The 144,179-nt window shown below is 36.4% G+C and overlaps 2 protein-coding genes and 1 non-coding gene across 4 annotated transcripts; 2 read left to right on the forward strand and 1 right to left on the reverse strand.

Annotated features, from left to right (window-relative positions):
- Nucleotides 1–8,200: 8,200 nt before the first annotated feature.
- On the reverse strand, nt 8,201–90,643 carry LOC140168607 (protein Wnt-9a-like). 2 transcript variants are annotated; one of them, XR_011861249.1, is made up of 5 exons: nt 90,426–90,643; nt 87,026–87,252; nt 28,965–29,248; nt 8,929–15,185; nt 8,201–8,668 (listed from the first exon to the last, which is right to left on the reverse strand). XR_011861249.1 is itself a non-coding variant. In XM_072192007.1 (4 exons), the coding sequence occupies exons 1-4, from the start codon at nt 90,506–90,508 to the stop codon at nt 14,715–14,717; spliced, it is 1,065 nt and encodes a 354-aa protein (XP_072048108.1). In that variant the 5' UTR covers nt 90,509–90,643; the 3' UTR covers nt 8,732–14,714. The 2 variants fall into 2 exon arrangements, 1 of the variants encoding a protein (XP_072048108.1); XM_072192007.1 differs by lacking the exon at nt 8,201–8,668 and having other exon boundaries at nt 8,732–15,185.
- A 20,393-nt stretch (nt 90,644–111,036) lies between these two features.
- Nucleotides 111,037–136,210, forward strand: LOC140168608 (gamma-aminobutyric acid type B receptor subunit 2-like). Its single transcript, XM_072192009.1, has 17 exons — nt 111,037–111,685; nt 115,285–115,422; nt 116,131–116,297; nt 118,760–118,861; nt 119,725–119,790; nt 120,483–120,680; nt 121,116–121,367; nt 122,495–122,555; nt 123,170–123,247; nt 124,255–124,411; nt 124,603–124,711; nt 128,369–128,476; nt 128,722–128,844; nt 129,567–129,716; nt 130,928–131,116; nt 133,773–134,183; nt 134,669–136,210. The coding sequence occupies exons 5-17, from the start codon at nt 119,749–119,751 to the stop codon at nt 134,717–134,719; spliced, it is 1,929 nt and encodes a 642-aa protein (XP_072048110.1). The 5' UTR covers nt 111,037–111,685; nt 115,285–115,422; nt 116,131–116,297; nt 118,760–118,861; nt 119,725–119,748; the 3' UTR covers nt 134,720–136,210.
- A 4,889-nt stretch (nt 136,211–141,099) lies between these two features.
- On the forward strand, nt 141,100–141,173 carry Trnan-guu (transfer RNA asparagine (anticodon GUU)). Its single transcript has one exon. It is a non-coding gene; the product is annotated as a tRNA-Asn (tRNA).
- Nucleotides 141,174–144,179: the final 3,006 nt, after the last annotated feature.

Genomic DNA, 144,179 nt, shown 5'->3' on the forward strand with positions numbered 1-144,179 from the left:
ATACATTGCTATACTCACTGTGCTTGGACAAATTTGTGTATCGATGTGGTAACTGTGCATACATGCATTTATAAGAGTATTATTTTGTAGCCAAACATTTCGATATGAGCGCAAGAAAAAGAAGGTGGAGGAGGAGAAGAAAAGAGGTGTGGAGGAGAAGGTGCCGGGATGAGCTAAAGGAGATTAAAAAAAAGACGAATACAATATTGTTGGGGCACGTTTTTACGGTTACGAGCACGACTCGACTAAGGAGAAAGGTAAAAGTTGGATAGATGAACCATGAGAGTACTTCGTCCTTCGGAGGGGGCGTAAAGCCGTCAGTAGCGTATATAGAGAGCCGTACCTAGTGCCTACTAATACATATATTGAGGTCAGTTTCAAAAAGAGTTGGATATGTTGGGTGTCTTACCCTTGGCTGTCCCAATTTAGCATTGCTCTTTATTTATCCTTCTGCGGAAAAATCGAAGTAAATAAATGAATAAATAAATAAATAAATAAATAAATAAATAAATAAATAAATAAATAAATAAATAAATAAATAAATAAATAAATAAATAAATAAATAAATAAAACTCAAGACATATTCTTTGTCATTTTACACATTGCAACTGACGAGTGTGGATGGGTGAAACCATCCATACGAAACAAATTTGTATTACGATGTGGTAATTTCACTAATAATAATAATATATTTCGCTCCTATATTTTATAGTTGAGCACTTTATCTAGTGATGGTTTCACTATAATTTCTTACTATAAATAAATAAATAAATAAATAAATAAATAAATAAATAAATAAATAAATAAATAAATAAATAAATAAATAAATAAATAAATAAATAAATAAATAAATAAATAAATAAATAAATAAATAAATAAATAAATAAATCGATCCACTCAGGTGTGCCGCCACCTGACTGACAAAGGAAGGGAGGAGGGAGGAGTACGGAGAGGAGAAGAGGAGGGAAAGTAAAAAATATGAATTTGACAGACAGGGAAAGTAAGATATCATAGCCAGTGTTTCGATTTTTTTAGAATTTTCAATATCATCTTTGTCAGATCGGGGACAGTCGAATATGTGAATCTATTTTATATAATTGCTAATGTGGCTCTCCGCCCCCACCAGACAAGATGCAATCACAATAAAACGCAGCCTTAAATGTGCCGTTAAGTTAGGTGAAAAAGAAGTCGATTTTACGACCTGTGTATTTATCTCCCCCACATACCACACTTATGTGTGAAATCATCATAATGATTTGGAAAATGTTAAATTGACAAAAGCTTTGTGGTGTTCTTTTCAATATCAAGATATTAATATTTGTAAAAGATTTAGGCCGTTAGGTCTACACGAAATTAATCAACGTGACGTTATTCCACCGCCTACACAGTATTATGCTTGTCGACAAATCTCAAAGCGCATGCGCGAAATGATTAGATTGGCATGTTTTTAGAGGAAAAAGACATAATAAAAAAAGGCAAAAGACAGATAAAAATGGAGAAAAAAGACAGAAAGACAGCCAAACGGACGGACGGACGGACAGACAGAAAAAAGAATTAAAGCAAGAAAGAAAAAGAAAGAAAGAAAGAAAGAACGAACGAAAGAAAGAACGAACGAAAGAAAGAAAAAACTAAACTAGAAACGAAAAGGAAAGAAAGAAGGAAAGAATGAAAGAAGGAAAGAAAGACGGAAAGAAAGAAAGAAAGAATGAAAGAAAGAAAGAAGGAAAAAAAGAAGGAAAGAAAGAAAGAATGAAAGAAGAAAGAAAGAAAGAAAGAAAGAAAGAAGGAAAGAAAGAAAGGAAAAAGAAGGAAAGAAAGAAAGAAAGAAAGAAAGGAAAAAGAAGTAAAGAAGAGAAAAAGTAAGAAAAAGAATAAAAGATATTTAATATTTGAGAAAATGCAAATTAACTGTAACGTAACTGCATAACCTTTTTGATGAATCACGCAAAAGTTTAACGGAAGTACCAGGCCTGTATTCAGGTGAGCACCCCCGGTTGATTGAAGACCCTTTAAAAGTCATTGGTATAACTTACCAGCAATTGTCCTTTCAAAGAGCAAGAGAATTCCGACATAAAAGAAATACATAAACACACGATTAAATTCATAATGGCCAATTGAGGAAAGTATTGTAAATGAGCTGTCATATGGAATAATCCTTTTATTCGACGATAAACTGAAGGGTTACCGATCGCGGTTTAACTTTACGCTTTGCCGCGTAACTGGCCGCAGCCCGCCCAGATAGGCAGATCATCATCAATGATGATTATATTTTTGATTAGGCCATCAAATATTCGGAATTTTGTTTGTAAAATAAATTATTGTTAAAAGACATATATTAAATATTTGTTAAATTGATTTAATGTATAATTTATTGTGCTATTATATTTTCAATCAACAAACACAACGGAGCTGTTCTATTTCATGCAACTCATTTTCACTCCAGCATCATTTTAGTAAAGACATGAAAGAGGTAACGCCCGCTTCGCTGCTTTGATTAGGCTGAGTTCACATAGAAGTATACGGTATACGGTATTCGCTATACGAAATACGCTCATTCGTTCAGGCTGAGTTCATATAGGAGTATACTATGTGAACTCAGCCTGATCGAATGAGCGTATTTCGTATAGCGAATAGCGAGTATGTCAGTTTACCCATTTTCTTAGTCTTATCAAATGCTTGTTTTGTAACTTTACTTCTTGAGGTCACATTGCATTCAATGAGTTGTCATAATGTGCAGAATTAGATAGTGCATCAATTAAAAAAATGAATTTGCCCACATATGGTTTAGGTTTTTAAAATTTGGACGGTATACGCTGCACTAAAATCGAACACGCGCGATTCCCACTATACTATACTATACGCAGGTATACGGCCTTTTCGAATAGCTCTTATGTGACCCGGTACTATGAAATTACCTTGCTCGATTTAATCTATACGCGTGCACCTGCAAAACGTGCATGCATCGTATACCCGAATAGTATACTTCTATGCGATCGTAGCCTTATGTGACCCGGTAGGCCTACTATGAAATTGCCTTGCTCGATTTAACTATATACGCGTGCACCTGTAAAACGTGCACCGTATACCCGAATAGTATACTTCTATGTGAACGCAGCCTTAAGGGATCTGGAATGAGCGTTTCGACAGTATTTTTTGTGGGACATGAGAGCACATCAGACATATCGAATTGCATTCTGAATACGAAGAATGTCTTTCTGATATCAAATAATTTTCATTTTTTGAAATTCACGATATAATACAAATTTTATGACAAATTATTAAAATTTGATATTTTTCACATTCTTGATATATAACAGTCCTCGAAGTAAATTTTATAAATCGAATGATATTTTCTTAAAATGTATGTAGCTGGGAGGAAAAGCCGACGATCAATTGAAAATTTTGACCTTTCATATTGAAGATATGGATTTTTTTCAAGGTCAAAATATTCCATTGATCGTCGGCTTTTCATCCCACCTACATACACTTTAAAAGGAAGCCCCGTCTGAGCAGTACTTCTGGGGTGATCCAAACCTGCCTGGTTATCAAAGTTATCGGTGACAAAGTTATCTCTGATTTTGACAGGTGCTAATTGATGTTTTAATGTTATTGCATCAATTAGCACCTGTCAAATTCAGAGATAACCTTGTCATTGATTAATTTGATAACCAGGTAGGTTTGGTTCACCACAGAAGAACTGCTGTGGCGGGGCTTCCTCTTTAAGTATAAATCATCAGATTTATAAATTTTACTTCGAGTACTGTTAAATATCAAAAATATCAATTTTTAATCATTTGCCATAAAATTTGTATTAAAGTGTGAAAATTAAAAAAAAAAATCAAAATTATTTGATATTAGAAGGACATTCTTCGTATTCAGAATGTAATTCGATATATCTGATGTGCTCTAATGTCCCACAATAAATACTGTCCAAACGTTCATACTTTACTTTCAAAGGAACTATTTTATTCGTCAAAAAACAATCTGACGATAATTATATCCAAAATAAAATAAAATAAAATAAAATAAAATAAAATAAAATAAAATAAAATAAAATAAAATAAAATAAAATAAAATAAAAACAGTTTCATCGCTCTACATTACTTAAGTCAGTATAGCGCCATCTTTGTATGTAATGTGTCCCAGAAAATCTTCTCTTCCCCTTGCTTGACAATATCCTCTAGTATTATTAACTGATGTATTTATTTTTTGTAATATGTGATGCGATCAAGCAAAATCAGTCGGAACTCGGCAATAATAAATTTTCAGTTTCTTATTATGATAGTAAAACATTAACAAAGCTGCATTTTGCAGAAAACCCTATTTAAATTGAACAACCAGTTCCAAAGATATGAGCAGTTGAAGAGTTTCCAAAACAATAGGAAACAAAAGGAAAATTTTCCTTTATTTCGCTATATCTCAAAATCAATATTTCCGAGTTCCGACTGATTTTGCTTGATCGCATCACATATTATTATTATGTAGAAAGCCTTCGATATGTGTTATTAATCACTTAAATATGCAAATGAGGCATAATTAGCCTGACAAGGGCGTTTTCAAAATAATCAGTTGATGTTTTAGTCCATGATAGGGAGACGGCTGTACGTTTTAGACCAACATACTATCAATTTTAAGTCTAATAAGGCCAAGTAAAAATAAAAACATGTTTCTCGTCCGGGTTTTTTAAAATTATGAGAATGAGGGCCTTTTTTTTTTTTTTTTATTGGAAAACGATGCTAAATACCTGTATTTGGTACCATATTTTGGGTATTCGACATACAGATTGATATCTGAGAAAAAGGAGGAGGCCCTTTTTATTTTATTGTTTTGAGCGGTAGGCCCCTCTAGTGATCACAAAACTCTTCTTAAATGATGTATTATGCATTTACAAAGCTGTAAAAAAAGTTTCAACTTCCGAAACATCTTTTTCTACAAGTTATAACTGAAAGTTTACAAAATAAAAAGAAATTTGAAAAATCTTCAAAAAAGGAGGAGGGCGCGGACGAGAAACAAGTATTTTTTTTACTCGGCCTAAGCCTTATTTATTAGAATAAGCTTATTCAGTGGATTTGTTACATTTTGATGTGCAGCTTGGATTTCAAAACACTGTCTCTTGAGTATTCCTTCACTTAGAAGATTCAATTAGGTCTTAAATTGAGGCTAATTTATTCTATATTACTCATGTTTTCATCCTGTTTTAAAATATTTTAAAATTATTTTCTTATGACGTTTGGCATGAAATGTGCCAAGGGTGGTTGAGGATTAGGGGGAGGAGGATTAGGGGGAGGGATTCATATTGTAAATTTGATTTAAACCCCCATTAAAAATTTGAATCTAGTAAAAAAATGTCTAAATGAACTCCCAGACATCTAAACCAAGTAAATAAATACAGAAGTTCATTTAAAAGACCAATACTTGCTCAGAATGATTGTAAATGTGGAAAAAAGAAGTGGGGTTACACCCTCCCTACTTAGTGATTGTTTTTGCCCGCACTCTCTCATTTTTTAACCGATTTCCAAAAAAATAGGTGTCAAAATGCCCAGGAGGATGAACCACTTCAAATGAGATGTGTAGGTAAAATGTTTGAACCATTTCATTTGTTTTACTATGAAACACTAAAGTACCCCAGGTTGTGACACAGGACCCTATATGACATTCCCGTACCCACCTTCACACTAAGAATACAAGGGAATCGATCTATTTAATTCGAACATTAAGAGGGGGAGGATTGGTGCTTAATCCCATGTCGGGTTTCGATCTTTTGGACCAGAATGCCGAAATAAACCACACCAAATGAGTTTTTAGGCCTCAAGAAACAAATCAATTTTGCGCTCATTCAATGAAAGAAAAATTACCTGGCAGATCATAGAACTTCTAGTGGGGTGGGTTGGGTTGGGGGTGTGGGGGTGAGGGTGGTGTGTGTAAATATGACTCTAGTACTAGTAGTAGTAGTATTCTGGGCCAGTAAAATTGAAATATTTCAAACATTTCAAACATGCAGTTCAATAATCTGATTTGTGCTATTCTTCCATATTTTGCGAGAGGGCGCAACTGTGCAAATCGAAGTGGCATCATATCAGCAGGTGGTGTATGACGTGCAGTCCCTAAATTCAGTAAATTTTCATCGTCAACCGTGTAATTGAATGGGATTATTTTGAAATTTTAAAACGCTTGAAATATCACAAACAAATAGGCCTATGTTGATAAATAATATAAATACAAGCTAAAACTGTTGGGGTTCGATAATGAACCCCACAAAACTAACCGAGTATATGGAAAATGCCATACGGCCGGGCTGTTTCACGAGTTGCCGGCGCGATCATGTCATCCGCCGCCTGATATCAGGATGTGAAAAGTTTTTCTAGACAGTCCAGTGTTTGGAAAGTTTACATTAATTACCGCTGTTTAATATCTTGGATGTGGTAATGTTGGGTATGCGGGGATAAGGTGGGATGTGTCCCGGGTAGACAGGGGTGGAGCAAGTTACCCCTGGCATGTAAATAATACAGGGAAAAGGAGGCGTTAAATACCGGGACATGATTATACCGTGTCAAAATGGCCAAAAAGTGGTAATGGCCACAATTGTTCCAATTTTAGCCAAATTTAGGGTTAAAATTGCAATTTTCCTTGGCCTTGTTTATGATATTGGACGTTGTAGCATCGCAAAATCAGCATGGTTTTGACTAAAGAAAGGAGGTAAATTGAAGAAAAAAATAGTACGTACCCTCCACTTTCCCACTTTTTAGATTCTCAAGCTCCCTGGCGATAAAAAAAAATGAGTTAACCACTCAATATTAATCATTCTGTTCGGCAAACCTATTTCAGGGCCGATTTGGAACTTTCGCCCCTGACTCATAGGTGTACGCCCCTGGGTATGTTGATAGGTATGTGTGGTGCCTGTGGGGTGTATAGTGTGAGGAGGGGGGGGGGGGCTTAGGGCATTGACATTTGAGTGTGCATAATTATGGGTAAATGTTGGTTGGGGTGGGGTGAGTTGGGGTGTGGGGGTGCGTTTGTAAATGCCGTCTAACGAGGACCTACATATGGATACACACCGTAAAACGAGGACACACTTCCAAACGAGGACGTCCTCGTTTTGAAACTATGCCCAGGATGACGTAAATGATGCAAATATGCATATAAGATAGCATATAAGATAGGTCCCCCATAGCGGGTATAGGACGGGTCTCAGTTGGATAGTAAGTTGCCTGGTGTGTTTGCGTGAGGTCCACGGTGTGTCGATTAAAAACGGGTGTGTAAGTCCTCGGTTAGATCCTTCTAAAGTCGAGGTCCTCGTTTGAACGTATTTACAAACAGGGGTGGGTGTGTATAAATTTTGTTTCAAATTTAGTTAAACAATGACTACTGTTTCTGCTATTGCTAGAGTTCGACAATGTTTGATGTTCATTAATTATTTATTCACCTTTTTAATGGAATTAAAGCCGTGATGTACGATTTCCCTCCAATTTTAATTACCCAAACTGTTGAAATAATATTTAGTAATAAGTGTCAGGAAAGGGTTCTGTCCATTTTAAGCCGACATAACAAGATAAAATAAAATGACCCCACCATCAGCTAAGTTGGTCGGCTAAGTGGAGATCTATACGGGTGACTATGTTAGCAACTATTTTAAACTGTTGCGATTGGGTAGTCATGGTAGTTCAAGGCATCATGCGAATGGTAGTGAGCTTTGGCAAAAATTGCATTGATCATTTCATAGTGAGCGTGTAGAAGAATTTAAATATCACAGATATACTTTTGTAGGCCGTGTGGTTCTTGAGTTATGTTGTAAAGAGGGCTGAAACAACAACACTTTTGTAAAATGTACATAACTCATTAACAACAATAAATCAAGCAAGTTTTAGTATATGATTTGTAGAATGAACTTTTGCAAAACATCAAAGTGCTATTTTTCAATAATATATTGATTTAGATAATATGAAACTTTATGTTTAAATTGCCCTGTTGACGTGGCAACTACTTTGGCTGATTCCATTCAGGTGTAAGTTGGGACATGTGTAAACATTACAAATATGGCAAACTTTTGAAAAAAAAAAGTCATATTATAAGATCGCACATTTTGGCTATATTACTACAACAATTGAACTTCTACAGAAATAAAACAAACACACACATTGATTTATGTTGTTATACGAAGTATTTAATAAGAATGTAATATCATGACGTTATTACCGCGTATCGCAATATACCTTGTGAAAAACTTCATGATATGTATGCATTCAATGCCACCGTTTTATTTACAAAATATAAACATACTGTTCAGTTTAACAAAATGCATAGATAATAATATTGGTATGCATGTTTTAAATGATAAATACATGATTTGTATATAATTACACTCTAAATCGAAATATTTAGATGTAACACCACTATAACATGTGTTAGGCCGAGTAAAAATAATTCAAAAAAGGGATGAGAATGGGCCTTTTATTTTTTATCGAAAAATAGGTGTAAATGTCCATATTTGGTGCTATATTTAGCGTATATACAATAATACCTAATAATAAAAGGAGGCCCTTTTTTTAAATTTCATTGTTCTAATGATCACAGAACCTTCCAGAAGTGTTTCTTGTATTAGCAAGGCCATAGAAAGCATCAACCTCCTAGACATCTTTTTTCAAAAGTTTAAATGGATTGATAAAGCCGCCTCCAAAATAGACTGTCCCACAGTCTGGGATCCATCTGTGGGTAAACAATTAGAGCAATTAAAACAACACACCACTAAGCCCTAATTATAAATGACAACAAAGTTATAGTGCTCCTAGAGCACTGTGTGTCGACGAAAACTCAATTAATCTACAGACCAACTTGTTTATTTTTTTATAATAGCTCTCCTAAACCCGGGTTATTTAATGTTGTATAATCTACATTACCAGTCGTTCTCCATGTACCCGAGGGAGGGTCTACCTCCAAAAAGGAAGCGGGAGGTGTCGAGAAACATGTTTTTTTTTACTCGGCCTTATGTGTTCCATTCTTTCACTTTTAAAATATCATGCTTTTTGATCGATACATTTTTGTTATAAGAATCGGTTTGGTTACGACAAGAAAATAATAGTTTTAAAGGTCCAAATGTAACGCTTAATGGTGTTCAGTATCAAATTAAAGACTTTAAGGGCCGGTTTCTCGAAGCATGGCTAGTGGTTAGGCTTCCTAAGCCATCACGCTTAAGTCCATACAGCAATTTACCAGTGCTTACAATTTCACATCGTACATCACCTAGATATATAGATAAATCAATAAAATGGATCTATATTGGTAGGGCTAGCCTGCTGGCTTAGTAAAGCGGCAGCCTGACCAGAAACTACTAGCCAAGCTTCGAAGAATCGGACCTAGTCCAGAGCTGATTATGTCTGAACCGTTATCGTGGTTATGCTGGAACGAACCTGAAACTACATGCAAGTTAGCTGAAGACCGGAGGTACGCAACAGCGCACTCTATTGACAAGCTATTTGAGCATTTAGAAAGTTGTCATTTCGCTTACTCATATTGTCGACATCACGCTCTAAAATCTTTTTTTTTTTTTAAATGCGTGACCAAATAACAGTTCCTAATTAGTATAGGCTTCAGTGGCTCCGGAACCGGCGACCAATAATTTTGGTAGCTATGGAAAAGTACCATTGCTCCCCCAATCTTCCGGATCCTTTGGGCCTATATAGGCATAGAGGAACGAAAATAGGCATAGTCGAGTCACTTTGCTCCTTTTGATTATAGAAAAAAAAATTTAGAACAAGGTCGAGATCTTCATTGACAGTTGTATGTTCCGTTATCAAATTTACATAACAAAATATAATTTGTACGATTTAAACATTCGCATGTTCGATGGTTTCACTAATTTCGACACCTAAAACGTAAAACCAACTTTTGATAAAATATTTTGATAAAATATTATAAAAGTTGTGATGAAGAATCCCTGACCCTGCTGCTGATTTCGATTCAAAACCGATTACGTCATAATATTTTAAAACTAAAATTCTATCTCCTTGAGTGAATTTCTGCATGAAACGTTTGGTATGAACAGTTTACCAGTGCCTGCAAAACTGTATGTACCCTGAAAAGCGGTGGCTTTTTTCGACGGGAATAAGTAAACTAAGCCTTTTTGAAATATGGCACAAAAGAAGAGGGCATACTTTGATTTGGGTATAAATCTCTTGTCAGCTGAGAAGCATACAAAAGATTACCCAAACGAAAGTACGCCCTCTCCTTTGTGCCTGCCATATTTCAAAAAGGCTAATGATGATATTTTCGTGAGCAATTACTAAATTAGGAAACATAAAACGTTATCCCGACCGGTAATGAAACCCATGCAGGACCGCAGGGACTGTATACCCCTTTGAAGTGTGCACAATTGGAATTCAAATAATTGTTGATATTTATATTATTATTAGTTTAGGCAAGGATTGAATATAACAATAATTTGCCACCCTCTCATGCTTAGAGGGTTTCTTACTATTAAACAGTTACGCTATATAAAATAACATGTAATGAAAATGAAATTAGCACTTCAAATCTATAGTTATTGGAATATTATACATTCAGTCAGCGCAACAATAATAACTTACATTGTATATCAACAAAGCTAGTTTATATAAATTTCTCATATACAGTTATATATACAGGGTTTCATTAAAAAGCAATGGATAGAATTTTTATACAAACGACAAGTTTAAAACTAAAATTTTAAAAAGTTAAAAAAAGTTTTTTGTTTTTATAAAGATTACATTTTTAAACTTTAATATTCAATAATTAAAGGGTTCACAAATTCTAAGTTCCCCGAAAGACTTCCCCGAAAGAATAATTCTAAAATATTTTACAAAATTAGAAAAAATATTAATTGAATTCCTAGAAACGTCATGTTATATTGCTAGCATGAATATTCTTCCTTGTGTGTGAAAGAAGGACTTAACCCAACTCTCTAAATAGTCTTCCAACTACACCACACAACTACACTTAATCATGCATTAGGAAATGAATTTGGAGAAAACCTTCTGACAATGAAATGCTATGCTGAGCCACCAGCCTGGGTGGCTCACGCTCCAGTAATTTCAAATGATTGAGCTCAGTAATACATCAAAGAATGTCTTCCAATTCATGAAAACAAATAGATAATCAGCTTATCGGATTAAAAGCTTAGAGGGAAGGTCTTGCTGCTCAGCGAGTGTTAGTAATTATCAGACGGAATTCTCCAAATTCATTCTCTAATGTGGTTTCCATGGAAGAAAGGCCCAACTCCATGCACAAATATTGGGAATATTATAGAGATGGCGTTGTCCCTTTCTTCCTCTTAGTTATTCAATTGTAAAAGTATTTAGTACTAAGTAGAACATTTTGTTTGACAAAACTGGTCCGATTTAAAATGTCACACATTGTTTTTATGCGTTCGGTCACAAATAATGGCTCATTATTAAGAAAAGATGCAGTTTTAAAGAGTTTCACTTCTCAACTGTCAAACAATGCAGTGTAAGCCTAGCCTGACCTAGACTATAGAACATTCTGCATGCTCTTTGCGATTTGAATGGACCAAAAGAGCAACTTTCAAAACTTCATCATTCTTTTTAATGATATAAAGAGCAACTTTCAAAACTTCATCATTCTTTTTAATGATATATATAATTTTGTGAACAACTTTTCGTGTCAAAACTTTTAAAAGTCTTAGGGAGGAACTTAGAACTTGTGATCCCCAGCGTCACTCGAATCAAATACACTTGTCAATTTTACGTGTTACTTGCAGTGTTACTAAACACTACACTTTTAGGGTCGTTTTCCCGAAGCATGGCAGGTGGTCAGGCTTCCTACGCCATCAGACATGATTAGTCCATTACAATTTCACATTGACATCACCTAGAAAGATTAATCAATATAAGGGTTAAGGGGGTCTGACCATTAGCCAAACTTCGAGAAATCGTACCTTAAAGAGGCCCTTTGTAGCCTATATGGATCCCACAAGAAAAAAGTTCTTTAAACTGCATGAGAGAACCCTTTTACATGTTTTAGGTTCTTAAAAATAGTTCGTAGAACCATTTTTGGCTTGACAGAACTTTTTGGTTTATTACATAACCGTTGGGGGTCCATACCGATTTTAGAACTTTTTTTCTGTGGGTGTATGCTTTAACCAACCAAGATTTTAAACACGTTTTTATGATGTCTCAGTTTTAGGTGTTAATGGGCTATACCAGAAATTAAAGGCACCCCCTAATGAAGACACAGGATTCCCAATTTTTTTCACCATTTTTTTATCTAGGAATTCCCCCATAAAATAGTCATTATTTTCACAACCCTAAAGAAGACATGCATGGAATTCCCAAGAAAAAGACACCTTTTTATTTTAGGCTTGGGAATTCCCAAAAAGTTTGGCAAAAATTTGCCTGTTTTCTTTAGGGACACTGGGAATTCCCAATTTTTTAGTCATTTATTTTAGTCATATAAAATTTTGGGCTGGGAATTCCCAAAAAATTATTGGGGAGGGGGGATGCTATGACACTGGGAATTCCCAATTTTTTAGTCATTTATTTTAGTCATATAAAATTTTGGGCTGGGAATTCCCAAAAATTTATTGGGGAGGGGGGATGCTATTAATTTCTGGAATAGCCCAATATAGGTTTCGTGTTTAGCCCCAAAATGACATACAAATATTTGCACCTAGAAACTTACTGTTAGTTACTATATATAAACACTTAAACTAATTCGATGCTGTTTAAGCGTTTATGAATGCCGGCAAACGAGGACCAGTACCAGAACACACCCTACACAAACGAGGACGCACACCTATCCGATGACGTCCTCGGTTGAACTGACTATACCAGGAGATCTCAAATAGCATAAAACACGTGTAAACCAGGTCCTCTGTTGGGGGGTTATGGACAGGTCCACGGTTGTAAGTATCTAATCTCCCGCAACGTGTGTAATTGAGGTCCACGGTATGTCAATTAATTGCCGATGTGTGCGTCCTCGGTTAGATAGGATTTAGCAAAAGAGAGGAAAGTTAAAAGTCAAGGTCCTCGTTTGACGGCATTTACATACAGGGGTGTGTTGATTGTCATTAAGCATATGCATATTAATTAACTTTAATCAATATGATAGCCGAGCTTAGGGACTTACAAGAACTTGGAACTTCAATTTAAACTTTATTGTATTTTTCTAAGTTTCTATGCTTAACCTGTTTATGAATTTATTACCATGTTGTGCTAAAATGTAGGTTAAAATAATGACACTGTAAATTAAAGTGTTTAGACTTTTTGTTACACTTTTTAAACACTTCTACACTCTTAATTTGTACTACATGTATTCATTTAAAAAATAAAATCCTATTCGTTTTGATGAGATATACGTCGTACTGTTCATTTTAATTAGGTTTATTATCACTTTGAACTGACAATATTATCAAAATGAATTTTTTTTTAACAAGTAACTATTCAAATTGACAAGATCTCCAACTCATTATTTGACAAGATTATCCATTCATTTTGACAAAATGCTGTTAATGAGTTCCCCTAGTTTCCCTTGTCAAATTTGACAAGTTTATATTAAAAAATGAGGGGATCGTTTTAAGAGTGTAATGGTTCAGTTTTACACCGACACATGTGTTGGCAAGTCTGGTATTAAAATGCCTTTTAATTTTATGTAGTCTGTTTTTAGTCATTTATGTTTATGCATTATAATCACACGATGATGAAAATTGAAGGCTTCATCCCTCTTTGGTCCAACATACCACAAAATGACAAAATGTTCCTCATTAGGAAATGAATTTGGAGAAAACCTTCTGTTAATAAAATAAAAAGCGCAGAGCCACCAGCCTGGGTGGCTCACGCTCCAGTAATTTCAGATGATTGAGCTCAGTAATACATCAAAGAATGTCTTCCAATTCATGAAAACAAATAGATAATCAGCTTATCGGATTAAAAGCTTAGAGGGAAGGTCTTGCTGCTCAGCAAGTATTTGTAATTATCAGAAGGTTTTCTGCAAATTCATTCTCTAATGTGTTCAATGATCCGTGCACGGTGCAGTTTTCTCTTTTTCACTCTGTCGTTTCTATAAATGGTCCAATCTTCGGTTCAATCACAGTGTCATCTCACTAAAAGTACATTATCTCCTCCAACCAGTCGTAATTACAGGTACTGTGATAAATAAATACAAAACGACTGGTCTTAACCACCAATTATTTCTCTTTCCCGATCCTGACGCCTCCAATATGAATAGGTTTCAAAGGGCGCCACTCTCAGCTACTCGTGGGAAATAACTATCAATTTGAGTTTTCCTGAAGGGCACCCCAAACTATTAACGCACTAATTATTCTTGAACATGATGTGTAAGGTCACCACCACACTAATTATTTTTGATCACGATTTATAAGAGTACACTTAGCACCTCCGGAGCACATCTCCCGTAGATCTTGATGTCACAATACTGGATGGCGTGATACTTTCTGCTGCCACCCCCCCTCACCGTACCTTTATACTAAATCACCTGTCCCGACCTGCCTGTCCGCTGCGCTTGGGTGGGGTGAGGGTTTAAGAAGAACACAGCACCCACATACCTGGAGATATTTTCAATTAAATCTCATTATTTTGTCGAAAAATAATTGCCCAGAGCCTATTCTAGGCCTATACGTCACCAAAGGGCCATAATCAAAGTACTCATTATCGTACGGGATTGGTGTATCAAACTTCACCACATTCTCTCATTTTAGCGGCCCTCAATCACGATTTACAGGAGTACACCTCCTCTCGCTCCGTACATTTACTACAGATGACGTCACAGCACCAATTAAAGCGACAATTACACGCCGTAATTTTTATATTATTTCTTATATTATATCCTCGTCCGCAGCATATACTATCACAATTGCTCGATTTATTACAAATACGACCCCCTGTTCCATAGGAATATTGTCCTCTTCGGCAAAAATCGGGCGAATGATCCATAAACACCATATCGTTGTTATCGGCGACTGGTGGTGGAGGTCGTCGTTCTCTTCGCCTCACTCTCAGAGACTGGTCTATGGCATTGGCAGTATTGTCCATTGCAACTCGCATAGCATTTTCGTATTTGTTCTTTAAGTCTCTTCCGATTTCATGGAATGGACTTAGTTGTCTCCAACAAGTTTGTGTCGTACAAGAACCTGATACTCCGTGACATTTGCAGATTTTTTGCATTCTTTTCCGCACCACCTGTGTGAAAGAAAAGCAAAATAAAGAATGAACGATTAACACCTCAATATATAATTTCCAGGTGCATTGCAAAAATGTGGTGTGGCAAAGGCCCTACACACCGACACCGCCTGGCTAATAATTATTTGGTGCAGAAGGGACACTAAAATGAATACACGGGATCGATACACGTGAATTGCTATGCACGATTTTGATATCAGACGAAAATCTTCTGATACCGGGTTAGAAAATGATGAATATCTCCCGTCATGATTTTTTTCTCAAGAAACCAGATTTGGTCTCATAAACTTGGAAATACGTGTTGAACAGATATGATAGTCGCTAGAATGCGCTTTGAAAATTGGCCGTGCGCTTTGAACTCAAAATTTGACCATTTTATATTGCGTTGGTCCTGTTATGGACTACAGCGTGCAGCGTGTAGTACAGCTGCACTCACTGTAGGCAGTATATAAAAGTCGATGACCATTGACCTCAATGGGGTATACAAGCTTAATCACGCACAACCAAGATCGATTACCCGGCTATTGTGAGTAGCCTTAGTTATGTCCCTCGATTAATTATTAGTTTAAAAGAGCTTTAAAGGTTTGAACCAAATGGCTAATCGTGGCTGTGGATTTAACCTACCATGGCGATTCCTGCCATGAAGATATAGGGTCGAAGACACTGTGCCCTATAGACGAATCCAATTTCACGCATTTCTACACCTCAATGGCAGCCATAGCTGGGTCCCCGCTGGGCTTATCCCACCTGAAATGTGAAATGATGCGCCCTTGGCGGGAATTTTAAACGGCATTCCATCACACGTGTTTACACATAAACAAAAGATTGATGAAAGTTTACAACACAATATACATCATAACATCGATTTTTAAGCGGCTTTATTCCACCCAATTGGACAGTCACAACACCAGTTTGGTGCAGAGGGGACCCAGTAATGGCCGAATGAATTTTGACCATCACTTGGCTCGTTGGATTCGTCTGTAGGATACACCACAAGTCACCGATATTGGTGTTGAATTCGGGGTGTGCAGAAAGAGATTTGGATGGAGTGTTTCCTATCAAAACTGCAACTCCTTGCATTGTGAAGAAAGATTGAAATTCTGCAGGAAAGATTAAAATTTGTTCATCCTATTAACCCAGAGAACTAAGTATAATAACTTTCATCCTTGCATTGTGGTTCAATCATATCACGAATTACAGTTAAAATCGAAGTTACCAGAAAATCGGCGTTTCCCGATGTTTTGGTAACAAACACTATAACTAAATTGTTGTAAACAATTCTTTTTGTTTATCTCTATGCCGATACATGATAGCTCCTTTCTGCAGCCAAGGAGTCTGATAGGCCTATAATTGACCTTCCACAAGCATAGCACAACACAACTTCACGAATCAAAACGAGGACAGGACCCTCGTTTCGTGCAAAGCATTATGGTAATGGCTAAGCTCCCTTTTGTGCACCATCTTGGTATTTTAAAAATGAACAAAGAGGGCGGCTAGTAACAGATAAAACAAAATAAACACATGCACCAACAAACAAACAAGCAAACAAACACAAAATGAATATTAAAGCGAACAAGATATAATTATACAACAAAGTGCTCCATGTTTTTAAAGAGTTGTCATCTATTTTATTTGAGGCACCTTGTATTCCCTGTATTGCTTGAGACCCCTACACTGGGTAAGAACCCGGTTGGGTAAGTTTTTTTTTACTAACATTGGGGTAAATTTTACCCAACATTGTTTTTGTTTGAGACACCCTATATCCAATAAAGCGACATGGTCAGTTTTGTAGGCGACACCCTGTAATGCAACCAAGCATCAGGATTATGTGTGAGACACCCTGTATATCTCATGCAGTCAAACACTGGGGTTAGATTCGATATTCGGAGCCTGGGTTACATTTGGTATGGAACACCGTATAGCTCATTCGCTCAAGCGATCAAGCACCATGCCAGGGTTAGATTTTGCGTGAGACACCCTGTATCTCTTAAGGCCGCAATCAAGCATTATAAACACTCTAAAGGCTCAGTTGTTGTAAGACCATGTATCTCGGGTCTGTATCCCACCCGCATGGTCAGAATTTGTTTGAGACGCACTCTAGCCCTTGCAATCAAGCACACCCGGGAATTGGTGCTTAATTTGAACTCTAATGACGAGTACATGCAGGAAGAAAACATCCGTGTGAATTAAAATTTGACTGAAACTCAAATCGGTCAAGAAAACAGTACTATTTAGGTCTATATGCACAACATTTTAAATGCATGGGAGACCTCCCAGTCGGCGAGAGGGCCATGTGAACTTTTCATCATTTTTATTTCTGATACAATTTGCTATGATTTGGTTTACAAAATATTATGATTTTGAATACGTATGTTTTTAGAAAATACGACTACAAAATGATCTGCGTGTAACATTCAAATGGTTTCTGAAACCTCTACGGTTCCATATTTGGGAACTATGAACACTGAAACTGAATGCTTAACGATTGCGAAAACATAACCAGACGAAAAGGGTTGATCTCTGCATCTCAAAAATTGTCCTTTCTGCCCTTTTATAGAACCTTTTGTAGGTATATTGTAGTTCTATGTGGTCTTTAAGGAACCATTTTCAGGTCTAGAATAGTTCTTTCTGGTTTTAGAACCTTTTGCAGATCTAAAATGGTTCGTTCTCTCCTTTACAGAGAACTGTTGCTGGCATTTAAATGTTTCTTTCTGGTCTTTACAGGTCTGAAATGTTTTCTTTCTTGTATTCCAGAAGTTCCCTTTCGGCTCTAGAAGTTTTTAAGAAACTTGAAGAGATGTGTAGAAATACGACGCCTTTTCCTGATCTAGGAGGCCACATAAAATTATTTAATGATAACTTTTGCATTCGTTTGCAAATTACACCAATTCTTTTTCATCCAAGACGTACAAAACGCAGTACAGTGTGGTCAAAAAAGAACTTTACCCAGTTAATATCTCAGAGTTTAGAGCAGCTATTCCCAATATTTTGTTACTTAAGCTTCCTTTTCTCTAATTTGTTCTCCACTTATTCTTAGAAAGATATATATTTAGAATATACGTGAATAGCTGCTCTATTACTCCGAGAAATTAACCTTTCAAATTGGGTAAAGTTCTTTTTGGACCACCCTGTCCGTATAATATCTTGTCACGAAGATAATACTACGCCGGTGCTGCGTGCAAAACCACATACCTTTGCAAAATATGATATTTTGCATATGCAAAATTACATACTTTCCAAAAGTATGTAGTTTTGCATATGCAAAATTACATACTTTCCAAAATTATGTAGTTTTGCATATGCAAAACTACATACTTCGGCAAAATATGTAGTTTTGCATTATGCAAAATATCATACTTTACGGTCACTATGAAAAAATACAAGTTTTGCTGGGAAACCCCGTGCAGTTCGTGTTTGTGAATAAGGGCGCATGTCACAATGATTGGTAACTTATATTTTAAAAGGCAAAATATAGCGGACTGTGTATGTAACAAATGAATTAGCAATATCTGTATCTGTCTCCACAATCCTAAAGTATTAGGCTACATATAATATAAATTATTCTTTGAAAGTAGAGAATATTAGAACAGTGACCGTATGGATCCATTCTGCCCCTAAACCGGCCGATACCGAACAACACATAGGGCCTACACGGCCTTGACCTGCGGTTGTCTAAATTCTGAGGATTTGCATGCTGGTCAGGTAGAAGATAAATAACAGAGTGGGCAGAGTGACCTTCAGCTTCTGCGTGTTTGGTCAGACCTACCGTATAGGCGTAGGCTGCATGGGGTGTATCCTGCATAAATTAGTGTTCTTGGTCAACCCTGAGAGTAGTATATATACCTCAGGTTCAAACACATGTTTCACACTTAGGCCTAAGTGCAGGGCTGTCAACTCTCACGCATTGGCCGTGAGTCTCACGCATTGGGTCACTTTCTCACGGTCTCACGCCAAGGTAGTATAATCTCACGCCTAGGTAGTAAATCTCACGCAAAAAGCTGGAAAATGAGTAAAATCTCACGCATCGTCATGAATAACTTGTTGCTCCTCCCCCCCCCCCCCCCGCTTTTGCTTTTCACATTCCCGAGCGCCGTGGCTCAAATAATCATGGTACAAAATGAACATTGTTGTCGGCAAATCCCGGTACGCCTCTGTCTCACGCCAAGCAATTCCAAAAAGTTGACAGCCCTGCTAAGTGTACGCTGCATGACTGCACTGCAAAAAAAAGTGTTCAACATTAGAACACCACCTGTGCAAAATTTGACACACTGTATTCAATTTCATAATGCTTGGTGTTCGTAACCATAATGCTTAGTGTTCGTAACATAACGTCAGAGGAAACTTTTAAACACATAGTGTTTGAAGTGTTCAGCATTAGAACACCACCTGTTCAAATGTTGACATACTGTATTCAATTTCAGAATGCTTAGTGTTCGTAACATAATGTCAGAGGAAACTTTTAACACATAGTGTTTGAAATGTTCAGCATTAGAACACCACCTGTTCAAATTCGACATATATGCCTATTTGACATACTGCATTCAATTTTGTAATGCTTAGTGTTCGTAACATAACGTCAGAGGAAACTTTTAAACACATAGTGTTTGATCTTTCACTAAATGTTCATAAAATGAACACTGTATGTTTAATCTACAATTTTCACAACACTATTAATAGGCATAGCATAAAATGCTCGCCTGATTGTAAAACCATTTTTATAATTGGTTCTATTATTTATGGAGATCATCAGTTGTTCTCATTTTATTTTACACAGGCCTGCAGCTTGCACGGAATGAAAGAACATTGAACATTTTGCGGTTTATAGAAAATACCTGAAAATAGGCCTATTAGGGCCTATAGGGGTAGGCTTACGTCGAATATTGAAATTTAGGCCTATACCGTACACTCCAAATAACTCTGGGTGCACGCCCATAAAGGTGTTCACAACTTTTAAACTGAATGAACATGTAATGTGTTCGTTTTGAACACTGTATGTAGGCTATATTTACCACGTGCTGGGCCACGCATGCGTCGTTGCACCGTATAATAGAACAGACGATGTCATCGGAGTGAGAAACCGCGATTCGGACGGGGATTTGGAGGTGAGATTTTACCCACAAAATACCATTTTATTTAAAAACAAATATATCGAACGTGTTCTCCACATATCATAGAACAACGAGACTAAAAATGTAAATTCATCGTTTTTTGTATTGCGTGGTTTTAGTGCATTTTAATGAATGCGCAGTAAGCTTATCAATCATGACCATGCAATAGTCACATGGTCAGACAGTGTGCAAATCTGCAATTTGATATAGGCCTAATGTGAATTATACTGTACCCTATTAAAACCTCTGACGAGTGTGTCTTACAACTGGTCAGTATGCGGGTCGATTTCATGCCATGGCATGCCTGATGGAATAGATGTAATTGCGATGTTGCACTAGTCAAACATGCATAGGCCTAGCCCTAGGTTTGCTGTAATTTACTACTGAGTCTGTTGTTACAATTAAATTTCGGACAAATGTGTACATTTATACATTGACCCATTGTACTTTGCTTTGTGTAGGCGTATTGCATCCCTTTTTGTAACACTTATTGAACATATGTAGGCCTAAGTGTCATATGTTCCAGACTTGAACACTAAGTGTATGACATTTGTGAACACAACTCAGTGTTCAAAGATTAGAACACAAGTGTTCTAAATGATTAGAACACAAGTGTTCTAAAGCTGAACACATTTGATTTTGAACATGTAAATGTGTTCTTAAAGTGTTACATAGCATTGAACATATAAATGTGTTAGGATTTGGAACACTTTGTGTTCAAAGTTTTAACATTAGGTGTTCAAAACATGAACACACCATGTTCACAAAATGACGACAATATGTTAACATCAAGTGTTCAAAAGGTGAACACACGTGTTCACAAATTATACTGTTGTGTTAAAGTCTGGAACACTTGGTGTTCACAATCAGTACACTTTTATATGTTCAATAAGTGTTACAATTTTTAGTGTTCTAATTCAGAACACTTTTTTTTGCAGTGTGTATGTTTCTGTTTTCAGGGATGATTATCCTAATGTCTAATAAATGATGAGGGACATTAATTTGGTGGTATGCACCCTTACAACACACATCGCGCGGTGTTTCTTTATGCAAAATAAAAGTTATGCAAAACATCATACTTTGTTAGTATGTAGATATGAATGCTATACCGGGGTCATCATGGGGACACTCTATCATGTTTACATGAATGTTTTCGGATGAGCAGGAAAACACATAATATCAAACGCAAAACAAATTTCCTGCCCTTGGGAAGTAAACAAGAGTGGATCGAGAAATACGTTGTGGAAAAAATTGATTTCGACATTCTTAGCTTTTCCCCCATGTCAATTTTTAATAATTTGCCATAAAATTGGCATCATATCGCGAATCAAAAAAAAATGATATCAGAAGGGCATTCCTCGTATTCAGAGTGCAATTTGGTGTGTCTGATGTGCTCTCAGTGCTCTCGGGTCCCACAACTGTGCAAAGGTTGGTGACCGAACCCTTAAGGTACCAAGCAACCAAAATCATTGCCTGCAAAGTAAGAGCGTCTAAAATCTACAGCGGCATATATAATTTGCCAATTTATAGGAACACGCCTCATGCATGCTTAGGCTACGACATGCTTCATTTGTTTTGACCGACATGAGCAGCCAACTTTACCAAACTAAAACTCATAGCCTACATCCCTAAAAATACCATAATATGCCAACATTTACATAGACATATTATGTCTATTATAATCATTTCTTCCCCTTTTAGTTCAGAGAAATCCCCATGCACCAGTCTACGTCTGTGCACTTTTTTGACAATGACCATACACAGCGACTGTTCCGGAACTTTAAAGATGGCGAACTTAGATTGGAAAAGTGTCAACATAAAGTGGCCAAGGGTAGCTATAGAGTTAACCAAGGGACTTGATTATGATATGTGCCTAGGCCTTCCAAGAATAGCGCACACACATTTAAAATTTTTTTAATATCCATTATTAATAGCTATATTTAATCCCCAAGTCGTTTTCATATTAATTTTGTGAGACAATCATTCAAAAATGATAATTTCGCTAAGTGTCCTCGGGTAACTGTCATTGCAAATGCACATTACCGCTGGTCTTTGGAGCCATTTCCCCTAGCATGCGCCTGCGTGGTACACCCGAATTTGAAAATTGATCAAATCTTATGCTCCATATAATGTTATGCTCCAGAACCATTATGCCTAGCCGTAACCATAACGTCACTGAACGTTATGCTCCTGATGCGATATGTGCTCCTCCGGCAAAAGATCACGGTTGACGCTATCGCAAATAGCGCCTTGCCATAATAAATCTGCCAGCCGCGTCGTGCAGTACCATTTTCATGATTTTCAATGATTCAGACCATCGTGCACTAAAACATTTGCGTCCAAAAGCATGCAAAGAACGGAGTCGCTTTACAGCCTAACAAAGTATAGGACAGGGGTGCAAACCATGTATATTTTGGAACGCAATCCTATTTCGTGAAAGTGAGACCCTTGACCACTCGGCGATGTGTAAATGGGTATCTGAAGGTTCCTCTGCCTGTTTGAAAGAAAAGACAATTTGCTAAAACTAATGTTTTAAGGCCACAACCCACAACCCACCCCGGGAACCCACCCCCGGGAACCCACCCCGCCCATTGGTATACAACTGGTCTTCCTGATTTAGCTTCTACTCTCCGGAGCACGTTTCATTATCGATCCCATCTCCAATTCTTTAAAGCCCGGCATCATTTTGGTGACGTATCCTGTACCTTATTAATGATGATGTTCGGGGAGCATTTGATGTCAATGATATCTCAAATTTGCATCGCATAGAGACAAGACTATTCTTGAAGTAACCCACTTTCTCATGTTTTGAAACCCAAAACTTGGCTCGCTTCTCAAGTTGACGAAATGTACCACGACTCGTGCGTGTGAAGCCGTGACGAACACGACGAAATGAGGGACTTACTTGTTACCGATTTGTTGAAGGCTGCGATACAGTGCAGTACAGTCATCTTTCAATTATATTCCATGAATTAAATAAAAGAGAGTTAAGAGACTATTCAGAAAGTAATGAATTGGCATGTTTGTAGGCCTACCTTGTTTTATTTGTAATTGTAAAGAAATAAACATGGGAATTCCCAGGGTCGGGGTTGATTTGACTTTGATTTAAATCTGAGCTGAGCTGAGCGACTTCGTGGTTTCCCCGATCGTGTGCAGAGGGTAAAATAGTGTGTACAATTGTGAAAAACAAAACATCCGCTTCAAACCCAAATACTGACAGAGCTATGATTGTTTCGAATCAGCCGAGTAACGTTCCATTGTCTTTCGTTGGAAATTTGATTGCATTATAAACCGGGCTATAAAAAGGCATTCTCACCGTAAGTGGACAAGAAATCCTTAATTTCCAAAATCTGGACATTATCAGCCGCCATTCCATTTTTTTTATTCATGTTTATTGAAACTATTTTTTCCAATGAACTGAGAAATGATCAGGGAATTTTAAAATGGGATCGTGGATAGGGGATATATCTAGCCCCATTGCCCGGGGGAGGGTGTCCAATGGTTGAAGGTATACGGGTATGGGCCACCGTTTGGGAGTACCTTTTCAGCGATTTTGACATATCGATGGGTTTTCAGTGGAGACCAACGCGCCCAATTAGGCGCATTTGTGCAACGGGTGCAAAGTGTCCTTAAAAGCGCACAATTAGGGCAAATTTGGGTGCTTTTTGGGTGTTTTGTGAAAAATTAGTAAACTGATGGGTAGCAAAAACAGCAAAAGGGAAATTTACATGAGATCTATATTCTTATGGACTATATTAAGCGGTGAAATATGTGAATACTGCCTACAAAACTTATGTTGTGCCTACTCATGACTTTCAGCTATATCTTCCTTTAAAAAAACGTTCTGACTTTGACAAGGTAAATGTAGATGTACCTAAGGCAAACTGTCACATCAACTGAGTGATTCGTTGATCTGCACAACCCTTAGTATTACCGGGCCAGGCCACTGGGAGGTATAATGTCCAGTTTCAGGCGATGACCAAAAGGCTTATGGATATGCATGATTTGGGACTAAAATCTCGGTCTCGTCTGTGAAAAATGAATTGCCATGGTTACCGCTACACCGTCTGGGTTAGGGGTTGTCGGGGGCGGGAACGGGGGCGTTAAACATACTTGGAAACTGGTTTGTTTTACAGTGATGCTATATCTACAATGCTGCAGTTACGTCAACTTTCGCCTGAAGTCTTATGTTTGGACCCGTACTATAAAAAGGGTTCGTGTTGATTTCATTTAAATCGCAATTATGACATTGATAATTCTTTCTGATTTAATAAATATTTACTGTTTTATTTTCGTTTTTTGTCACGTGCTTGTACTTGAACTATTTAGCCCCATTATCATACGAGGGTCATTCAAAAAGTTCTGCCTCCACTCTCATACCTATTTTTGTCATGTGCTTGTGTTTGAACTTAGCTCTATTATCATGCGAGGGCCCGAAACATCTGTCTTTATTCTATGTCTGTAGGCCTATGGCAAAATGGAGCCGCACATGCCACATCTTCGTCACAAAATGAGAAACTTAAATGAAGTAAAAGTATTCAATCGCGCATCTGCTCTGGATCTTCTATGCCATCTCATCTTACAGATGTACAGTGAGAAAATTCAGGACACCGCCCTGGTCAAATCTTGGATCTTGGTATTTCCTAAACCTGCATTGTGAACCATTGCCAGATCATGCTACCATAAGAGCAAAACGACTAAAAGAGTTCAACAATGAAGAGCTTTGTTGCAAAAGCCCATACATCCACTTTTTGACTTTTTGAGAAACAGCCTTTTTTATAATTGTGCAAGTATTACTTGTTCAATTTGATTCAATTTGGGTTTGGATAAAGTGTTGATGAATAGAAACTAAAAGAATAGTTTGGTACAATTTGCAAGCCTTCCTATTTATTTTATTATTTTTTCACGCCTTTTGTGGAGGGCTTTTGCAACAAAATAAATCTACCCTTCTAGAATTGCAATCAAATTTGAGCCCCTTTGTTTGCACTTCATTATGTAACTTGACTAATGCTTTCAAAATCAAAAGAAAAATTGAAATATCTCATTTACTTTTTTAGTTATGAATTTTTAATTAAATCCGGCAAAATGCCATTTTTGAGCATATTTTCCGAAGTTATAACTTTTGTTATTTACAATGAATTTTTTCAAACATAGTGACCCCAAAACAGTTCCTTTTGGTTTTAAAGCTAAAGAACATTCAAGGCTACTATTATACGTCAAAAATTATTTTCCTAAAATTTTATATTCATTTTAAGTTCAGATTTCCGGAAATTCCCTAAGATTTCCCAAACGGGAAATATACGATATTTCCAGAAGGGAAGGTGGTATGAAGGTCAAACAACCACCAAAATGTGTATTTTTACCCACACTATAATGTCATGCCAATAACTCAATTTCAGCCAGAAGTGGATGTAAGGGCTTTTGCAACAGAGCTCTTCAATTATAGTCAACTGTGATTATGCCCTGGCCTGGATCTCTTTCGTGCCATCTTGTCCTACATTTCGGACAAGGGCCCTATTTTGTCTGACGGTATGCCTTACTAAGGGCAAGGTTCAAGATATGTGCAGCAAGAGTTCAACCCTGAGAATGCCCTGGATCTTCTCTGCCATCTTCTTGTCTTGTCAACTTCAGGACACAGGCCACATTATAGATTTCCGAAACTCGTGTCTTATTTCGTACGATAACGAGGTAAAAGATGTTCTGGATTCTATATGCCTCTTCTTCAGTTCTTGTCACACATTGAAAAACTTAAGGACACGGCCAGGGTCCAATTATCATGATTATGGATTTCCGAGACACTTGTCTAATACTAAGGGCAGAATTAGGGGAACGAGTTTGATCATATATCCCATCTCGTCACACATTGTAAACTTGCACCATTTTTGAGTTTCAGCGAAACCCTCGCATAATGGCTTAGGATATAGGCAATTCAGTTGAAATCATACACCCCCTATGGAAGAAAATCTCCCACACAGGGGATGTTGATTTCAAACTGAATCACCCAGTTAGGTAACCCCATCATTTGAAATTCACACTCCCTGTGTGAAAGATTAAGGTCATGTCTTCTATAGGGGTGGATGGATTTCAACTAGTATAGCCATGGGGTAAAGCCTGGATCCTGCCCTGACACGGGTCTCTTTCATATCATTGTCGTGTCTTACACTGAATCTTAAAGGCCCGGTCACACTGTGACGAATAGGGGTGAACGGCAAGCGACGTTAAGCTGCGAATTGCAATTTTGAATTTACCGCCACTCATCGTGGGTTGCCGTTAGTTGTCGCTGACGAATCCGTCAGCGACCGCAGACGGCCGAAATTATTCGTCGGGTTTTGTGACGACAAAACAGTAGTTGTGATTCCGTTCAAATTTCGTTGGAGACCGCAACCCTCATTTCTTTGACGTTTCCATACCGTGCGAAGCCGTCTCTAGTCGTTTTGAGGTCGTCACAATTTCGTTGGTAGTCGTTGTCAACGACCATTGACGAATAAACAACGGCAAGCGACGTCACATCTCGAACCCTGACGACACGTTGCGGCAAGCAACGAAATTGTAACGATCTTGGTGCGACAGTGACTTTTTGTCCGGAGAGTGACGGATATTGTTTGCGAGCATCGTTTGCGAGTACCTGCGGCATTGAAACGGTGGTCTGCGATGGGTTACGATTTTTAAACGATGGTCAACGATTTTAAACTTTTTGTGCGATTCATGAAATATATATATGCATTTGTAGGATTGTAGAAATTAATCAAGTCTTTTTTATGGTCGTTGACAACGACTACCAACGAAATTGTGACGACCTCAAAACGACTAGAGACGGCTTCGCACGGTATGGAAACGTCAAAGAAATGAGGGTTGCGGTCTCCAACGAAATTTGAACGGAATCACAACTACTTTTTTTGTCGTCACATAAATTTTTCAACATGTTGAAAATTTCCCGACGAATAATTTCGGCCGTCTGCGGTCGCTAACGGATTCTCAGCGACAACTAACGGCAACTCACGATGAGTGACTGTAAATTCTAATCAAGTCTTTTTGTGCGATGTTTGACGTTTTATTGACGTCAGTTCGATTTCAATAGACTACCCGGCACGATGCAATTTTAAAGTTCATATAAAGAAAATAATATCAATAATAATCAAAAATATTAATATTTCTGATTATTATTGATATTGTTATTGATATTGATGTTAATATTTGTGATTATTATTGATACTGATATTAACATTTTTTATTATTATTGATATTGATGATAATATTTTTGATAACTATTGATATATTGATATTAATATAATAGTTTGGATTATTATTAATATTGATTTTAATATTTTGATTCCTATTGATATTTATATTAATTTTTTTGATTATTTTTGATATGTGTAGTATTTGTTATTATTATTGATATTGATATTAATATCTTTGATTATAATAATTGATATTTATGTTAATATTTTATTATTGATATATTATTGATATAGATATTAATAGTTTGGATTATTATTGATATTAATTTTTACTATTTTTGATTATTATTGATATGTGTAATAGTTTTGATTATTATTGATATTGATGTTAATAATCCTGATTATTATTGATATAGATATTAATAGTTTGGATTATTATTGATATCGATTTTACCATTTTTGATTATTGTTGATATTGATGTTAATATTTTTGATTATTATTGATATTGATATTTTTGAGTGGATGATCAGAACGTTGTGAAGAGTGGGAACGCCAAAGGGGACTATACGACCCGCACACACACAGGCTTTGATGTCGGCTGCTGAGTCACGTCATCATCACCGCAATCCACCGTCAGCTGTCGTTCCTTGCCGCAAGCAAATCCGCTGCCAGCCGTCTGACCTCGTTGCTTGTTGTCGGGCTCCGTCAAGACTTCGTCACTCACCGCCCAGACAACGTCCGGTTTTGGTCGCTAGTCTCCGTTTCCTGCCGCAGCCTTTCGTCCCTTGCCGTCGTGTTGTCGCTAAAGGTCGTTCCCACTCGTCAGCGAATCTTGTTTTTCCTCTTTTTGTCGTCGCTTTGCCGTCAACATTTTGTGATTTTCACGTTCGTCACCTTTCGTTGCTTATCGTCCGTCATAGTGTGACCGGGCCTTTAGGACACTGGCCCAATTTTTAGATTTCAGAAACCCTATGATCATAATACTAAGGCAAATGAGTTCAACCGTGACAATGCCCTGGATCATACCGCATCTCGTCACACATTGAGAAACACAAAGACACGGGCCCATTCTGGATTTCCGAACACTAATACTTTAACTCAGGGAAAAAATGAGGTGGATCTTTAGGGTTCAATGTCATTCCCTCGTCATGCTATGAGCACCATCACATCCCATTGATAATGTACCGGCATCTCTGTGATGAGTCAACCATTATTCCTCGGGTTATGTTAAGTTACATCTTTTGTTGTTCCCGGCATAATCATTTTGAAAGAACAAACAAGCAAACAAAACAAGCAAAGTAAAAACAAAACAATAAAAGAACCCGAAAAATCAAACAAAGCAAAACAAGAGTAGGCGCTCAGGGCTTTTTAAAGACAGGGGAAGACACAATGTTTGGAGAACAAGAGAAGGGTTCTTCCATGGTGTTTAGACATACAAACAACAACATGTAAACATACAAACATAAAAAATGAATTGAAATCCACTCACCCTGGTTCCTAGTACGGTGTTATGACTGTCGACTTTGGCTCTGTAATCTTGGTATCTCTTTTCTCCTCCTTTCTGTGCTTTAAGAAACTCCTTAACAAAATTGACGCTATACTTCAAGTTGTCTCCACATCCACCCCATTTCCAGGCTTCTTTATTAATGTCCATATCAAATGAGTTGGCATCACACGAACACCTGTCCAATTCTCCACTGCTGCAGGACTGTGCGATGGCATGTGTAAGGCCTGCTGATGACACGGCGTAGATGAAAGATGTCTCCTTTAAAGCTGGAAGAAGATAATGAAGAGGAGGTAGATTGGTTTAATGAGGGATAGGAAGAAAAATAATCATCACGCTTTTGTTTTAAGATGTAAGCATGGTAAATGTATACTAAGTAAAAACAAGAACTGTCTTTAAAAAAGACAACGCCATGAAGATCATATTTACCAGCTCCAATAGGGTATACATTGTTCAATATTCTTAAACACGTGAGAACGTTCCTGCAATCTTATTGGTTCTTACCCGTGTGATATGACACGATATCACACGGGTCAGCGAGTGCGCATCGACGCGATACTCGTATTCTATTTGAACCAATTTAGTGGTCTTTTAAAGCTGAAAGTCAGGGTCTTTCAGCACTCTGTTTTGGTAAAATTCAGGGGTCACGGTCTTCGGGAGCTGCGCTGTCTCAAAACTGGGGTCTTTCCGGATGAGCATACCCATCATTATTTTGTGGTTAAGTGCTTGAAATAATAAAATCATATAAATATAGTAAGTATTCTATTTGTGTCTAATCATTGTATACGAGTGACTGTGAGTTATAATGGTCATTTGTATATAGAGGAAAGTTCAATGTTGAATGACATAAATATTGTTAAAGTTGGCACATAATGTTGTCTGCTAGTTTGGCAAGTCCTCTCACACATAATCTCCTATCCCAAGTAAAAGGCAGTATATGCATGGTTTATTACGGTCAGATACTGTCGTTTACTTTGGGTTCAGATTGGTTCAAAATGTTACCCCTGGTAAGAATGAATAGAATGATTAAAAACACTATAAAAACCAGCAAACAAAAAACGTTTTCGACATCATTCGCGAAAGGTTAGAAAAGGTTGCCAGAAAACGTTTAAAAGGGTATAAAACATTTTCATAACATTCAAAAACAATTTTTGAAAATTTACTGCAAAATATTCTAACACAATGTTAAGTGTTGCCGAAATATTTGGCAAAAAAAAAAAAAAAAAACATTTTACAATAACGTTTTGACAACATTTCTAAAATGTTGTTGTAGTGTGTTTTCATAGAAAACATTTTAAAAAACGTTTTCTTTTATGATCCGACATTTCATGGTATTAAAACGTTTTTACCAAAACAAAAACTGCAGTAGGCATCTTTCCATGGTATGCTGCTGTGCAGTTTTCAGTTTTTGCTGCATCTTCTTAAGGAGATCATGTATTATTCTTGGATAGATAATCGTTTTTGGAAAGCCATAATGTTGATTTTCCATGTTCATAAAAATGTCCAATTTGAGTAGTCAAAATCGTGGCTGTACTCTGCGTGTCGAGAAGAGTTTATTCGCGACATGTGACTATTATGTTTCATATAAATAATAAACAATAATATTATTGGTAAGTTCGACGACCTGTCAATAGGTCTTAGTCAAGTTTCTTGGTTAAACACCTGTAGACCTAAGTATGATTCTGTCTACGTATTTCACATACTATAGTCCAATTATTTATTGAGTTGATTTTATGGTAACAAACCGCAAAATTAGTTAACAAAGGGCAAAAAGTTACAGCAGGTGAGCACACTTTGCCTCTTCGCTACATTCAAAAAAGTTTTCCTCCAATTTCGTTAACTTCGAAGTCGTATTTGATAGGAAATAGTAAATACAACACAACACCTTTACTTGTTTAAATCTTATCTAAACGACATTTCAATAAGCTTTAATATCTATACATAATGTTTTATTGAAAACATGTTGGGTGCGTTTTATTTCATTCATTCATTTCATTTAATTCGGCTGCGAAGCAGGCGACTACAGGTGACTACAGGTATATACAAAGCCTATCCATGAACTATACGTTTTGGAGCCAAATGCGGTAATGGCATCGAAGTCCCCGAACAGTTTTTGCACATAAGACAAGTAGGATGTTCTTTGCCTTCCAGGTCGTCTTTAATGGTCTCTTGCCATACAATGGGGGTACAGAGAGCATATCTTCGGCATAGATGTTTCATTTAGACAACTCAACGTTTGGACAAAATATGCATGCATGTTTTCCTTTTTCTTATATTGAAACCCAACCAGTAGTGATTTTTTTTTCCAATTTTATTGTATACTTTTATGCAAAGTCAGATGGGAGAATTTTTTTTTGCTCATCAGTGGGCAATTTTTTTTCGTCTGGGCGAATTTCTTTTCCTTCAAAAACTCCCATACCCCTTGGAAATCCGCGCCCCTTATATGTTATGGTTAGGGTTAGAGTTAATAAGGGTTAGAGTTAGGGGTAGGATCATGGTTCATATCGAACATTATTTGTTTTTTCTTTGGACGAGCCTTGGGGTTGTAACCAAACCACACGAGTGCAGTAAATGCCGGGTAAAAGCAATCCCCAAAATACAAGTATCAGCCTAGCCAATATTTTATAGTATGTTTTTAACGGCAACAAATGGTCAAAGGGCGTTATGTGGGAGAGATATCTACAGTTGTGTAGCATTGAAAGACGGGATTCTCCGTTAAAATTATTGATGACATCTCTACTCTTGTTTTCTATATCTAGCCTTCTTCCTTCTCATTCGTGTTCTTGTCGTTTCCACCCCTGATTTCCTTCATTTCCTTCTTTGATTTACGATATCATCATGATCATATCTGACCTATTATTAGTTCCGTTGCATGCTTCATTATTTTTATCTTTTGTGTGTAAATTGAGGGGTTTTAGTCGATAGTGGTCAAGGGCTGGATATCACTTATAGAAGTAGGACTATCTAATAAAGGTCATCATAAAGTCATCCCATTGCTTCCGAAACATGTTAAAAGTAGACATGCCTTTACGGCGATGAGGGCTGGGGAAAGGTTCCTCCATACTATTTCTCTTCTTTCAACCCTCAGTACTGTCTTCCCAAGTCCGTTCACTCCGAAAGACGCAGACGTCTCATGGTGCATTTCCACGATTACTAAGTGTCAGTACTGTGGGGAGCGTGTATTTGTATTTTATTTCAAGTCAAGCGGCTCAACCGGGACTTCGATGTTATTGTGCCTCAAGAGTATGTGAAGGAGTCTATGGCACGTAAAAAACCCCTAAAAACCCGGTTTCTCGGATTTGAAAAACCAAGTTTCTCGATTTGAAAAACCAAGTTTCTCGATTTGAAAAACCAAGTTTCTCGATTTGAAAAACCAAGTTTCTCGATTTGAAAAACCAAGTTTCTCGATTTGAAAAACCAAGTTTCTCGATTTGAAAACCAAGTTTCTCGATTTGAAAACCAAGTTTCTCGATTTGAAAACCAAGTTTCTCGATTTGAAAAACCAAGTTTCTCGATTTGAAAAACCAAGTTTCTCGATTTGAAAATCCAAGTTTCTCGATTTGAAAAACCAAGTTTCTCGATTTGAAAATCCAAGTTTCTCGATTTGAAAAACCAAGTTTCTCGATTTGAAAAACCATGTTTCTCGATTTGAAAACCAAGTTTCTCGATTTCAAAAACCAAGTTTCTCGATTTGAAAAACCAAGTTTCTCGATTTCAAAAACCAAGTTTCTCGATTTCAAAAACCAAGTTTCTCGATTTCAAAAACCAAGTTTCTCGATTTCAAAAACCAAGTTTCTCGATTTCAAAAACCAAGTTTCTCGATTTCAAAGCATAGGTTTTCGACGAGAAACCTGGTTGATCGCTCGAAAAAGCAGGGTTTCTGTGAAAAAACACGTTTTTCTCTTCTATTGTGTATTAAACTTGGTTGGTGGTATATGTAATGTCAAGAAACTTACAAGAACAGAAGCTCTATAGGTAACAGGGCACACGACAGTTCCAAAGTATACATAAACCAGACCAGACGTTTGTCAGACGACAGGGTGTGTACATCGCCCCGAATTTTGCACTTTCTAAAATAAATATTGGCCTATACAACAATATCTGTCCACTTTTGAACGCCTGTAAAATTTATCTATTTCCGGATTTTATTCTATTTTTGTTCCGACGGAACACTGCACGGTTAATGTTCCAACGTAGCTGACAAAAACAAAAAATGAACGAACTTTTCAAAGTTTTTGTATCGTATCTCAAAAGCCTCGTATTTGTATCGGAGTTGAATAGGACAACAATACACAGATTGACATGTCTGTCTTACGCGGCCTATAGGCCTACACGTTCAATTTTATTGGGTAATATCAAAGACAAATTGTGGGATAGGCTTTCATGACGGGAATTCATAGCAATTAGGACAAAGTAGCTAAGAATGAGACATGTCGTAGACCGCCCCTTGCTTACTGATGGCTCTGAAAAGAGCCGTTCACTGAAGACTGCTCCTTGTCTACAGAAAACAAGCAGACCTCACCTATCATCTGCTAAATTTAAAGATTTGGTGGCTCTGAAAAGAGCCGTTCACTGAAGACTGCCCGTTGTCAACAGAAAAACAAGCAGACCTCGCCTATCTGCTAAATTTAAAGGTTTGGTGGCTCTGAAAAGAGCCGTTCAGTTCACTGAATACTATCTGCTGATGCAACTGCAGAGAGTTAGCATCTGACGTCAGTCTGTGATCACCGATCTCATAGGCAAGGGGCAGTCTATTTAGTTATTCAATAATCACACAAAGAGGTACGGGGCAACCTACTTTGTTGCAGAGCCGTTCACTGAAATATAAACCATAGCAATACTACATGTACTATATCGTCACCGTACTACGATAAATTGCCTAACTCATTTTCTTGTTGTAATTTTGAGAACAAAGTACAAAATGTGGTTCAAGCATGCACCACCAGTTTCGTCATCACCCTAATTATTTCGGAGTATTCCCTTTAATTTGTACCATTTTGTTCTTGTGCAACGATTGGTGAATAAATATGTTTAGATGCATGCTCGAACCATATTTTGTCATATTTGATCAAAGATGGCTGCCAGTTAGAATGGTACAAACCCAGCCTTCCGGTTGTTTTTCCGCGTGGTTTATTATCCCCAAGCGCTATTATAAACTTTAAAACTTAAACTTAAAAACTAAAAAAACTAAACAACTTTGTTATTGTTTATCCGAATGGAAAAAATAAAGTATGACAAATATAAATCGATTGACCGTCCTGACCCTCCCTTTATAATTGGTTCCACACCCAATAAGGGTAACATCTTATCTCCCCTGGGTAAAGGGAATTTTGTAGATTCTCCCCCTATTGCAGGATAGTTGGCAGTGACCGTAGTTCGTCACTCATAGTGACATGTCCAGGTTTGATCAAACATGACAAGAAGGCCATTGACGGGGAAATACATGGGAAATGCTTAGATTATACACTCTGCAATTTTACAATAGTGTCCTGATTCCAAAATGTTATTCGAATAAAAGCAATACCTCAAGAAATGTTAGACAAAAACTACTCATATTTAACTTTGGAGTCGTTTTAAAGGATTATTTTGTACCAGTTTCCAAACGATTATATTCTTTTTGTTTAATTTTCTATAATTCTTTAAAACTTTGGGTTCCGTCAATGACATCCGCAAAAAATGGCTAAGATTGTCATTATAATATCATGTGGATCCCTAAGTCGGATTAAGCACTATTTGTGAATCACCCTGGCAAATCCTAGCGTTATTTTTATGAATGAATATTGTTAAATATGAAGGGAAACATCAATGCAATAAATAGGAATGGTAACGAGGCTTGAAAAAAAAGCATTGTGGTAAGCTTAAACCAACAAGCCGCGGTACACTTTACAGGAATTTGAAGGCTAATGCAGCTGCCTGTAACGCAAGGGGCATTTGGGGTTGAGAGGGTGGATCGAGGGCAAAATGTATTGTTTTTTAATGTTTAAAAGCCTGAAATACAAGCTTTCTGTTGCTTTAAAAATGATCAAAATCGGACATTCCTGTGCGGAGTTATGATGGATTTGGTACGGCAGAGTCATTCATAATTATTCTGATATATTGGGTTTTTTTTTTATCTGAAGTCAAATTTCCATAAATTTATACTGATTTCAGTAGTTATTCATACTTTTACTAATTACCTGAACTTTTAATGGCAGATATCTCGAAAAGCCAATTTTGACGACACTGAACGTAAGATTTCTCAAGAATGGTGGACTTGGAAATGATGCCATTATGGCTCACAGTGGCTGTGATTTGAAAAGTATTGTTTACGTCTTTAACGACTTGCGTCTAATTATTCTTCTGAAAATCATTCTACCGTTATCATGTTATCCTATTTCACCCTAACACACGAAGTTCAAAATTGAAATGGAGTAGAAAGAGTATCATGATTTATGACATTTTAGCTGAACAATTTACAAAATTTTAATATTTACAAATAATTTTCCCTCCTGGTATTTTCATTCAAACATTTTACTATGTTCCAAGTTCACCGAGGTGTCATTCGGTCAAATATTTTACCCATAATCCCATGGGTAACATACTTAGCATTCGTGCATAAAATAGAATGACTAGGTGTAACATGTGTAAACCAAGATGGCGGTCATAAAACATGTTCCAATTTGGTGTGCAACTCTATTATGAAGTCATAACTCTGTCTCAATGGAAATGGAAGTGACGTGCAAGTGTTTGGTATGCAAATGATGTTATCGTGATAAAAAATAATAATAAAAATTAAATGTTGCTTGTTCAACGATACCAGCACACTAAAAAGAATTTATATATTCTGCTGAATAATTTTTTGCTTCAACCGCATCTCCTCTCGGTACTTATCGATTGTAATATACTTTTAAAATTCCCTAACAGCTACCCATTATGTCTGGGTGTGGCGTAACAAGTGAAGTAAGTGTATAACACCTCGACAGTTGAGTCGCACAAAACCTCTGCATCAAGAATTATTCTGATTGCACCAAACTTGTTTCTGAATGGCTGTTAGATCTCACAATTGTAGGGGTATTTTGCGACTGGTTTTGTTTTAAATGTACATACTTTACAAATGTCTATGACAGAGGAAGGATGCACCCCATGTGCTATTTCTATGCTTACATATATCACATCTATTGAGCTGTTTACATGGTTTAGAAAACGTTTAAAGTTGGCGAATAATGAAAATTGACACCGGATTACTCAGTCCCTGCGATAACCACCTTATATCTAGCACTTGTCACAAGAATTAAATGTCTAAAACATTAACTCTCCACAACTCAGAATGACACCCAATAGTTGTATCTTACAGATGCCAAGGTTTCTGATGTTATTGTATTCATCTCCGGCAAGCACGGAAGCTATCTAAATGGGCTGGCAAAGTGCAGGTGCGATTGCACTCCAGTTGACGCCCTGTCCACGAGCAGCAACGACAGATCTGACTCAGCGTAACCCGTATACGCTTACGGGAACACTAGACTGATTCAAACAATTATTTTATTCCAACTTATAACATTTTTATTTGCAATTTTTCATTTGCATATTTGGAACCCTGATTTGGAATCGTCATTTATGATGTAATTGAACACGTACAAATATGCTCAGTATTGACCAAATGGCGTATATATGAGATATCAAGCGCACATTAGGAATTTAGGATTACTAAGGTCTCATGGTCTTTTGTTAAGCCGACTGTTTCCTTCTTTTAACACAGGGCTATCTAAATGAGAGAGCACAGTTGTTAAGAATTCTAACCCGTAAATAAGGCGTCACGCGATATGCCAGGGATGGACATCCTGGATTCACAAATATTGGAACACAATATCTGTGCTGGATTACAACACTGAAGATTACAAGATGTAGAGTGACCTGAACATCACCGTGATAAGTTTTGAAAATCATTTGATTTAAAAATCCTAACAAAAAATAACAACTCGAATATATATAACGAGTTAACGCTTTTGATTCCCGGAAGATTCACTTCTGAGCTTTCAAGGTCGTCATATCGTAATTTGAGATATGATCCCAACAATATCGTTTAACTTGGAATTTTGTACTCAAACTAAGAAATGTCTGGATTTCCAAGTCTGCTTTCTGAAAGCGACCGGAATTCCAGTTGCCAATGTCACTTGTACTTGAAAAAGCGTGGACATCCAATTAAATGAAAGAAAAATCACGGAAATGTCCAAAATGAGCTCTCAAATTGAGGATTTCTGATTGTATTTTCTATTAATTGTACCGAGCTATATAGTGAATTCATTCTTAAGTTGATGTCACTAAAACATCTTTCTAACTCAATTGCAGTAATTGCTTGATCCAAAGGACCAAATATCACATCTCACGCGATGAAGAAGCTTCAAGCCCATTGTTAATATTCACCATCAATTCAATAAAAGTTTTGTAGTACAGAAAAACGGCGCACACTCATATATTAATGACAAACTTCTCAGCTATCCGGATCGTCATTAACTTTAGGCGACACTATACTAACAGTCAAACAAATTTATTTACGAGAAAACAATGCAAATTGTGATCCAATCTGATGTAGCTTTGTTTTGTCAAGTCAACAATTCGTAGTACTAGTAATTCAAATTTGTTTCCGAAAATTAAGATTAAAATCTGGTCAACGCAGCCATACCTATTTTTGACGGACGTACCGACGTTACGACTGAAACCTTCAGTCTTCAGCTGGGTTGTGATGCCAAATGACCGGCGACTTCAGGTATAGATGACAATGATCAAGGTCATTTGCATCACAACCCAGCTGAAGACTGAAGGTTTCAATCGCAACGTCGGTTCGTCCATCAAAAATAGGTATGTCTGGTTGACCAGATTTAATTTACCGGTAAATCTTAATTTTAACATGCCAAGAACGAGAATCTACACAGTTTGTTTCCGAATTATCTGATTATATAATTATGCCGGGTTATATAGTATAAATTTCATAGAGAAAGACAACAGTTAAATTGTGTTTTAAGGCAATTTTTTTCCTTTTAGTACCACAATAAATCCGGTACTTATTTTTAGTTCAAAGAAAGTGACTAATGCTACACTTATGGCAAACTAACTACTGTAAATTGTAACAAAGTTTTACTTGTTCATAACAAGCAAATCTAAATAAAGTAATAATATAATTAAACGTTTGCACAATAGATTACTTTAATACACGATTTGGCTTGGATAAAATTTATATGTCAATGTATGTCAACTAATTTATAATAATTATTTGCTTTGGCATAATAAGGATGCTTTCAACATCGCTTTCCGCGGTCTGCATTCATATTAACTTCCGAAACGCCCACAAACGAATGATTATATCAAAACCGTTAATGTTTTGACCATAATATTCAATGAAAACCCAGTTTTCTACTGACTTGAACCATTCTCGTCAACTCTTAAGCTTTCACACGAAAAGCGACATGTATATTACGCTATATTTCCGCCACGTGACAAATAACTTCCTACGGTTATGTTTAGGACTGCTTAAACGTATGTTTCGGATAACTTTGATGAAAAAATAGAAATAAAGTTATTCCTTTTTTATTAATACTTGCATTCAACTTCCGTGCATGCGGAGATGTCTAATAATGAACAAGATCACAACTTTGTTTGAAAAAAGACCAACTTTAAATGATTCGCAGATTGAGAAATTCAGTTTACAGCTATAAAAATATCCGGGGCGCCAATGTGCTCATGGTATGTGATGAAGACGCACTTAACACTTAAATCTACCGGATAGACGAGAATTATGAAAATCTTTATAAGCATGATAAGCAGGGTAGATTGAAAGAGTGTTTTCCAAAATACATCCTTCAGTAGGGCCTAATACTATGATGTAGCAAACGCAATGTAACGGGTTGCATGATTGACTTATGTCATGTTGAGCTGCATGCTGCCAAATAATTCCTTTTCATTTTAAGAATAACAATTATGAAATATTATTCTTTTTTTTACCGATTATTGTATCTAGTATTTACCTATGCAGCCTTTGCACAAGTCACGCATGAGCCTTTGTAAATCACGCTCGAACGTAGGTGTTGTTGTATTGTGTGGTTTGTATGATCCTATTTGAGACATTGCAATGCTAACAACATGGATGCTGTTTCTTAAATCGCAATAACAAAGCGCGGGAATCCACGATTATTATATTGATAGCTCTTACTTTCCTGGATAGCTCTACTGATATATTTTTGAAAACACGTAAGTAGACGTACGTCAACGCGTTTGAGTGTGATTTTTAAAGACTCATGCGCGACTTGATCTTATCTACCATATCAAAATATTCCGAATTACAATTTTCTTCTTACCATCATAAGCATGACTATGTTTCCAATACCCGAGCATCGGCAAGACTAGAAGTATGCCAGGAAATTATTATAAAGAATAAAGGAAATGTGAAAATTACCTTTTTGTCATCTATCAGTGATTTACAAACCAAGTTTTGCGCTAGCAAACTATCAGTCATATCTTTGCCCATCATATTTACTGTCACATCTTGTGATCTGTATCGATAAGGCAAATATGACTTGATGAACTGATGATGTGAAATAACCCAGGAGATGACCTAGCCTAGATATACTTCAATGTGTAACAGGTTGGTATGATGAATGATAGGAAAGACACAAACACACGATGCAATGGGTCGATTCAAGTTTGTCGTTTTGCATAACAATGCTTTTTGTTTCTCTTTTCGATTATTTGATTGGTAAGTGCCATAAGAACATGATGCAGTCATGTCTACAGTAGAACTCATTTCGACCTTTGCAGGATTAAACTCCATTAAAAGCTATTAAACCAAGATAACACTCATTGAAGCAGCTCAACTGATTATATCAGATCTTCTCTGGTTGTGCACAAGTATCTGTTTTCAATGTGCGACATCGCAATAAAGCTGGTATTATAGCTTCAGTTGGATAACCGATTATTAAGGAAACGAAAGGAAACAATGGTATGTGTACTTTTGTTCACGAAATGAGACAAAGACCTGCTTTTTTTTAACCAGCATTCTTCAAAATGAGCAACATAATGATTGTTGACTTAACACGGTTTGGAAATAATTTCTTCATATTTTTGGTGTTATCTGTCGTTTACATATCCTTCCTAAAACACAAAAGTGCGACCCTCTCCAAACATCTAAATTAGCTAAAAATTTAGGACATGTTACAAAACTTTATTTTCTAGAACCTATTTAGAATAATTTAAATGTAGCTTTTACCGTTTTTTGTGGCATCCTTCAGAAGTGAGCGGTCCGATACCAATATTTTCGGTCAAATCTCCATTCAATTAACACGGGGAGTTGGCTAGCTATGCCTTGCCCTCACTCATCTACTATACTAAAATAACCAGCGAAGTGTGTGTGTCCGTGTGTCTGTCTGTCTGTCCGGCTATGCGTTTCGCCACGCTTCGACGCATCGATCCCATATTTCGGATATGGAAAGGTATCGAGAAAAGCATGTTGACCGGGTGGTTTTGAAGGTCACCGGAGGTCAAGGTCAAAGGTCAAAATTTCAAACTTTGTCCGATCGGGCCCAAACTTGGTGTGGGGGATCCTTGATACGAGGGAAATGTATGCACGAAATAAAATCCGAGGTCAACCGAGGTCAAAGGTCATTACGGAGGGTTCAAATTTCAAACTTTGTCCGATCCGGCTCAAACTTGGTGGGTGGAATCCTTGATACCAGGGGAATATATGCGCGAAATAAAATCCGAGGTTAACCGAGGTCAAAGGTCATCACAGAGGGTTCAAATTTCAAACTTTGTCGGATCGGGCTCAAACTTGGTGGGTGTAATTCTTGATACCAGGGGAATATATGCGAGAAATAAAATTGACATCTACCGAGGTCAAAGGTCATTACGGAGGGTTCAAATTTCAAACTTTGTCCGATCGGGCTCAAACTTGGTGGGTGGAATCCATGATATGAGGGGAACACGTAAAAATATAATCGAGGTCATCCAAGGTCAAAGGTCATCCAGGTGCTGCATTTTAAACTTCGCCTGATTTCGGGTAAAACTTGGTGAAAGTAATTCTCCATATCACGGGAGCATGAACAAAATCAAACCGAGGTCACTCGAGGGCAAAGGTCATATGGGGTCAGTATGCCCAACTGGGCTTAAAAGTGGTAGAAAGAATCCTCGATATGAGGAGAACATGTCAAAAAGTCAAAAGGGTCATCAGGGGTCAAATAGCATTGCCATCAGTTACTCTCACAGCAACGGGTGAACTAGTATTTTACAAAAGTGCGACCATTTCTGAACATCTAACCTAGCTGTAATTTTAGGTCATGTTAGAGAAATATATTTGCTAGGAGTTTTGGAGAATAAATAAAATATTGGCTGGTTATTTTTCACACAGTGATGTTAACTAGGCAAGTGTCCATTCTCCCAACATACATCATTTGTAAAGGTCACGCGTCAATGGTGAGAGCACTGTGTATTGTGTATAGAAAAACGGACAGTAACTGCAGTATGACCCGATGTGTTTACCCGTTACATTTGTGGAAATGAGAAACAAACGGGCTATTCCAGTTGAAATCCACACACCCCCTGCGGAAGACATGACATACAGGTGACCTCATTTAAAATTCACATTTCCTGTGTGGAAGATTAAGGTCGTGTCTTCCGTATAGGGGGTGTATGGATATATTCGTAAGTTGAGGAAATCAAATTCACTCTGGTCGATGTTAGAGCAATCGCATACACGACTATAAGCTTAAATTAATACGCGGTACAATTATGCAATATTGCATATTCATGAAGGACACAATGTTAATGAAGCTGGCCTGAATCGACCAATTGGCTCCGTACAAATTTCTCGTATATGACAGTGGTTTTTTACAATCGCAAATTTCCAATTTGCGAGTGTTCTGTTTTTGGTCAGTTCTTCTTTCTTTCTTTCTTCTGTCAAACTTTTAACGAGCCATCGTAGCCATATGCTTTAAGCCAATGTGACCATATTTGGTCACAAGGACCATTGGGTGGGGGACAAATGTTACATGACCAACTCGGGGTCAAAGGTCATCCAAAGGTCATTATGGCCAAAATGTGATTTTCACTAAAAATGCTTCTTCTTCCACAAATTACATAACACAATGTCGTCACTTGCATACCTGCATCACCTTTAGCCAGTGTCTAAAAGTTGTACAAAGAATTGGGGTCAAAGGTCATTAAGGGGGTAAAATCTTACAATTGGGGTAAAATCTTACAATTGCATTATCTCAACATCCGTAAGGGGTATGGGGCTCAAACTCAGTGACAACAAATCTCATGACCAGGGGAACATTTTACAGGGGTCAGGTCAAAGTTCATGCAGAGGTCAAATTTAAGAAATGCATTTTCTGTACATCTGTAATGGGTACGGGACTCAAACTCTGTGACAACAAACTTAATGACCAGGGGAATATTTTGGAACACTTTGCAGGGGCCGGGTCAAAGGTTATCTTAGGTCAAATCTTACAATTTCCTTTTCTGGACATCTGTAAGGGATATGGGGCTCAAACTCAGTGACAACAAATCTCATGACCAGGGGAACATTTTGTAGGGGTCAGGTCAAAGGTCAAATTTTAGAAATGCATTTTTGGGACATCTAAGGGTATGAGACTCAAACTCGGTGACAACAAACTTAATGACCAGGAGAATATGTTTGCAGGGTCAGGTCAAAGGTTATCTGGGGTCAAATCTTATACCGTAATTTCATTGTCTGTAAGGGGTATGGGGGCTTAATTTCGGAGACAACAAACCTCGTGACCCGGGAAACATTAAGGTCAATGGTCAGGTCAAACGGCCATTAAAGGATTACATGCCTTGCGATTGTCTGCGCTCTGTGAGCGCAAATTATCTCTAGTTGTAACTCCTTTTATTATGTATGTTTTAAACTTGCCAGACATATTCCACTGAAGAGCACATCGAAGAGCTCGAAAGTGCTCGTTATGTAATGTGCACGAAAAGCTGAATGCTAGTAGATTATATTTACCAAGGCGTAAAATATTTTGTAGCTCCTATTGTTAATTTCGAAGTTGATTGACAGGTCCCCATTGTGAACCCTAAGTTGCTTGATAGATCATAGATATGGATAGATCAACCCTACATGCTACCATGATAAGGGACGCACCATTAGATATTATCGGGAGGGCTAGGGAATTAAAAAAAAAAAAAAGTTTTGCCTCACTGATGAGTAAAAAAAAAAATTTTGCCTCACTGATGAGTAAAAAAAAAATTTTGCCTCATTGATGAAAAAAAAAAAAAAATTTCTCCCTACCCAGCTCTGTATAAAGGTATACATTAAAATTGAAAAAATACAACTTCGCCGCCAAAGGCGGCGAAAAAAAAATTTTTGCCTCCAAAGCCAGCGAAAAAAAAAAAATTTCGCCGCCTTCGGTGGCCAAAAAAAAAATTTCTGCCTGACTCAAACTCCCTAGCCCCCCCGATAATATCTAATGGTGCGTCCCTAATGCAGCGTAAAGTCGCGAGTTGGTAGTTTCGAAACACCCTGGCTACTGCGTTGGTGTTATTTATTTCAAACGTACCTGTTCAAGCCAGAAGTATGTCTGTATGTTCTTTGTGAATGAGTGAGAGAGCATAATGGGTCATTCACGAAGGACATAGTACTGGCTTGTACATGTGCGCAGCAAACAAGTAACATCAACTCAGTCAGCCAGGATGTCTCGAAACTACCAACTTGCGATGTTATACCCATTTCCTTGTACTATTTGCCGGGACTATTTGTAGCAGGCTACATACCTAAATGGGACACAAGTAGAATGTAGGCATGGTAATGAATGAAAGTGTAATTAAATTCGTCAACATATCAATTTGTAAGCGCCCTTTAGCAAAATCATAGTTCATTGAATTTACAACCGTGTGATAAAACAGACGAAAATAGTAACTTTTTGCACAAGATTTGCAATTTACAGAGAATTGACCATTGCTCATTCTAATGACGCTAGTATATGGACAATATAAGTGTGTGTTTTTCACTTATGACATAAATATTGTAAGGAACACTTGAGGTTTTGACTTTTAAAACCTACATTTTGGTCAAAAATATGCTTGGATAGGTAGTTTTCAACAGATTTGCCACATACGCCTTGCTATAACTTTGAATTACGTTATCGTTTACCTAATGACGAAAAGTGTTTTTAGGGGGAAGTGTTAGCTTTCGTTTGATATAAAAAAATTCTGATTGGATGAAGGGAACACTTGAGGTTTCAACAAAAACCAATTAAAGCCCATTTTCCAGCTAGAAGCTCCACAGCTCTTACGATGCCATGCACTCAACCGTGTAGTGTAAACAAAGACTGTGTAGAGACAATTCACTGCTTGCTTAGAAACTCTTGGAGGAAAATGTATGCTCAGGTGTATCGAGGTGGAAACTGTGCGTACATGGTTTATAATCGTTTTTATATAGAAAATATGTAATGGCTTATTTCGCCGCCGCTGTAATTCATAACAATGGATAATTACCATGTTTGAATGACAGACCTATTGACAATCAACGGTACCAAAATTACTAGGCGTTTTGGTTTGGTATCGTTTCCTTTGCTTGACTAAGTTAAATGTAAACATACCGTAAAACCCCGTCTACAAGCATATAGTGTGCTTCTGATGAAAGCTACATTAATCCAGTCGCCATTATGGAGTTTGAGCAAGTAAATTACGGATCCAAGCATATACAAACAAGTATTATTTTAAGACCAATCTATTGTATTGGTATATATATTAAAGCTTGCTTCGAATTAATTAAGCTTTTATAAAAAAACACTATATATGCTTGTAGACGGGGTTTTACGGTATACCGACCATATTATACAGCTGTTATACAGAAACACAGAGGGAAGATGACAAAGATGGAATAAATTACAGATTTGATGAACATGATGAAAGAACTGATTACGAAACGTAAATCAAAGATTTGAACCGAGCCAATTGATAACATATCACATGCTAATAAATATGGGATGCTGGATATTCTGTCCTCGGGATTACAGCTTTCTATGTTGACAATGTTCTATATTAATTATAGTCGCCGCAGAGTACGGGACGATATCGTGGATGATATGCTGGAGATTATTCTTACGTGTTTCTTTTTGATTAAATCATAGAATGCCGTACACGTGGTACATTCTATAGGTGAAGATATGATTAGCTAAAACAGTTTTCATATCAAAATAGAACCTACTTGAGCACCCACATGATACAGATCTTTAACATTTTTGTAAAGCCTATTAGTAGAACCAAAAAAAAAGCGCAATAATAGTCAAGCTAGGTAGACGTGGATGCCCATTATGGTGTGTATTATATAACAACCACCACTGAATCAGATTTTAGTAGACTGTCGCACTTTCAGTTGATCCAAAATGAATAATTATTTTAGTCTTACAAAAGTTATTTTGTTGATCAGGCATATAAAGCATGCATGTATGCATGGAATGACATGCAAAAAACCGCAGACAATCCGATTCAGACATAGTGTCATCGTAACAGCGGTTCCATCACAAACATTGTAATTTTTTTTTCATCATTCGATTTCTCAAATCACGTTATTTTTTATATAAATTCATAAAAACCCACAATCATTTACCTACTCATATTCTTATGATTAATTTGCACACATTTACAATAATCACGAACTTGTCACACAAGTAGAGCACAAATAGTTGGGTCAGAAATCGGACGCCTTTGTAATTCAATTGGTGTTTCTTACATCTAGGTTTACATAGATAATCTTGATATGGTATTGCCTGGTACAGATATATTCATCGTGTGAGTCAACATTGAGTGGATTGTCAGAATCGCTGTCACTAGGATCATCCCAATTATGCTCATCTGTTTGTGCGCAGTTCTTTAACCCCAACTATGTTTGTACATTCATTGTATATATGACCTTTATATGAGTTGGGCATACAAAAACTTACAGTCCATAACTTAATGTAATGAACTTTGCTATTCGAAACGAGAGCATATGATCATTATAATGTTCGCAATATACCGGGGGAGCACTTCAATATTCGTAGGTAGCATGGTTCTTCAGGCAACCTTTTCAGTATTGCCTTCACCCATAGAACACACATTCGCATATTTTGTACAGCACTTACTTTTGTCAACAAAATAACTCCTTTCTTAATTTGGAACTCGTCTTCAAATCACATTGGTTTTATTACAAGACGAAGTAATTGATCAAATACCGGATGTAAATATAATTCGGTACGCAATTTGTATAAAACATGCATTTTAAAATTATTAACTAGACTTCTATGAGACTTTCACCATGATGAAGAGCAAACATTTTGCATACTCTCTAAATGTAAAAGAGTGAAAAACCACTCTGAATTTCAGAGTGAATTTAAGTTAGCTCTAAAAGAGTGGGTTTTAGCTCTAAAAGAGTGAAAACAGTACACATAATTTCACTCGCGATTTCGAGTGTGCCTCACTCCCTCAAAAGTGGCGCAAAATCTCACTCTTTCTTGGAGTGAACTGTCAGCCAATCAGAAGCGCCGAAAATCGGCCGATGTTTGTTTAACTTTTGTAACAAAATGGCGAACAGTGTGTGAATGAATGGCGAAAAGAAAGCGGATTTGATGAAGAAATAGACAGCATACTCAATAGTGATTACATCTATGTGTAGGTCATAACTCGTAGCAAGTATACACTTGGTCTGGAGACAACGGCGGCAGTAAGCTTAAGTCATATGTGAGCAGTTTGTTACCGGCCCAGTGCCGGTTTACATGTACGAATATGTAAGCTTATGTAGGTTACGCCGCATCACGCTTCTCCAGACTGTGACCGTAAACATGGTATTTGCCAAGTGTTATGTCCTACACCTAAGTGTACTCACCATTGAACAGTTTGACTATTAGCTTCACTAAATCCATAGTTTTTCATCATTCATCCCACACTGAAGTTTGACACATTGTGTATGTGCTTAAGCTTTAGACCAGTTCAATATTCCTAGAGCGGGCCCTAGCCTCACAACAATTTAAAGCACATAGTAGCTGTTATGAACTGCTGTGATATTCCTGTATATAAAATAGGCCTAAATAGATAAATAAATAAATAAATAAATAAATAAATAAATAAATAAATGCTCTTTTCTGATTCACTCTTTTCCGGAGTGAATTTTTTCACTCTTTCTTGAGAGTGAGCTTCACTCTAAAAGAGTTGTCACTCAGATGGCTCTTTGAAAGAGTGAGATTTCACTCTTTTTGAGTGATTTTTCACTCTTTCACATTTAGAGAGTAGAAAGCACTCTCTTAGCGCTCCTCCACAAAAACTACGCTGAAACGTCTCCTTTTAAAGCTTTTTAAATAATTTTGATAACCTGAATTCACCCTAGTGTGAAAGTCAGTTCGTGATTCCCGTATGCACCATGAAAGCTGTCCCCCGTAATAACGGATAAGCAAGAAGTTCTGTCTATAAATGGTCGCCTTTTTAAATGATCACGTACGACTATAGCAATTATCAAAACTCATGTTGCAATAAATGACTTGGGTAAGCCACGTGGATCACATAGTTTGGCGGGAGATAATTTTGGCTGAACATTTGACGTGTACAGTTGCTAATTAGACATGATAGTTGGCGACAATGAGCTCGTGTCAAGGCTCAGAATGCGCCAAAAAGATAAGTACAACCCTTGGAAAACTATATAATAAGGTATCCATATTGGCTAGGGCGGACGTGGCACAGGTGCCTGGTATGTTTTATTATGATATAAAAATCTCAAAAGTTGCAATATCATGATATTTAATATTTTTAAGCATCTTCTTCGAATGACTCAATACAATAATTGAAGAAATATTGTAACTTTTTATAAGACATTACTTTCTTCATGACTACGCTTATTGTACTTCTATTGTACTTATTTTCTTTAGGGCAGAAGACTTCATGTTATGTTAGATATGCAAAACTACATTCATGTGGCCACCATTGCACGCAAAAAAGTCTTATTAGGATATTGATTTGTCTTGCCATCAGTTAAGTGATTATCAATCAAGCCAGCTAATCCCTCCAAGGTTATTGAGAATAAAAGAAGTGTGATCACTGGGTATTTGAATATATAATTGTCCTATTGAGAGGTGTTACAATCATTCGTCTGTGCACAATCGGGGCACCCGCTTGGATCCATGCGAGGCAACTGGAACAACATTTGTAAGGTGACACGATGGTCATATATACCCTTGTAAGACTTCTGGTAGAAGAATCATCCATGGAAGAATGTAACCAGACGTATTTTTGCACTTTTTGGAATAAAATGGAGTGGTCTTTTTTGAAAATAGAATTTAATCGATTAAATTATTTGTTTACACACAATGTACAAACATAACGGTGTCGTATTAACCAGCTTTTCGTACTCGAGGGAAGACCGGGAGTATCGCAGCACCACGGGCGAGTGTCGTGTAACGTATAAACCATTGGGTTCGAGTTATAGTGATAGGGTTAGGGTATATAGGGATTAGGGTTAGGGTTATGTTAGGGTTCAGGTTAAAAGGTTCGACACTCGACCACCCTTGCAGTGTTGGAGAGACCCAAATCTGGACCCTCTCTTTTAGACACATGTATAGAATCGAAGGCTTAGGGTTACGGTTAGAACTGTTGGGGTTACGTTATGGTTAATACGATAGGGTTAGGGTTGCACGGTTCGACACTCGACCACCCTTGCAGTGTCGGAGGGACCTAAATCTGGACACTCTCTGTTAGACACTTGCATAAAATCGAACAGTCTGACATCAGCTTTAAACAATTATTATTCTATTTATCCCATTCCATGTTTCTGGTGACCTCATTTTAGCCCTAGAAACATCAGTTTGCTCATTGACACACACAGACATAGTACAGCATACAATGTACATAAATCATATAAACTATGACATATATCGTAATCCCATCGATATGTAATAGAGAATTTTAGTTCCGTAGCTAAACAGACACAGCAGACAAAATTTGCTAAATATCATCTCCAGGGATATGTGTACTATTTGCTACCCGTCTCAGGGAGTATTCATCAAGTTGTTTTGACCAATGATTACTGATGGTAAAGATGGCTCGTCATTTATATTTAAGATATGTTACTCATGTGTTTTTTGCAACGTGTGGAATTTAATCAAATAAGGCCAAGGATATGTCGTTTCTGTTTTTACATTTTACAGTATTACCGTATGTTTGTTATGATGAGACCGACATAACTTGCAAACATTACAATCTAAAATGAATACGCAAACTTAATTTTTAAAATCTTGTTTTACCTTGAGAAAGTATTTTTCAATATAATTTAATATAATTGATTTATCAATACATAACTAGAAATTTCACTACAAAAGAATACACGAAGTGATCACAATAATCAATGCAATTGACGATTGTAATTAAAAAAGTAATATTTGAGTGAATTTCACGCTATAATAATAAATATTCCTATTATTCTAAAACTGAAGATATAAACGAAACGAAAAGATAATAATCGTGAAAGGATGAAATTTTACTCATTCGAAACGACCGCTGTGGATACAAAAAAAAATTTTTTATAAGAGAGTTAAGTTTCTGGTTAAACAGCTAAATAGATTGGTAGGAAGGAATTTCAATTTTCACCTGCTCTCATCGGTTTATTCTATCCGATAACTTCATAACTAACTGGTTCCATACTCAGTGGGTACATGTAGTGGTGTGTGAGAGACATTGATTGGTACATATACGTTGCTCACACACCACTACATGTACCCAATTAGGAAGGGACCAAATGGTTCTGAAAGTATCGGGGAAAATAAATTGGTGAGTACAGGTGAAAGTTGAAATTCCTACTTAAGTTTCTTAGTGTTTTTTGTTTTTTCTTTAAGGCCAAAGCTCGGGATCAATTAAACTTTTTTTTTCAATGTTTCAAATTCGCATTTTGATCCGTAGTGCTTTATATCTTCAAATGGTGTTGAGTGATTTTAAACAAACATTAAACACTTAAAAAACAAAAACAATTTTGACTCATTCAAGTAAACAACTACTTTAAACAAGCAAAACATTAAGTTTGATCGCGTAAGGTGTTTTAAAACATATTTATTCAATAACGAATGCCTCATTCCGTGAACATTCATGACATTTGTGGTAATGCAATACGAATGCCATGGTGTTCTCTATTAAACATAGGAAATTGACTGAGATCAACACATCTAAAGACGTCACATGAATGATCTTGTCCATAGAGACATCCCAGTTTACTAATTTAAAACAAGAACCTAATGTATTTTAGAGCTAAACTTTAATCTGAATTGAGTGAAGTCGGACAACGTTCGCAAGCTCTCGTCTTTCAAGCGCGCTTACTTCGAGCAACACATAGAATCTTTATTGGAGTTAAGCATTTCCGTGAATGTGTGAACATTTTGTTAACAAAACAGTCCAACATCTCAACTGCAGGAGCTTAACACCGGGTAAGACTGAAGGAAACGTAGTCGGGTTTGCTTACAACTGTCTCCAGTAATTTAAACTAGCTTATTACAAGCTTCAAATCACCACCAGTTTGTTTTCTTTATGATGTATTAGCTGACATCTAATTCAAGCAAATCTTAAGTTTAAGTTCATAAGTACGTTTGTCAGTCATGATGCAGTCATGTCTACAGTAGAATTCATCTCGACCTTTGCAGGACTTAACCCCAATAAAAGCTATTAAACCAAGATAACACTCATTGAAACAGCTCAACTGATTAAATCGGATCTTCTCTGGTTGTGCACAAGTGACTGTTTTCATGTGCGATATCGCAATAAAGATGGTATTCATAGCTTCAGTTGGGTAACCGATTATAAAGGAAACGAAAGGAAACAATGTTATGTGTGGCTTTGTTCACGAAATCAGACAATGTCGTGCTTTTTGTAAACCAGCATTCTTGAAAATGAGCAACATAATGATTTTTGACTTAACACGGTTTAGAAATAATTTCTTCATATTTTTGGTGTTATCTGTCGTTTACATATCCTTCCTAAAACACCAAAGTACGAGTATTTCCAAACATCTAAATTTGCTAAAAATTTAGGACATGTTACAAAACTATATTGTCTAGAATTTTAGAAGAGTACTTTTAATATTGGCCGGTTATTTTTCACACAGCGACGTTAACTAGGCAATGTACTATTACCTATAACATTAACTAAAACACCAAAGTACGAATATTTCCAAACATCTAAATTAGCTAAAAATTTAGGACATGTTAAAAACTATATTTTCTAGAACTTTAGAAGAGTACTTTTAATATTGGCCGGTTATTTTTCACACAGCGACGTTAACTAGTCATATCCCCATACTGTTAACGTAGGGCTATTTGTAAAGGTCACGCGTCAATGGGAAAGAGCACTGTGTATTGTGTATAGGAAAACGGACAGTAACTGCAGTATGTAAGTAAAATTGTTAGTAAAATGGTATGACCGTAAGTAAGATCGTAAGTGAGATGCTAACCTAATAAACAAGACGTAAGTGGTATAATTGAAGACAGAGATAAAACGACTAGTTTGCGTGTGACGTCACTGTCAATCCATATTCCCTACGATACATGTACTTGATTGGTTAATAGCGCGTAAAAGGAAGGTCGATTTATCTGGTGTCGATCGGAGAAAAGGAATACTGAGCAGAACATATCGAAAAATTACGGTAAAAAGCAACTTTTCTAGGCATTGTTGACATGGTGCCTTCGCGAAAGAAAGTTTCCTACTATAAAGACCTAACTTTTAAGACGGTTTGTATGTTTGAAGGTGCAAAATTAACAATAAGGCGCCCGGTTTTACCGCCGCGTTCAGCAACTCATATCATCACGACATTTGTAAACAAACCGTGCTCGAGTTTGATTGACAGATGATGTCAGACGCAACTTAGTCTTTTTATCTCTGTCTTCCAGTATAAGCGTAAGAGCGACAAGAGCGTAAGTAACTTGGTAAGATCGGAAGTAAGATCATCGTAAGGAAGCAGTAATGTAGAAGTACCTATATACGCCAGTAAAATGGCGACAAGAGCGTAAGTAAGATGGTAAGCGATCGTAAATAAGAGCAACAAGAGCGTAAGTAACATGGATAGATCGGAAGTAAGATCGTAAGATCATCGTAAGAAAGCAGGTAAGTAATGTGCCGAAGTATATACATAGAGCTAAATAAGAGCCAGTAAAATGGTGAGCGTATGAGCGACAAGAGCGTAAGATGGTAAGCGATCATAAGTAAGAGCGTCAAGAGCGTAAGTAATACGGTAAGATAGAAAGTAAGATCGTAAGATTATCGTACTAGGAACCAGGTTAGTAATGTACCGAAGTACATAAAGCTAAATAAGAGCCAGGGAATCAGAATATTTTTACTAACTATAATACATCCACATTTATGTGGCTGTTAAACGTAGGGTGTTGTTCACTGCCAACAGCCAAAACGTTGGTGAAAAGCCACCAACAGCCAGAACGTTGGTGAAAAGCTACTGAGCAAAATCAAATCATTTTGCCAATGCTGTGTAAAACTTGAACCTACTGAGTGAGGTAAACATGGTAATTTATATACAATCACGAACTTGAGAATTTGAAATAGAATGTTGAGAAATATTTGTGAAATGTGCAGTCGTATAACAGGTTGAAAATAGCAACATTAATGTTATAAGTACACAAGAAGCACTGACAAAAAGTAAGCATATTTGTTCCATTCACGTATCAGGTTGATAAGTATATCAAAATTATTAAAGTAACAAAATACAAAAGAAGAAGAAGTAGAAGAAATTCCTAACATATCTTGCAATCTTGCGAATAAAAATGTTGAATCATAAGCCGCCGACATCCGCCTGATATTAACCGTGTATATATGATACTGGGTTTTGTGGATATCTCAATCGGGATCTTAACAACCCTATAGCTGGGATTTACTTTCTGTCGGATTGCCCTAGTGTGTGCAAACAATGTAAATATAATGTTAACTTTCTCTCAATATGTCAACATTATATTAGGTTAGCCTAAGGAACGTAGACAATGTATCAAAACATGAGGTTTACATGCTTGCCTGATATTTAATCATCTATTATGAGGACTACTGCAAAGAATAACATTCTTTAAGATAACGCAAATGAAAAGAATCTGTTTCAAGACGAGTACCTGAGGTTTCTAAAAAGTGAACATAAATCATAAATGAGATGTTCAGATTTGTACGTGTGTTTAGTCTATTGAGGATGTTCTAATTGGTGGTCTCATTCCTACATCATTCCAATGTTTCTGATAAAATAATGACGAGTTTATATGGAAACTTCTAATTTTGTTCAAATTGACCATGAGAAGCATTTAGGGTCGAATTACAGTACAAAATGTTTGCAATTGTTTTACTCAACGTTCAACAAGCTGATACGCACATAAGTTGCTATATTTACTAAATTGATCCAAGTTCATCAGTACTGCCAAATCCAACCAAACCTAGCAAGGAAAACCGCTGCGCATGCATGCATCCATCCATGACGCAGCCAAGTAAGTCATTATACGCACGGAATCGCTGGCCGGGCCAGCGAAACCTCCGTGGCTACCGGTCGGCGATCCTGTGGTTGGCACGCGAGCGGTCTAAGGTTCGAGTAATTGTTCATCTTCTCTCCATTTTCGTTTCTTCTTTCCTTTACGATAGCAAAGCAAGAAACCCACAGGGGTGTTAAGGTTTTAACCTTAAAACTCAATGCTTTTCTTGTGTATGCATCATTTGAACTGCATTTAAGCAAAACCACGCCTTGCTCAAACTTTGAATCTCAAATCAAAAATGAAGCGATAATCATCATTATAAAACTTGACAATTGAATGACAATGTCTCAAGGGCGTCTAAAACATGTAAAAGGTAACGTTTGATGGAATGTTGCCACCTTTATGTCCCGGGGGGGGCACTTCGATTTGAAATGGATATAGGTGTAGGGCTGGCACTTTCGCACCCAGGGGCATTCGGTGAGAGCAAAATGTAAAAAATATGGGGTCATTGGGTGACAGCATGATTTTGGCATTCGGTGAGAGCAAAATGTAAAAAATATGGGGTCATTGGGTGAGAACATGACCTTTTTTTAAACGGAATCTTTGGGTGAGAGCCGAAACAGCGCGACAGAAACCTCGAAAATCGAATTTCTCGTTCTAAATGGCTTCAAATTTCTTTGTTTTTTCAAAATAAGTGACAAAATCAGTGATAAATGAAAGTTGCTGTTAAAAGTGAACAAGTAAGGGTCTTTGGGTGACAGATCAAATGAAAAAATAAGGGGTCTTTGGGTGACAGAGCATGTGTTCGTAAAAAAATATGGGGTCTTTGGGTGACAGCGACGCTGAAAAAGGGGGTCTTAACAGCCCTACATACGTGTCACCTCCAAAGTTGGAGTGCCCCCCCGGGCTTTATGTAATCGATGCTGATTGGGGAAGCAACTTCGCGAAACTTCCGTGCACCCCGAATAACAACAATGGGAAAATGTCCAGGTTTCATCTCACTTTGGTACATACAGTGCCATTATAATATCATATTCGTAGGCTTTCTGATCAATTGTTGGAATGAGTATGACCAGTTAAACTGCACTGAGATTTAAAGGTTCAGCTAAAAGCAAGATATATTATGGTTGCACTTTTTTTGCAGATCAGGATAATCAAGGACATTATACTTCTTTTCTTTTTCAAACACAATATACATTAACATAAGGGATTGATGAGAAAAGTTACATTACGAAATAATTGGCTGAGTGCAGCAAAAAGATAAAGAAAATATGATCGCCCAATATGCAGATCCCAGCAAACACAATAAAAATTCCTTTAAAAAAGGAATGGGGCGCCCAAATTATGTGAGCTTGGACGTGATATGGTGAATTCCATGGCATGGTGTTTAGATTTGGTCCCGGGATTTGGTATCATAATGATTTTTTCTAGGGAAGAGTAGAAGATGATCAAATGCAAGACAAATGTGTTTGATTGGGGAAGGTGTATCACAGGACCGTTTTGGATGAAATAAATTGAATTGGAATGAAGCTGTCGTGTCAATTTGCGATTATGTGGGGTGGGGGAGTTCAATTTTTGGGCATATTGTAGTGATGATATTGCTTTGGATATTGAATATTGTTGAATTTCGTTATGCAGGGGGGTATATGATGGATAGTATAGAAGAGGATCTACCCTATGTTGACCAAAAGAAAAGTTTTTATGAATGTATAACGTCTGTGATACATATACATCATAACGTCTGTGATACATATACATCATCTACTTGCTAATACACTGAAAATCTAATAGAGATGAAGGATAAAAGACAATTACAGAACATTCATTCTTCAAAAGTAGCTATATGGGTATACAATGTTTACAAGATAAGAACGTTAATGTTTTGTACATGAACGTAACATCTTTGATACATAGTTGTTAACACACTGAAAATCTGACTAGAGATTTACAATTTGATGATATCCAAAAGAATACTTACTAACTTAGCATTGAAGAATTAAAATAATTACAGAACTTTCATTTGTTAACATACACGTAGCAATGATTAACAATGTTGAAAATACAAACGTAACGTTTTGTTCATAAACATAACATCCTCGACACATCTAGGATCCGCATAATTTGTTGATTAATGTCATAAACAGTCACAAAAGATTTATGGTCTGATCATTTTATCATTTTAAGGGGGACCCGATATTGCATTTGGAAGAACCAGGCTTTTCAATTACTATCAAAACTGCTGGGTACCAAACTTTTGATACAGCTTGTATAGTAATTTGTTCTAATTTCCATGCAAAAGGAGCCAGTTGTTTCATCCTTAAAACAAATAGGCTACACCATAATTTCCAATTACCCCATGCAGATAGATAAGACCTTGGTAAGATAAGCGTGTTAATTGTTATGTCACTATCACTATCTTGATCTTGATAAGATGCCTGACTTTGAAACTTTGGGTACAAAAACTCATACTCTGCAAGTTAGGTCAAATTTTGCACTATGATTGTTTATTTGAGCTTATTGGACTATGCCATTCAGATTAGGCTATTGTAATCCATAGTGTTGGTCACCGTCTATCGGGTTCTAAGAGGCGGTAAACTGGTTACAAAGGTCAAAGTGGTTACAAAGGTCAAAGGTCTCGATTTATTTGGTGTTTTTACAAATCCATTAATTTTGTCTTTTAAACAAAGAATATACGCACACCATTTTATCCTGTGCATAACAGAAAACAATAATAAAATCAAATCCAAGCATATTGTGGATTTATTTCTGAGCAAGGGCATAATTTTAGCAAAATAGCACAACAATTGCGGAGTAAATCTAGTAAGACTGAAATTAGAAGCTACTCACAAGTACATGCCTATATTGTGGGACGCCTCCGTAGAGGGCGCCCCAAAAACGTTTTTAAAACGTTTTAAATAAGTTATATTTTGGGTTTTGGTTTAGGTAAAAACGTTTTAATAACATTAAAATGTCGGGTTATATAAAGGTCATGAAATCGTTTTAAAACGTTTTGTATGAAAACACACTACAACAATATTTTGTAAATGTTTTCGAAATGTAATTGTAAACTATTTTTGCAAACATTTTTGGCCAAATATTTTGTCAACACTTAAATAACATTATGTTAAAATATTTGCACCCAGCAAACACAGAAATGTTCTTAAAATGTTTTTTACAAAACGTTTTAATAACATTTAAATGTCGGGTTATATAAAGGTCGTGAAAACATTTTAAAAACGTTATTGTAAATATTTTGGGCAAACATTTTTTGCAAAATATTTTATCAACCCCAAAATAACATTCTGTTTAGAATGATTTGTACCAAGTTTTCAAAAATGTTCTTGGAATGTTATTAAAACGTTTTTATACCCTTTATATAATCCGACATTTAAATGTTTTCTGTAAAACATTTGTGTTTGCTGTGCAGTAAATTGCCAACAAATGTTATTTAATGTTATGAAAACGTTTTATACCATTAATGTACCCTTTATATAACCCGACATTTAAACGTTTTCTGACAATCTTTTATAACCTTTTGCGAATGATGTCGAAAACGTTTTGTGTTTGCTGGGGATATGTATACAGTGTGCTGAATAATGCTTTTTTTCAAGCAGGATTGGAAAATAGTGGAATATTTATGGTCAGATGGTAAGACTCTTCGCTGTCACCACCTATACTGGTATAGTTCATTCCAGATTAGACATGATGGTAGTAGACTATTCTAACATTATTACTTGGGAGAGTATGTTTTCCTTTGAAGTTGTTACATGAAGCCGCTTATGAAGTGCTAAGATATTACGAAGCACAGAATTTTAAGAATGCCATTGCTTGTAGCTATAGGTATCTGCCATAGATTGACATCATAATGTTAAGGCCAATCCCATGAGTCGAAAATACTCTATGACCCATTTAAGCTGACTTCCAGCATGTCTAGTGTATGTACATGTTCCCTATATGTATTATACTTGTTGATGCTGTTTTTTATTCTCCATTATTATGTATAGATTAAGCCACTCTAACAAGTCTATTACCGGTAGAAGAGTGCCATACAACATTCGCCCTTAAACAATATAGCTAATAATGAACATCGGGAATCGAACCATTAGAGAGCTTGCGATTTCCAAACGTAGGTATCATACGCCCGTGCATCTATTCAAAATCCCGTCATATGAAAGTGATTTTGAATAGATGCACAGGCATGTGATACGTACGTTTGGAAATCGCAAGCTTTCTATTGATTTTCCATACCGACCTTTATTAACGAACTACCGCAAACATCGTTTGACCGATCTACATCCGCTAGTAGCCCTTATAAGGTTCGCTAAATACGCTAAGTTTAAAACAGCTAGTTTAGAAAGCTAAGAGGAGGCATTTGCTTTATTTCATCTCCGAAAGGAATATGCAACATGAGTAACTTATGGATAATTCTGTATCATGAGCAACTTACGGATACATGCATTTCTGTTATCTTATTTACACTTACATAAATATCGCGAAGCAACTTGCACCGTCTTATGTCATAAAACATTTTAGTTTGCATTTGAAAAGTCACAAGAGAAAATGTAAGCACGCGTTAAACACCCACATTTTCCCTACATTTATTATTCCACAGATTTATGTGTTGTGACTCATACTCAAATTTTATAATCTTGGGTCACATTAGGCAAAACATTAATGCTACATTTTGAGATTTACGGATACAATTTCGACATGAACAATCTTGGTATCCGCTTCTTAATAAACTCCGCATAGGGACTATTTTGTGTTATTGCATCATACTAACCCAATTCTGCCATTTCCCCAGACATAAAAGGTAACGCGTGCCACATCACATTTAGGCCTATTTATAGACCCAAATTTCTTTCAATTTTGCTTCCTTTTTCCAAACCAAAAACTATGAATACTAGGGTCATATCCACTTGTATTTTCCTGAACGTCTCGGGTGCGTCAGCTTTCCCCCTATACCCTTATTTCACAAAAATCACCAGCATCTCATCTGTGGGTGCACAGTTCTTTGACCTCAATAAGCTTGTACACTTGTGCAATGACCTTTGAATGTTCTGGGTACGAAAATTTATACTACACAACATGGCATTGACAATGAGACTGTTTTGGCAAATTGTGAATATTTCTTGAGGCCTTAATAAAATCAAACTGGTGTATATATACATGTACATATTATTATATATCTAGGCAATTATTACAACCACACATCTCGATAAATGCAGAGAATGAATTGATACGTTCCCACAATGCACTGCAATTTGGAATATGTGCAAAGATCGGCATGTGTAAACAATAAACAGTGCCCATAACGTTACACATAAGTCAGTACCGTTCTGATATGGAATGTTGGTATGTACGTTATTATTTGCAATGACTAAAACTGTAGTTTACTTTATTCGCTGGGTTGGTTACTTTATTATCATATTATGAATAGGACTGATGAGATGGTCTAATATAATAACAGCAGTGATCAATAATCTAGTGCGCTACGAACTGGCATAACCCACAAGCTTCAGCACACTTTACAGAAATCTGCTGACCAATGTTGCCCAAGACATACCATAACATAAACCGTTTAGCGCAACAATCAGTGAATTGCAGCTAAGAAGCGCACATCCTTTTCATACTAAAATAAATCATAGCAGCCCGAACAGCTCCCCGAGTTTTTCTTACGGGCAACCGATACAATAAGTAGTTAGTTCTTTGTTCAGTGGAATTTCTCACAGATTGCACAATAATGTGTTTGCTAGGTACTAGATTATAGTTAGGGGAAAAGTCCCAAATGACACTTTCTTCCGTGTATTGGTGTTCACATGGATGAAAACTGAAAACCAATGAAAACTGTAGCTGACCTTGAAATGTGATAGCACATAGCACAATAGAGGAACCCTGATGCACGGTGGGAATGTCTTAAATCCTCCTCTGTAGATGATGATATCAAGGAGAGCAATCATGTTCTTTGCTTCATTAGTAGCAATCGGGCCGTAGCAGATATCCGAATGGAAGTAACCGAGAATATAAACCGTGATTCGTAATGAAGTCATTGCAATGCTCTAGTTGATCTGAGAGCTTTAGTGAGAGCTTTAGGGAATCCTAATGATTCAGTCTTAAAAATGTGATCTGAAATATGTTATTAATAATAGAATGACTCGTGTTTTACATGTTTATGGAAACAGACCGTGCAAATTGATCAGTATTTGATAGCGTTTGCGATCTATGTGATACTTGCAGAATAACGATAATATACAGCACTATCATGAGTGAACGTCGTGAACGTAGAAGTACGTGAACGTCGTGAACCAGGTATGTGAACGCGCGATGTCAATTTGGCGCCATTCGAGACTGCCCATTGGTTACAAAGGCATCACATGACATCTCGCATTTACGTCCCTCCTATCCTTCACGTTCGTTCACCGCACTGTCTATTGACTATACTGTCGGGCATCGATAGTCGTATACAAACCGGACTACCCATAACCCTACTGCCCTAACCATAACCCTAACCACCGTGATCATCGTACGTAATCCGGTTTTTGTTGTTGATTGGTTGTCGAACAAGCGGAGGAATTAGTCCATATGTTGTACATCCATGCATCAAAAGGATACACTTGCCAACTTGCATGTTTATACATATAGTTTGGAATAAATACCAGACTCATCGCAAGTGGCGGTCAATTCAAATTATCCCCATGTCATGTGGTTTAGGAGTGCTCTCTCATTGTTACTGGTTGGCTGATACATGTCAACAATAGAATGTTTGATTGGAATAAATTGCTTATTTAGCTGCCAACAAGTGCATCGTTTTGATAATGGGTGTAAACAAATTTATTTAATTATAATAACGGCTATATGAATCAATTTTAATTTAAAAATTGCATAACTTTTTGAAGAAACGCTAATACGTTAGTAAAACATCTTTGTTTTAACAATATCGAATGTCTGTGCTTTGCTGAAGCCGGCTTTAAAGTTAACAGCCGTTTTAGTTCAAAATTTCCACAATACAGCCGCAATAGCTACGTTTAACAGAAATGGACACAGTTATGTAAACCCTGTATATAGGGCATTGTTAATGTGTCTGTGGAGCCACCATTCTGTCTAAGGCTTTATCAAAGTGTTAGTTGCGGGGGTGTCATGAGGTAAATAGGGGGAACACTCCCTACCGCCATGGTTGTTTAAAGGGGTATCGACCCTTAGCATAAGTCATAGGCATTCCGCTTGTTACAATTGTTGAGTGAAATACTGCTAAAAATGAGTTCAATGTTCCGCTATGACGAAGTGTGGCACAAGTTTATACTCTGTGCATGTAAAAGGCAGTGTATGGAAAATAATGACGAAATAGATACTGCCTTCTTACTTGGTTTTGAATCTGCCTACTCACATATTCAAAATGGCGTATCTACATGTAAATTACATAGCAGATACATACTGCAAAGGGTTTTGAAGACAAATATTTTGAATCAGTCGATCTGCCTCAGTATCTGCTTGCAATAAGCATGATAAGCGAAGCATTTACTCTGTTTTACTTCAGTGGGAAGGCAGGGGTGAAATGACTAAAAGGTAAACACGGACAAAGTGTATGTTTGAAAAGTGAGAATATCATTGTCAAACTTGCTGGAATTTGCATTTGAAGTTAGCGACCTTTACGCTATAGAATTTGTTGATGGAAAATAATTATTATTTATCAAAATATTAAAACAAATGCAAAAAACATGACATAATGTATTTGCCTGTAATTATGTGGATATAACGTCTAACCACTATTATTACCCGATCACTACTTGTCTCTATGCTTGTGTTTGTGATGATGTGATCAAACAAAATCAGTCAGAAGTCGGAAATATTAATTTTGAGATATTACCAAACAAAGGAAGCATTTCCCTTTGTTTCCCATTGTTTTGAAAACTCTTTAACTGCTCATTTTTTTGAACTGGTTGGCCAAATTCAATGGAGTTTTATGTAGCTTTGTTTGCAAATGCTATTTACAATCGTATAAGAAACTGAAAATTGAATATATCCGACTTCAGACTGATTTTACTTGATCACACCACATATCTACATGAATTTAATTGCTATGGACTATTCAGAATTCATTCCAAAGTATAAAAATGCTTTATATGATCATTTTACCGACTCGTAAATTAATTTGCTACATTTTCCATAAAATCTCTGTTATTTTTCAAACAAAAATAAACAACAACCATGACAACAAACAAATAAAAACACTATAGTATACAAAAGGTTTTGTCTATTACAACAAACGGACTAAATTGAAACGGAACAATTACGGAAACGTCTTGATTATGCCTATATCTTTATAATATTGGTATTGACAACATTTCATGTATATGTCAGTTGCACTAATAATAATTGTACGAAGTTTAAAAGTTCAAAAGAATTGTTAGAAAGAACTGTATCGTCAGGGTAGGGATAGAGTTACGTTTATAGTTGTACATTCAAGTTAGGGTTAGGGTTAGTGTTAGCCCTTGGGATGTAAAATTTAATATAGCAAATGAAGTTGGGTATTTCATGCGTTAGGTATAAGCTATAAACCAGCTGATCAAAGTAAACAAATAACATGAATAAAGTCGTGACATTTCGCAGTATTCGCGAGCAAAGTAATCAACTATGTACAGCTACATATTTTGTAGTTGTGGTGTACTGACATGTTCAAATAATCCGAGGATTATTTCTCTGTATACGCCGTAGAAGTGACGTAGTTAATCGGATTAACTACCATAGCAATAGATGAATACAATTTTGACTATTCCGCCCTGCACTACAACGTTCACGCGGTACCGATGCATTGAACCATAGATGTCAAAGAAAGGCTGATCACTCGCACCTGTAAGATAAGTATTTTTGAAAAGAGCGGTATTGTATTCAATTTATGTTTGCTAACATACACAGGTGATTAGTGCAATCTGCTTGTAGTGCAGGGCGGTCTATTCAAAAATTGTATTCATCTATTGCTATGGTAGTTAATCCGATTATGACGTCACTTCTACGGCGTATTAAAAAATAAGGTAACGGAAAGAATAAGGTAACGTTTCGACTACCACGACGCCATTATAAGCAGTACCTAAGAGGACAGAATAACCAGATCCCCATCATCCGTGTTTAGTACCATGTGAGGTTTGGTGGTTATATACTTGTTACCAGCTATTTCCTTTCCAAGTCATACATTTTATGCGTTAACATTCTATGTTTTACATGTAACATGACAGGAACTATTTACAAGTTTACCAACCACACAATCAAATGTATTAGATACTGCCAACAACCGGGAAATGTGATGAAACGCAGCAAAATCTGGTAATGGAAAGCTTCCGACCTCGTCCTTCCTTTCAGCTCATCACTATATTATCACTGCAACAGGCATTTATCTGTCTTGAAGTATGTGTGGAGTACTAAACGTATCAAACATAGGAAAGAGTTTATAATAATAGTGTGTGCATGTCTGTTATCGATGATCTTATTAAGGTTAAGACTAATGATTATTTTCGGTACCTTCCTTTTGGAATTGGAACTTTCCAGGATATGTGCCCGTGTGCATTCATTGAAATTAATATGGATTTCTTCTTCAGTGCCGCTTTGTAATAACTTTAATAACAGTTAAACTTCAGGGGCTCTGATATTGTAAACGATATACAGGAAATATTCTCCGTACCCGAATTTCAAAATCCCGGATCATAATCTACTGATCTAAGACTAATTCCACAAAGAAATATTACTAGATCGAAAAGAGGGTCGAGCAAGACCTTCTCAACACGTCGAGAGAAGAGCGAAGTTGATTTTGGGGCTAATTTTTAAATAATAATATAATGGTGTCAAGAAAAAAACCCCAACACGTTATATGCAGATGATTAAGGTGTTACTTTAAGATGGACTTCCCCTATTAAGGCCAAGTAAGACAAGTGAATTTTGGCGGAAGCAATTTGAGTAGCATCCACCATCCACCATCTTCAAGGGTGAGATATTTAATCATTGAATAGGTCTGTCAACTTGCATTTTGGGAAGTGAAGTCTTTGGATATCTTGGGGTAAAACTAGGAACAAGAAGTGAGTAATGACGTTCTTTCACTTAAAGTCAACTTTATGACAGACCTGTGCTGGACTCTGATACCTGTATGATCTACGCTCGCACTCGCTTTGGTCGCTATTGAAGTGCGTCGCAGTTTGCGAACGGACTAGTTCTAGACAGTCCCTGCAGGGAAATGTGTCCAATCTCTTGAGCAACAAGGGATCTGCATTTATCAACCTTTTTCATACATGATAAAGAATTTCTGCATGTCGGAAACTTTGACCAGGCAATATCAATGCACCCACCATCAAGAAAAATGAATAAATCCTGCAAGACGCGAACGAACAGCGCGTAGTACGCGAAATTTGTGCGCAAATGCAATAATTATGCAATATTTATGCACTCCGTGTAGTTTTCTAACGGCTTTTCTGATCATCTACATGGTCTATGTGGTTCTAAGAGTGCATGAGAGATACTTAAAGTATTTTGCTGATAATGTTTTTATTACTGATAATTTTCCGCCGTCCTACATTAGTCTCGTGAGCCAGACAGACAGTAATATTAAACTGATTATCTAGTTGTTATTTTACCAATGTGTGAAACGCTATGAACATGACAAATTATTGTCTGGAAGATATCAGTTTAGTGTTCAGTTCTTTGAGCAAAAGAGGAACCATGTGGAGTGGCGGAAATATGCCCAATACATGTAGTTGGATACTGTATACTATTGCCATACTCAGTATGCCTGCTGGATTGTCAAGTAAAGCATGTCAAACAAGAAAAAACAAAAGGAAATCACATGAAAGCGATAAAATTCACTATGGTAACTCCCAAAAGGTGTTTTGTTTGATGCAACATCACGTGAGGGTGTGGTCAGCAGTTCTGAAAGTGAGTTCTAATAACCTAATTATTTCGCAATTGCGGAAAACGACATAATAAACAATTACTTTGACAGTGCCTTAAAAATCGAAGCAGAAAGACCTGTGAAAAAAACCCCAAGCCCTGTTGTGCTATTGACTGGTTAAAACAGTTGAAAGATTACGATGACAAATATAATAATTCTGACCTGCGAAATGAGCGCAAAGTCGCAAGTTGATAGTTTCCAGATATCCTAGCTGCTGCGTTGGTGTTCTTTGTTTCACACATCTCTTCAAGCCGTTTGTATGTCTGTATGTATTTTATGAATGGTGGAACAATGGGCCATTCACGAAGGACATACTACTGGGTTGTACAGGGGCGCGGCAAACAAAGTATATCAATTCAGCAGCCAGGATGTCTCGAAACTACCAACTTGCGAATTTCTGTGGACTATGGCTGTATGGAGTGCATTTTGTAAAGCTTTACCCACAGCATCTTTTCGCCTGTATGGATTAAACTAGTGATGATCAACTTGTCGCACATTATAGGTTCACTCACCATAATAATGAGCATAGTCAAGTTTACATTGTCCTTTTAAAAATCGATATGCTCAAGGTCACGCACAACCTTACAGACCATTGGACCAACATAATTCACTATGGACTACAATAGCCTCATCCTAATGGCATAGTCCAATAACCTCAATTACATAATCATAGTGCAAAATTTGACCTCAAGTTGCAGAATATGAGTTTTTGAACCCAAATTTTCAAAGGTCATTCAATGAATGTGCAATGTATTGGGGTTTAAGAACTGTGCCCCTGATAGATGAGCATGTTGTGGATCCTAGTGATATTCAAACTTGGCACACCAAGTTTGTGCAAAACGTTTGGGGTTAAGGAATTGCCCTGACAGGTGGACATGTTTGCGATCCTATTCCTAAGGCTGACCTTGACCATGTAGATAGCTTTTTGGCATCCTCTAGTAAACGGAGAAGAACATTCCCTATATACTTGGACATGTGGATACTATGTCAAGGGATTGACGATCTGCAGGTTCTATCGAGCTGCAGGTATTGTAATTGAATGTCTTAGATCTAGATCATAATTATGAATGTGCCACTTCCACACTACGGTGAATTTAACAAAATACATGTTTGCTTGTTTGCAGTGGCGTAGCGTCATAGAGGCACGTGCCCCCCCAAAAAATCGATCTTTGCGAAAATTGCCGAAAACGGCTTGTGCCCCCCAATCAGATCCGCTGCCCCAATCATGGTCGGTGCCTCCCCCCAATGTGATGACCCACGCTACGCCACTGCTTGTTTGCTTATGGCGGATGGTTTCTCTGAACCACAACAACTTTCCAAAGGTTTACGTCTTCCATCGCTGTCTTGATATCTGCCGTCTCTAGTCTCGTATCCTCCATGAGGAGGTCATGTAGCCATGGTATAGGTAAGGGCTTGTCTTCAATGTTCCCTTTTCCCATGCTTTGGTATCCAGTTTGGACACTGACTCCTCACTCCTGGAGTGATTTTTTGGAAGAACTGTATATAGTTTGTTATGTGCTGCTTCCATGGACACAGGTTAAGCAACCATATGGAGGAGCGAGTTGGCGCAGCGGTAGTTCCCTCGCCTTGCACCACTGAGGTCCCGGGTTCAAGCCCCGGCGCGGCCCAAGGACCCATGTGCACTTGGTTAATCCCAATTCCATGCTCGCTCTCGCAGGTTTTCTCCGGGATCTCCGGTTTCCTCCTATATCGCAAAAATCGGTGATTAGTTGTTTGGTTATCAAAAACTTCCTTCACCCAATGGAATGTGGGGAGCTGCACAGATAATTGGTGGATGTTACAATCTAAATGTGGATAGGTGTGCGCCGTTCGGCAGCAACTGGCCTAGTTGATGCGATCTGATTGTGATGATTCACCATTGCAGCGAAATCACAGCGCTTTGAGTCCTCTAAGATGTGGAGAAAGGCGCTTTATAAATCCAAAATTTATTTTATTATTATTTTTATTTAGCTCTTTTGCAATCTTTTGTGTGGCTATGCTGCAGCCGTATAAAAGTACTGACTCGACTGTTGCAGCAAAAGGTTTAAAGCTTGAAACTCCTGGGGAAAGTAGACATTCAAATTTGGTTAAGCTTGCTCCAAGATCTCAAAGCTCCAGATATACTCTAAACCTGACTTACCCTATATTATAGCGTGGCCTTGAAATATTTCCTATTTCCTACAAATACATGGATCAAAGTAACACTTTATAGCCATTCTTGTTCAAACCTGGCAGGGTTTTTCTATCTGACATATTCATATTTACATTTATGTGTTACACATAACGATTCAAGACATTATAAGGGTATAGAACCCTAGTAATACAGGGCTGTAGTGTCAGCTTTAACTAAACTTAAGATCACTTATATGTTTGCTGATAAAATTAAATTTCCTATCCGCGGTTCAGTTTGTGTCAATGTGAGTTCAGGCAATAGATCAGGGCATGCAGGCTACGCAGCAAGCTTATCTGATGCTCGGAATAAAGGTAAAGGTAAAGGAGACGATCCTGTATAAACAGTGATCGGAGTGCCCATCTCTCTTTTATTGGCAATTGGGCCAGACTCCTCCATTTCCATGTAATATTGCTATATGGGGATCGCTATACCTCCTCCTGTTACCTTCACAGCATTTAAGGTAGTACTACACCCCTCGATAAATGTGTGTCTATTTTTGCATTTTTCTCAAAAACTAATAACACAGTGGTAACAAAAGTTATGTATATTATAGTATAGGGGCAAGGAATCCAATTACTACACTGGAATTTCAGTGACCCAAGACAAGTGGTTCGTTATTTATGATAAGAAATTAGGTACCGCTAGGATGTACCTCATTTCCGATCATATGAACCGCTTGTCTTGAGTCACTGAAATTTCAGTGTAGTAATTGGATTCCTTGCCCCAATAATCCACATAACTTTTGTTACCAGTGTGTCATTATTTTTTGAGAAAAATGCAAAAATAGTCACCAATTTACCACAGGGATGTAGTACCCCCTTAAGAATACCGGTACCCATTTATACACCTGGGTGGAGAGGAGTAATCGAGATAAAGTGTCTTACTCAAGGGCACAACACGATGGCGTCGATGAGGCTCGAACTCGCAACCTTCCCATTATGAGTCGGAATATAATTGATTAAGCGAACAAAATCATCTATAACAAATTGCAGTTCTAAAAACTAGTCTAAACAGTTCAATATATGTGAATGTGAATGATGTAGGCCTATAGCCTATATACTATTTGTGTTAAGAAGTGAGAACATTTGAGATATGTTTTTGTGCCACGAATGCGCGGCAGTTTATGGATATCCGTCTTTGTGCTGCTGAACCTTGAGCTATCATGGTGATACATCATTAAAATACGGTAACTAATTACACAATTGTTGTCACATACGCCTTTCCATCGAGTCCCTGTTACATATGATGTCCATATAAATAACGCGTAACTAGCAAAACAGTATTTCAATAATCGCTACTAATATAATCAATAGACACAAATTTGACGACATTCAGCAATCGATAATAATCACAATCAGAGATCCTTTAATATAGAGATAGGACACTCTCTACAAACTGCCTATACCATGCTATACCGCAGCTGAAGACAGGCAATTCGCAAGCGTCGTCGCCGGCCAAGTCTTACTACGATCGTGTAATGAGAAGATACCATAGAGCCCTACATAGAGATCTGAGGAAGAGACGGTCCGAATTGACCTAGTGATCTATAATTTATCCGAGAATCACATTTTTAGAGTATAAGTCCGCCCACCGCTGTCAATCATTCTAATGAACAAATAAACAAGCTCTGGCAATGACGTAATCCTAATTATAAATGAGAGAATCACATTGTACATGTTGTACATGTACTGTCTGCTGTACCATATGTCTTCCAACAAGTGCCGGAGTGTCGCGGGCCTGTCACAATACATTCACCTGTTCATAATATGCAGGTATGAATGGAATGTTATGTCCAGGTGCACTAGGTGCAACAGGTGCAGCCATTGTTCGACCAATGGACACCGTAAATATGGCGGGTATTTGACGTTTCGCTGATGGTTAGCTCTATATTGTATTTGAACATAAGTTGAACGCATTACATAGAGACCCGGGAAGAGATCCTTTATATTTTTGAGATGTTGCGATTACATTAATTTCAAATGAGGCAATGTTGGTTTCTAAATAGAGAGACCATGTATATGATGCAGAGACGTCTTTCCAGAGATACATTAGAGTGTTGTGATTTCCAAACGTACGTATCATGTACGCAAGTGCAACTATTCAAAATCACTCTCATTTGACGAGATTTTGAATAGATCTATGGCCCATGGGCGTACAATAAGTATGTTTGGGAATCACAACCTCTCTATTTATTAAAAATTAACTTTAAAAACAGTAAAGGGAACTCTATGTATGTAGCATGATAAGGCCAAATAAAAAATAAAACATGTTTCACGTCCCCTCCCGCTTCCTTTTTTGAGGTTTCTTCATTTTTTATTTTTATTTTTTGAAATTCAGTTATAACTTTTCAAAAAACATGTCTAGGAAGTTGGGATGCTTTTTATAGCCTTGTTCAGATACAAGAAACATTTTAGGAAGGTTTTGTGATCATTAGAGGGGGTGTAACTCTCAGAACAACAAATAAAAAAGGGCCTCCTCCTTTTCCCAGGCATCATTGTATGTACGGATTGTACGCTAAAACAGCTCTAAGTATGGGTATTTACACCAATTTTGCGATAAAAAATAGAAAATAAAAAGCCCCCTCTTCCTCCTTTATTTCGAAAACCCGGACGTGAAACATGTTTTATTTTTTACTTGGCCTAACATGTATTTTTATGTATGACTGGGTTTTGTAAGGACCTTTCTGATAAAAGTAACCTACATTATAATATCTTTGGTTCCGATTTGTAAACTATGGCGCAGTCAAAACAACTTAATGAAGACATTAACAGTTATAACGTTTATATAATCATAAACATTAATGGCTACAAAAAGCAGATGTAAGCCTATAACTAAATAATAGAGTTTGGGTAAACATTAGGCCTACTGCCAGATATCATCTAAATGTCAGTTGTACTATATTACAATGCCAACACCGAAAGCGTAAAAATCGGATGCAATTTTTGTATTCACTTTTATGATATGTTGTATTATAGTCGTGTTAATAAACAGATGAGGCTGGTTCTTCTGTCTTGGGGAGTACATATTTCTATTCCCATGGGAATATCTCGTGTAGCACTGTAGTTCACTCCGTATACGGAAAGATGTGTATTTGGTAGTGACTTCCCGAGACAACCCAGTAATATAAAGGTTGGACATATTATGACGCAATTTTTGACACAGGATCGCTCTGGTCTTACTTTTCATTTTCAAGAATGGGCTCACGCTCCAAAACAAGTTGGGATCCCCTAACCCACATTGACCAATCACCAACCGTGAAACAAACAATCAAACAAATAAAACAAACCGTTTTAGGACTGTATTTATTTATTTATTTATTTATTTATTGCATTCCTTTACTTGAATTTGCGGGATTTTAAAGTCTCAAACGATATTATTAAAACATTGTGCACTAATCTCTCTTGAATTCCTTGTTTTGGAGACTAAGTTACAAATAAGTATCATTTCTAAGATTTCTAAATAATATACTAAACAGACGCATTTCATACAACATAGGCTATATAGAGTATAGTAAGGTATAGCCTACTAATAATATAGTAAACAGCATAAACAAGTCAAATATTCTTACAAATCTATTTTGGCACATACGGTCACGGTCGTACCTTGATAAGCCTTACTGACAGAAACCCGAGGATAGTTAGCCCTACCCAGGCACATTAACTATGTGAACACCCATTTGAAAAAAATAGAAAATCTTAATTTTAAACTTTTACATACATAAACATATAAAACTATTAAAAAAAGTTTCAAAGGAGTACATACAAGTTTAGTTTTGGTCTAGTGGTTATTTAGTTTGTTTCTATCATTTCCAGTATTATAGGAACATTATTATGGATAGTTTTGCCATGAGTTTGCACATGGAAGTCTCAAAGCCATGTGCGAAGCAAAAGGCTTATGTTTTCAACAGTGTTCTGGGTGAAAACATCATTACGGATGTTATGCACACGCAACATGCATTTCCACTTTTGCTACAAAAATCCTTGTTGCTTTCCTTTAACTGATGTTGCTAAAGATGCTGATGTCAGAAAACAGGAACGAAACGTCAAATTGTTTGAAGTACGTGAAAGAAATGAAGGACTGAAGATTAGGATTATTTCCTTTTTTAAATGTTCCTATAACAGTTCATAGTATTAATTGATCAAGATTGTCTGTTGAATCTAAAATTAGGGCATCTTAATTTAATAGTTTGACGCAAAACCCTTCCAAAGTTAAAAACCTAAATGCGGAATGCGTTTTAGGGATTTTTTTTTTACTTAATGTTTTTATTATCTGTGGGACGAGCTTTTTGACAAGAATAGAGCACCTTTTCATCTCTCAAAAAGGTTTTACTGTGGTCAAGATGAAGAATTTTATTGAGAGTTACGATTTAGGCTTTTTTGACGCCTGACGATGTCAGACGTGAGTTTTTGTGTGGCGGATTAAAAAAACCCACCCAAAACAGCGGCAAAAAAAAGCAGAAATTCACTCAATCCAACGCGCATCGGATTTAACGCGTAAAAAGTGGACTATTTTCATGCGAGCAGGTTTTTTTAAAACTAAGACGGGCTTACCACTAATGTTTTTGTATGTGGGAGTCATTTTAGTTCATTCACAGAGCTGAATCTAGATGTTTTACGCATTTTTTACGATTCTTATTTTATTCTGGCGAGCACCTTTCATTTGTTCAGAAGAAATTCCCATGTATCACACACCACACCAAAATCTCTATCACAATCCTACTTAAGTATTCCCACTTTAGTCGATGACAGAATAGATAGACTAAGGAATGTTGAATTGACTTTCTAATGTTTACTATCAATGCGACACAAAGTCAATACTAAAAATGCCGATATTGCTACATTTTTGTGCAGTATTTTTAACCTACGGCAGAACACGTCTTTTCACTTTAAAATTTTTGAAGTCAAAGAAACATTCCATTAATTTTGATTGTTTGTTGTTGCTTACAAAGAATAAAGTTTGGTACAAAGAGGAAAGTTTGAGTAAAAGCAATTTGGACTTGAATATACCATGACTATACACTACACCGTGTCGTGTGACCATTTGCAACACGTAAATACCATTTTAACTCCGGCCGATTCAAGAAACATACACAGCATTAAGTTGGGGATTAAAAAATGTTATCATGTTTTGCCAAATAGTGCGAAGTACGATCGTATACTGGCAATGAAAGTAACATTTTAAGATTTCGCCATTTTTTGGAAATAATGTCGAAAACGTGAAAATTTACATGTTGGCAGTCACAAAAAAGTATTCAGAATGTTTACTTCAGGCTAAAGATAGTACTAATAACTAATCAGACTATTTTACGTTAATTTTTAGTAATTGGTTTATGAAATAAAATAGAAAATCTTTTTGCTAAAAATCAGTGCCTAGACTGATATTTGACTTCGTAAACACCATAAAAACACATGTTTTTGGCTCTCAGTTCAAAAAATTTGCCCAATATCATATATAATTGAACTTTGATTGCCAGTTAGTTCCAACTAGTTCCAACAAAGGACTAGAATTATTCTATATTTTATTTGGAAAAGCAGGATAATATCTTTTTAATTAATCCCCCAAAATGAGTATATTTTTTTGGATTTGGGAGTTATATCTAATGAAGGGTGGAACTAAAAACTATCCTTGTTTAAAAAAGAAACAAACATATATATATACAAACAAACAAGCAAACTAAAAGATCAACTAGGAACAATAGCATTTTATTTATTCCTAAATGTTCGATCTTTTGCCATTAATGTATGCGCTTAAAAACTTGGTCCCGTAAATAAATAAACTATAAACATCAAAAACCAACTAACAACTTTTGTGTTTGAAAAAGGAGCTTAATTGGACACATATAAAACATGAAGAAAAATCATGTAATCATGCCTAATAATAAATCGTCATCGTGTAGTACTATAATTCTATTACTCAGATAGGCTTGTAGTAGGATTTCAAGTCAATTGACCTTATAATTAGTTAATTACCGACTAATTTACAATTAGGACTCCTGTCCTATTACCCACAATGCACCCGTATCCTGCAACCTTCAAATGGCTCCATAATAGTACAATTTACTATAGACTGCGGTCGCGGTTTGTTTGGCTGGTTTTCGTCACTTTTTTGGTTCACTGAAAACTAACTACGCACAAAATGGCATTTCCCATAAATATTTCTGCGATATTGAAATTCAAATTCTGTGTCAGTTTTGCGGGTGTATTGCTAAACTTCAAAACTTTAAATTCACAAATTTCATTTATTGTAAAACACTGTATAATAAATGTGACCATACGTCACAGTATTTAATGCGATTATTTGCGGTACTTGAACTAACTGTAAAATGTTTTTTCGTCTTTATATCTCTATTTTTGAATATAAATGTGAACATTATATGAGGTTACGTACATTTTAAAGATTTAAATGATGTTTTAGTCACCCTTCTGTTCGATATTTGTCGCACATGTAAACATTTCCGTCATGTGTAAAACATTATTTAAAATGTCCCCATAGTCACTGATTTTAAACTTTGTCTTTGCAATAAACATGGCAAAAGTAGATAAAAGGTGAACGAACTCGAGGACGAGGTATATAAATGACAATTTTAAAAGTACGGCGAAGACAAAACAAATACACAAACCCAACGAAACAAAACAAAACTCATTTTGTAGAATACCAGAATCTTGATGTAAGCAATCACGAACATAATTTATATTGTATTGTTTTGGACATTCTATTGTTATAAATGATTTAATTGGCACATTTCATTACGATATATGAATGCAATAGAACTGCAGCGCTTGAGCAAACGTCCAATTTACAATGTCCAATCACATGCGTGTATTAAACAGTCCGTCGTGTTACTACAAGGACGTCATATCTGCATTTTTGCCATTTTACAGAAGAAGCATTTTTGTATTCTAATTTGCTTACTTATTTGCTTTACTTATTTAATTAATAAGACTTATATAGCTTTAAATGAGTCAATCACAGTTCAAATGTGAACTCAAGTTATGGTGTATGGGTCCATGAGCTTTGGTACCTAGTGCATTCTTCTAAATGTAAGGGTAGAGGTATAGAGACGTTCTGTATAAACAGTGATCGGAGTGCCCATCTCCTCCTTCATGCAATGTTGCTATAATAGGGGGATCGCTACACCTCCTCCACAGCGAGTTTGTTACCATGGTTAACTTCCCAGCATTTAAGAATACCGGTTCCCATTTATACACCTGGGTGAAGAGGAGTAATCGAGATAAAGTGCCTTACTCAAGGGCACAATACGATGGCGTTGCCGGGGCTCGAACCTGCAACCTTCCGATTATGAGTCGGAGCCCGTTCCGCTCGGCCACCATGCTCCCCAAAATATTTAGCTTATTTAAGTGAACAAACATCCTTTAGGTTTCACTGAGACTACTTATTTTAAAAGCTATGAACATTTAGTTGCAATGACACAATAATTATCATGATTGTTTTGCTACCCTTGATAAGAACTTATGTTAAAAATGATTTATTCGATTTGAAGCAGAAAGTAGTTCAAAGGTGATACGAGCACGAGTCATCGTAACTCGAGGCACATTATTTACTACATGATGAAATAACCTATATATGACATAAGTAATCTCACTTCCAATGACATAGTAAATAACCTCTCATTTAGCCATCATTGCTTGTAATTCAACCTCTAGTTATAAGGTATGAGTTTGTGTACCCAAAACATCAAATGTCATTCTATGAATGCACGAGCAAATAGGGGTTACCGAACTGCGACTTGATAGATGAACATGTTTGGGATCCTATATGGGGTATTAGAACACTAAATAAACTTCCTTTAAATCATCAGGCGCACCAAGCACAGACGGAATATTTCCACCAATTTAGATATACCCCTCACGTTCTATGTGATATTTACGATTGATTCAAATGTCATTTATGATGAGATCAATTGTGATTTGACAAAAATACGGTTATAATTTAGATTTTTGATGATATTTTAATAAAAAGAACAACCTGTTCACTTTCTCTTTTGAAATATTTGTAGGTCTAATTGTTTGAACTAGTTTAATACTTTGATTTATACAGTTTCGTCCCCATGGAGTGTAATGTAAGGAACATTATGAAATATTATTGCATCATTCATGGTCAATATTTCGGTGCTCACACAACGCGCTCATACCTTCTACACTGTATCTACAACAGGGTATTGACAATTTTAACAGAAATAATTTCAAAGTAAAGGTTTCATATTCGACTTCTATAACTTATAACAAAGAATACTATTGCCTAGCCCTAGATAGAAGATGGAGCATCTTAAAATCAACCGTTTATTTATTCATAGGTGTTTTATTTATTTTAGGCCAATGCAATCTTGGATTCTTCTTATTCTGCTAGTAAAAATCAGTTGCTTTTGCTCCCGGGCTTATTTTGCTCTCGATACTCCGGGCGATACCGAGGCCCGGGTATGGTATGGTCCTTAAAGCCGCACATTGGAATTCACTGTTTCCCAGGAAAATGGTAAAACAGTAACATGGGTAGGTGTAAATTTGACCTTGAGCACATGGATAGTCTTACAATAATGGTCTGGTTCTCCCATATGCCATACATATACGCCCTACAAAAAAGTTTGTCCACTCTGAAGTATACAGTGACCACAGTGCGTAGTGCTGCGTCTCTGCTACAGGTATGCATGCCTTCAAAGTCGGCACAAAGTGCGTCCGCGTCGCGTCGGTACTTTGTACTTCGGAGTAGGAGGAGGACTGTACAACTGATCAGTCATCGTTTCCACAAGTTTTTTTCCAAGGCTTTAAAATGATACTCCAATTGTAAGTTTTGCTAATATCCTTAGCTAACTTTATCAAATGATCCCACAAACACACGGAACTGTTTTTTCATCCAAGACAGTTACTAGTACTATAGGGTATTCCAGTTGAAATTCATACCCCCTATGGAAGATACGACCTTAATCTTCCACACAGTGATTTTTCAAATGAAGTCATTCATTCAGAACCCGTTTGAAATTCACACTCACAATTAAGGTCATGTCTTCCATAGGGGGTGTATGGATTTCAACTGGAATAGCCCAATTCGGTTTGGCCAGACGGTCTGAATGATGCCCATTGACAGACATATGTCTTTTTTGTACGACATATCAATCAACGCCTTCTCAATTGTCCGTTCATTAATCAGTTCTTGCTCCCTGTGTTTATTTAATGTTTACATACGTAAGAATTTGTCATCATTGTCTTAGATTTGTAAAAATTAATGTATATTTTGATTTGTTTGCTTAAGTCAAGTCATTACAACAGTGGCATGGCCTAATCGTGGGTGGGTAGCGTGGCAGGTGATCCATTAATTATTACTGTTGTGACATTTATATATTATTGTACATGAATTGTATGTTAAAATACTATAGTAGTAAAATGCAAGTTCAATTACGAAATCATTACCAAGCAGACCCCGAGCAGACCTAAGGAAATTCAATTCAAAATGTGATGCTTTACGAATTTAATACGAAATGGCCTTTTAAAAAGACATTTACTGAAAACGTCACAGTCGCACAGGCATGTTAATTAAACTTTAATTTGTTTGTTTGTTTGTTTAATTGTTTCTTTATTTAAAAATCATTCAACGAACTTAAGGGAAACTTATCTTCAATATTGATATGATCAATAGAAAGCTAAAGAATGAACAGAATGGATTTTTAGTCCATTTATTGATCTGAGACGCGTCGTAATATGCGTCGCAAGTGCTGTGACTAAACGGGTTTGGAGTTACGGATCGGATGCGTCGCAACTCTTTGTGAAATCTCTCTGTACAAAGGCAGCGCACATGGCGAATGAAAATACTAGTACAGGCCAAGCATTTATATTGTATGTTGTTAGTGCAAAAATGAGTGTTGCACTTTAAGGGATAATATTACATGATTAGTAATAAACGTCTTTAACAAAATTAAAATAAATTTTTATGCGAAGACGATTAAGTGAATCACATATCAGCTGCTCTTGTTGACAGCATGTAATAGTCACTACATACAAAGCAATTAGCATTAATGAGATAATTCCATTACATATGTAGGCATGTAAATGAAATTGTAGGAATTGCCTTGAACATGTTGTCTGGTATTTTCAGACCGTCCTGAGAGTGCAAAGAGGTTATGATTTGTCGTCAAGAGATGCCTTATTTGGCGAGCCTGTGATACGATTCAAAGATTCTAGAATTGCTTTAATCCATTATGGATAGGTGTGAACTGGTTTAATCCGTTTTGGACAGGTTTGTATTGTGATTAGGATATATAAAGATATAAAGATCTCAAAAAATTAAAAAGGCCAATTTGAATCAATATCTGTGTTAATCATTTGATCACAGATATTGTGATTTGATCAAGTAGAAAAAAGGCCCCAAAAGACTGATATACAAATCAGTGAAAACAAACAAACAAACAAACAAACAAACAAACTTGTCCCTTAATTAAGAATGGAGTCTCAAGATAAAAAAAAAATAAAGATAGTAACACACAAAGGTCATATTTTGAACGAATACAAAAATGGCGGTCAATTTAAGTGATTCTCTCGATCCAAAATCTGAAAATTGTTATAGCCAATTATCAGAATAATGGAAAACCCGAATCATTTTGATGCACTCAGTTGTCTGTCGTATTTACTCTAAAGGTCATTAATTGCAATGTGCACTATTGCAATGGAAAACTTCATTAGCTATGAAGGTGAAAATGACAAGACATCTGAACATGATTTTACGGAATTCCTGATTTATTCTGAGGAAATCTACTTGGCATGTTCCATTTCAAATTATCGCATCAGTCTGGATATCACATGTAATTTCAAATTAGTATTCCTTTTAAATAGTGTACAGTAGGGGTAACCAGGCCCGTAGCCAGGATTTATTGAGGGGGGTGGGGTAGCTAAAAAGTGGACCTTTCGATGATTTTGTTTTGTCAAAAAAAGAGGCTAATTTCAACGTTTTCCCCGAAAAAGCGAACCCTTTGAATGTTTTCTTCCAAATAAAAGACTAATTGTCAACGTTTTCACAGTAAAGTTTGACATGGGGGGGGGGCGTTAGGGTAATATTTTTCAATGGGATATGTAACTTTAAAAGTGAGAGAGCGAGTGATTTGAGTGAGTGACAACTCCAAGAAGGAACAGTTTCTGCGCAACTAAATCACAAAATTGTCAGGTCAACTTTTACAATATACGAAATATGTACTAAAATAATGCATAACAACACGGAAATTAATGAATGACAAATTAAATGACGAGATAATAATTCGTCATTTAGGAAGTAGTCTTTCATTATTTGTCATTACGAATGGAATCTTTATCAGTCTAACTTTATTACGCTCAAAATTAATTCGAAATATACTACAAATTCTTCTTTCACCATTACAAATAATAATTCAGTATTCCATAATATTTTCTGAATGAAAAACCTTCCATTTACTGTACTTTTGTATGCTGAAAATTAATTAGAAATGCTATAAATTGTTCTTTCAGCATTGGAAATATTTTTATTGCATTTAATTTTAATTTTTCAAAATTTGACCACGTTTGTGACAAAATCATATTTTCAGTGATTGGTATCAATACATTAAATAATGAATTTGGAGAAAACCTGATAATTACAAACACTCGCTGAGCAGCAAGACATTCCCTCTAAGCTTTTAATCCGATAAGCTGATTATCTATTTGTTTACATGAATTGGAAGACATTCTTTGATGTATCACTGAGCTCAATCATCTGAAATTACTGGAGCGTGAGCCACCCAGGCTGGTGGCTCAGCATAGTATTTTATTAACAGAAGGTTTTCTCCAAATTCGTTTCCTATATAATTATGAATTATGGTGTGCATGAAAGTCTGCTCTATCTGCATAATCTATTGCTATTATTTTTAGAAACAAACCTTACCATGCTAGTTTAATCTACAGGTCACCTATGGGTAAAAGATGATAATACCAAATTACCACCTACTCAATAATAATACTAATATTATTCAAACGGCAGTCCCGTTCGGAAGCGCGCTCTTTTCCTGATATGGTGGAACGTGCTTGGGCAAGACTTTAGCACCGTATAGTTTCCAATTTTAAAATGATTTTTAGGATAATGCTAATATTATGCAAACGGTATTACTGAACGGAAACACACTCCGTTCCTGATATGATGGGACGTGCTTAGACAAGACTTTTCAGAACACCGTAGTTTCCATGTTTGAAATAATTTTAGGCTAATGCCAATAATTATTATGCAAACGGTATTACTGTATGGAAACACATTCTCTTCCATTTTAAAAATGATTTTAGGCTAACAGAACGGTCAACTGCATATCCGTCAATACACGCTTTTTCATTTGGAAATTAACTTTGCTGCTTGGATGATGTAACGATGAGGTTAGCATTTATTCCGTATTGAAAAGCGTGTACTGACGGATATGCAGTCGATCGGCCTCCTAATGCCAATACGGAAACACACTCTCTTCTGGATATGATGAGACGTGCTTGGGCAATACTTTTCAGACCACCGTAGTTTCCCATTTTGAATGAGTGAGTGTAAAAATGCAAGATATCTAAAATTAAAGAGAAATTATTACGTGATTCAAACAATAGTTGAGCTTTCTATCATTTCTCATAAATATTTGATGTGGAAAAGATGGAAAAAAAGAAGAAAAAGTACGGAAAAGATGGAAGGAAAATGACAGAGGAAAAGGAAAACAGAGAAGAGAGGCAGGAAAAAGGAAAAAAAGTTAAAAACAAGGAGAATGGAAGGAAAAAAGGATGGGAAATAGAGTTATAAAAAAGAAGGGGAAAAAAGGAAAGAAAAGTAGTGGAGGAACAAATCTGCTTCGAGGAGATGTACATGATCTCGCCCATCTGGATCGAGCAATGGGACGGGCTATATCGCCCCTGATTCAAGCAATTTTTTACGGGCAATATGTAATTTCTGGGATTCGAACCCCTGAACCAAGTATAGTTTATAGCATTCCTCGTATAGGCCTATATTTGGATCCGGTTTGGATCAAACCGGACGAAGCCTTTTACACACATTATTATATAGGACTATTATAACATAGTAAGATGCAATGTACAATTTTCCTGCGCAATTTCATTATGAAAATAGCTAAAAACTGATAACGCCACTGTATATTCGCATTAAGAAATCTTCGAACTTATTTGTTTTTGAATGTTTGGAACTTTATAGCAAAGCGCACACGAGTCGACTTATAAGGTCAAAGGATTTATAAAACGAGATCTAAAAATAAAGTTATGAACAGCTACACGAAAACAAAACACGAAATAATCTACACTTATTAGAATTGGTGATGGATATTGTTAGTAAACACTAGTGCACCTGCAGCTGTGAGAGCCCTGATGCTGTGAGAGCACTGGTTGACCTCAATTTTGTTTGCGCATATATATTCCCCTCGTATCGAGGATTCCACCCACCAAGTTTGAGCGCGAAAGGACAAAGTTTGAAATCCATGACCTTTGACCTTTGACCTCGGATGACCTCCATATAATGTTTTTCATGCTCCCCTCATACGAAGGTTTCGACCCACCAAGTTTGACCCCGATCGGACAAAGTTTGAAATTTGACCCCTCCGTAATGACCTTTGACCTCGGTCGACCTCGATTTCATTTCGGGCATATATTCGCCTCGTATCAAGGATGCCACCCACCAAGTTTGGGCCCGATCGGACAAAGTTTCAAAGTTTGACCTTTGACCTTTGACCTTGACCTCCGATGACCTTGAAAACTACCCGGTAAACAGCGCACGCCCGGTACCCATATATGTCTGAAATATCGGAACCATGCGTCGAAGCGCGGCGAAACGCATAGCCGGACAGACACACAGACAGACACACACACATCTAACGGCTATTATTTTAGTAGTATAGATGGTAAATAGCAAATTGCGCGATTTGCGGTGAGCCAAAAATTGTAAATATTTCTAATAAGTATTTTCTAATTTCAGTGGCTTTTCAGCATGTTCAGAGGTGAAAATTTACCTTGAAATCGCTTCTATTGGTTTTAAAGTGCAGCGTTCTTATCTGACGAAACACAATTGTGACCCGTTCCCACAAAGCCCGGAACAACTTGCTTGTGCACTTACGTGGTGCTCAGAATGTGCAATGGGCTATTCCAGAAAATAGGTGCACACCCCCTATAGAGGAGTAAATTTTCAATCAAAGAAATGTCCGGATTTCCAAGTCTGCTTTCTGAAAACGACTGGAATTCCAGTTGCCAATGTTACTGGAAAAAGCTTGGAAATCCTATCAAATGCAGGAAAAATCACGGAAATGTTGAAAATGAGCTCTCAAATTGAGGATTTCTGATTTGAACTATTTTTCTGCCGGATTTTTTTGCCTTTGAGCACTTTAAAAGTCTGGATTTCCAACAGTCACGACTGGACAAAAAGTCCGGATATCCGAAATCCTCTATAGGGGGTGTGCATCTATTTTCTGGAATAGCCCAATGTTTTAAACAGTTTTAAAAGACTTTTCTTTTTTCCAAATTTAAACCGTGATCGTAGTCATTTGTTTTTTCCCTTTGGCTACTTTTATGTATGTTGATTTTCAATAGCTCTTTGATGTTGACGTTTCATGTAAATGTTATGGTTTTAATTATTTAATCTTTGATTTTTAAGCAGATAATTATATGATTATATTCTTAATGATACATATCGGTTTTAAATAATCCCTTATTTGTTTGAATATTTCAGTTTGTTGTTGAAGTTGCAATATTTCCTTTTTATATAAGGCTTTTGATGTGATAGTTTTGTATCAAGTACTTTGTATCAGGTAAATTCGTGTGTGTTCTGATAAGCCTTTATCATGGGTAACATACAAAAACACTAAAACATTAAAAACTCAAGTTTCAGATTTTAGCAGGACATTAGACAATGGGCATATTGTTTTTAATTGTACGTATTTAAAAGCACGCTATACCAAAAAGTAGATTGGCTGACGTTCCCAGTTTATTGGGAATGGGTCACAATTGTGTTTTGTCTAAGACTTGACAAAGGCATGACGATTATTTTACATCCTATGATGTGTAATCGACGAGCTTGCACTGGGCTGTTCCAGTTTATAACCATACACACCCCCTATGGAAGACAATGACCTTAATCTCCCACACAGGGGGGGGGTGTAGATTTCAAATGGAGTCTTCCATCCCGATTGGAAATTCAAACTCCATGTGTTGAAGGATATGCCCATATAGGGGAGTATGGATTTCGACTGGAATAGCCCATTGTCATTGACCAATTGCAACAAGCATTTCAAACTCCTCAGTTTATATGGACCTTGTCCTTAAATGTAATTGCCAGACAACAAGGTTCCGATATTATTACGGCTTGCATACCTTCTTAATTACGGAATTACCGTAAATAAACGCAGATCTATTTGCCGTATCATATTTGGAAATAAACTGGAAGGCAACAAGGAGTGATTATCATTGATTTATATCTGATATAGGGGTATTTCCACAGGGGGTATTTCAGTGTTTAATAAAAATTCCCTTTAAAAGGGAAGGCCAGCCTCAATGCAGAAGAGGTCTTGTAAATAGTTTGGGTCACCGTGAAAGGCATTTTTTAGAATCACGCTTACATCCATGTTACATGACAGTTCATCAAACCATCAATGGTGAGAACATGCACAAAAAAAAAAAAAAAAACATTAACTCCTATAACTCCTGTCAACTCTTTAATTCATTACTCCAAATTGTTCTGTATTTTTGTCTTAACTGCTTTTTACCCATGCTTATTATTAAAATCAAAAAATACACTGCAGTTGTTAGTTAATTCGCTATGTAAACTCAACTTACATGCACATTTTATTTTAAAATGATTTTATATTATTTCGCAATGTATAGTTTACTATAAAGTAGATAGTGGCAAGCACATGATAAAGGACTGATCATTCACTACAATCTTCACTTTTAAACTGTATTTTTTGAATGTGTTGATTGTTAGTCCGAATTTCCTGCAAAGCTATGGACATGGCATCTTACTTACTCCATTCTTTTAATAGTCTGCACTATGTGTTTTCTCAGTCTTTAATCATTTTGTTGAATTTAATTTTATGAATCAAATAAAAAAGATAGAAAGTGGCCTCACTTTAGTTATGTGTCATTTTACAGTATTTATAATTTATAAAGTAAGACAATAATTTATTTATTTTCTATAAGTGCATGTCAAAATATGGGATATATTGTTCAATATTATAGCTAGCCCCTAAAAACTTTATTTTCCATCGGATTTTTCCCGAAAAGACAAAACTGATGTTAAAGATAGCAATAATATCATCAATAACATTTTGAGTCAATTTTATCCATAAAACGATACAGGATAGGATAGATAATTACTTTGACTTCAATGTGGTCCATATAATGAAGATTTTGATTCTACAACATTATTAGATCTGTTATCAACATATCAATTATGCACTCACAGGCAACCAAACATCATGCTATGCTCAGTAGTCCACTGATATGACCTTGTTCCAGTGATCATTCCCCACTAATTACTAATTGTTGACCATGTCATTTTTTTGATATGCTGATTGCTGAACAAGTTTATGTTTATATGTGTAGGCCTAACCTATGATAACTTTTTAAGTCATAATTAATTCAAACATAACTTTGGCATTACTCAATCGTTTTCTTTCGTTGAAACGGCAAAACATACTTTCTTTTCCTTGTAAATCGAATTAGCAGACATCAAAAACATTTCCACCACAAGAAGTAAAAAAAACAATTCATACCAATAGAAGAAGGCTATAATCTTAGCTAATCTGTAGTGTACACAAATCCCATCTCAGAATTAGATACCAGCCCTATGGGCTGGCGAAAAGAAGCATTTAGGGAAATGGAAAGAGTTAAAATGCAGTAAATTCAACTCTTTTCCGAACTCATAAAAAGAGTCAAAATGAAGTCTCACGGACAAACATGTTACTCTATGGATTAGATGATCAGTGGCATGTCTGGACTTGTGTGGGGGTGTGCGTGTGTGTGTGTGGGGGGGGGTCTGAGGTGGGGGAGGGGAGGTGTCAAAGAAAAATTGCCCATGCAGTAGTTCGACCCAATTTTACCGCGTTCTGATCGCGAAAATATTCAGTTTTATAATTGAAGTTTAAGTTGACATATCATTTTACGCAAAGCGCGCGAAAATTTGCAAGCACACTATTTTCATCATTTTTATCCCCGAAATACTTCGGTGTTTACCGAATGTGTTCGTATTTAAAAAGTACTAAGAACTAATCATCATTCTTTTTCTTTTGTTTGAGTTGCCACTGGATTTGATTTATATTGTAAGTCATCTTTTGATCATTGTATGTAAGCGCTTTTTTTAATACAGGGTGTATCAAAATAAAGTATACAGTTTTAAAAATGCCACTAGATTAAGAGTATGAGGTTTGGTCAAAATGCTATAGTTGACAGCTGAATCAACATCTTGTCTTCCAATACCTATAAAATCTCTGGCGTGTGACCAGTAATAAGGACTCAGTGGCTTTTTTGCGAGACGAATAAAAATGCTGTTGCGCTAAGTCATCAAAGCAACATGAACATGATGAACAATTGAACATAGCCACTTAGTCCTTATTAATGGTCACACGCCAGTGATTTTGCAGTTGTGGGAGGACAAGATGTTGAGTCAGCTATCAACTAAATTATTTTGACCAAATAAATGATACTTTTTAATCTAGTGGTATTTTTCAAACTGTATACTTCACTTTGATACACCCTGTATAGAATATCAAACAAGTTACTTAGTAAGTTAGTATAGGCTATACGGTAGCTTGAAAATTATAATTGGCATTTACGACTTGGCACAACGTTTTGTCCCGCGTTTTGTATTATTAATATTTCTATAAAATATGTAAGCAATACCAAGCATAATTTCACTATATATTATACCCATTTCTAATACTATCAAACCTTTGTCATGCATGGTAAATGCTGAAACAAGATAATGTAGCTATAGTATAAGTGCTTTTTATAAAATTAATGTAGAATTATATTATACAAGACTTGTAATCTATTTATATCGGGCCCTACACAGTAGCTGGAAAATTATTGGCATTACGACTTGTCACAAATGGTATTATTAATTTTTGCATAAAAGTATGTACTATACAGTCAGTTTACTCTGAAGTACAAAATACCGGCGCAGACGCACACGTTGTGCCGACTTTGAAGGCACGCATACCTGCAGCAGAGACGCAGCACTGCGTACCGTTTACGCACTGTATACGCGCGCGTTGTCACTTTGTACTTCAGAGTGGACAAACTGTAAGCATAATTTATTCTGTAGGGTAGAAGATAAGTATAATTTATATCATGAAGATTGGGTAGGTGTCTGAAGTTTAAAATAAATATTGGTTTAATATTTATCCATTAAACCACAGATCCTGGAAATTTCCAGGATCTGTGATTAAACCAAGACTGTTGATATTTTCCCAATGTTTTTGCAAAGTACAAAGCAATGCAAAAGATTGTACTCTTTTTTGCTATAACATTTTAGCACTTGAAAATGCACTTGACAGCAGATGGCGAGTAAATCACTACCAATGTGTCAATGTGACTCTCAATGTCATAATCCGCCATCAACTATGTCTGTCAAAGGACACAATCATTACATACGTCACCTACCATTGGAAATGATTCTAAATCTTATGTTGTATTGTTCTAAATATGACAATTTATGTAATTTATGGAACAGCTGATAGGCAAATTGTTGATATAAAAGTATGAATTAAGACATCGACTACCCACGTTGACTGAGAGACAAGAATGTTTCTAAATATTTATAGCCCCTATTTGGAAATGTTGCAGATCATTTTGGAGTGACTGGCGTTTAGACGGTGTGTAAGGGTTACTGAACGCAAAGGACTCCCAGTCAAGTTCATATACAAAGCTATACCAACATATACCACGTTATGTATCTAAATCAGGGATTTACACTCACACACCTCAAATCGTTGGTTTCAAAAGTTTCTGGAAAGTTGATATTGCGTTGAAAAGAGGTGAAAAAAGATTGACAATATTGTACACAAAATTCAGAGAAGAAAGATATGATACTTACACATTTTCTATAACCTCAAAAGGATGTTTTTGTATTTTAAGTTTTAAATTTCAAAACTTAAAATAAAGGTAAAATCACCTCATCTATTTTTTTTTGTATGTCGCGATGTTTATTTTTGTTCCGTGTTTGTATTGTACCTGCCATATATAGTACTAGTAGACAACACTTCTCCAGTGTATTTTTAATAACACACACTACGCATGCTCAGTGAGTTACTAACCAATTCTAACGAACTTAATCAGAATGCCTTAAATTGATAAAGTTCAAGCTTTATTAAACAAAACAAATATTTTTGCTAGTTGAAATTTGAAAACATAATTACATTAACAGAACTACCTTATGAATTTAACAAAAAGATTAAGATAATCGATATAAGATTAAATCAGATAATCAATTCACAAAGAAAAATCTGACCTAACTAAAGTCATTGGCACCCATGCATACATGGTTTCTAAATTTTGAATCAAAGCGATTTTTGAGCCATGATATTAACAACAATCATTCTGGCCAGGTCATAGAATAAGCATGTCAAACAAAAAAGCTATTTTGTAAATCACAATTAACTCATAATTTGTATTATTGTTATTTTGCTTCTGATTTTGTCATTGATGTGACAGTATATATTAGAATGGAGTCTCAAATACTAGAGTCTCAAATGGCTGCAGTATCGGTACATACCACGACCTTAATTGTTAAAGACGTTTTATTACAACGTTAAATTTCAATATCTAAAAATGATTTTTGCAATTTAATATGCTCAATTGCTGCTATACAGTAAACAACAAACTGAGGAATTGGTTTTAATATACTTCTGGAATTATCCATTTCAACTTTCAAGTGTCTTTGTGAGATTAGGCAATATTTGCAAAGAGTGCATGTATTACAAACATTTGGACAAAAATATTGTTCAAATAATCCACATTTTATTTTATTTATTTATTAACTATACAGATATTTGCAGCTAATAATATGAGAAGTACATAATTATGTTAAACAACCCACAATATTCTGTCACAACCAGTATCCGCGTGATCAGTTCCACTAGTTTATGTGACATTTATTGTAAATCACATTTGACAACATTGTCAACTTTTATGTGTTCTTGTAAAAAATCTATGTTCGCCAAAGGTTTAAATTTTCTTCAAGATCGAAATAATGATTTCCAACATATTCAACAGCCATATCGTAATATTCCAGGAGTACGTACGTACGCGATTTACAATAATGTCCTTTGAAAGGCATAACGAAATGTCAAAACATATGGGAGTTATCGTACATCATACTTAAAACTACTTATGACCAATTTCTTTGTGTCTTATAGTGACAACCTTCAATGTCATTGATAAGGGCTATAATAATGCCCGCTATAAATGTTATGCAAATTTACAACAACAAAAAAGCGTAAAATGCCCGGAGTAATGTATAAACTCACCAGTTTTCAGTAGGTTCAATCTATGGTGCTCATGGGTAATACTACAATTCCATCTTTCGTTCTTAAATTGACTGGTACACTCCATGGTACTTAACCGAATAGCATTAATCAACGTATCTGCCATTCCACTGTCTCTATAACACATTTTTCTTTGTTTATTTGTCAATCTCATTCCTTTACAATCGGCTGTAAGTCGATCCAATGGCAATCGTTTGCTCAATGTTAATCTGTTTCAGAAAAAAAATAGAGCAAAAACTGTAAAAGATTAGATCTTATATAGATTATATTGAACAAGTCTTAAGCTTTACTTGACCCTACTCCGGGACCCTACTTCAGTGAGATCCACGATTGTTGAGGTACAAAATGAGGAAAATGAGCACTGAGTCTGCTTTGTTGTCAGTGCACAATGATATTTTATGTGCAATGGAAAACCAAGGTGTTACCTTGCTTGTTTTGTTGGACCTCAGCAGTGCATTTGACACTATCGATCACGCTGTGTTACTTGCCAGATTACAACATCATCTTGGAATAAAGGCTACCATCTTGGACTGGTTTTCATCATATCTTTCGGATCGGAATCAATGTGTGCATATAAACGGGAAGTTCTCTGCTCCACAACATCTGCAGTATGGAGTGCCACAGGGGTCTGTGCTTGGGCCCTTGTTGTTTTCGATTTACATCCTTCCTCTTGGTGACATTATTCGTAGACACGGGATGAAACTTCACATCTACGCTGATGATACCCAAGTTTATGTGTCTGTTTGCCCCACATCTTCAAGTGGTGTGAATCTTGCTGTGTCCAAACTTGAGCAGTGTGTGAATGACATAAATATGGATGTCTGAGAATTATCTCAAGTTGAACGCTGATAAAACCGAGGTCATTATGCTTGGTTACAGATCCCAACTGGCCAAGATCCATCTTCCGAATGTTAACATTGCAGGTGTTGATATAGCTGTCAAATCTGACCCAGTGAAGAACCTTGGAGTTATGTTTGACCCGGGTTTGACAATGGCTGCTCAAGTTGCAAGTATTACTAAGTCCGCCAATTTCCAACTTGTTAATATTGGTAGGGCGAGGAAAATGTTAACCACAGACTCCGCCAAATTAGCTGTTCACACCTTAGTCACATCTAGACTCGATTACTGCAACAGTTTGTTAGCAGGTATCAACAACAATCTCCTCAAAAGACTCCAGAACATTCAACGCACTGCAGCTAGGTTGATCACCAGAAAGCGAAAATACGACCCCATCTCTGACGATCTCATCAACTTGCATTGGTTGCCTGTTAAGCAAAGAATTGACTTTAAGATCATGGTTCTTACATACAAATCTCTCCACCAACAGGCTCCTGAATATCTTTCAAGCATGCTCCAGATACAGACTGACCGCAGGCCGTTACGTTCCTCCTCTGCACCACTATTATTCGAACCCAGAACTCACCACCGAACATTTGCAGACCGTGCTTTTACATGCTACGCACCTCGTCAATGGAACCGGCTACCGAAACATATCAGAAATGCAAACTCTCTTCTCATTTTCAAAAGACTCTTGAAATGCCATTTGTTTAATGTTGCCTATGGACTGTAATTTTATTTGGTTAAGTGTTTATCAGCGCCTTAGTACAATTGTTTGGTTTTAGGCGCTATATAAATTTCAGTTGTATTGTATTGTATTGTATTGTAAAATAGACCTTTTAACACAGACGTCCATTTTAGTTGCTTTAAAGATCTTATCTGCCGACAGCAAGTGAAAGATACTACATTGAAAGTGTAGTGCTTACAATGTATGTCACACAAAGGCTTATCCGTAGTTGTAAGCGGTATTTAAGAAAGAAAGCAGTGTTTCTTTATTTTAATAAAACAGACTGTCAAATCGTCATAATACTGATAAATTAGAGGAAGGAAGTTTGGCTTTTAAGATTTAAGCAGAAAAGAAACTTAGGTTCAGAAGCTATAATAAATGTCATGCCAAAGGCTCCCTTATTATACAGCAGAGTTGAGAAATTAGTGAAATTGTAGCTGTTTGGTGCTACGGGTAGGAAACTCGCGTCTGATGAAACGCAAAGGGCTATGAATGGTTTTGGATATTTCAAATACGCAAATTATCCCACCCTACACCCTTAACAATAAAACATGTCATCCCCAGAACAGGCTTAAAGTATGCATGCCAGATTGTATACCATGAAATTCATTATTGATTAGAGTTATAATAGTAAGGGGGTTGAAAGAGTTAAGGGGTTGTCACCCGAAAGAAAGGGGTATGTCACCACGTCTCACAAAGCAGGTAAAACGGAAATAAGACTAAAAGGCAATGCTAGTTTTCCGCAGGTGTTTCTGTTAATTTTAGCCGACGGTAAGTTCTCATACTAGTAGGTCTATAAAGCCTGTCCAATGTATGACTTATTTACAAATTTTCGCACCAGCTTTTAGAGAACTTTTATAGTTAAGACCCCCTAAATAATAAGGGAAATGCACGTACGTTTCGTGATGAAATTAGAGCGCTAATAGAGGGGATCAAATTGATAAATAACGGCTGTTGTTTTGTTGAAAACGGAGAAAATCCAAATGGTGATGTAGAGAAAAGTATAGGTGAAAATCTTGTTCAAATGAATAAGTATCCGTTTAAATTTAGCGACTGTCACTTCAATCATCAATCTGCAATCGTCAATTTGGCAACCACGTATATAGCATTTTTTATCAGTACAACATAATAAATGTAAATCTCATGCAACAATTGATTAGCTGCATTCACACTCAAATTATCTTGAATTCCCTTTCTAATAATCTCAGGTCTCTGACTTTTTAAAGTCCCAAGCGACCTGTTGTATTTTCTCTAATAGTACAGGGCAGGAAATACAGGAACTAAGCGAGAGAAAACTGATGGTTTATACTGAAAGAGGTTGATAAACGGAGACAAGGGGTGTTAGTTAAGAAAAGACACATATCACACATGCTAATGTAATAATGTTAGTAATGCAGAAAGGCCTTCAGACTGCACACGGTTGTCAAGAACAAAAGGACAGGATTTTGTCACAATGGTAAAAAGCCATTTTACACTTTCTCAACCACAAGTTCAAGATGTACACGCAAAAGCTTTGCTCTGTGAACAACTTTCGAAAAGTACGACTCGTAGATCGCATTGCCGCATCACGCGTATCCGGCACGTTATGTCCATTATTTAGCCTCCACAAAAGAAAGCAAATTCCAAACACTTCCGTAAAATCAGTATTGAATTCCGGAGCTGAGTAAAAGTTACTTACCCTTTCAAGCATACATGATATATTTCATTTTAACACGTACTGAATAACATTTCCAAATACTCTGCACTCTGCACAAATTAATCAAATTAAACACTGTCATCTGCTGAACTTGACATTGCGCGGGAAGTTAATTTACTTACCCAAAGTACGCGGTGCAACTTGTAGGGTATATGATACCGAAAATTAGCACCGTGAGCACCCAGCACTGGTGCACTATGACCATGTTGGCATGAGAAAGAAGAAACCATAATTTCCAGGCCAGGTTAGTAAAACTTGTTGCATAGTTCCTCCTGTATGCTGCGACTTGTAGAATATTATGACTGTAATTGTGAAAACTTCCCTGTCATTTGCCGCTACTAAAAACTTTCTGCATACTACTCGAGTTTGTATAGCATCCACATAACGTTGCGACACAGAGTATTCCACATGACGTAGGCGTCAATCCTAGAAGTAAGTTCCTTCTTATTGGTCAACAGTTTTGTGGGCGTGACTATTGTGGGTAATAATGTAATTATAAAGATTTAGCATTGTGACGTCTTTATCGAGTAACTAATACAGTTTAACGGTTTGTAATAATTAAAACGTATAATTATGCAAAAAATGATAAGGGCTTGTGCGTGGATGCCGGCGTGAATGTTTAAGAGTAGTTACATTATAAGTTGTAACAGGGTTTTAAGTAATTTAGAAACAATCCGCGTCTTAAAATTCTCCTATGTTGTCAAATGTCGCGTTAAATGATATCTGAACACATTTGTTATACTTTGTATATCGGTGAATGTGTCAGTTCTATTGCGCTGGCACAACACTTGCTAATAATGATGAATGAGGCGAAACAAGATGGAATGTTTTCCTCAATACTTGAATATGTTGAAAGCAAGCTACTGGTTTAAAGCAGCTAAAACATATCTCGAGGCATGTTAATGGACAGGGCGGCTTTTATGTAAGATATCTTAGATGTTGGTAGGTATTTTCCTTCTTAAACATGTTAAATACTTAACGTGAGGGTTGATATTACTTTTTTTTGCTACGGGTATCCTCGACAAATGCCATGTAAGACAGCTATTGAGCAAAACAGCAACAAAAATCAAATCAAAACAAAACAAAAACAAACAAAAAAAAACTTTGATTTTTATTTTCATATGGAAAATGCTAGTAAGTTGCAAGACTAATTATATTTATCTTTCATGTTATTTGAACAAAAATGTGCATAATTTATACACACACATATAGGCCTATTCACAAAATGTTACAAAGTTTTCATACTCAAAATTAGCAAATATTGCTGTAAATTAAATATTGTTGCATATTTACACCCAATATGTTGCACATTTTTCTCTATGTTATTAATAATAATAGGTCTAATCATTAAAACAAAAGGTAGGGCCAATAGCATACTATTATTGTATTATTTTTGTATAAAAAAATGAACCCAAGTTTCAATCATGATACTGCAATTCTGGCTTCAAAATAGGGTCAACATGCTCACCCCTCATTCCACAGTTCTTCGACTCAATATTCGTGCACATTCCTATAGATGCACGAACTTACACCCCACAACATGAAGTCAAATTTGAAGCAACGAAGGTTATTGAACTATGCCATTGAAGGTGCGGCCATTTTGGCGCATTCCGAATTGTGTCGAATTGTATCCACGAGTTGTCATGACAACCCTTTATTCCTTTAATTCTCTCCTACAAAACCAGAAACATGACTCAAATTTGACATTTTTAGAGATCTATTCACACTTTATAGTTAGCAATGAAATTTGCCTTTGATTTTCCACAAATTGTTTGCATAACTAATCTGATACTCTATGCATATTATTGAAGATATGATCAAATAATTTTGTTAAAGGCATGTATACTTTTTGTTCCCCCTTTGTATACAATAATAAATGACATGTTGATTACCGCAGTTCAAGTGACACCTTGTTTCATTTGACCAAATTCAATTTTAATTTTGGTATTTTTGTTTGAAAAAATAAATTCATTAAGTTCAATTTTGAAATTGTTTTGAAGGTACGAATATCAAAATTAAACTGCTTTTGTCAAAATGCCATTTTCAAAAACAATTTCTATACTTTGCAAATTTGTCTGGCGTCATGTTATACACTGTTAAAAGTAAATATTTTACAGTATTTTGCAGCTTACTGTTTCTGCATGTTTTTAAGGAATTTTTAAACAATTGATCCGCAAAAAACAAAAACAAAAACAACAACAACAAAAAACCTCATTTTATTACAGATTTGATTTAAAAAAAATTAATTTTACAGACGTATTTTAATACTTTTAACAACTTAATAAATAATAAATTTAATAATCTAAATTACATTTGAAAAACTACAAATCAATTGAATCAAATTAAAAGCGGTACAGTCAGTCAACTACGAAGTACAAAGTACAGACGCGGACGCACACATTGTGCCGACTTTGAAGGCACGCATACCTGCACTGAGCAGAGACGCAGCACTACGCACTGTTAACGCGCTGTATACACGCGCGTTGTCACTTTGTACTTCAGAGTGGACAAGCTCTAGTTTTTAGACTGATACCCATTTTTGGATATTCAAAAAGAAATTTATGTAAAATAAGTAGTGAAATAACAAAGTAAAAAAAACCGGCAAGTTGTTGCACTAAAAAATAACCCACAAACTGTACAAAGAAACACAACATTTTTAACAGTGTATGTTTTGGGAGAGACAGTAAGCCTGCGATCATGCTGATTGAGTCTAAGATAGCCTACGTTTAACCTACCCATTAACAGAAGAATTACACTTAAGTGTAAGAACTAAGTGTTCAACATTCACGGTGATATGTTTTAGTTTCACACAATTTAGTTGTGTAACTGATCTGTACTTCGAACAGCAATACAAAACTAATTTGTCAAAAGAGATCCAAAAAAGACCACACCGAATGCGCTGAATATTATTTGGAATTCATGAAATCTTGAAAACAAAGAAAGTGAACTTACCATGATTTTGATAATTCCAATAAATAGTTATTGAACAGCAAACGTTGCTATGCTATAGGTAATCTAACGATGGTGAACATAATAGTGAAGATATTATAGATGAAACGACTATCTTCATTAATTCGAAAATATGACAGACTGCCAGCCTAAAGTTGTACCGAATGATTAACATTAGGGGAGACCGGGGATGGACGTTACAAAATTTACATTTTGCCCCATATAATTCCCATGAAAGAACTCAAACACCCCATCTTGGGTCTGTGGTTAGCCCGTTATGTTTACTAAAATTTGGGGCATACAAAACATGCAAACAACTAATTAACTACTAATTAACTAATGAAGGTAATTTTTTGTAACAACTTACCCCGCATACCGGGTAAGTTGTTACACGATGTGGGGTAAGTTGTTACGATGTTACAAAATTTTATGGTCCTTTTATAGTCCATTAGAAGCATTTAGATCATTTTTATTCTATAATAAGTTAATTTATATGAAACTATGATGCTCTTATATTATGGTCAGCCGCTGCAACTCGCAGAGAATCACCATATTCCAACACACGTTGGGCAGCAGCCTTCCATTACATTAAGAGGTGCTTTCCCCCTCTCTGTTTTCCTTTTCCAAGTTCTTGGCATCATTAACAGCAGAACAATTACAGCTCTACTAGGTAAAGCAAAATACACAGTAAACACATGAAATATTTAAACCTGAAAATTGAAACAAAATTTAGTTCAACACATGTAAAATGTAATTGGGGTAGGTTGTTACATGGGGTAGGTTGTTACAGTGTAACAACTATCCCTATAGGGAGTTTTACACATATAAGCCATTATAACACAACCCTGAGGTCATGACTCGGTGATATATTAGTGACCTACACATACTATATTTACCATAACAAGCTAGCATTATGCACCTCCAGTTGTTAGAGCTATATTACAATATTTCAGTTTTGTCAAAAAGTTACTAGGAAAGGAAAAAAAAGTTTTTTTGACTTAACTTTTTAGTAGAACAATGGAGAAAGCTCGCGATTGGCAGTATACCCCAGTGATGTGTAGGCAACATTGGATGTCAGTTAACCTGCCCTCTCTTATTCCAGCTTGGCACACTGAGAGGTGTAACAACCTCCCCGTGTAACTTCCATCCCCGGTCTCCCCTACAATGCAACGTTACAAACGTCTGATAGAGTTTGATCAAAACTAAAATAACTTTTTTTTTTATTATCTCTAAGCACAAATTTGTAACAAAACGGAACAATGGCTCAACACATCGCAAGGCGGGCTGACATGGGAGGGAACGAGGGTCAATTGGTGGGATCCGTCTCACAATGTTAACAACTCTATTACACACTTGTCGGGCACATCAGTGTTTATGTTCAGGCACATCGGTGAATCAGTGGTTACGGTCTTGGACTCATAATCCGAGACCTTGCTCGACGTGGTTCGATTCCCCGTCCCACCACCGTGTTGCGCCCTTGGGCAAGGCGCTTTGCCTCGCTTGCCTCACCACACCCAGGAGCAATGGGAAGCTGTTAGGGGTAGTCACAGTCGTTGTACTGATGGACCCTGCGCCACTTGTAGGCTGCACGGCGGAATAAGTGTAAAGCGCTTTGAGGCTGTTTACGGCATAAAGCGCTATATAAATATCTACATTTATTTATTTCATTTTTAAAAGACATGATACTGATAGTGTAAATTACCAGTGATGTGAGAAACATGTATTTTACTTAGGGGTTCATTCATATATTTTCATGACTAAACGGTTGTTTATGCCCGAGGGGCCGCTTGCGGCCCGAGGGCATAAACAACCGTTTAGTCATGAAAATATATGAATGAACCCTGTTCATACATCCCAGAACATTTTGTGATTCTTATTTCATCAAAATAATAACAAAAAAGTTATTAAAATACACGATTTCCCTGCATTTTCCCTACCCGGCGATCTCACATCCGGGACACCGGGCATAAACGCTGTTTATGCCCGGCTCTCAACCAATCACGCGCGCCGTTATATAGCGAGTATGTATGAATTTGATCTCACATCATGATGTCTGACGTAGCGCATAAAACATAACTCGGTTAAAGTCTCTTCTCGGATATGATTGGTCCATTTTTAAACAGTGCCGTAGCTGCTGGGGTGGGTAGGGGGGGGTTGAACAACTTCTGATGAAAATTCCGTCCCTCAATCCAGTTATTGAGCTATTTTTGTATTTTTGTGTGTAAATGTTGCGTCTTTACAAAGGAGAACTAGCATTTTTTGTCAGTATGAGGACTAAGTTGGCCCGCCTCTCAACATGAACTTGTCCGCCTGTCTGAAATCGTGCGTAATTGTGAACATTTTGTACTGAAGACACTATAAAATGTCCGTGATTTGGTACTGAACATGATCTGTGATTATCTACAAGTAGTAATTCGTGCGTGTCTGGGTCGCCAGCCAAAGGAGTGATATCAATTTATAAAACAATAATCATGATAATGTTCTCCTAGGCTAGGCGTGAACATTCAAATTCTTATCATATAGGAACTAAATGATGTGAATGGTAAAAATAAAAAATAAATAAAAATAGTTAGAGCTAATTTGTATAAGGTTTATTTTATTTAAATGAATAAGATTTTACTAAAAGAAAAATGAATGTTACCATGGTAACTTACAGGTTACTGATACACTTTCAGTTTAAAAAAGTTCTGATATACGTAGCTTTTATCTACTATTCTATTACCCCCACGACCCATTATTCAAAATCGCGCACTGTGATTTGTGGAAACGCGTCACGTGAAAGACCATTAATTAGCAATAAAGTGGCCAGGGCAACGAACTTTATGTTCTTCTCGCATCACAGCGCACAGCAAAGCGCGATGCAGTATATTAGCGTCGTTACGCATTCTACGCAAAACATTACGCTCGGTTACGCGTTCTGCAATACACGCTATCACTTGCGCTTTGGCTACGCGTAGGCAAACAACTTGGGGTAAACAACTTGAAATAATTTATTTGGGCAAAAAATGTGATATTTTCTCTTTAAATCGCACTATTTTGTGGTAATAGAATAGAAATAAAGGGTGCAGCATTATCCTTTACACGCAAATAATGTGTCCTCGGCAGTAAAAACGTTTAAATAATGGGTTCGGCTGCGCCTCACCCATTATTTACGTTTTACTGCCTCACACATTATTTGGGTGTAAAGGATAAAGCATTACCCTTTATTTCTTAAATATAATAAGTTAACAAGCTCAAATAGTAGATTTTTGTCCACTGTATTATAAGGGGACAAATCAAAAGGTCGATGACGTCATATAAACGGAACTAGTTTCGTTAGGGACCCTTTGGGGGGGGGGAGGGTACTAATCATGACCGATCATGACAAGCCTAGCCTATAATATGCTTTCTCAGATATTTGCGATCACTAAGTAAATCCTTCTGAACTTTTTAATAGTACGCAATCTGGTGCCACACTGGTTGAGGGTTAAAGTCAATCATGACAATGATACCCGTCGGTGTGATTATTAGAGTCACACTTTACTTGCTTAAAACAATTGCCGTTTGTATAACCTATGAATGAAACTGAAAGAGTTAAATAACTAATAAAGGCAATGTAATTGTTTGAACCTGAAACTGTACAAGACAAGCGCTTCACTATCCACGCCATTCAGAGTCATCAGTATCGGCATTGTCAGCAGGATTAAAGTCAACAATAAACACCATCATTTCTCCGTGAAATTTTATCATCGCGTTTCCCTTTATTTTGGCAATCAAACATTGAGAGTAGATTAGTGCGAGAAGATACGGAAAAGGAATATTGCAGCGTCATATGGTTATTGATACCTTCCTCTTCCTGCTCCTCCTGCTCTTGCTCCTTCCCCTCCTTCTCCTCCTCCTCCTGCTCCTCCTCATCATTATCATAATACTAATGATCATCATCGTCACCGTTGCCGCCATCGTTATCGTCGTCGTCATTATCATCATTATCGTCATTATTATCATCGTCATAATAATGGTGTTCATGGTGTTAGAGACTGGAATCAGTAATTAAGTCCTTTCTCGTTACCCAAAAGGCTAGAGCAAATATTGTACCGTGCAAAAAGGATTGTCAAGCTGCAAGTCTTACGAAATGGCATTTCCTGAAAGACATAAAAGTTTGTAGAAATTAGGCTAGTTCGCAGCTTGGCGTAGACCGAGGATGGGGGGGGGGGCGAGCCACAACCCTCTCATATTCTGGGTCGTTGTTGAGGTACGGGAAGATCATTTAAAACAAACAATCACACTACTAAGCATCTCATCATCATCGTGGTGGTGGTGGTGGTCATCATCATCTCCATCAAATTGATTTCTTTTGATTAGAAACATTCATTTTCCATGGATATTACTCAGCTCTAAAGTATTTCAATGGAAATATGCTATGCCTGGACGCCATCTTGAATTGAAAATATGCGAATGAAAGAAATTGGGCACACATTTATGTTTTTTCCTCATTAGATCATTTGTATGTTGATCTAATTAAGAAATAAAGGGTAATGCTTTATCCTTTACACCCAAATAATGTGTCCGAGGCAGTAAAAACGTAAATAATGGGTGAGGCGCAGCCGAACCCATTATTTAAACGTTTTTACTGCCGAGGACACATTATTTGCGTGTAAAGGATAATGCTGCACCCTTTTTTTTCTATTCTATTACCACAAAATAGTGCGATTTAAAGAGAAAATATCACATTTTTTGCCCAAATAAATTATTTCAAGTTTTTTACCCCGTAGCCAAAGCGTAAGTGATAGCGTGTATTGCAGAACGTGTAACCGAGCGTAATGTTTTGCGTAGAATGCGTAACGACGCTAATATACTGCATCGCGCTTTTCTGTGCGCTGTGATGCGAGAAGAACATAAAGTTCGTTGCCCTGGCCACTTTATTGCTAATTAATGGTCTTTCACGTGACGCGTTTCAACAAATCACAGTGCGCGATTTTGAATAATGGGTCGTGGGGGTAATAGAATGTGTTTTAATGGAAAAGCCCTATATGGCGGTATTTTTAGACGCCATCTTTAAAAATTGTACTTGATCTGAATTTCTTACTCAAACTTTTTTGAAGGTCTTGGCATATATAACATGAAAATGCAAAGTAAATTTCTAAAAGAGTCATGTACACGAACTCAACACAGAGCATATAGAGTAATAGGCACTATGATCCACAACATGCTCATCTATCAGGGCACAGTCTTTAACCCCAATACATTTGCACATTCATTGAATGACCTTTGAAAATTTGAGTACAAAAACTCATGCTCTGCAACATGAGGTCAAATGTTTTACTCTGTTTGTTTAACTGAGGTTATTGTACTATGTCATTGGGATGAGGCTATTGTGGTCCATAGTGATAGGAGGTGTATGGATTACAACTTGAATAGCCCTATATTTTTTTAATTTTTAACCCATCAATTTAGTTTGGCATTATCATTTCGTTTTCTAATCATAACTTACTTTTTACTTGTTTGTTTGTTACATCTTACACTCAGAGAAATATTTACAAAACATTATGTAAGTATAGAACCTCATAATAATTAAGTAAAATTTACCTCAGAACTATGTAATATTTACCGAATTATGTAAAATTTTAATTAATTTGGGTAAAATTAATTAAAATTTTACATAATTTTGGTAATTATTACATAGTTCTGAGGTAAATTTTACTTAATTATTATGAGGTTCTATACTTACATAATGTTTTGTAAATATTTCTCTGAGTGTAGACAAATTATTTTTCTTTCCCAAATAAATTTCCGTTTTTGTTCTACAAAGGAAACCAGTAGGTTCCGACCGAGCAGAGTGGGAGTCGTATTAACTTATCCGGAATTATTGAAAGTGATATGCAATAGCAATGAATAAGAGCTAATGGTATTTACCTCTTTATTCTCTGTGGGTGTGTGTGGAGGGTAGGGGTGGATGGTGGAGTGGTGTAAGGAGAGAGATGGGACAGAGAGCATGGAGAGGGCGAGAGGGGAGAGGGAATGGGAGAGGGGAGAGAGAGGGGAGAAAGCGAGAATATGAGACAGAAATAAGAAACAAAGAAATAGAAAGAAAAGGGAAGAGAGTGAGGAACACAGACATGGCAAAAAAAGGAGACAAAAGAGGGGTGGGAGAGGCCGACGATTGAGAGGAAGCGAGGAATAGAACGAGAAAATGGTGAATAGACCAAGACAGTTGGTGAGACGAACTAGAGACGGACATACATGCAAAAAGACAGACATCTGGACAAAATGATAGAGGAGGGATAAAGTACTGACCAAGACCATCATCTGTGCCGCGAGTGAGATAAATATATTGAAGGTTACCTGCCCAAATCCTCGTAAACATTGAACAACATTGGTATTTAGTTCCTGCGTAAACCTGCCAGTTGACCAGGCCAACGATAGTGTACCTTTAAGGGAATTTGTATTAAGTTTAGCTTAGTTTGACTGTCCCGGTGCCCCGCTCCAAAAAAGTCCCAGATCACACGGAATGACACACTTTTCAAAGGGCCCAAGCTGAATGACGTCATATTTTTGGAGAAAAAAATTCTACACCGATAGACCCCTAAAAGTCGTGCTTGCTTCTTGGATCTGAATCTGATGCTCCCTTCCCATGTTCAGTGGTTATCGAATATCGAGGCAATTTTTCTATACAAAAAGCCAAGTCTTTTCGGTCATGCTACGGTCACCTCGGTCAAAATCCATCCGTTTAGGCTACTGCACCTTGTCCGTGCATTTCTACAGGGACTTCTGGGTGTTTTTGAGCGATTCTCTAGGGAGACAAACACCGACAAACGGTGCCCAGTGTGTAATTGAGTTATTAACATTGTGGGACGGATCCCGCCAATTGACCCTCGTTCCCTCCCATGTCAGCCCGCCTTGTCAAGCGTTGTGCCATTGTTCCGTTTTGTTACAACTTTGTGCTTTGAGGCCCTATATCCGTTCAAATAGCACTGCAGGAAAATATTAGATGTAATGCGGTTTGAACGGCTATTTACCATAGGAAATCCAGTGTGGTTGCAGAAGTTGTTCGGCAAATTGCTCGCATTAATGTATTACTTTTTCTTTATCATGGTATTGATCTTTAATGCGGCATACAATAAATAAAAAACAAACAAATAAATAAATAACGCTTTGGGTTTTTTACACAAACTTACTAAACATCACTTCACTTATAACTTAAGTTAACTATAACTTAACTTAACTAACTTAATAACTATTAAACTTAAGTTAACCTAACCTACTAACTTAACTTAACTTAATAACTATTAAACTTAACTTAAGTTAACTTAACCTACTAAACTAAACTCAACTTAGTTAACTTAACTTAACTTATTATTAAGCTTAGCTACGTCACTGTGAAGTCCACATTAATGTTATTTCATTTTGATTTTGAATACCCATGAATATAACGTGTAAGGTATAGTTCCGGGATTCGTGCAAGTAAGCTGCGGATTATTAGAACACGCAAATTTCTTCTTCGAAAAACAAATTACTAGGCTTTCATGCGATCTCATTTCATAAGCATGATTTCACAAACGGAAAAGGTAGCTAATCAAAGATCATATAAGTCCATATATTAACATGACATGATATACAGCTGCATATTAATTACATAGCATACGCTGCGGTCATCTTCTGAATCATGTATTAATATGACATTTTTGGCGCGAGAATAAGTTGTCATGACACGCAAATGATAAATAGGACCATTATGGTCAAAACCGATGGTCTATGTTCTAAAGACTGCACAAAAAGTAACACAGCTGTTACAAATACGGCTATAGCGTCAGAACTAATAATTGCGTTCAAAATTTTTCAACATAGAAGGAAGGATGGTTTATTTACGCGCATTTTGATACCCTGGTTGTCAAATATCGATAAATATTAAATGTTTTTAACGAAAAGTACCTGAATTTAAAAGTTGCAGCCATTTGTATTGATTTGAAGTCTGCGCGAAGATAAATGGAGGGTTTTACGTGACACAATGCTTGCGTAATAACCTTTGATCACTGTAAACTGCAACTTTCAAATTCGGGTATTTTTCTTTAAAAGCACTACTAGACTGTGTTGTTAATATTGAACGACATTTGACAAATGGGGAATCAAAATGCGCATAAATAAATCATCCTTTTTCTATGTAGAAATATTGTGGAAACAATAATATTAGTTCTGAAGCTTTAGGCGTATTTATAACAGCTGCGTTACTTTTTGTGCAGACTTTATATGATAGGCACAGGCATAATGATATCCACTCTACAATATTCATTTACCAAAATGAGCCGTTGCATTGAGTTCCAGGGTACTAGTCTAACGATCCTGCTGCTCAATTATGCATTATGAAAAAAAGTTTTCATGGCTTCAAATGGCACTCGAACCAGGAATCTGGTACTTCCATCCTTTTGAACGCCTTATCACCAATCAAAGGTGGACCTTTTGGTTACATACCACTAATAGGCCTGGGCGATACATGGAAATACGATGAGTAACTATTTGTTTGCATGGCATCTGAAAAGACTGCATTAAAATCGCTGAAATTGATCAAGTTATATAGCCAAAAAAGTACTTTTCAGGGTTTGATGCTTCAAAATGGTATATTTTCTCTCATTATATGACATTTTTGTTGTAATAGTACCAACATTCATACGCATGGCTTCGGTTTTTAGTAAATAATCGCCCTACCATATTGTAACTTTCAGCTTCGAGGGCGCACTGCCATTTCAAGGTGTTTACGGTTCAGTGCGTTAAAACAAGAAAAGTTTCAGGTCAACCTATGTTGAGATTTTGATCATTTGGCATCTAAATCATATAGTTTCGCCTGATATAAGTGGCATTTAACTGTTCGAGTTCTGAATACGAGAAAATTCCACCCAAAATTAGCAATTTTCCTAATACATATTAGTGGTGTTGAACCTAAAGTGGATAAAATATAGCTCGATAAATAATGTCTGCTCATCTTTTCATCTTATACAGAAAGGTGTCAATATTGTCTGCCAGAGCGATATTTAATAACAATTCAACAATGTTCAACGGCAAAATGAGTTGCAAAAGATCATCACAATATTTAAGCTATCAAAGACAATGTTTGTCAACGCGTGCTCTTCGTTCGTGTCACGGCCATTACTAAGAAGCAGAAATGTATCTCATACAGGATGCCTTCAGAGGATCGTCACGCTTGACTGACTTGTCTTGTCTAGCTGATCGCGGTAAGATGACAGGTTGGAGCCAATTGATGAAAGAAAATAATTTCCCGCACACCTTTTGAAATGATGACAGATTATTCATTCTTAGCATGTTTTTAGCATAATTTGTGCGCATTGTATTTGCTCAATGATTTGTGAAAATATGCGATCTCATTTCATGTCTATGATGAAGTCTGTAGAGGTAAAATCACTGTCATTCAGTAGCGCAGTACTTTATTACAGTGATCGACCCGATGTACCATCGCAACCCAGAACTAACCTTTGATTATGAAATGTAATCAATAACGTGCATGTTCTCGAAGCAAAATAGATTAATTCATTTTTAGATTGAGCATAGTTATCACCAATCACTTAAAGCCAAAACGAACGGGAGTTAGTTAGAGATTTTTGAGATACTTTTCGAGGTATATGACTCCTTTTTGTTTAATTTTTTTTTACGTTTCCACTGTTACTTGTTTATTCATTGTATTACATGTAGCATCTATGAAATGTATTGTCTGTACTTTTTTCTTTATTAATAAATTAATGTTTATTTATTTATTTGTTTATTTATTTATTTATTTATTTATTTATTTATTTATTTATTTATTTATTTATTTAATACACGTCAAAGTTATCACAAAAGACTGCTGTGAGAAAGAGCTCAATCTCGAAGGAGGGCAATATTATTACACAATACAGTATAGTTTCTGATTCGCTACAGAAACTGCTGTCTATAATATCATGTGTAATATTTACATATTTATTTAGTTAGTTTATATTTAGTTATCTATTTATAGTTTTCAAAATTATTCGATATGTTTCCATTGTGCAAAGTACAGGCAATTGATTTGCAACACGTTATTGGTTTTTTTTCTCTCTCTCTCTCTCTTTCCCTGTACTTGTGACTGGTGTGGGGTAAAGACACACGGCAGAGCCACGATTTATAGGCAGGCTTGTACGCAGGATTTTTTTTTGGGGGTGCTGATTTTGAAAAAGTGGACCTTTTTTCCAAGAAGGGGGGGGGGGGCAATTTTGTAAAAAGTGAACTTTTCCTCAAAAATGTGGACCTTTTTTGGCCAAAAAGCATAAAAAAACCGTTTTTTTGCTCGCTACGCTAGCAAATTGTCATAATTTGGGACTTTTTGTATACTTTTGCACATTTGGGGGCCCGCACCCCCCCTACGTACGGGCCTGTTTATAGGCATATACTCTGTCTAAGCCTGTTCAAGTATATTACAGTTCACAGTTTCCGAGTTTGGTTACCTGGGTGCCATCCCCGTAATTATATACATGTCTTTTTCACTTACAACATTAAATTCTGATGAATTTATCAAAGCATTTTTTTTCAATCTGTTTTAAAAATCTCACTTAAAATTCCAAATTCGGATAAAATCGTTACAACCTTTAACATTAATACATTTGTTTTTCTAAACAAAATGTTATTTAAACGTATTCATTTAAGGGCTGGGGTATGAACGTTTGGACAGTATTTATTTTGGGACATTAGAGCACATCAGACATATCGAATTGCATTCTGAATACGAAGAATGTCATTCTGATATCAAATAATTTTGATTTTTGAAATTCACAATTTAATACACATTTTATGGCAAATCATTAAAAATTGATATTTTTGATATTTAACAGTACTTGAAGTAAACTTTATAAATCTGATGATTTATACTTTAAGTGTATGTAGGTGGGATGAAAAGCCGACGATCAATTGAAAATTTTGACCTTTGGTATTGAAGATATGGATTTTTTTTTTTTTTTTTTCCAAAAAAAATTAGGTCTTTTTGGGAAAAAAATCCATATCTTCAATATGAAAGGTCAAAATTTTCCATTGACCGTCGGCTTTTCCTCCCTGCTACATACACTTTAAGAATATATCATTAGATTTATATAATTTACTTCGAGGACTGTTATATATCAAAATTTGAAAAATATCAAATTTTTATAATTTGTCATAAAATTTGTATTATATTGTGATTTTCAAAATGAAAATTATTTGATATCAGAAAGACATGCTTCGTATTCAGAATGCAATTCGATAGTTCTGAGGTGCTTTCATGTCCCACAAAAAATACTGTCGAAACGCAATAAACGCTCATTTTAGATCCCTTAAGTATCTTTAAAAACACGTTTTCAATGATGAGCATTTAAGTAATAGTTTAGTCTAATTCGATTCCTTTATTTTTTGACACATTCACTTGCGACCTACTTTTGAAGACTTCCCGAAGAAGCAGAATGTTTCCAGTTAACAAATTTAAATGTTGATTGTTGCACAGACTATGTTTGTCATCAGTTGTCGTTTAAGGGTACAGGCATATTTTCAATTTCTGCGTGTTATCACCATGTCATAAAGTTAACAAACCGCGCCGCTCAAACGGAATCCCCTATTTCAGTCGCTAAGCGATTGAATAACTTACTATAAACCAATGAGATGAAGCGTTATTTCTTGCGCTAAAGTGCACATTTCATATCATTGGTTTAAAATTAAGCTCTAACCTATCGATTACGAATGGGATACATTATATAAATTACCTTCCAGTTCATTGGTCAAAAAGTAAGTACCCATTAATCGTTGACCAATGAGGTGAACCGTTATTTCTGACTCGGAAGACTATCACCCAAAATAAATTGAATACTCTATTTATACACTTAAAAAGGGCGCATCTTTAAAAACTTGTATTGAGGTTTATTGCAAGCAAAACGTGGCATTAAAATCTGTCTCAGACAACTTAAAAATACCCAGTTTTAAGCATTAAGAGGTATTTTGCATAATTATTAGCATCTTCTGTTTTTTATGGTTCAACAGATATCCACAAAAAAAGTTTATTTCAAAATTTTAATTGCTTCAGCCATTACGTATAATGTAAGTATTGCGGTGCCTCCAGCAAACACACAAATTATAAACGTGTTATGAACGCGTTTTGGTTTTGGTCGGGTAAAATGAAGGTCATGAAAACATGATTAAAAATATACTGCAACAACATTTTTTGTCAAAATATTATTGTAAAATAAATTTTGGCAAACATTTTTACAAAATATTTTGCCAGTTACTAACATTTTGTTAGAATGTTTTGCATAAGGGGCTCTAAAATGTTTTTTTTAGAGACCAATCGAGTTTATCAGTTTAACGAATTTCAATTTATATCCGCATCAATTTTTTAAAAAATGCGTATATTTTAAACTCAAGAAACATCCAAGTCATGATAAAATGCAAAACAACAATCTGTTCGGATAATGAGTCCTTATATAGGCCCCCTTATGCAGTTTGAAAATGTTTCGATATTTTTTTTCGGAAACACATCGCGGCTTTTTAATATCATATATATGCCGATGACTACTTTATGAATATGGTGATGGATGATTTAATATCATTATTTGATCATAAAGATGATTCAAATGTGATGATTTTCTATGAAATGTGTTACTTTAGGGCGTCTTGATAACTTATCTTTATGTTCAATTGCATCCTATTGCAGTAAAATGACTTTGTTTTACGATGGTTTTCCGTTTTGTTATAATGCGGTTGTGATTATGTTGGAGGGCGCACGTCTGATTTACAACACGTGCAACAGGATATAGGAAGTAAAATACACGCAATCGTTTATTACTTTGCAAGATGGAGCTTTTTATAACAAGGCAAATGGCCAAATGTCGACAAGTAATATTGGTTATGATAAACTAGGAACCTTCTTCATGTAGAGGAACATAATCAAAATTATGATGACAGTTTCTACGGAACTAAATATTCATTTAAAATGTTAAAAAGGTTTTGATGAAATCTGTCATGTCTGTTATTAAAGGGCTAGCGACGTTTTCATGTATTTTTTGTGGCGGGACCTGAGAGCACATCACACATATCGAATTGCATTTTCAATACCAGAAATGTCCTCCTGATATCAAATAATTTAAAAATGTTTGCAATTCGCGATAGGCCTATATACATTTTATGACAAGTGATTAAAAATTGATATTTTTAAACATGAATTTGGGATTTTTCACTTATAATAAAAATGAATGCCTTGATCCATTTTAGCAAATGAGGTGTCACTTTAAAGCTTGCAAAATGCTTTCAAAGCAGAAATACTGAACTCAAAATTGACTTCACCTCCAAAGTCCCCTTTTGATGTGCTGTATTACATAATCATTTAAACGTACTGTGTTCTTTCTGTTTTATGTTTGCTGGGATGATATACTTTCTAGTCCTAATCTGAGTCCTAATGATAAACTTGACCTCAATGGACCGCTGATTTTATTTAAGACCATGTCAGAAGTCTTTTATATCAATCGCTCGAACAAAGCCAATTAACGGCCATGCAATTAACTAAATCATGACCAGTTCAGTTCAGTTTTATTTCATCAAATTCCATCCATACAAATAATTACAATATAAAAAAGCTTTTACAAACATCGTATAATATGGTGAAAATGATGAGGATGCCACTGGCACCCTTTACAAACGTTAGTATTAAATAATACATGATGCAGTCATGTCTACAGTAGAATTCAACTCGACCTTTGCAGGACTTAAACCCCATTAAAAGCTTTTAAACCAAGATAACACTCATTGAAAACAGCTCAACTGATTAAATCATATCTTCTCTGGTTAAATACACACAACATATGTGTCTGCTTTACACGTACAATGGAGCAATGAGCTGGGATTATACTTTCAGTTGGGTGAACGATTATAAAGCGAGCGCTTAGAGAACAATTCTCTGTGGTCTTTATTTACGAAATGAGACAATACGTGCTTATTGTTAACCAGCGTTCTTGAAAATGAGAAACATGGTGGTTTGCAGACTTAACACGTTTTGGAAATAATTTCTTCATATTTTTTGGTGTTATCTGTCGTTTACATATCCTTCCTAAAACACCAAAGTACGCATATTTCCAAACATCTAAATTAGCTAAAAATTTAGGACATGTTACAAAACTATATTGTCTAGAATTTTAGAAGAGTACTTTTAATATTGGCCGGTTATTTTTCACACAGCGACGTTAACTACGCAATGTACTATTACCTATAACATTAACTAATACACCAAAGTACGCATATTTCCAAACATCTAAATTAGCTAAAAATTTAGGACATGTTACAAAACTATATTTTCTAGAACTTTAGAAGAGTACTTTTAATATTGGCCGGTTATTTTTCACACAGCGACGTTAACGAGGCATATCCCTAGGCATATCATACTTTTAACGTAGGCTATAGAGGTCACGCGTCAATGGTAAAGAGCACTGTGTATTGTGTATAGGCAAACGGACAGTAACTGCAGTATGAATGATAAACAAAATTATAGAAGGATAATAAATACATTTGTAAGATATGTGCCTCGTGGGTTTATAGACTAGCTCTATCGCTAGGCTAGCTCTATCGTCGGCCATCCACACCCATTTAAGAACATGTCGTGTCATCTTCAGCCTTGTATTGCTTATCAGACATTCCCCTAATTTTGTCAACACTTCTATGGTCTGAATTAATTTCCTATCCTTAACGTTGATGTGTCCACCCAATGGTCAGTTTCAGTTTGGCCAACAGTCCGGTGGATAAATATCCTGTTCTGTTCATTGAACTTGAACGATTGGCAATAGGTAAAGCTGAATTTATACTATAGCGACGAGCGATTGGTATTTAACCAATGAGGTAGCGCGCTTTTCACAACGCAACAAAAAACGCTCCACCTCATTGGCTAAATACCAATCGTTATCTCTCAGCGATGTAGTATAAAATCAGCGTCAAACATGCTCATCTGTCAGGACACAGTTCTTTAACCCTGTTATGTTTCTGTATTCTAGAATGACCTTTGAATGCATTTGGTACAGACAATCTACAATTGGATGTCAACCTTGGAACTGTGCCTTTGAGATAAAAATAACTTTGCTTTTGTGTGACATTACAAAGTAAATTGTCCAACTATTCAACAGAAAATAATAGTTATTATAAGCCAGCATACACCCTCACACACGAACCCCACACATCCCCCACATACAAATAGACAAAAAAATAAAAAACAAAAACAAAAAAAAAACCCAAAAACCTAACCCCCAAAAAAAACAGTGAAAGCTAAAGTCATGTACGTACATACGGTCTTATTTCATCGGATTTCCAAGCAAAAATGTTTGAATTATTAACAGCACAGAGTAAAGTTATTGAACTTTTCCGGACATATTCAAAAATATTTCGAAATATATACAAAATACTGGTATATCGTATTGGTTTTCTGAAATTGACGAAAATTTTGTTTGATCAAAATAGACTAGTATACAAATATTGAATAATTTATGAGCACAATGGTAAGAATGTTTTCACGAGGTGAAATATGGACTATTCCATTCAACTAGGCTTTGCCGAGTTCGACCAGCATGTATGCTGTTGGTATTTTCATGGACCTGTCGAAGGCCTTCGATAACATTGACCATAGTATTCGTCTAAATAAATTATACCATTATGAATTCAGAGGTGTATCTTATGATTGGTTATCTGTCAAATAGAAATCAGTTTATCTTTCATGACTCGGCATAATCTCCATCCAATGTCCCATTTAAAGTGTGGTATTCCACATGGGTCTATCTTAGGGCCACTTCTGTTTATTCTTTATATGAACGATATTTGATATAAAGTGAACAAAATGGAGCGTTGTTCAAGAAAGCTCATACTATGCATACTGACAAATGACAACGTATCGATTTATTGAGCTAAGGCCGCCGCAATAAGCTATAATAATATCTCGCCAGACATCAAAAGAATGTGAATCCCACCTTCGAGATCGATTTGCATGTCCGAAAAAAATCAGAAGTATGAACAGGTGAGGCCCCAATACTGTGCCTTGTGCGATACCACTTAGGACAGGTATGCAAGCTGATGTTTTCCCATTCACAAATGCTCTGGTGACAGTTTGTGAGAAAAGAATCCAGGCGAGCGTTTTATTTCTGACCACACAGTAGCTTAGCTTCTGTAATTGGAAGCTACTTCATCAACAACAATATCAGTAGTTGATAGCTACATTAGCAACAATCAGCAATTGGTGGCTACTTCATCAACAGCAATCAGCAATAGAAAGCTACTTCATCAACACCAATATCAGCAGTAGATGGCTACAATCGGCAACAATCAGCAATTGGTAGCTACTTTATCAACACCAATATTAGCTGTAGTTGACTACCTTAGTGCCACTGAACAGCTAATTCAATTGAAAGCTGCTTCATCAACACCAATCAGCAATAGGAAGTTACTTCATCAATGCCAATATCAGCAGTAGATAACTAACACAGCAACAATTAGCAATTGGTAGCTACTTTATCAACACCAATACCAGCAGTAGATATATACCCCAGTACCAATCAGCAGTTGGTAGTTAATTGATCAACACCAATATCTGAATACCTTAACCAGCAATTGGGAGCTACTGCATCATCATTATCACCAGTACAGTAAACCCAGCACCATTCAGCAATTGGGAGCTACGTCATCGTTTCATCTTTTCCGTATGTAGAATCTCCTCGAATTAATCATGTTAATCCTTTTACAAATAAAATTACTGAATATGATTGGATTAGTTGTTGATCTTGGAGTTGGGACATCGACTGCTCAGTGCCAGAAGAGGGTATAAGTGCAGCAGCTGCCATGTGTAGCTGCCATGTATCTATATGAGTATAATACAATATATTGCCAAATGTTAACAGGACAGCTATTGACATGTTTATCAGGAGTAGTAGTACTACTTAGGCTTGGGTACTTCTTGTGTTTAAACATGTTGTTGATTATTGATGGTGTCATTATTGCTGCCATTATGAAGCACCCTCACCACTTCACCCACCGCTGACCAGTGTGGAGGCAAGCGGATCTCAAAACCTCAATGTATTTGCTGGAATCCTTGATCCCAACAACACGGGCGTATGCATCAGAGACATGCTCCTTAGAGCTTCAACGACAGCCATTTTGAAATTCAATGGAAGTCATCTTGGAACTTTGTGTCTTGGGCTGTTCTTAGTGATTTTAATGGACTCCTAGACCCTGCAAATATGGGTATAGACATCAAAATTATGCTTACAGGAGCTTCAAGAACGGTGATATAGGTAATTTTCATTCAATGTCGGCCATTTTGAAATTTTGGCAGCCGTCTTGGAAATTTTGGTCCTTTGTTGTTGTAGGTGATACTATTGGATTCCTTGACTCTAAAAACATGGGTGTAGACATGAAAATTATGCTACTAGGAGCTTCACTGGCCTAGTTATGTTGATTTTTGTGATTTTGGCGGCCATTTTGAAAAAAAAAAGCGCACTCACCGCCTCACCCATCGCTGGCCAATGTGGAGGCAAGCGGATTTCAAAACCTCAATGTATTAGGGTCCCAAAAACACCTGCCTCTTAAAATCCCTCTGGGGGAGGTGGGGGGGGGCATAGCCCAAAGGCTATAATATTAAGCAGGCGTATTTATTAAACAGATTGTTTACGTTACGAACGTAAACAACTTTCATATAAAATCATCGACTTGAAAGCTATTGTCATGTTTGTAATTAATCGTTTTAAACGACTTTGACCTTTAGGCAATGCAGCAGCGTTCTACATGAGTACCCTAGCATTTTCACCATTTATATTATGATCAGGTCATTATTTGGGTTAACTGACTGTTTGCCTGGTTAAACGCGTAAAATTTCACATGTAACATGGGACAAATTTGTAAATTTATATCAACCTCTGGAACCTCCAATTAACTCAGGTTATCTAATCAAACCATGGCGTTGAAAACGTGGAGTGGATTTTTTGCAATAGTATGGTTATCTTTATCCATAAGAACCAATGCCATTACGTCAACTCCAAGTTCCGTGGTTGCAGAAGTAACCACAGAACATTTGACTACGGACACTGCATCACCCAGTGACAACACAAGCAGTGACTTAATGGTAGTCAACAATGCCACTGCAGTATTCAGTGACAGCACAACTAGTGACTTAATGGTACCAGTAGTTGGTAATACCACAGCAGTATTTATAGAGAGCACAACGAGTGCCTTTCTGGTATCTGAGGATCCACTAACCACACCGTGGTATAACGACAGTAATACAGGTGGCAATCAGAGCAAGATTCCCCTGTACCTTGGTGGATTCTTCAGCTTGGGTGGCTTATGGGATGGTAGTGGTTGTCTTGCTGCAGTGGAAATGGGATTAGAGCATGTCAATAGTAGAACAGATATCCTAGCAGAATATGAACTAAAAATGGTGTGGAATGATACACAGGTGAGCATTGCTTTGTTCATTCCGCGTTGATGGTTTACACCCCACATTGTTAAATTTTAAGGGGTTGTGCAATAATTATGACCCTCTGGGACGGGGTAAAATTTCTAAATAGCCTGCCAAAAATCGCTTGCCCCCCCTCTCGGCTCGTCAAAATCGCTTGCCCCTCTCGGCTCGCAAAAAATCGCCCCGGCCTGCTAAATTTTTGGGATCCCAATTTGCAGACCTAAAATGGGCTAGATAATATATTGCGAGCGCAGCGAGCAGGAAAATTCGTATTAAGCGTTTTCGTACTATTTTCCTCAATCAATTCCGTGGAAAGACTCAATCAATTCCGTTGCTCAAGTGGGCGCTTTCACATGCCTTTCTTTTGATCACTTATTGACAGTAGCCTGTCTGTTAAAGCGTATTAAAATACACTGTCAGGTCAGTTACCGATTTAATGGCGGAACCCTTTTATCCCGAAAAAAAGGTACCTCTCGATGAATAACTTGTCGGTAAATCAAATCGACACAAATGGACAATGCGTTACGTAATTTATTGCTTCTCCACGTTATATCAATTCTCCTTGTCTCCAATGATGAACTGATAGAGTTGAACTGATGGAGTTGAACGTCTTGCTCTCAACCTTTGATGTCCTTTCTATTGATCGGATCAGGTCATTATGAAAGGAGCTCGAGTCTTTAATAAACTTAAGAACGGTATGAATCTTTAAAATGAGAAGAATAATTTGGGGTGTTTTTTATTAACCAGATTTGAGTAACTTTGAAATTTAACCACTGTGTTGAGCTTTGACCATTTTTTATTGATAGCTTGAATGTCAAATAGGACCATACAAATCTAAAATGTTGGTTTGGTATAGTCCTGGGGATGCACACTTAACCCCCGTATATTCTGTTGCGCAGTCATTGTATCTAATCAATGGATCATTTTGATAAGGGAACAAACCAAAAGATCGATGACGTCCTATAAACGTAACTGGTTTCGTTTCTCAGCAGACCCCCTCCCTCCCTGCCAGAAACGTAATAAAGAAATGTTGAAAATTTTGATATAATAATAATAATGACACATTTCTTCAGACCGATGTTTTGTACAAACGTAATCGAGTATTTTTACCCCCTCCCCCCTAAACGAATCTAGTTTCGTTTATAGGACGTCATCGATCTTTTGGTTTGTTCCCTAACAATAGGTCACATGCAACTTGAGTTTCACTTCCAGGTGTGATATTGCTTGCGCGATATTTCGTCTGCTTCAGAATCCCAGCCATCGGTTGGCCGTAAACACTATGCAGGGGCGGATTTAGGGGGGGGGGGGCGCGCAGCCGGCGCGCGCCCCCTCTATTTTTTGCCTAGCAAAGGGCGCCGGCCCAACTTAAAATACAAAAAATGAAAGAAATATAAAAAAATGAACAAATTCGGCCATGAGTAGCAAACAATGGGCCAAAACCGTTGAGTTTTCGAGGGGGTAACCCCCTTAACACCATTTTTTCGTCGTTGACCAAAAGGCGCCCCCTCTATAAAAAATTCCTGGATCCGCCCCTGCTATGGACCACAATGGCCTCACTCAATGGCATAGTTCAATAACCTCAATTAAACACTAATAGGGCAAAATTTGACCTCAAGTTGCAGAGTATGAGTTTTTGTACCAAAATTTACAAAGGTCAATTAGTATACAACTGTATTGGGGTTAAAGAACTGCACTCTAATAGATGAGCATGTTGTGGATCCTAGTGAAAAGGATTACTTTTCTCTCATATCTACTAATAGTACAAAAGACGTCTTTCAGCTCTTTCTCAATCTGTTTAAAGGGAGTCTCCGGCAATCATAACATTATGCCTTATATGTTAGAAAAAAATTATCAAGCACGAATCACATGGTTTTATTTAAACAAACTCATATTGACCATAAAAACGAATAAAAACAGTCGGCTCTCAACACGCGATATTCAAAATTCCCGCGCCGAAATTGTCTAAGTGCAATGACGTAATGGTTACTTGTGCTCAATTGTCATTGCACGCGACAATTTCGGCGCGCGCCCGGGAATTCTGAATGTCGCGGGTTGAGACGGATGTTTTTATTCTTTTTTATGGTCAATATGAGTTTGTTTTAAATAAACAACGTGATTCGTGCTTGATAATTATTTTTCTTACATAACGACTAATGTTGTGATTGCCGGAGACTTCCTTTAAAACTTCTTGGAAATTAATTTTACATTAAAATTTGATAAAAGGAATTCGCAAAAGCTGAGGTTTGTTCAATTTTGAGCCTTTGCCAATAATTATAAGCCGAATGCATGAAGTATACTAACTAAATTTTTACCAGAATTATTTTGAAACACAACATACATGAGGATATTTGGAATACATTTTGGGGAAAAGCTATTAAAGTTGTAATGACCGCACAGTTATCATAGTTATGGCAACTCTATTATGCATACGCGCGCTGTGCAGTATCAAACAATCCATTCATGCGTGTTACTTTTTACTGATTTTGTGTTTGTTTATTTCCATTTAGTTGTTCTCGTGTAGGCCTTTTATCTATTTCAAAGTTCAGTGATTTTTACTGTATACAATTTAGTATTTCTTTCACAATAACTTGAACTTTAAAGAGACAACTGTGATTTGCGAGGGTGTCCTTTTTGGAGCAGTCAGATATCTACCTATAACCATGAATGCAAATGGCAACGTGCAAACAATCTAATATAAAGTTTATAGCAATTATAGTAATAAAGGCATACTCTGACAATTAACATGGAGGTATGATAAAAAAGGCACTCGAATTTGGAAACCGTGGTTAACATACGAAAACTCCACATCGCAGCGCGATGCGATGCTGCGATGCTTTTAAAAATAAAATGTACATTTTTCATCATTAAAATTTCATCAAGTTCGATGTATACTCCATTTCGCCACTTCGCGAGAAGCTGTGATGAAAAAATTAATTCGCAGCTTCGCGCGAAGGCATTCATGTATACTTCATCAAAATATCGCCGAGTTTCGCGAAGAATTGTTGCCCGCTCTGTGCTTTCATATAGAAACTTCGCTGGCCTACCCCCCAAAAGTTGAACCAAATCCAACTCTCCGCGAAGCGAAAAAACCTGCTCCGCGAAGGAAATTCCTTCGCGAAATTTCAGCTCAAATTACTTCGCGACCTGCGAAATCGCGGTCGCGAAGTGGGGTCTGCATCTCCTTTTATGGTCATTCTGCCGACCTTCATTTTCCAGCAGCCAATCACAAGCGTGCACGGCTGCGATATCGCAGCGCGATTCTATAAAGTTGAACAAAATCCAACTCCGTCGCTGAACGAAATTTCCACCGCGATGAGAATTCCGCCGAGCTCGTAAAAACCTCAGATTTCATTTTTTATTGCATCGCGTTCGATCGAGTTATTTGCTATATTTTATGAGACAAGCAATGTTACCTTACCTATATGTGTAATAATTAAGGTAAACTACTTTGCCCTGTAGCTGTAGTTTCTAGCATTTTCTAGACATTTCTTCAATATTCGATTACCATATTTAATACGCTGTTTCCAAAAATATTTTTGTTATAATCACCAGCGCTTTTTTGTAGTATATTGAATTATATTTTTATATTTCTACAGTGTTATTCCAGTTTTGGCACCCGTATGTTCATCGACCATCTCTTACACAAGCCTACCAAGATCCTACTACTAGGACCTCCATGTTCAAGCAGTGCTCAAGTTATCGCTAAGACTGCACACTTCTGGAATCTCATTACGGTAAACCATGCTAACAATAGCTACACCTTCTCAAGTAAACAAACAATAGGTCTATCTCTAAATAAATTCAAATCAAATACTGTTTAAAAAAAAAATTTATTGTTGGCACCAGATATCATATCAACATGCATTTAAAGCAATAATGTGCCCCCAACGATGGCCTCAACTTTTCACAAATTTGTACTTTTTGCACGATTGTAATAACCAAAGGTGTACTATTGAACGACTAAGATTTTTAAGTTAATTACATTAATGATTCAAACCGTTGATCTCCGGTTTTATTCGCCAATTCCCCGCAGATCTCCAGAGTTAAGCGGCTAAGTATTCTTTATTTCACATCATTATTTCGGCTTAAAATGATCAGAAAACCTTCTTGTATGAAATAATGTTTTTGAACTTTAGCCGAAATCATATATTATGGCTTTAACTTCCAATTAAAAGCATAAACATTATTATTTTTTTTACTATTTTTGGAACTGACCGAAATAAATCAACATTGAAAACTGATGCTATCCAGTCAATGTAATTAAAAAAAAATCGTTGACAAGGGATACGTGTGCGGTGGTTGTGGGTGACTGGGAGGGGTTATAAGGGTGCCAGAGGATATGTTTGAGTGTTTGCGAGCTGTGTTCGTAGTTTATAATTATCTGGATTGTTGTTGATTTGATATGTTATAAATCATCTTCTACTTTTAATAATCTATATTAGTTCTCATATTCTGCCGAGTCACTCGAACTGTCGAATAAAGACGAATATCCGCACTTCTATCGGACTGTTGCTTTAGGTTCGTCGTCCAACCTTGCGATTATCCGCTTGATGCGGAACTTGAGTGGAGAAGACTGGCTACAATTCAGCTACCAGACACATTTTCATTGGTAAGTATACTTATTGGTTAATAAACGCGTATCACTTGTTGGGAGTGAAGTTGTACAAAATAATGCACGCGTACTGAGATGTAGATGCGTCTAATGCACGAGCCCCGAATTCATACAAGAGAAAAAAATCCACGATTTTTGCAATTTTTATAACAAACTTACTTATCTTTATCTTTATTTTTTATAACAACATTATCACTAAAAATTTTGGAAAATAGAACCAAATATAAATCCATCAACCCACCCGAAAAAATGAATCAATCCGAACGCGTTATCGTACTAAAAGACGCAATAAAAAGCATAACAATGAACAACGGCATACAGGTATTGTTCACTCTTTCTTGAAATGTTCAGGGCAAGGAGTTTATATAGGAAGGAGAGAAAATAGATTATGTAACGCTTATTGTTCCTTTGTGCCACTTGGAGTTCCCGACACGCTATTCATCGAGAGGTACCTTTTGTTCGAGACAAAGGGCTTCCGCCATTAAATCGGTAACTGACCTGACCAGCGTATTAACGCCATAATAGGCAGGCTACTGTCAATAAGTGATGAAACGAAAGTCACGTAAAAGCGCCTATACGAACGAGAGGTACCTTTTGTACTAGTCCATCCCAAGGGTGTGCGTGAGTTGTCGCATGCACACAAAACAGAGGTTCACCTACAATACAAACCTATTGCAGCGCCCAAATTGGTTTGGGCGCTCATTTGATTATACTCAGTGAACACGCTTTGCTCTACAATTTCGCTACGGACAGTTCAGCAGCATAGGCAAAGTGTGCGCTCTGTGTGGCGGATATAAGAATCTACACAAGTAAGTTGTCTACATTGTTTGCCAATAGGTCTACATATAAGGATTTGAAGTAATTATGATATCACTCCTACTGTAGTATTTTTAAGGACATTAGCCGCGGTCCACATCGTGTTTTATTATGTATAGGCCTACCATAGTATTTTACATGAGCATCGCGTATATATGAGTCTACCCTGGACCTCAAATGTGATATACAGTGCGCCAAATAATTAAGGTATCAGTTATGTTCACCCCTGTATATCCTAAATAAAGAAAAATATGCCAAAATTAAAACAAGCAGCCACTACGTGTACTCTTTTAGCTCTGATTTAAGACCTTGTTTGTTGAAATTGGTTGAGAATTAAAGTAACGGTGATCTAAAACCTAATGAAGAAACGAAATCAAAAGTTGCACTTTTGTGTTCTACTCAATGAAATGCACGACGCTAGTTTTAACGTGTTAATCAAAGGAAGCGCAGCGCTAGTTCTCTTGTTCACGAACACTTTGTGTACAAATCAATAGGGCATTTAATACAGCAAACTGCAACTTTTAAACTGGTATCTTCCTTGGGTTTTGCGATCGCCGTGACTTTATTTCTTAACCAATTTAAACGAATTTGGTCTTAAATTCGAGCTACAAGATGCGGCTATTGGCTGCTGGTTCCAATTATGACATATCTGTCTTTGTTTAGGATATACAGGAGGTGAACATAACTGGTACCTTAATTTTTTGGCTTACTGTATTTGCTGATAACTCGAGAAGCATATAGCCATACTATTTCGGAATCAATCAATAAAGCAAAGCAAATCATACTTGTAGGCCTATAATACTATATTAAATATAATTGCGGATCAACCGATACAGCTCGATATGTATGAATAAAAGCACCTAACAATAAAGTCGCCCAATTGAACAGTTGTAGGTGTCGATCGCACGACTTCATTAAGATTGATTGGCAACATTTTCCAATATGTCAGCGCTCAAATCGGACACAATAGAACAATAGACTCTTCAGTGCGTTGGTTCAGGGTACGATAGAAAGAGCCATTGGTACATATCGGGCCACCGATAGCGCTATAGGACCAAAACAAACGTAGTGCCTAAATTGATGGATAAACGTTTATTGAAATATATAACAATTATTTATTTTCTTAGAAAAATTCTTAACTAAAAATACGTAACACAATTGCTCTCTTTTATCTTATGCGCATTATTGTATCATTTATATCATCAGATGCCAAATATTGTAAGGTGGTACTACACCCCCTGATAAATGTTGTGACTACTTTTGCATTTTATTCAAAAAATAACTGCACACTGATAACAAAAGTTATGTATATTGTAGGGGCAATTATTACAATTATTTCTCTGAAATTTCAATGATTCAAGACAAGTGGTTCATTATTTATGTTAAGAAATGAGATACATTCTAGCGGAACCTCTTTTCTTATCATAAATAACGTACTGCTTGTCTTGAGTCACTGAAATTCCAATGTAGTAAATGGATTCCTTGCCCCTATAATATTTATTATTATTTTTTGAGCAAAATGCGACATTAGTCCCAAATTTATCAAGGCGTGTAGTACCATCTTAAATTAATGATAATGTTTTAAAGTAACCGTACGCATGCATCTTTTGTCTTGTTTGATTACCCGTATTATCACCATAAAGATAGTTGAAGACTTAGTATCGAAATTGAAAGCTTCAAACTTGACAGTTGTTACATCTGAGATTATACACAAGGATCCAGATATACCAGTAGCAAATATCAAGGTATGAAAACGATTTCATTTTTGTAAGCCCTGCAAATTTGCCGCATAATGGACGCATGATGGTCACAATCAAGCTAAATATTATTTGATTAAAGAACACCTTTCCTCAAGATATTTAAAGACATATCCAAATTGACAGCTTTAAACTTGATTCTTCATTCGATACGTTTCATGACCACTTGTCTTTGGAAGCCAAACTCAGAGGATGATTTAAGCACTTCCCAGCACTCCACTGGGGTCAACTTGCGGTTAGCAGCTGTGTGAGTGAACATGACACCACTGCCCGGGACCACTGCATAAACGTGTGTGGTTAAATTTGAATTTGGACTGATATATTTACAATAAAAACACATTCAAAATGTCAGTCGATTTCACATTTTATGTTATCTACAGAAGGTGTGAATTATCCTTCATGCATACATCACGTTAGATCTGAAATCGACCAAGTAATAATGACACACGGGCAATTCTAGAACAACATCTTTTGCACAGACTTCAATGGGATTTGAGAAGTTAAGTGGCAGTTGAAACTCGCGTGATAACACTTTTACAGTGCATGATGGGGCTTCCTTAAATCATCCTCTGGGCCAAACTTCTCCGTGTATAATCAGTGATAATGTTGCTACGGCTGTTGTGACCAGAACCCACCCGCTTCTGATTATAAGTCGGATTACTTTAATAAAGTTTACACTGTGTGCTACGATGTACGTGATGGAGAAACATTCACCAACTTACTTTTGCTAGGACCAGGAGCAAGTTGCTGAGTAGGCAGCAATTATGGGATAACTTGACTAGGGTGTGTACGTTAGTAGATTTAAAAGTAGCAAAATTTTTGAAAATAATTGTAACTTTTATGAATTGCAGAAGCGTGATGCGAAGATCATTTATATGTACATTTATGAAGACAAAGCTAGGAAGATATTATGCGAGGTAAGTATTGCATATTATACTTAAAAATGAGAAAGGATTAATTCCCAATAATCATGATAATGGGCATTTTATGTCATTAGAATATACGGTTGCATGCAACATATTAGTGATATTCAGAGCATTTCGAGGTCTTTTAATCCTTGTGGTGTTGAATAATATTATTAGAATAAATTACACTTTATTTGCAGTATTTGAAATTCTAATAATGCAAAATAATTTTTTTATCAATGTATTATTTTGTAATTTATTTGATTAAAGATCTCCCTTCGAAAAAATCTCCATGCAAATTAAATTTTTGCGCTAACATTTGCGTCAATTATCTTCAACCTAAGCATAGCCTTTTTCACATTTGTAAAACTTATTTTTAAGATTACTTTAATAATTAAAGAAATGGAGCTCAGACAAACTGGCATTATAATAAAGAAGAGAAAATATCAGAACCGTTCGGATTCGAACCAGCGTGCACTGACGATTACATGTCGATCAGCTCACCACCACACGCCACAACAGCTCATGGCGGATCTACCGGCGAATTGAACAAGTAATGATTTTATTCTCTCGTAAATGTCTCATGGCCAATGATGTTCTGCCAGGACACAGCAGATAGGCCGCCCTCTCTAATTATAATTACTTTAATAATTGGCGGAATTACAATGCTCTCATTCATGTCATTTGAATGTCTCAAACAAAAGGCACACAGACAGGACATGACTACCTCTGAGTACGTGTGGATAGTACCTGGTTGGTACACTCAACAATGGTGGGCAGATGATAATGATGCAATAAATTGCACCGTGGATGAAATGAATGATGCTCTGTTGTCTACAAACATTTTAACAACACAACAACTTAATTTTGGCGCCAAAGAAGGACAAACAATTTCAGGATTTGTAAGTTGATTTTATTGTTAGTTCGGACTTCACGTCTTCTCAAGTTCAGGAAGTCATCAAAAATCAGGAACCACTTATTCCCATTATAGAAATTATTAACTTAATTTATTTCTCTAAAATTTTGGCGTTGTGCATGCAAAATTGAAACGAAATCCATTAATAGTAAAGTTTCCAAAATGGAGAAAAGACCACGTGTTTGAATGTGGTAAAAAATTCAAACATGCGCAACAAAAGTTTATCTTGGCTCAGGATAAAACGATTACTAAAATAAGAATCTTTTAGACGCACTGTGACCTTTTCCTACGATAATTAGTTTCAGCAAAAACCTATTTTGCATTTACCTGCAGCAAATTCCATGACAGATTTTAACAAAAGATTCTATAGCCTTAATGAACCGTTTTAAACCGCAAATTAAATATATATTTTTGTAAACAGACGCCCAAGCAATTGGACTCACAACTTCGTGATCGATTAACTCAGAAGTACACGTGGACGGATTACGCCCCTTACGGATACGATGCTGTGTGGGCGATTGGTTTAATGTTGAACAAAAGTGCCCAAGAACTGGCAGAGACAGTGTTTGCCGATGGTAAAAAACGTCGGCTGGAAGACTTTAATTATGAAGACAGTGAACTATTTAAAATATTCACTGATAATTTAGATCAAACTGACTTTGATGGAATGACGGTAAGATCATAATACCCATGGAAAGTTCGTTAATAAAGAAAACAAAAGAAAACAAGATATTCCTATATGTGTCTGCACAGTTAAGCATTGAAATCGTAAAACGGAATCCTTTCGTTATCCCTTTCGAATAAAATGGTTTAAGGATACGATACATGATTTACCGACAAGTGACTCATTTCGGAATGCGATCATGAATTTGGAAGAAAAAAAAGTTTCCACAGGCATCGTTGGGACTCGAACCAGCGATTCTAAACTTCCTTCGATTACGCGTCTAGCGCTTTACCGCTCGGCCACCGTGGCAGTTGAGCGGATGAGTGTAATGATAAAAGATAAATTTCATAATGCCATCTTTAGCCTTTTGTTTTTGTTAGCGTTTTGTAAAGATAGATTAGCCGTTTTATGCATAAATAGCACGAACGTTTGGGAAAGGTTTCAAACAAATAATAAAGACACTGATGTGATGATGAAATTGCGCAAGTCGGGAATTATCTGCGTCGCAATGTTTTGTTTTGGTTTTAGGAATTTGACCTTAAAATTTACGACTTCATGACATTATAATTCGAAATCAACAACAGATATTTCAACACTATATATCCTCATTCTTTCTCTAGAATGTTTTGTACATGTGTGTGAAATAGCTTCAACAATGGTTGGCTGCATAATGGTAAAAATAGCCTTGACCTAAAAAATGGCAAGAGGTACCATATTTACGGATTCAGGCTAAATGACATTATAATTCGAAATCAACAAAAGATATTTCAACATTATATATCCTCATTCTTTCTCTAGAATGTTTTGTACATGTGTGTGAAATAGCTTCAACAATGGTTCGCTGCATAATGGTAAAAATAGCCTTGACCTAAAAAAGGGCGAGAGGTACCATATTTACGGATTCAGGCTAAATTTAAAATTGATATAAAACGTTTGTTTTTTGATCGATTACAAAAATTAATTTTTGTCGTATAAAGAAATTATACTACAGTTTTTATTCCTAGGGCTCTTTGACTTCTTCAAATAATTTTTTAATGATAGAGTGAATCCCCTTGGCCCTCTATAATTACGCACAAAAGATCGAGTCCCCTTAAATTTAGATCAAATAAACATCAAATAAACGTTTCTCCTTTCAGGGTCAAGTTACTTTCAGAGGTGGCGATCGATTGGTAGATACTTCAATCGGACAAATGCAAGGTAATTGTGTGTAGTATTGCTACCAACCTTTTTGGGGAAAAAATGTATATCTTCAGTATGAAAAGTCAAAATTGTCAATTGATCGTCGGCTTTTCATCCCAGCTTCATACACTTTAAGTACATATCATTAGATTTTGAAAGTTTACTTCGAGGACTGTAAACTATAAAAAACTTTAAAAATATCAAATTTTAATAATTTGTAAATAAAATTTGTATTATATCGTGAATTATTTGATATCTGAAGGATATGCTCTCATGTCCCACAAAAATACTGTCGAAATGTTTATACCAGAGCCCTAACTAAAAGGAATCAGGGATATCAGTTCCATAGTGTCCTACCAATCGCGGGTACCATGGGTCAAAACACTGGGACAAACTTTTGTATGTTCATCTTCCTTATGGTCTATCGTAGGCTACAATCCTCAGTTTGGGGCGTTTTAGCATTATTTTTGTAAATTCCCAATCTTTTGTCCCAGTAAAGTTATTTTCAAATCGGATCAGCGAAGGCGATTTTGCCACCTTCCCGTGTAGTCGGCTCCTGGGGTCTTGGCCTCGGACCAGTTCATTACTCTTAAGTATTGACGTATTCCTTTCTTTCTTTACATTTACTTCAGGATACACAAGGATTACCGTAGCAGCGTATTCCATTAAACAAGACAGTGTGATATGGGAAAATAATATCACATGGAAAGGTAAAGTTGAATTTGGTTTTTAAATTATAACATCAAAGAACTTACACTTTATTTGCGGGTTTTAAACAACGTTGTTGCAAATTACAAGTAAAATAATATGATTGTTGAATGAGATTTATTGAACCATGCTATTAAAATGGGACCATATTGCGCTTTTGCGTCACAAGCGTGCCATCAAACCGCCTTTGTACGCGTGTGTGATACTCCACGGTTGTTTGATGTGATCATTTATTATTTTTTCTAATAAAACATTATTATAATGTTTAATTCTTGACCTGAACTATGCCAACAGCTATCATACTCATAAACTCTACCTACACATATATTTTGTAGCAATTTTAAACATAGGTTTTCGTTTCTATATCAAATTATTCATCTTTTTCTGTTTTTTTGTGGTCATTTTAATTCTATAAACTGCAAATTTGTGTGCAAATTGAGGGCGCTATTTACATATATTTTTAATTTAAATTAGCCAAATAATATGAGTTACTTCTTACATTTCATTGTCATTTGTTAGTCTGTTTGCTGATGTTCTAATAACATTATACAAGTGTTTACTCCTTGTAAAGAAGCAAACAAGATTTTACATAAATAGCGCCATCATTGTTCAATTTTTCTTTAAAATGACACAGTATTACATGCCATCAAACAACCGTGACTCTCTACGGTACAGAGGTCAATCCGGCAACCCCTTTCAATATGCAACATCCGAGATCGGACCGGTCGCGCATTTTAAACGTTAGTCCGTATAAAAAAATCTAAAAACGGTCTTTAAATTGGAGCCAACATCTCTAAAATGAGAGCATGTTAACACGTTACAAATTTGGAAGTTTTGAATTTGCCTTTATAAACCAATGGCATCGTCAAAATTTAGGATATTTACGAATATTATTCTTAGTCATGAGTAAAAGCAATGAAAACAAATCACTATCTGTCAAGTAACTAAAATTGCACAAATTTTACTGGAGATTATGGTCTCATTTTAACTACTTTGTATTTGATATTAGGTGGGTATCAACCATTAGACCATACAAGAATTGTACGTTCAGAGCGTTATCACAGTGTCGGTTATACACCCTATGTAGTTTTATGCCTATTTGCTGTGATAGGTATACTAATGGCAGGGATCTTCTTGGCATTTAACATCAGATACAAAGAAAAAAGGTAATGTAAACTTTCAAAAGTTTTCAAAAGATTTCAAAATAATGTGTGTAGATGAATTTGTGAAAGTAATTGTCGTGTTTTAGGTACTGAATACCAATGATGTATTAAGGTACATATATCGAGACATTTCTTGGCATCGGTTATACAATAACACAAAATACTATCATTCATTTACCCCACATGCTCTACAGACTTGTGAAACGTTCCAGTCCCAATATCAATAACGTTATCATCTTCGGAAGCATTTTGATTTACATAACCGTTCCAATCGGAGGACTTGATCGTCAATCAGCTTGTCAGGTTAGTTAAGGGCGTACTACACCCATATATTGATTTGATTGGTCTAAAAAAATATTTTTTCATTTATAGCTAGGCGATATATGCACGGATCATGTGAAATAAAAAATTATGAAAAACATCGTTTTTCACCTATTTGTCTTAATTTGTTGATTGGTTAATAAGGACGCTTATTCATCCCTTTTTAAGGGATTTTTTATTTAGCGAGAGTACGAGTCAATCTCCATAGGGATGGGCGATACCAGCTTTTGGTACCGTTTGTCGATCTAGAGCAGTCAGGGTGTGTGGGTCGAATTTGTAGAAAAAATAAAATAAAATGAAAAAAAAATGGCCGCGGAGCGCGCTTGCGCGACGCAGGGGGTTGTCTGAGGGAGGATGTTCCCCCCTCAGAAATAAAAAAAAAAACGTGTGTAAAATGAAGATCTAATTGAAGCGATTTGGTGGACAATTTTGGCACTATTATGCCTAGGCCTACTAGTGTAAAATTTTAGTTTGGCGGCCGAAAATTTGTGAAAGCCTTTCGTGGACAAGTTTCCTATTATCGTAGGCCTATAAATTGTTTTAAACATAAATCGGCGAAAGCAGAAGCGAAAATGGCCACTTGTATATCGATTACGCAGGGGAGGGTAAAATGAAGACTAAATTGAAGTGATTTGGTGGACCATTTTGGTACTAGTGTGTAAAATTTTAGTTTGAAAAAAGCCGCAAATTTGTAAAATGACGGTCCATGAAACCACCGTAGAAAAGTTTTCCATATAAATTGTCAACATAGGAAATTAAAAAAAAAAAAAAGGGCCCGAAGTCAATTTGCAAAATTCGAGATTCGTAAACATGGTAAAAACATGCATAAATCGATGAAGTCGGTATGGAGTCCGTCTTAATAATGACTTTGGTCACGGTGGCAAAATGTGACGGACCCTGCATATCGGCAGGCCCGTATAGTAATTTTCACATGCTTTTACGATGCGGACCCGCCTTCAAGAAGCACGGTGACGGCCAGGTGGTGGCCGCATTGCATTCTCTAAATTCAGTAAATTTTCATCGTCAACCGTGTAATTGAATGGGATTATTTTGAAATTTTAAAACCGTCACAAACAAATAGGCCTATGTTGATAAATAATGTAAATACAAGCTAAAACCGTTGGGGTTCGATAATGAACCCCACAAAACTAACCGACTATATTGGAAAATGCCACACGGCCGGGCGGTTTCACAAGTTGCCGGCTCGATCATGTCATCCGCCGTCTGGTGACGGTGGTGAGGCCATTATTATAGGACCTACTTCCGATCGACCCGACTGTGCGGGTTTTTATTAAGCATGGGTCTACTCAACGTGAAATTTAACCTTTTCTCTCCACCTTTTCTCCCTTTTCTCTTCTCCTTCCCCCCTTTCTCTTCTCTTCTCTCCTTTCCTCCTTTTTTTTTTTTTTTTTTTGGGGGGTAGCGGGCCAGTCGGCGCTCTCCACCCTGAATCCGCGCCTGATGTGTTGGGATGCGGGGTACGTGTGGCTGTAGGCCTACCGTACCACATTAACGAACTAAACTTACTCTTCGTGGGATTACGAATCGTAAACACAAACAACACAGGTGATAATAAAACCAGTAGCAAACATCGATCACTTTACCAACAAGATGCAACAACTTTCTTTTAAATTAATGAAACAAAGCTTATTTTTGACTCAGAGTTTAATTTTAAGATGCTAGCCGAAGTCAATAACTTTGCACATTCTTTGCGTTCCTTTGTTTCAACTCTTGTTAAAAGATGACATAAAACTTGATGATCAGCTGACTCTTTCTGTTGACAATTTAAGTTTAAAACATTATTAACACAATTTTTGTGTTGAAAATAATTGTAAACAAAACCAATACAATTGGCTAGTTTCAAATCTTTCGTAACATTATATTAAACCGTGTTTTTTGTAAAATAGTTTGTAAAAGATTTGCAATTAGGCCCTACTTTTATTGGGATCGAACATTGCCACTTTACAATGATCAAGGACACCAAAACTGTGGGTGTGTGAAAAATCCTATTGTTAAAAATTTTATGAAATGAGAATCCCTAAGCGTAAACTAGTTTCTATACACTTTTAAATTTGAATGATAGGGCGCTGCTTTGTGACGTTTCAAGTACATTAGAAAACAATTGTTATTTAAAGTAACATTTTTCAAAATCGAGAATTTTAATTGTAATAGGCCTAAATATAACATAACAAACAGTGCACACCCTGAAATGTTTTATCGTGTACATGCGCCGCTAATGCTCGCCATGATGTACCGCTGAGTGCAATATCCCATAGACAATTCATTTGATTAATCAAAACACTATACAGTGTACAATGCGACGTAGGCCTAGCTGCGAGATCTGGATCTGGATCATTTATACTTCAATTAAGCAGTGAATTCTGCATCACACTAGAGTTGGAGATAGTCTAGGCCTACCACACAATTTATTCGCTACCTGAAGTCGCTAATAGAGAATGAAAGATTAGAATATTCGTTTATTTTTTGTTTTCAATTTTCGAATATTTTTTGTCAATACGTTCCATAAAATAACTCTATAGGCCTAGGCCTATTCTGTAAAGTATACCGGTACCGTATCGTATACGCGTATCGGAAAATTGACAGTGTCGAGTCCCTCCTCGCCTGGTTACGATTGTAGCGTTGAGGAGTAATTAAGCAGAAGAAGCAGAAGATACCGCCCAACCTTAACCAATTAGTAAATCAGTAGTAAATATGGCGTCGCGCATTTTTGTCTTCCGAGCTGTGAGTGCACTGATTTTAAGTGTTTTTCACCGTGATTTAAACATGGATTTTCTCAAATGGAAGGAATAATCGTAGGCAACAGGTAAGTGACGAAATATAAAGAAGTAAGGGTGTTCCATCAGTTTAATATCGAGTTGTTACCATTGTGAACATAGCCACACACATATAAATCGCGTTTCGTAAGCTTTTCTATTTTCTCAGAAAACTAAGCACAAATTCACCCTAATACTGAAAACCAAGGAATTGACTGTTCTTTAATTTCAACCTTATGAAATCTGAAACAAATGTGCTGCCTTGCGAACACAAATTTTGCATATCATTGTCAACTGGAAGGGGAAAATAAGTTTAATTTCATTGATAACATGAAATTGATGCATAATTTTTCTTTTCAAAGCTGTGCATAATTAATGCATTTCAAAAAAAAAAAATATTTTGGTACTTTTAGAGTCTACCATAAGTGATAATATGTGTGTGTAAGTTGATTCACGGTATCAGTTCTGAAATAGTTAAAATTATCAAAATTGTGACAAGGTCCTCATGTACCTCTCTTTGGCTTGTACCATTAAAAGCATGTAAGCTACATTATTATCAATGCCACCAATAGAACGAGAAAATTTGCCCCTTCATTTTGCATACCACTTTGACCAATTTTTTTTCTCATTTCTTCGCAAAATGCAAAAAACCTGCAAAAAAATGTGATGGGTGTAGTACCCCCTTAATTAATTTAATTCTTAATTATTATTTGTTTGTTTCTTTGGTTTTTGCGGAAGGCGTTTCGATGAAATGAAATTATTTTGAATTCAATAACTTACCATCTTGTAAAAACCAATAACATTACACCGTTTGTTCCATGAAACGTGCCAAATTTATTACGTCTAAATATTTTGTTTCCTTCAGTCGCGTGTATGGTTTCTTTCCATTGGGTTTGTATTAGCTTTTGGTTCTATGTTCAGTAAAATTTGGCGTGTGTATCGAGTGGCTGCTTTGAAAACACCTGTAAGAAGGGTAAGAAGTTCTTTATGATCCTTATTTTTTCCACTCGATAATAAAAAAATTATATCAGTAAAATCGACAGCTGTGCATTGCAAATCCTCCTCCTTTAAATTCGTGAGAAGAGACTTTTTTACATGGTCGTCGCTTTTGTCGTCAATGCAGTTTTTCATGTTAGCCTACGTAAATCTTTATAATGTTTTACAGATAGCAGAATAACGTTTTTTTTGATGAAATATATTTTTAACTATCTATCTCAGGCCATTACGGATAGGTATCTGTACATCATGATATTCGTATTCCTTTGCATTGATGTATTTTTCTTGACTTTGTGGCAAGCCATAGAACCGATGCAATTAGAAACAAAGGAAATAAAGGTTGAGGTAAGTTCAGTTCTTCTCCTCATTCTTGATTATAATGCGCCTCCTCCTCCTCCTCCTCCTCCTCCTCATGATCGTGATCATCATCATAATTATTATAATTGCTGTTCCGATGAAAAATATCTTTCTCCGTGCAACATGAATTCAGGTACATGAAATATATTTTAGTAATTCTTCAATTATTTGGTGGTTTTATATGCAATATATTTTAGTTATTCTTCAATTATTTGGTTGTTTTTGCCCTTTCTTCTTCTTCTCCTCCTCCTCCCGGCCTGTACACCATCCGCGATAATCAACTTTTGAAAAGCACCCTAAACAAGAATTGAAACCTTGCTAAAACGATACCCTAAACAGGTAACACGCCTTTTCACACCTTACACAGGGATTTTATTCCTTGCATCAAATTTCATACCCTAAATTTCATTTCCGCGTATTAGCCATTGCAATTTTGCTACCCTTTTGTCTGATTTTTCATGTTTTTGACACCCTAAACACGATACGCGCGTATCGTGCCTACCCACGAAAAACTTAACTTTTTTGGCGTTTTTATTATCGCGGATGGTGTACAGGCCACAATGGGAGTGACCGCCCTGGGGCCTCCTCCTTCTTATCTTCTTCCACCTGCTTCTCCTCCTCTCCTCATCATCATAATCACCATTATGATTGTTGCTGTAATTTGTCATTGTAATCCTACCAGACATTTTCAATCCACTTTTAACCCAAAGGAATCAGAGACGGGTCATCAACGTACCGTCACCATCCATTACATTCAGCAATGTACTTCGGATAATGTTATCTTTTGGTTGTTACCTCTTTACGCTTACAAAGGTCTCCTTCTTATATTTGGGACGTTTCTTGTTTGGGAGACGAGAAAGGTAAGTATATTCCGGTTCCTATCGAAATAAAAAAAAGTACGACGCAATTATTCTTGTGGATATTTTACTTTATTTATGCACTAAACAGACCCTATGTCACAGGCGAAATTGTCCAAAGTTTTGTGCAACTTTTGTTGATTTTGGGAAATTTTGAACAATTTCCCCTGTGATTTGGGGCGTCTGCATAGCTATGAAAATGTTGCAAGTGAACATACAAAGTACTGTACAAACGTTGTAAACTTGTAATACATGTCGTTATGCGCCGGAGGAGCAATATAAATTGGAACTTAAAAATATATATTTAACCCGAAAGTGTACAAATGCTAAATACCTGAATATTACTGTATGTCTATAAGGGCTGTGCAATAATTATGAGCCCTGGGGAGGGTAAAATTGGGGGGGCAAGAAATTTTGGCGAGACGAAAGGGGGGCAAGCAATTTTGGCAAGCCGAGAGGGCACCTTTGTTTCATAACCACTAAGGTAAAGGACATTTTTTGTTTTAGCTATAGCCCCCCTCTCCAGAAGTATTCAATTATATTTGTACTTGCTCAAGTAGCATTTGATGCGAATTTGGTTACACAATTTGATGCGGTTCTTTTTTTATGAGCATTTAAGTGTCTAAAACGGCCTAAAATGAGGCTATAGCGCCCTTTCCAGCCTTCTCCAATATTAATCTCCATAGACTTTACATGTAAAATGAAAAGGTCCATAAAAAAAGAACCGCATCTAATTATGTTATAAAATTTACACAAAATGCTAATTGAGCAAGTATGTATGCAATGCACCAGTTTTCGAGAGGGGGCTATACGAAATATTTTTTTATGTATTGTATGTATGGTCTTTTCAAAGATAAAATGTCCATCTGAAACATAGGTGAGGGGGGGGCAAGCGATTTTTGGCACGCATTCACGGGGCACGTTTTTAATAAAATGCTTTAAAAAGGCTTAGGAAAACGGTACGGAAACGCTTAAATATGCAAATTTTCCTGCTCGCTGCGCTCGCAACATACATCTAGACCATCTAAATTTTGGAATTTGGGATCCCAAAATTTGGCATGTTCAAGGGGGGGCAAAGAATTTTGGCGGGCCGAGAGGGGGGGCAAGCGATTTTTGGCGAGTCGTTCGAAATTTTACCCCGAAATGGGGCTGATAATTATTGCACAGCCCCTAACCGTTTGAAAATTTTTTTTTTATCTTGTCTCATGTCAAAGGTCAAAATTCCTGCCCTCAACGACAGTAAACTGGTAGGTATCTGTGTGTACAATACTGTGGTGCTGTGCATTGTGGGCGTTTCTGGTAGTTTCCTGATATCCGAAGATACATCGGGGCTCTTCAGCTTCACGTCGTGTATAATCATCTTTTGTGCTACATTCACGCTCTTGGTTCTTTTTATTCCAAAGGTACATTTCCAAAGGTATTTTAAGAAAGAGGCTAGTTTTATATGAGTTTGGCCGCTGTGTATCCAGGGTCGATTAACGTTGCATTGTTGTTCTCCATGGTACAGGGTGGTTCAAAAGAGAAAGAAATTGCATAATTTCTCATGACCCGGTTGAAATTTAACGTCCGAGATATGTTACGCATACAAACGTAATAAAAAACGTGTGAATAAACACGTGGTAAAAAGTCGTAATCAGAAGTGTGTACTATTCTAAAAAATTTAAGAAACATTTGTATACATGTTTTTGTTTCTGAACTTTGAGTCAATTATTAAGTTACTATGTATGGAGGGTATGCTCCAATCTACGTCACAGACTATAAATGAGACCATTTTGCTCTTACTGCGATGACCAAATGATCTGTAAGTCTATTCAGTATAACATTGCACATTACCCGGGTCTTTTTTTTCACTTAAATGTCAATAATTGTGCTTCAGAAAAGGACATATTGACTCTGATAATCCAGAACGCATTCCACTGGTCATCACTTACCATCCTTCGCTTCCTAAACTTTCTCAGATACTTCACAAACACTTGCGTATCTTGCATTCTTCAGATAGATGTAAGAAGGCAATTCCTAACCTACCCATGGTAGCTTATCGGAGAAGTGCTAACATCAAGGACATGATTGTACGTTCATCCCTACCTCCAGCCCAACCTCCTCCTAGAGGCTCGATTGCATGTGGCTCATGTTCTTTATGTAAGCATGAGATCCACTCTAAACCTAAATGGGGTGGTGGCTCACCAGTCGCACACACCAAGAAAGGGTCGTCTTTCACTAGTTCTTCCACAGGTGAAAGTCATGTCATCCACAAACACCTCAGTTGTCAGAGTGAGAATGTGATCTATCTTATCACATGTGCTAATTGTCAAGTACAGTATGTGGGAGAGACTGGTCGTAGCCTGGAAACCAGACTGACTGAGCATTGTGCTGATGCTCGTCTTAACAGAAATACACCAGTAGCTAAACATTTCAACCTCCCAGGACATTCTGCAAATCACATTACTGTCATGTGTATTGACAAACCCCCAAAGACTGATACTTTCATGCGAAAGAAACTTGAGAAAGACTGGATCTCTAAACTTCAGACAACCCAACCACTTGGCTTGAATGTTAAAGATTAACATGCCAGTGTATCTTTAGGCCTATGTGTATCTTTAGGCCTATGGATCTTGTTAGCATTTATTTCTGGACCTACATGTAGGCCTATATGTTTGATGTGTCATCTCACATTTGGCCCTCTCTTATTGTAGGCCTCCTTGCTTGCTAATATTTTCCAGCTTTTAGCAGTCCCTGTATCACTACCTATTTTGGCATATTTCATGTCAATTTGCAACGGTATTTCACTGTGCTTTGGTTTTAGTGATTTTTGGCTTTATCACTTTCATCCGCAGGCCTATATCTGTACATGCACTGAAATTAAATTTTATCATGCATGGACCACATGCTTTCATACTTTCTCTGTTTTTCTACCTCCCCTTCTTTTCAGTATGCATATTACACTTTAATATTTGAGACCTTCATTGTCTTGTGTTTTATCCAGCAATTTTTGGCTTATTTTTCACTTTTCTTGATACATGTATTGTGTAGGTCTATAAACATTATTTGTTCTTTATTTAATATGCATTACTTTTCTCATAATATTTAAGTTTGAGTGACATTTGTCCACTTATCCTATCTATTCATTCTCTACAACCTCTATTGATTGCGACCCCACTTGACATTTACTTCCTGTCAATTAGGACAATAGTCTATTGTCCCGTGGTGGTGCTTATTTACATATTGTTTCCCATTCTAACTTTAAACTTTGTTACCCCTTTGTAGTGAATTTGCTCTCAATGAGAGAAGACACAACTTATTTTGCTCTGAGTTTGCTGTCTTATTTTGCTACTTATTTCAATTTGAACTTGCCTTCAATTTTTGACTTGAATTTGTTTTTAAACTACAGCATGTAGTTCTTGTTGTTTGCTTTATATATTGTTGTCTGTCCCTGAAGAAGAGCAGTTTATCTGCTCGAAACGTCGGTTGTTTTTTGTCTGTTAAGTGTTTCACTGCTATGTACACAGTGATTTTCATCACTTCCAGTGTACTGTTTTCCTGACACTTTTGTGGGCTCTGGAATTGGCAATTTTTGGCCATCGAACTTTGCCTGTTTTGTGCCTACTCTGGATGTTTGGTTTAGCGTGTCTGTTTATATGCACAGTGATTTTCATCACTTGATTTTCATCACTTGTTCTAGTGCAGTTTTGTATTACCATTGATCCTTGTTGTTTTTGCAGGTTCAGCACTTACTTCTGTGGGCCTTGGAACTGGTAATTTTTGGCTATCGAACTTTGCCTACTTCTTCTGCCTACGTCTGATGTTTTTGTCCCCCTGCATACTGTCTAGTCTGTATTTTACTTGTTTCCCCACATCAAGTTGGTGTACCTTGCTTTTTTTCTTTCCTGACATATTCAAGTTGTGGCAACATTCACTAAAGCTGCCACATATTTTCCAAAAGTTTTGTATGCCATTTGATCTTTGTCTCCCTAGGGACCCGTGTACTTTTCCAAAGGTCATGTGCCATCTTATAGTGAACGGACTATAGAATGTTCGAGTCTCTTTTGTTTCTGTTTATAGGTGAAGTTACTTCTAAAACATCCAGACGGAATACCTGGCACAGGTACGTCTAATCTATCGGCACCAGGACCTGGAAGAGCAACCGTTATGAGACAAACGTCTGTACATGTATCCATAAAAGATATTAATAACAGCAAGAATCCTACCTCAGGAGTCAGTGGGAAAGATTCCGCAGCAGATGCTGGAGAAGACAGTCATTGCGTTAATGGCCAAGATCGCGGAACAGATGCACAGACCCAGGTTGAGACTAGTGGTGGAAGAAATACTCGGCCTGAAACTGTCGGGAACGGTCATATGGAACCCAAAGAATATAACAGTAGTGATACTGATACAAATATACAGACGGATGTTGGGAGCCGTCAAAAGACACATAAGGATGGCCAGAGTTTGGAAAAAATAGAAGAAGATGTGGTAAATGTGTTTTTATTTTCTTCAAACCTTTACAGTAGGCCTTACGTTGGGAAAATCTCTATTAGCCACTATCTATACATATCCCTATTATCATGCTCCATTTTATATTAGTAATTTTGAGCAAATTGTATTTCAAGAATTCTTTCCTCACAGAGCTCCAAGGATAAAGGTTAGATGTTCAATGGTCTATGACTTTATATTAGTTGAGTTGGAAAATAATAGACATGTCTTCGTTATTATTGGAAAGCCCATTATTTTTGGAAATTTTTATCAAAAACGGGGACGAGGTTGCGCCATCGATATGTTACAGTAGAACGTACCCTCAGTTTATTAGGTATATTGTGCAAATTAATCTGTGCAAAAACGTAATTGGTTTATATAATACGTAATAGACATCAGTCATTTTGTTGCGCGTATTGAAATTACCGTTTTATGTTAATGCGTATCACACATTAAATATTTCATATATTATTTTATGTTTACAGGTAGAAGACGAAAAAAGTGCTGCACACACCATCGTAATCGGCGATTTCTGATGATAGCAGTGAACTTCTATTGCTTTGGTCATGGATCTTATGAAATAGTCATACTCCGGACCGGCGGTTGATCGCTGGTTCCTGGCTGTTCCATCCGGTTGGAGCCGGTTTCTAAACAATGGAACGCGATTCAACTGCTGGTCAACCGGCGGCTGAGTTTTGATTTCATCCCTAATTACTTTACCTTATACTACAATAATCATTCTGTACGGATGTAATTATGAAGGACAAGTCGTGCAAGGGTGCGCTCACATTATGACGCCATGGCGATATTATGTGGTGAATGTTTGTACTTATTGTGGTATCACTAGATAGAGGAGACCTAGAGCTATACAACAATACCAAATATAACGGTATATGACGTTTATGATTGAAAATTAGGGGGTGCAACAACACCCCGCCCTTCGTATTCCGTGTTACAAATTATGGCACAGTAGTTGTATGCCACTTGGTTCAATATTAGGACCACTGTTATTTGTATATAAAATAGTTATGTATGCTGATGACACATCACGAATGTGTAAGGCAAAGAATGTATTATCTTTTGATCCTGGTCTTTGACATCTATCGTCCAATGCATACGTACCGAGTGAACGTTGAAGTGCAGGGTGGTATATACAAAAATTGAATTCATCTATTGCTGTGATACCGTAGTTAATCCTGTTATATCACCACTTCTACGGCGAATATACAAAAATTAATTTTGTGAAACAATCTGATCCACTCAGACCTCATAGTCGGAATTTTAAACATTGAGTTGTTAACATTAAAACTTGATTGGAGCAGTTCGTATCATCATAGTTCGAATTTTTCATAGTAATTCAAGATGCTCATGCAATCATTTTTCTAATACTATAGGCCAAAGTTCAACTCCAATTCTGGTTTTCGCACATATCATGTCAGCACTCGGAAGTCGTACCTTCTTTGGTTTCGACATATGAAAAGGACCGGCAAAATAGGAATATTGACCCAGGTCTTATGAGGCGTGTCACCCCGGTAGGGCTTATAATTTAAGTACATTCTTATACATACTTCTTTCTCTTTCCACACGGGGGTCATACCTTCTTGGCATTTCGAGATATGAAAAGGATCACATGGTTTTATTTAAAACCACCTCACATTGACCATAAAAAAACCCGAATAAAAACAGTCATCTCTCAACACGCGATATTCAAAATTCCCGCGCCGAAATTGCTATGGTTATTTGTGCCAGCCTCCATTTTATCACTGGGACGTCATTGCACCAGACAACAAATAATTCGGCGCCCGGGAATTTTGAATATCGCGTGTTAAGACATGGCTGTTTTAATTCGTTTTTATACTCAATATGAGTTTGTTTAAAATAAAATCATGTGATTCGTGCTTGATAATAATTTTCCTAACATAATTATAAGACATACAATAGGGGATGTTCAGCCTTTCCTTTCATTGGTTTGTATTGTAATACTCGTACATGTAATAAAAGCTATTCACTCGCCGTATCCATTTTAATCCAAATGTGTGCAATGTTGTATTTTTATATTCTTGATACTCCTTTGTAGTTTGCATTTTAGATGTTTTAACCAGCGACGTAGTGTAATAAACAGTCCTGTACAATGATTTTATGAAGTCGATAATATATTATCGACTTACATCACATGGGCGCAGCCATTTGCAGTTGGCGCCAGGTTGTCTGGCATGTGGTTTGAAGCTCTGCGGGTGGTCTTCCTGTAGTTTTCAATAGCAAGATAGGAACTGTGGCCATTTTTCTGCTTAGAAAATTGTATTTTGTGCTAATGTAAAACACTATTACAGAAATTTCTCTCGATAACTTTTTAAATCTCTCGACAAAGATTTTACAAATATTGTTTTGTGCATTGTACATGTATGTGAAATTTAGAATCACCCAGTGCTCAGAATTTTTGCCGTAAGCGATTTATCAAAAAGTCATGATTCATTTTCAAAATTCTCCTATTCATTTGTGTGTGCAGCTGAAAATCATCTAGCCATCTGACAATGGGTGGTCTGCTAATGGCTGCCTCCATGAGCTCTACTCGATAATATATTATCGACTATATAAAATCATTGTACAGGACTGATAAATAAAAATAAATAAATGAAGAGCTTGGTTCCAAGCCAGGTTACGTCCACAAATACATGTTTCTGATTTACCTGTGCGATATTGCAATGGGTTGTGATGCTATAGATATATATAGTAATTTCAGTTGGATGCATGCACAGTAACAATACTGTGTGAGGCATTTGGTTCCCAAATGAGAACAATAGTCTTCACATTGTTAAGCAGCATTATTGTGGTAAATAATGGCTTGTTGATGGTACAACTCATTGTTGCTAATGTCAAACTTGTCAAAGTAATCGTGATTGTATACAAGTAAATGAGAAACATGTGGTTGTGGACTTAACATGGTTTGGAAACAAGCTCTTCAAATACATAAATAAAATAAATATAAAAATAAATATATAATAAATAAAAAATTATTAAAAAATTAAAAAAAAACGAACCTTGTCCTACAACCAATGCTCGTCATCATACAAACCAAACGTGTAAAACCAACTTCCCAGGAACTCATCATTATCATTAAAGCATGGATTCGGTTTATTGGGCCATGTATCTTCCTATGACAAAGCAAAAGTGTCAACTATCTATCTATCTATTCACCTGGACCTGTCATTTTAGTTTCATCGGCTAATATCGTGTTCCAGTTTTCCTGCTCGTAAAAGTTTTTATGGTTCCTGTGAAGTAATATTATGATCCGGAAAAATAATGTTATAACAAGAATTTTGATGTCTACATAAGAGGTGATGGGATGAGCTCAAATTTAACCAATTAAAGACATCTCGATGCTGAGAGTGACATTTTTACTTTTATCCAACTATGATGTGCGTATGTATGTCACCATACATCGTGTCTCAAAAAACTGTACTAATAAACAGTGACATTTTTCGTAAATTGTAAAACTGGTTTCATACCAAATCTATATTAGTGATACAGTGGAATGTCTTCGCTATCATAAGAATTTTACAGAGTGTGATAAAACGCTTTTGTTCAGGCGATAACATCACTTTACACAAGGTCTAAATTCCATTTGGTCATAATTCCGTAATTTAAGAGCACAACATGCCTCTTTAATTTGTTTCAAACCAAAGTTTAAGGCTACATGTTCTTTTTGGTTGAAGTTTTTGGCGGGAAATAATCCCGCCAAAATATTAAAGTTATTTTTTCCCACAACTAAATATCATAGTCAAGAAATTAGGGGGGGGGGTCATTGGTAGGTAGATCATCAGCGCGGTCATCTTCGGAGCCTAATTTTACCCTTCTTAAGATGAGCTCTCCGGGTGTAGTTCTATCTTGGAAGATGACAATAAAAAAAAAAAAAATCACCTTGTTGCAGTCTAACTTACAAACAAACAAAATCAGCAAGTTGTACTTAAGCCTATGAATAATCCACCAACTAAATAAATAAGTCAGTATATAAACAAATACATAAATAGGCATAAATAAATATATGATGCAGAATGCAGATAATATTTTAGTAACAAAATTACAAACATTCTATTATTTATAATTTCCTACTATACACGCAAAGGAGCTGTCTTTTTAATATCCGCGCCTAATCAATAATGTGTATTTCATTCCATTGTCAAACTACTATGTTCCCTGCAGGATTATGTTGTGACCAGGTGCTAAACCAACCGGTATTTTATCTGTATGCTTTATAACAGATCACACTTAGGGATTCAATCATGTTTCACCGTTGTTCATCACCGTTTAACAACGATGCGGCCGCGTCGTCTGCGTGGTTTACTTCGCGAGGGCAGCTTTAGCTGCCGAGCGAAGTAAACCACGCAGACGAAAAGAACCCAGCAAACACAAAAACGTTTTAAAAACGTTTTTAATAAGTTATATTTTGGCTTTTGGTTTACATAAAAACGTTTTAATAACATTAAAATGTCGGGTTATGTAAAGGTCATGAAAACGTTTTAAAACGTTTTGTATGAAAACACACTACAACAATATTTTTAAAATGTTTTCAAAAATGTTATTGTAAACTATTTTTGCAAACATTTTTGCCAAATATTTTGTCAACACTTAAATAACATTATGTTAAAATATTTGCACTCAGCAAACACAGAAATGTTCTTAAAATGTTTTTTCAAAACGTTTTAATAACATTTAAATGTCGGGTTATATAAAGGTCATGAAAACGGTTTTAAAACGGTATTGCAAATATTTTGGGCAAACATTTTTCGCAAAATATTTTTTCAACCTCAAAATAACATTCTGTTTAGAATGTTTTGTATCAAGTTTTCAAGAATGTTTTTGGAATGTTATTAAAATGATTTTATACCCTTTATATAACCCGACATTTAAACGTTTTCTGTAAAACATTTTTGTTTGCTGAGCAGTAGATTTTCAAAAAATGTTTTTTTAAGGTTATGAAAACGTTTTATACTCTTAATATACCCGACATTTAAACGTTTTCTGACAACCTTTTATAACCTTTTGCGAATCATGTCGAAAACGTTTTGTGTTTGCTGGGAAGCTAAAGATCGTATAATTCACGATTATTTCACGAGGAAATGTCAGTTAATCATTGTCACTAAGCCTTACAAAAACTTCGATGATTTCTCTGTTAATATCAGCAATAAAACTACAGGATAAAAACGGCGAAGTTTAGCCGCTATTTGAAAATTACTGAATTCAACTTGTAAGCTTGCATACGCACAAAGGTTCCAGGCACGACGAATTTTACGCGCTCTCGCGTAACGCGTAGTCTCGCTCGCGTTCGCGTATACGCTACAGTAAAAGTGTGGATTCATCACGGATTAACAACGGTTGGCTCCTGTACAAAGGTATAGGAGGAGTTGTTGAATACCCAATCAACCATATAACAAGGTCAGTCATTGGCCGGTTTGCTGAATAGCAGGGCATTATACAAACAAAGAGATACATCATGTAAGTGCCAATCACAACACAGGTTTGATAACAGTTTGGTATATCCTTGGTATAAATCATAATAAGGGATGCACCATTAGATATTATGGGGGGGGGGGGGGGTAGGGAGTTTTTTGAAAAAAACCCCAACAATTTGCCTCACTGATGAGTAAAAAAAATTCCCTACCCAGCTCTGTATATAGGTGTACATTAAAATTGAAAAAAGACAACTTCGGCGGCGATATCTTTTTTTACCTCCTTCGGCTACAAAGAATTGTAACGTAGGTATATGTGGAAAAGAACTGTATAAACAATAACAAAGTATGTGCCCAAAGCTTTGTTTTTGGCATGTCGCTTTTTTTTAAATATCAGCAAAAATATCAAATTTTGGATAAACGTCTCAAAATTTAAATCAAACATGAACCTTCCAAAATAAATACATATTCGCACTCGGTGGCCCAGTCACTACCTGCCGGTATGATTTGGGGTAACTCGTCGCTTCCCGTCTCCAATTACTTTAAGTTTTTGCCCATGGTTTGCCCATACCCCACGCCTTAAGGTATTCTTTGAACATGTTGAGTAGAATTTGTGGATTTCTTTCAGTGTCAATATCATAGACCTGTGTTTAATGTCTTTTGCACTTCATACACTTAAGGTTATTAATTATTTTAAACTGTTGTGTTTTGGTAGTTCACAGCATCTTACGAATGGCAGTGAGCTTTGACAAAAACTGCATTGCTCAATTCATAGCGATCGTGTAGAAGAATTAAAATATCACAGATATACTTTTATAGGTGCTGCGGTTCTTGAGTTACGTTGTAAAGAGGGTTGAAACAACAACACTTTTGTAAAACGTATCCATAACTCATTAACAACAATAAATTAAGCAAGTTTGCAAAGTATACGATTTGTAGAATTAACTTTTGCAAAACATCAAGGTGTTAATTTTAATAATATATTGATCTAGATAATGAAAATCGATTTTTAGGTTGCTTCGACCAACAATACCTCGTCTACCCTTAAACAGGTTAAAATGCAAACATAATTATATAACCTTTATATACATTTTGATAATGTTCATTCACTTATAATAAAATATGCTTTATTGAAGTATGCACTCTTTTCAGTAATAAGACAGAGATATTGAATGAGTTTCTTGCCTAGGTTAGTCACATCTTCTCTGGTCACCTGATTCCTGGACCACTTTGAATTTGGAGCCCTTTTCAAATTAACCACCTTGCAAATTAATTTTATGCAGTATGGCAGCTAACTACATGGAATAGTATAAAGCTTCCGACCTTGAATTAAAATATTAAACAAATTTTAAAATATAATCGGTCCGTCAGTGATTCAGTGACGCATTAGTTTTATCTGACAAGCATGACTAATTCTGTCAAGGAAATAAAACATATACAAAGCTGATTATCTCCCACTTTTACCCATCGCCTCCGTGGCGCAATTGGTTAGCGCGTTCGGCTGTTAACCGAAAGGTTGGTGGTTCGAGCCCACCCGGGGGCGTAAATATATTTTGCTTTTGCAATTTTTTTTAACTTAATTAACAGCTAAAATTTTTTTTTTATTCTTTTCATTTCTATTTTTTGTTTGTTTTTATCTTCATGTTTTCTCTGCCAGTACTAATTTAATTATTTACTGTTACACACAGAATTCGTTCGAAATTTAAAATATTTTATCAACAAGCAGCAACCAAATGACCCTCAGTATGACCTCACACCATCACCACCACTGGTGGAACCTCAGAGATTTAGAATAATGGGAGTTTTATGGGAAGGCAGAATTACTAATACTATATATTAATTTCACAAGAAGAGTAGCTTTTTAAAGTGAAGGATACATCTGTATAATTCTCATTAGGTATTTACAAGACATCAGGAAGAGATAGCAGCGATGCAAAAAATGAAACTAAAATCAAGTAAATATTAAGGTCAGTGTTCGTACGGATAAAAACCTGTACCAACACCATTGATTTAAATGTCAACGGGTTTCCTTTGAGATCGCTTTTGGCCTCAACAGGAGCGCCAATCCACCATGTTAAGTAGGGGGTGTGTATGGGGGATATGTTTTAAGAGGTAATGTGGACTACAGTTGCAGTTAGTATTGCCCGGGTTTATTGTTACTATAAATTCATCAATACTATACAATAATATTGGGCGGATCCCGGGGGCGGATCGTCGTTGAAGTTGGATTTTTTTCAACATGAAGCATCAAATGAATTAATTTAGAAATATTATTTTTAATTCTAGGGAAATTTAGAAATACCTATAACTTAAAATAGAAACACTTAATTAAAAAGCTGTCGTGAGAAAATTTGATAACCTTTTATATGATACCTTGTTTGTTGAAATTGGACCAATAGTTAGCTCAAAAAATTCTAGAATTTACGTCATTTAGTATCTCTAGAAAAAGTTAAAAAAATTAAAAAAGTACTAACATTACCATTAAATATCTCCTTTGTTAAGACTAATATTTTGGGAAAAATCACTGTCCTTATTCAGTAACATTTTTGCAATAACATAAATCAACAACCAGATTTATGCAGTGGATATAAAGGAGCATAAATAACATTAAAAATTATCTGTTTTCATAAATTAACCTAATTTGATGAACATGGCAACTTGCCAAATACACTCCATCGACAAAGTCTATGGAGTTTTCCAATTACAAAAAAATTACGGAAGTCAAAAACGCTCTTTTGGAAAAAATAAAAAATAAGCAGGTGAGTTTTTCTCACCCATCCACATTCTGTATTGAAAAGTGGAGGGAGGGGGACATGTCCCCGACCCACAGGATTGACAACATGGCCTCACCACTTGCAGGCTGGAAATACATGTATAATAAATATAATGCACTTATACTCCTTACAGCAGTACATATATACTAGTATCTGAATTAGTTTATGTTGCTTTTTTGATAATCAGAAGCACTGAATATCTGATGGCTTGAAATAAAGACCATGGGTGTTTTTCATGTCTTTCGTCTCCTCCATTCAAGTGACGACGATTCACCACTTTTTCCTGGAGACCACACCCATGTTGTGAAGCACGTGGCAGAATCCTTCACCAACTCATGAACCAGAATGTCTGTCATTTTTGTCTCATCTTTTAATTATCATTTCCCAGTTTTTCGTCACAGCTCGTAAAACTTTTATGTTTCCTAATATGTTTTTGTCTTTATTCAAATACTTTTGGACAAACATTAAATTTTATAAACTTCTTAATTGATCCAGAGATCATCGTGATCATTAGGAAATGAATTTGGAGAAAACCTTCTGTTAATAAAATATGCAGTCTGGGTGGCTCACGCTCCAGTAATTTCAGATGATTGAGCTCAGTAATACATCAAAGAATGTCTTCCAATTGATGAAAACAAATAGATAATCAGCTTATCGGATTAAAAGCTTAGAGGGAAGGTCTTGCTGCTCAGCGAGTGTTTGTAATTTTCAGAAGGTTTTCCAAATTCATTCTCTAATGTGAGATATGTTTGATCAGAGATGATGAGAATGTTCTTATCCGGTTATGAAGCGCAGGCAAATCATATCAATTTACCCCTAAAGAAATTAAAAAAGACCCCAATAACAACCTTGTAAACTGCCTTTAATTCATTAACTTAAGTTTGCAGGGTATCTATTATGCATGTTATGTTGAGATCAATTTTACAAAAAGATCAATTTAGATTAAAGTTCATTTAATAATAAAATGAAATGTTCATTCCCCTAAAACCTAACCATAATTAATAATCAAATATATTTTGTAAACATTTTCTTAACACCCATGAAAACTGTATCTAGGGGGTAATTGTTAGCACGACAATGAAGTGTGGTGGCTACTGATCTCGCTAATAAAAAGAACTTGAGATAGTCCTGGCATATTAACTTACTAATTACAGGAACTTGAACTTAAAATTAACTACTTCCGGAATGAAGATGATCGTTTCTTGTTTCTATAACAATTATGTATGATATAGGATGATCTTGATTGGTATAATTTCCGATATCTTCATGACTTTGGTGTGGAAATTATGGGATTTAGAAGTGTCATGTATGTCGGTTAACACATTATACAGGGTCATTGCACTGGATTATAATAGATCAAACGTTAACAATATAGAATTTTGGTTAATATGTTTGTTTGATTCAGTGGTGTGTTTAAAAATCAGTTTGGGAGATTAATGAAAATGTACACCTTGAAGATTTTAATGTGTACGGAATGCAATGCTTGTTTCTGTAGACAAGGGGCAGTCTTCAGTGAACGGCTCTTTTCAGAGCCACCAAAACCTTTATATTAGCAGATAGGCGAGATCTGCTTGTTCTCTGTTGACAAGGGGCAGTCTTCCGTGAACGGCTCTTTTCAGAGTCATCAGTAGGCAAGGGGCGGTCGACATGTCTCATTCTTAGGTATTTTGTCCTGAAGAAGTCAGAGCTACTCCTGACGAAAGCTTAACAATTCTAAACTTGTCCGACGGCGAACAAGCTAAAACCCCTCTAATTGTAATTGGAATGCAAAACAT

The sequence above is a fragment of the Amphiura filiformis genome, chromosome 13 (genome assembly GCF_039555335.1).
Source record: "Amphiura filiformis chromosome 13, Afil_fr2py, whole genome shotgun sequence".
Classification (NCBI taxonomy): Eukaryota; Metazoa; Echinodermata; class Ophiuroidea; order Amphilepidida; family Amphiuridae; genus Amphiura; species Amphiura filiformis.

Coding starts and splice junctions, on each gene's coding strand:
- LOC140168607 (XM_072192007.1), bottom strand. CDS start 90,508: ATGGTCATAGTGCACCAGTGCTGGGTGCTCACGGTGCTAATTTTCGGT. Junction 87,253..90,425: donor AGTTGCACCGCGTACTTTGG/GTAAGTAAATTA, acceptor TTTCTGAAACAG/ATTAACATTGAGCAAACGAT. Junction 29,249..87,025: donor ATTGAACCTACTGAAAACTG/GTGAGTTTATAC, acceptor ATCTTCTTCCAG/CTTTAAAGGAGACATCTTTC.
- LOC140168608 (XM_072192009.1), top strand. CDS start 119,749: ATGTACATTTATGAAGACAAAGCTAGGAAGATATTATGCGAG. Junction 124,412..124,602: donor ATCAGATACAAAGAAAAAAG/GTAATGTAAACT, acceptor CATGCTCTACAG/ACTTGTGAAACGTTCCAGTC. Junction 128,477..128,721: donor TGAAAACACCTGTAAGAAGG/GTAAGAAGTTCT, acceptor TATCTATCTCAG/GCCATTACGGATAGGTATCT.